Source organism: Lactuca virosa, chromosome 3 (assembly GCF_052849685.1).
Source record: "Lactuca virosa cultivar CGN04683 chromosome 3, Lactuca_virosa_CGN04683_v6, whole genome shotgun sequence".
Lineage (NCBI taxonomy): Eukaryota > Viridiplantae > Streptophyta > Magnoliopsida > Asterales > Asteraceae > Lactuca > Lactuca virosa.
In genome coordinates this window covers 60,178,492-60,322,670 of record NC_136428.1, presented here as the reverse complement: position 1 = coordinate 60,322,670, position 144,179 = coordinate 60,178,492, and the positions used below count along the sequence as shown (strand labels likewise).

The 144,179-nt window shown below is 35.5% G+C and overlaps 3 protein-coding genes, 2 long non-coding RNA genes and 1 pseudogene across 5 annotated transcripts; 2 read left to right on the top strand and 4 right to left on the bottom strand.

Moving 5' to 3' along the window:
- The first annotated feature begins 46,554 nt into the window (after positions 1–46,554).
- LOC145165803 (electron carrier/ protein disulfide oxidoreductase) lies at positions 46,555–50,550 on the top strand. Its single transcript, XM_079084702.1, has 6 exons — positions 46,555–48,180; positions 48,331–48,386; positions 48,493–48,723; positions 48,807–49,098; positions 49,174–49,370; positions 49,467–50,550. The coding sequence occupies exons 1-6, from the start codon at positions 47,053–47,055 to the stop codon at positions 49,618–49,620; spliced, it is 2,058 nt and encodes a 685-aa protein (XP_078940828.1). The 5' UTR covers positions 46,555–47,052; the 3' UTR covers positions 49,621–50,550.
- Positions 50,551–55,544: 4,994 nt separating this feature from the next.
- Positions 55,545–58,464, bottom strand: LOC145163571 (protein DETOXIFICATION 29-like; annotated as a pseudogene).
- A 19,653-nt stretch (positions 58,465–78,117) lies between these two features.
- On the top strand, positions 78,118–127,040 carry LOC145165802 (protein JASON-like). Its single transcript, XM_079084701.1, has 7 exons — positions 78,118–78,419; positions 78,508–78,559; positions 78,751–78,845; positions 80,142–80,386; positions 80,481–81,117; positions 81,221–81,303; positions 126,900–127,040. Exons 1-7 carry the CDS (start codon positions 78,330–78,332, stop codon positions 126,922–126,924), a joined length of 1,227 nt encoding a protein of 408 aa, XP_078940827.1. The 5' UTR covers positions 78,118–78,329; the 3' UTR covers positions 126,925–127,040.
- Positions 99,998–100,728, bottom strand: LOC145163250 (uncharacterized). The gene is made up of 2 exons (XR_013739677.1): positions 100,668–100,728; positions 99,998–100,096 (listed from the first exon to the last, which is right to left on the bottom strand). It is a non-coding gene; the product is annotated as an uncharacterized LOC145163250 (long non-coding RNA).
- LOC145163251 (uncharacterized) lies at positions 122,241–123,029 on the bottom strand. The gene is made up of 2 exons (XR_013739678.1): positions 122,969–123,029; positions 122,241–122,339 (listed from the first exon to the last, which is right to left on the bottom strand). It is a non-coding gene; the product is annotated as an uncharacterized LOC145163251 (long non-coding RNA).
- Positions 126,637–131,454, bottom strand: LOC145165801 (cysteine-rich receptor-like protein kinase 2). Its single transcript, XM_079084700.1, has 9 exons — positions 131,297–131,454; positions 129,621–130,483; positions 128,839–129,522; positions 128,598–128,711; positions 128,356–128,492; positions 127,972–128,182; positions 127,645–127,879; positions 127,390–127,540; positions 126,637–127,128 (listed from the first exon to the last, which is right to left on the bottom strand). The coding sequence occupies exons 2-9, from the start codon at positions 130,453–130,455 to the stop codon at positions 126,787–126,789; spliced, it is 2,709 nt and encodes a 902-aa protein (XP_078940826.1). The 5' UTR covers positions 130,456–130,483; positions 131,297–131,454; the 3' UTR covers positions 126,637–126,786.
- Positions 131,455–144,179: the final 12,725 nt, after the last annotated feature.

The window sequence follows — 144,179 nt, the reverse complement described above, 5'->3', positions numbered from 1 at the left end:
AGGTTTGTGTTCAACTTGTGCCTCATCATTGCATAGTAGTTCATAAATTGAGAAACACTAGAATTCTAGATCATAGTAACTAGTATTAATTAACTAGAAGCCAATATAAATTGTCTAGTAGAAATCAACCATAAGGGAAAGGGAATTTGGAACTAACCGGAGTACTCTTTAGTAATTGAAGTAAAAACCGTTTTCTTTGTTTGCTTAGTCGTTATTGTTTGATTTAAGTTAGCTGAACTTGTAACATCAGTAAAAACCACCCAATTTACTTGTTTTATTTAGATAATTATTAGTAGTTATTTTATTAATTAGAATTTCGGTCCCTGTGATCGACACCCGACTTACCCAACTATATTATAATCCGACTAGGTACACTGTTTATAGGAGCATTAGTTAGTTAAGTTAGTTAGGTTTATAAATTTAAAAGTTGATAAGTATAATTTTTGCTTCATCGTTAGTTCAAGTTCAAGATATTAATGGTAAATCAAAATTTCTACCCACAACACTTACGACGTGACTTTCGTCCATTTTACTGCTTCGCCCACTCGGCCTTAGTAAAGTCTTTATCGTGCCACAATGCTTGCAGTTCAGCAGCTCCTTAGCTAATTCCATTTAAGTTTTGGGACAATTTTTCTTCTAACTTCATACACTCATAAATTCTTTATTCTATACCCGTTTTCAAATATCTTCATATCCAAGAAAAAGTGGGGATGAGTTCTACAACTCAATCAAGTTACTTCTTACTAACTAATTATGGGTCTTAATTGATTAAGTCACAAACTTGGCCTAAAAAGTATAAAATTTCCATTTTACCCTTTATGGCCTAAATACACCATCTCTTTCATTTCTTCTCTTGAACTCATTTATCTCATCTTATAAATGTAATTTAGACTTATATTGAATCATTTCATGAGGTTACATTTAAATGATCAAATTGACCTTTTAGTTAATTATTCACCCAAAGTCAAATCTTTCTAATTTTTGGATTCTTACAATCTCCCCTCCTTAAATAGATTTTGTCCTTAAAATCTTTCCTCAACTTCCATAGTCCTTCTTTCACTCTATCATTCTTTTTGATGGTTGTTTTCTTCTTTAATTTCCATGGCACAAAATAGCAATCTAATTGCCATTTCTTTGCATTTTTAATGAAATTATTAAACTTTCTTCATTAATCCACTAACAATGGTTGTTATTGGACATCTACTAACATATCTACTTTTATGTAAAATGCATTGCTTACATAACACTATATTTCATCTTTTGTCCAATTTTACAAACCATAAGCATAAACCTATCTTTTTCATTTTTTTCTCACAAGTGTGGTTACAAACCAACACGATCATGACCATCCGTTCTTAGGTAGATTACAAACCTACCGCAGTTCCACTGTACTACTCTGACTCCAGAGGTGGCTACACCACCACTTTACTGACACACTTTTAAGTTCTTTGTGAAGTATCATATTCGGCCACCCCACATTCATTCTAGACTGTCGCATCTAACTACGACCCTTTACTTGGTAATCTCTTAATGTTCATAAACTGAACTTTCATAACTATTATTGTACTATTTATGAGACCCAGAGTCTCAATCCAAACATGGAAAATTATTATAAACTACCATGCTACATTTCTCATCTCAACCCACTTGATCCATAAGCAACTTTATGATTCAATTGAACCACCATATGTACCATGTGTTTGTAGTGAGATGCGCCCATAACACTACATGCACACTATACTTATATAGTTTCAATCTCACAACCCAATTTCTCTACATGAAAAAATTTGGGAATTCATTTTCTTTAACTCTCAAGTACTCACCATCCAACTTCTATCACTTTCACACTTCTATGCAACACCCCGTTTTCATTTTACAATATAATTCAATATAAACCGTTTATTTATAAAATTCGAAGTAGAAATATATTACTTTTTAGCGAAAATAATCATCGTAAACATGTAGTAGATGTCTATAAGATTTCCGTAGATGTAAAGAATGTTAAATATGACTTTGTATGAAGAAGTTATGATTCTTCGAAGTTTCGCATTCAGCCCTATACGACAAAGCATGTCGTAAAAAGTGAATCGGAGATAGGTTGTTTATTAGCCAAAGTAATATAAATAAAAGTCATGGTAATTGTAAAAGAGAAAACATGCATATAAAGAACTTCCAAATGTGACTACGTTTGAGGAAGTTATGACTTTTCGAAGTTCCGATGCGATATAGTACAACAACGAGCGACACCGATCTTGAAATTTTGATCGGTTGATTGTTAGCCCAAAACAATGTAAATGACATTTGAAGATCTTGTAAATACGAATCCGTTGATATAGAGATAGTCAAACATAGAGTTTGTATGAAGGAGTTATGATTTTCGCATGGATTTTGACAGTGTAAGCTCTATAAAATATGAATTTAAAATTGAGTGAGAATTAGTTGTTGAGGTCTAAAGGAAAGTTGCAGTACTCGGAATTACCTATGCGTGGATATAAACAAAGTCAAAAATGGAGTTCGTATGTGCAATTTATGGTTGTTGGAAGATTCATGAAAATACTTGATGGAGGTGATGTGGTGGCACCGGAGTACGCCACGTGGCCAAGAGAGGGCCGAACTCTCTACTTGACACGATGGCATGGCCTCACCATGATATGACATGTGGCAAGGTTGGAGTAGCAAAAGACAAGGCGATGTGGCACCACAACATTGCGACACGTGGCATCCCTAAACCCAAGTGTTTGTCGACGACGTGGCTTTACACAACCGATACCAGCAAGGACGCGACACGCCTATGGGTTGACACGATGCGCCTCCCTGTATCCCTATATAGATCCAAAATTCTTCATTTTCACTTACATTTCCAACCAGTTTTCTCTCAATATTTTTGTTAGTTCATGACAAGTGATCCTTAGATAATCCAAGATAATCAAGTTTCCGAGAAGATTGTATGTCCGAAGTTACTAGCTTCCGAAGTAGTAGAGGTTCCAAGATTATGTGAAAAATGAATGATATGAAGTCAAGTACTATTTTTTGTTAGTATTTTGTCTCATTACTGTAGCATCCGTAGGAGACAAGGTCAACCACAACAATATGTCAGGTGTTTGATCTACAGTCCACTTTTAGTATTATTGTCTCCTTTTGTGATTGGTTCTCAGTTAGTATAAATAGGACCATCACCCCATGTAATTCCTTAACCTTTACACGCCCTTTTCTTTTCCAACCAAGAATCTCTCCATTCTTACTTTCCAATGATCATATTCTTCCATAACCAGTAATGTGGCTCTAGAAGGAAAACCCATGTTGTTTGCAATTTGCATTGAATGCATTTGTTGAGATTGGTTAGGAGCAGCCATTTTCATGTGTATTTTGAGAAAAAGTGGTATATAGAAGAACTATTATCCTGAAACAAAAATGATTGAGACACCAAGTTAATCCCAACCGACTATAATATGATCGTGTGGATTCAAAGGAAAACCACTTTGGCTCTGATACCAAGTGGTTCTGATACCACTTGTTGGTTCCCATTTATCGATTGGATTGATGCATAATAATAATATCAAGAAGATAATTGTGTATGAATATGATGAACAAGAACATGTGAGTAAATTGTTATGTTTTGATAGAGAGATACAACATGTAACATGAAGAACACTCATGGCTAGGGAGAGTTCCCCAACTAACTCTCTCACTCTAACAAATGTCTACATGGTGCACTCTTAAACAAATGACCACACACCTCCACTTTATATGCTCATGGAGTGAATATGCTCTCATATAAGAAATATTCTAACCTAATAAATCACTCATCATTGTAGAACATTTCTTGCACCAACACTTTTCCCTCCCTTTTGGTATGAATTTTCCATAGTTTTTGTTAGAATGTTTTAGCAGGGCTCTGAGCCATCGGAGAGTCCAACAAATAGAAGCTTCGGGTTAGAGTTTTGTCTGCGCAGTTTCTAGATTTCGCTAGAAATTTTTGTAAGTTAAGCTACACTTACTACGCTTTAAGTGTAACTTATATTTATTTCATAGTCATTATTATAAATGTATAAATAAGATTTATCAGTGATTCTAGTCATAATACTGATTGATCTACTTATAGGAATGATATCTAGGCTATATTTATTGAGGTATTTAAAGTGATATTTCCAAACAATACACATTTTATACCAAATGGACTCTGACTCATATATGATCTTGCCTGGTTATTCCTTATTTGATAGATCTCGATGTATTCATTGGGATTGTTGAGGAATCCAGGAAATAGTATAAATACAAACGAATACTAAAGCACAGTAATATTCGTAATTAGGTTATTTAAAAGGGATAACCTGAAGCATTATCCCATGAGCTAGCTTCCAGAGGATCACCCATATTAATCAGGGGATTTACCTTACTATACTATGTATTGAAATATATGTCCATGTATGTTAGGATATAAGGCTATTAGCATAGTCTCTAGGTGCTTAATGTTAGTGTAATTGAAGCTAGTAGAGTAGAAAGTATATTACATATGTGTTTGCACCATGGTTGCAGAAATCGCTAATCGGCCGTTAATCGGTGGACTAGCGATTAGGGATTAATCGGCTAGGCGGGGATTAATCGGGAGATTAATCGGTGACCATTAATTGTTAAGAAAATTATTCAAAAATTTATAAATATAATTTTAATCCTACAAAAAAGCGATTAATCGGTGATTAGGTCCGATTAGGTTCGATTAGGGCCGATTAGGTCCGATTAGGGCCGATTAGGTCCGACTTTGACCTGCGTTGACCAAACCCGATTAGGTCCGATTAGGTCCGATTAGGCCCGATTAGGTCCGATTAACTCCGAATTTGACCTGTATTGACCAAACCCGATTATAGTGACCGATTAGCAATAAATCTCATCGGTGGAGGTCCGATTAGCGATTAATCGCCGATTAGGCCGATTTCTGCAACACTGGTTTGCACTAGTAGAGCCAAAAGTATAGCCTCTATGTGCTTAAATGCTATTGTAATTGAATTATTAGTTATTGTTAGAATAGGGGTTGACGGAAGAACGACGACAGGTTGGGAGCCTATAGACGTGAGTGTTGACGAAGAAATGGCAAGTAGGCTGCATGTCTAGATACATGTATTATTAGTGGTACGGTGAAAGGTCGTGAGTCAATCGGTGGATTGGCGAAAAGTCGTGAGCCATTGTTTGTATGCATGTATATGTATTGTGGTATATGGGATTTTGGGGAACTCACTAAATTTCATGCTTACCCAGTTGATTATAAATGTTTTCAAGTACTTCTTTGGATCGTGAGAAGGGCAAGGCTTGACTGAACATAGGCGTATTGACATCATGTTTTCCGCATAATTTAACTATACTGTAACAACCCAAAAACTAGGAGAAAGTTGCAAAACTAGGAGATGATGGGTTTTGAGCATTCTAACACTCCTAAGTGTACATGCAACCCTAAATACCTTGGATCTATGTTTTCTCTATTATACATGAAAATATGATTATCCAAGGTATTATCCTAACTAGCATACCAAAACATTGATACTAGGATACTAAAATGGATAGAATACATACCTTGTTGTTGTTGCTTGACTCCATGAAGCTTGAGAGCCTATTGCCCCAAGTGTGACACCTCAAATGGTTCACACAACATCATGAACTCTTGGAATAACCATGAGAAGAAGACATACATGTTCAAATTGGCTAGCCCTCAAAATATGTATCACTAGTGCCAATTTCTTGAACTAAAGGGGTTCTTATATAGTGTGGCTATTAGGGTTACACCATGTAACTCATGACTTTACCCATTCCTTATGCTCCATGGGTTTTAACCTCCATGGAGTATCCATGGATCACCACATGGGTTAAACCCAACATAAAGGAATCTTGGATCATAAGCCCACATATATAAGAATGAATGATTTACACAATCAATCCCCATATATTTAATTAGTCTCTTTTTGATCACTAAATTAAGTCCAAATTAATTCTTGATCAATACTAATTAAATAACATGATTTCATATTAATATATTAGAACTTATAATATATTAATATGTCACAAAATGTCTTTTCCTCATAAACAGTCTATCCAAATGTTCCGATGCCATGCAACCCAAATGGACCATGCCGAGTCGGGTCAAGTACATACCAATTATAGTTATGGACTTAGACACTAATCCAACAGTCTCCCACTTGGATAAGTCTAAAACTATTATTGCGTATGACTTCAGAAACCAACTGGCAATCGTAGCTCTCAAAAGCCGCTGTCGAACTCTGACCTTGTAGATGAACTCTGACCTTTGTTAATGACTTGTCCATTAGATAAGGGATCATATATTCCTCCATTCTAGATATCATATGGACTGAGACATGGATTATAATCATTCTCTCTGTCCATTTGTTGTTTCCCGATTTCCGATTTATGACGATTGACTAATTGAACAAATCAAATCAGTCCAGGCCCGGCCGAGTACTTACATTTGTCATCACCAAATCATCGAGGGGCCCACAGATATCGCTTTTATCCCGAAGGTAAAAGGAATGGATAAACTTCGACTCATATGGCTTGTTCTACTACTTGTTGAATCATACACAAAGGCACGTTTTATAACACCGAGTTACCGAATGCGTTTTCGTGCAATCAATGTACAACCAACTCATAGTAACAACTCATATCTCTAGGTTTGAAGAATATAAGATATTATCGTCTCATGATCACTCGTGATAAAATCCATGAAGTGATTCCAATGAGCGCGGGTTGAATCCAATACTCAGAACTTATGAGCAGTCATGAGTGTTGTAGCCCCTTGTCCAACATCTTAGACCTCTACAAGCCAACCCATGACAGTCTTGATTCATATCTACTTCCAACATATGACCGACTGTGGATAGTTTGAATAACTTAGTCAATCAGGAAGAACGACCTAGTTATTCTGGAAGTCAAAACATGCAAAATGAAACACAATAATAATAGAATCTAATATGGTATCAAAACCTATGAACATAAATAAAACACCTTTTATTTATCACCATATGATTACACATTATTCATTGTATACTGTTTCAGCTATCAACTTTATTCTTGAATTTAAAACAATAGTTGTCCCATTCTCCAAGCATGTACACTATGTTTTCTAAACACTAGTCATGCCATACACCAAGTATGCATACTATGTTTGTCTATGATCTTCACTTTGTGAATTAGATCAATTGAACATAACTCCAATGATCCTCTTTCACAGTCCCAAATCCTTACTGCAAATGCAAGAATTCCAAATTCATGCCATTTACTGAAATCTGTTAGATTCTAAACTTATATGCATTGATCCTCCTGTAATGATTATGCACAGAGTCAGAAAGACTTGACAACAACCATTACAGAGCATTCAAAGGAGATCAGCTCCTTGGAAACATCCTTCTTGCATTAAGCTTCCTAATCTTACACAGATTGAATAATTTCTAACTTTAAAACATTTCCAGATTCCATTTTGACTATCACTTATGAACAAGAGTTGCCTCCTTACAGATTATGTCAATATGGTCCTTCCAGAATTATCACTATACTTCCAGCTGTCCTTGAGCAACCAATCTTTGGTAAACCTTAGATTGTCCTTGACAATTGCTTAATCCTTTTAGTCATATCCAGTTCTAGACCTTTTCCCTTCTTAATGCCCCAGGCATTTGGAAAATTTTAGAAAGGATAAATATAGCACATGTAATCGATCCTATATCCGAAGCATATGGGACACGAGTCATGATGTCTCACATAAAGACTAAACCAGTCTTTTGCTATAACATTTCCATTTCTATTTGCCAAGTTCTCATAATTCAGATTATGAAAAGGGATGCCGTAATCATAATCGAATTTTAGAACGCAAATAATGGACCCATATATAGAATTTCCTTATGTTGAGCCATTCCAACATGAAATTCATATATATATCCTTGACTAAATACGATTAAAATCTCAATCTAAGCTTTTAGATTTGAGATAAAGTATAATTTCCTCTCCCTTAATTATAGCAAAACAACTTTTTCCCAATTGAAACCTTTTGTTTTCTATAATTAACATTGCTAACTTGCAACCTTTATCATAATTATCATGCTCCCACTAACATGATGATTATTAGCATAACACTTATGCTCCCACTAGCTTTGACATGTAATCAGAAATCAGCTGGACTTCTAGAAATCAATACTTTATTGACTTTCTTACCAAAGTTCAGATTTCTGATACTAGATTGCTTTGATAAAACTTTTTCAATATCATACACCTTATCTTAGATAGCTCACAGGTGTGTCTAAACAATTTTAAGAACTATGAAAAGGGATGCCGTAATCATAGTCTCGATTGTTTAGACCTTTACCACTTCTCACAAGTCCATGTTAGTGTGCTGGTTAACCACACACGCTCCACTAACGACTTTGAGAATGCAAATATCACAATTGCTATCTAGCTAAAATCTACTTAGTGAAAGTGTTTCCTCACCATCATTTTCATGAATCGGAGAGAAACCTTATGACACTTAGATTTAATGGTGTATGTATTCTTATCCATGTGAATTTGTCAAACCACAATCACAAGACTAGGATAATGACAAATCCAAACTCATATGGATTGAACTCAATCTTAATTTCTTGCCATGTGGCAGCTCAAGGGCCTGCCATTGCTTCCAAGTAGCTGTGCAACCAATTGAGAACTCTCAGAACTCCTATGCAAAGCCAACTTGAATAGGCACAGACATGTCGACACGATAGGTTATAAACCTCAAGTCGTGTGCTAGTGAAGAACTTCAGGTTTTATTCTTGATTAGTTCTTGAGACTTTCAAGATCTTTAAGACTCCCACTGTCTTCTTGACATATAAGACTCTCTTGTCAAATATTCAAGAGATAGTGTGGATTCTAATCAAGATAAACACTTCACACAATTGGCCTTAGTTGGTCTTTGTTTTATCCAAAACATCACAACTTACCAATTTCAAATGTACAAAAGTAGAAAACTTTTACTCTTACATTTGACAAGTGTTCTAAACCCTTTTAAGACACGTCACTCAAGTTACAATTTTAGAGTATAACTCCAAGAATTGTTTTTGGAACGAAGTATGAATCATCTTCTTGATTTAACCATTTCAACAATTCATAATTCCTCTTCTTAGCCATCAGAATGCACTTAGAGGATGAATTGTGATAAGGTCTCTTAATCATTAAGATGATTACATAACATGATACTAGAGTACTCTCTCATCTTTTCAGATTTAAGAAACTTTTATCTTTCTGCCCAAGTTGATTCTTCTCATCCGTTCTGCCATACATTGAGACTTTTCCAATGCTTCAGAATTATACTTAAACTTATAAGTATAACCATATTTGCTAAACTTTAGCAAGTCATGACGAATAGTCTTATCGATCTTTGTGGTGGACTTAATCAGTGCACAAGAATGTGTACTCGATCCCTTAGTCCTTTACTTGACTCACACATCCATGCGAACAAGTAATTAGTCTAAATTTTCCAATGCTTGAAAGTTCTCATTCATCATACTATACACCTTGCATGATTCCAAGTTTCTATCCAACTGAAACTTGGGTGATGAGAATCTTTCCTTATTTGGTAAATTTAGACACTACCACAAATGAAAGAATCAAATTCATATTTCCACTCTTGCTCTTAATGGAATCTTATAAGCAACAAAAAAAAATTCACAAATGCCATTGTAAGGATATTTTTTTTTTAAATAAATAAAATTAAAAAAAAAATTCTTTTATTTTAAAACTTTGCGGAAAAACTATCCTTACAATGCAAAAGCACATGAAAACTTTGTTGTTATCTAATCCTATGCAATATATCATAACTCCTAAGATGTAGCTTAAGAATCCGATCTTCAAACTATGCGATAGAAATCCATCTACGCGATCAGATTCAGCATAATCTTTCTTTAAGTTTCTTCACTTTTTTCTTTGATTCTTAAAACATCAACATGTGACCCAGTCACATCATGTATCAAGAATCTCAGAATAGAAACTTAGTAGAGTTAGATAGTGGACTTTACCCGAAGTAGAGTCAAACTTATTGACTTTAATATCCTTAGGTAAATTTGGCAGCTTCGCAACCAATGCCCATTTCTTTGGTAATAGACCCTTGATAATGGGACTATCTCAGACTTAGCCGTTCTCTTTACCATTTGGTCAACCGAGTTGACTATGGCCGATCCCTTTCCATTGGGAAGAGAGAGCTTTACTGGATATCCAATGTCATCATTGTTAATGTCCATAAAGTTTTAGGAAGTTGATCTTAGCAAATAGATAAGATCATTAAGGGTCTTGTCATAGTCTGTTTCATAGGAGTCCCAAAGGAACTCACTATGTGACTTAGAAAGTGATTGATCATCAGCTTCCTCTAGACTTTGACACCCAACTCTCCCGGCTTGTCAATATGTGACTACATCTCCAAGATGTGATCACACATAGACCTTTGCTTGCCAATAGGGCTTGAGTGACCTTAAACTTTTCAGGAACTTGTGGGTTAGGGAGAATAATTGGAGGAGGTGAAAGAAGTATGATTTCCATGGGACATCATCTTCATTTAGGAAAGCTTGTTTCAAGAGATTTGGGAAGATCATAGATGTCTGAACTTAGACATCTTTTGGGAGATATTCAAGTTAGTTGATTTAGAGTCCTTAATATAACACCCAATATGAAATATTAAGTCTAGGACCCAATAACCTATTTATAACTGGAAGAGGGATACCGTAATCCAAGTTATAAAATAGTTAAAGGTAGGTAAATGACGATTTACCAATTTCCACCATAGAAAAACGAAATATAATTAAGTTTTAATTGGATTTGAAACTCCTAGATCTTTTGAGATACATTGAACTTTCAATGGCATGTTTGAATCTCGATTGTGCCCTCTCAAGTTTGTGACTGGGATGCCGAAGATCACAAACAAGGTGTGAATAACCATACAAATTGACTTGGTACCCTCAACAATATTACCTAATCGATGTGCCGGTTAACCACACACGCTCCACCGATCTATAATAAAGTCAAGTTACCCTGTGCCACTCTTACTAGTCCATGTTAGTGTGCCGGTTAACCACACACGCTCCACTAACGACTTGGTAAGGTACAAAGTGTAATTTTATGGGCTAGCACCAATTTCACATTTTCCTAAGTAACTAATATTGGGATTTTATAAGCGTTTAGTTACTTAGTATTTATCATTAATATTTTTAATGAAGGGAGAATTATAGTCCTTGTCCTACCCGTTCGGCTAACGACCCTCCACCAGTCAAGGAAGCGGTGGGTGAGAGTGGACACCCATTAAACTGCCATTTTATAGGCAGTAACCTTATACCCCCCTTATAGACCGGCTTCGTGAATGAGGCCTACTAACGGTAAGATTGACTTTATCTTATACATATCTATATAATTAAATTTATAATAATAGTATAAGGGTTTGAATTTTAACTTTTAAAATTCTAAGGGCTAACTTGGAATTAAAGTATTCATAAGTGAAACTTTTCAAATTCCAAAACTTGAGGGCAAGTTTTGAAACTATTCAAAACTAATTAATTCCATAACTTATGTGTTTAAATTAGTTTTAATTAAAAAAACTCTTCAAGTTCCATAACTTGAGGACAAGTTATGGAAGACTTTAAACTAATAAAAGAATGTAACTTTTCTTTATTTTATAACTTATGGAATTAATTAAGGTTACACATTTTATTACTTAATCAAGTGACTCTTGAACCTCCATAACTTGAGGACAAGACTCTTCATTTTTGTAACCATTGCCAACTTTTATGAGTTTTATGAAACTTAAATGTGACTTTTCATATAACTTGAGGACAAGTTACAAAAACACATTTTAGAATCAACTCTTAGATTAAAATGGATTGAAAACACATAATCAATTAACTTTTCTATTAATCTAAGCAACTCATAAGAACAAGATAATTTAAATCAAACTTTTTCATGTAATTAGCCTAATCACTAAACTAATACAAAACATGAATCTATTGACAATTATCTTTGAAATTGGATTAGTATGAACATTACCACATCAAAAACAAGTTTATAAGTTCAAAAACATCTTAGGGTAATGTTTCTAGTCCATTTCTAGCCAAAAAACGCGAAAATATGCTGTCTGGGGCTCCTACTCGTCGAGTGTATCAACCTACTCGCCGAGTAGGATGATTTTCTTCATGTACTCGGCGAGTTCATCAGTGGACTCGGCGAGTACAGTGCCCAGAATGCCCGAAATTCGACTTTTTCAGCATTTTTCAGCAATTTGCATCAAGTATAATTGAAAACAAGCCTAGGCTCTGATACCACTGATGGGTTTTGAGCATTCTAACACTCCTAAGTGTACATGCAACCCTAAATACCTTGGATCTATGTTTTCTCTATTATACATGCAAATATGATTATCCAAGGTATTATCCTAACTAGCATACCAAAACATTGATACTAGGATACTAAAATGGATAGAATACATACCTTGTTGTTGTTGCTTGACTCCATGAAGCTTGAGAGCCTAGTGCCCCAAGTGTGACACCTCAAATGGTTCACACAACATCATGAACTCTTGGAATAACCATGAGAAGAAGACATACATGTTCAAATTGGCTAGCCCTCAAAATATGTATCACTAGTGCCAATTTCTTGAACTAAAGGGGTTCTTATATAGTGTGGCTATTAGGGTTACACCATGTAACTCATGACTTTACCCATTCCTTATGCTCCATGGGTTTTAACCTCCATGGAGTATCCATGGAGTATCCATGGAGTATCCATGGATCACCACATGGGTTAAACCCAACATAAAGGAATCTTGGATCATAAGCCCACATATATAAGAATGAATGATTTACACAATCAATCCCCATATATTTAATTAGTCTCTTTTTGATCACTAAATTAAGTCCAAATTAATTCTTGATCAATACTAATTAAATAACATGATTTCATATTAATATATTAGAACTTATAATATATTAATATGTCACAAAATGTCTTTTCCTCATACACGGTCTATCCAAATGTTCCGATGCCATGCAACCCAAATGGACCATGCCGAGTCGGGTCAAGTACATACCAATTATAGTTATGGACTTAGACACTAATCCAACAGTCTCCCACTTGGATAAGTCTAAAACTATTATTGCGTATGACTTCAGGAACCAACTGGCAATCGTAGCTCTCAAAAGCCGCTGTCGAACTCTGACCTTGTAGATGAACTCTGACCTTTGTCAATGACTTGTCCATTAGATAAGGGATCATATATTCCTCCATTCTAGATATCATATGGACTGAGACATGGATTATAATCATTCTCTCTGTCCATTTGTTGTTTCCCGATTTCCGATTTATGACGATTGACTAATTGAACAAATCAAATCAGTCCAGGCCCGGCCGAGTACTTACATTTGTCATCACCAAATCATCGAGGGGCCCACAGATATCGCTTTTATCCCGAAGGTAAACGGAATGGATAAACTTCGACTCATATGGCTTATTCTACTACTTGTTGAATCATACACAAAGGCACGTTTTATAACACCGAGTTACCGAATGCGTTTTCGTGCAATCAATGTACAACCAACTCATAGTTACAACTCATATCTCTAGGTTTGAAGAATATAAGATATTATCGTCTCATGATCACTCGTGATAAAATCCATGAAGTGATTCCAATGAGCGCGGGTTGAATCCAATACTCAGAACTTATGAGCAGTCATGAGTGTTGTAGCCCCTTGTCCAACATCTTAGACCTCTACAAGCCAACCCATGACAGTCTTGATTCATATCTACTTCCAATATATGACCGACTGTGGATAGTTTGAATAACTTAGTCAATCAGGAAGAACGACCTAGTTATTCTGGAAGTCAAAACATGCAAAATGAAACACAATAATAATAGAATCTAATATGGTATCAAAACCTATGAACATAAATAAAACACCTTTTATTTATCACCATATGATTACACATTATTCATTGTATACTGTTTCAGCTATCAACTTTATTCTTGAATTTAAAACAATAGTTGTCCCATTCTCCAAGCATGTACACTATGTTTTCTAAACACTAGTCATGCCATACACCAAGTATGCATACTATGTTTGTCTATGATCTTCACTTTGTGAATTATATCAATTGAACATAACTCCAATGATCCTCTTTCACAGTCCCAAATCCTTACTGCAAATGCAAGAATTCCAAATTCATGCCATTTACTGAAATCTGTTAGATTCTAAACTTATATGCATTGATCCTCCTGTAATGATTATGCACAGAGTCAGAAAGACTTGACAACAACCATTACAGAGCATTCCAAGGAGATCAGCTCCTTGGAAACATCCTTCTTGCATTAAGCTTCCTAATCTTACACAGATTGAATAATTTCTAACTTTAAAACATTTCCAGATTCCATTTTGACTATCACTTATGAACAAGAGTTGCCTCCTTACAGATTATGTCAATATGGTCCTTCCAGAATTATCATTATACTTCCAACTGTCCTTGAGCAACCAATCTTTGGTAAACCTTAGATTGTCCTCGACAATTGCTTAATCTTTTTAGTCATATCCAGTTCTAGACCTTTTCCCTTCTTAATGCCCCAGGCATTTGGAAAATTTTAGAAAGGATAAATATAGCACATGTAATCGATCCTATATCCGAAGCATATGGGACACGAGTCATGATGTCTCACATAAAGACTAAACCAGTCTTTTGCTATAACATTTCCATTTCTATTTGCCAAGTTCTCATAATTCAGATTATGAAAAGGGATGTCGTAATCATAATCGAATTTTAGAACGCAAATAATGGACCCATATATAGAATTTCCTTATGTTGAGCCATTCCAACATGAAATTCATATATATATCCTTGACTAAATACGATTAAAATCTCAATCTAAGCTTTTAGATTTGAGATGAAGTATAATTTCCTCTCCCTTAATTATAGCAAAACAACTTTTTCCCAATTGAAACCTTTTGTTTTCTATAATTAACATTGCTAACTTGCAACCTTTATCATAATTATCATGCTCACACTAACATGATGATTATTAGCATAACACTTATGCTCCCACTAGCTTTGACATGTAATCAGAAATCAGCTGGACTTCTAGAAATCAATACTTTATTGACTTTCTTACCAAAGTTCAGATTTCTGATACTAGATTGCTTTGATAAAACTTTTTCAATATCATACACCTTATCTTAGATAGCTCACAGGTGTGTCTAAACAATTTTAAGAACTATGAAAAGGGATGCCGTAATCATAGTCTCGATTGTTTAGACCTTTACCACTTCTCACAAGTCCATGTTAGTGTGCTGGTTAACCACACACGCTCCACTAACGACTTTGAGAATGCAAATATCACAATTGCTATCTAGCTAAAATCTACTTAGTGAAAGTGTTTCCTCACCATCATTTTCATGAATCGGAGAGAAACCTTATGACACTTAGATTTAATGGTGTATGTATTCTTATCCATGTGAATTTGTCAAACCACAATCACAAGACTAGGATAATGACAAATCCAAACTCATATGGATTGAACTCAATCTTAATTTCTTGCCATGTGGCAGCTCAAGGGCCTGCCATTGCTTCCAAGTAGCTGTGCAACCAATTGAGAACTCTCAGAACTCCTATGCAAAGCCAACTTGAATAGGCACAGACATGTCGACACGATAGGTTATAAACCTCAAGTCGTGTGCTAGTGAAGAACTTCAGGTTTTATTCTTGATTAGTTCTTGAGACTTTCAAGATCTTTAAGACTCCCACTGTCTTCTTGACATATAAGACTCTCTTGTCAAATATTCAAGAGATAGTGTGGATTCTAATCAAGATAAACACTTCACACAATTGGCCTTAGTTGGTCTTTGTTTTATCCAAAACATCACAACTTACCAATTTCAAATGTACAAAAGTAGAAAACTTTTACTCTTACATTTGACAAGTGTTCTAAACCCTTTTAAGACACGTCACTCAAGTTACAATTTTAGAGTATAACTCCAAGAATTGTTTTTGGAACGAAGTATGAATCATCTTCTTGATTTAACCATTTCAACAATTCATAATTCCTCTTCTTAGCCATCAGAATGCACTTAGAGGATGAATTGTGATAAGGTCTCTTAATCATTAAGATGATTACATAACATGATACTAGAGTACTCTCTCATCTTTTCAGATTTAAGAAACTTTTATCTTTCTGCCCAAGTTGATTCTTCTCATCCGTTCTGCCATACATTGAGACTTTTCCAATGCTTCAGAATTATACTTAAACTTATAAGTATAACCATATTTGCTAAACTTTAGCAAGTCATGACGAATAGTCTTATCGATCTTTGTGGTGGACTTAATCAGTGCACAAGAATGTGTACTCGATCCCTTAGTCCTTTACTTGACTCACACATCCATGCGAACAAGTAATTAGTCTAAATTTTCCAATGCTTGAAAGTTCTCATTCATCATACTATACACCTTGCATGATTCCAAGTTTCTATCCAACTGAAACTTGGGTGATGAGAATCTTTCCTTATTTGGTAAATTTAGACACTACCACAAATGAAAGAATCAAATTCATATTTCCACTCTTGCTCTTAATGGAATCTTATAAGCAACAAAAAAAAATTCACAAATGCCATTGTAAGGATATTTTTTTTTAAATAAATAAAATTAAAAAAAAAATTCTTTTATTTTAAAACTTTGCGGAAAAACTATCCTTACAATGCAAAAGCACATGAAAACTTTGTTGTTATCTAATCCTATGCAATATATCATAACTCCTAAGATGTAGCTTAAGAATCCGATCTTCAAACTATGCGATAGAAATCCATCTACGCGATCAGATTCAGCATAATCTTTCTTTAAGTTTCTTCACTTTTTTCTTTGATTCTTAAAACATCAACATGTGACCCAGTCACATCATGTATCAAGAATCTCAGAATAGAAACTTAGTAGAGTTAGATAGTGGACTTTACCCGAAGTAGAGTCAAACTTATTGACTTTAATATCCTTAGGTAAATTTGGCAGCTTCGCAACCAATGCCCATTTCTTTGGTAATAGACCCTTGATAATGGGACTATCTCAGACTTAGCCGTTCTCTTTACCATTTGGTCAACCGAGTTGACTATGGCCGATCCCTTTCCATTGGGAAGAGAGAGCTTTACTGGATATCCAATGTCATCATTGTCAATGTCCATAAAGTTTTAGGAAGTTGATCTTAGCAAATAGATAAGATCATTAAGGGTCTTGTCATAGTCTGTTTCATAGGAGTCCCAAAGGAACTCACTATGTGACTTAGAAAGTGATTGATCATCAGCTTCCTCTAGACTTTGACACCCAACTCTCCCGGCTTGTCAATATGTGACTACATCTCCAAGATGTGATCACACATAGACCTTTGCTTGCCAATAGGGCTTGAGTGACCTTAAACTTTTCAGGAACTTGTGGGTTAGGGAGAATAATTGGAGGAGGTGAAAGAAGTATGATTTCCATGGGACATCATCTTCATTTAGGAAAGCTTGTTTCAAGAGATTTGGGAAGATCATAGATGTCTGAACTTAGACATCTTTTGGGAGATATTCAAGTTAGTTGATTTAGAGTCCTTAATATAACACCCAATATGAAATATTAAGTCTAGGACCCAATAACCTATTTATAACTGGAAGAGGGATACCGTAATCCAAGTTATAAAATAGTTAAAGGTAGGTAAATGACGATTTACCAATTTCCACCATAGAAAAACGAAATATAATTAAGTTTTAATTGGATTTGAAACTCCTAGATCTTTTGAGATACATTAAACTTTCAATGGCATGTTTGAATCTCGATTGTGCCCTCTCAAGTTTGTGACTGGGATGCCGAGGATCACAAACAAGGTGTGAATAACCATACAAATTGACTTGGTACCCTCAACAATATTACCTAATCGATGTGCCGGTTAACCACACACGCTCCACCGATCTATAATAAAGTCAAGTTACCCTGTGCCACTCTTACTAGTCCATGTTAGTGTGCCGGTTAACCACACACGCTCCACTAACGACTTGGTAAGGTACAAAGTGTAATTTTATGGGCTAGCACCAATTTCACATTTTCCTAAGTAACTAATATTGGGATTTTATAAGCGTTTAGTTACTTAGTATTTATCATTAATATTTTTAATGAAGGGAGAATTATAGTCCTTGTCCTACCCGTTCGGCTAACGACCCTCCACCAGTCAAGGAAGCGGTGGGTGAGAGTGGACACCCATTAAACTGCCATTTTATAGGCAGTAACCTTATACCCCCCTTATAGACCGGCTTCGTGAATGAGGCCTACTAACGGTAAGATTGACTTTATCTTATACATATCTATATAATTAAAATTATAATAATAGTATAAGGGTTTGAATTTTAACTTTTAAAATTCTAAGGGCTAACTTGGAATTAAAGTATTCATAAGTGAAACTTTTCAAATTCCAAAACTTGAGGGCAAGTTTTGAAACTATTCAAAACTAATTAATTCCATAACTTATGTGTTTAAATTAGTTTTAATTAAAAAAAACTCTTCAAGTTCCATAACTTGAGGACAAGTTATGGAAGACTTTAAACTAATAAAAGAATGTAACTTTTCTTTATTTTATAACTTATGGAATTAATTAAGGTTACACATTTTATTACTTAATCAAGTGACTCTTGAACCTCCATAACTTGAGGACAAGACTCTTCATTTTTGTAACCATTGCCAACTTTTATGAGTTTTATGAAACTTAAATGTGACTTTTCATATAACTTGAGGACAAGTTACAAAAACACATTTTAGAATCAACTCTTAGATTAAAATGGATTGAAAACACATAATCAATTAACTTTTCTATTAATCTAAGCAACTCATAAGAACAAGATAATTTAAATCAAACTTTTTCATGTAATTAGCCTAATCACTAAACTAATACAAAACATGAATCTATTGACAATTATCTTTGAAATTGGATTAGTATGAACATTACCACATCAAAAACAAGTTTATAAGTTCAAAAACATCTTAGGGTAATGTTTCTAGTCCATTTCTAGCCAAAAAACGCGAAAATATGCTGTCTGGGGCTCCTACTTGTCGAGTGTATCAACCTACTCGCCGAGTAGGATGATTTTCTTCATGTACTCGGCGAGTTCATCAGTGGACTCGGCGAGTACAGTGCCCAGAATGCCCGAAATTCGACTTTTTCAGCATTTTTCAGCAATTTGCATCAAGTATAATTGAAAACAAGCCTAGGCTCTGATACCACTGATGGGTTTTGAGCATTCTAACACTCCTAAGTGTACATGCAACCCTAAATACCTTGGATCTATGTTTTCTCTATTATACATGCAAATATGATTATCCAAGGTATTATCCTAACTAGCATACCAAAACATTGATACTAGGATACTAAAATGGATAGAATACATACCTTGTTGTTGTTGCTTGACTCCATGAAGCTTGAGAGCCTAGTGCCCCAAGTGTGACACCTCAAATGGTTCACACAACATCATGAACTCTTGGAATAACCATGAGAAGAAGACATACATGTTCAAATTGGCTAGCCCTCAAAATATGTATCACTAGTGCCAATTTCTTGAACTAAAGGGGTTCTTATATAGTGTGGCTATTAGGGTTACACCATGTAACTCATGACTTTACCCATTCCTTATGCTCCATGGGTTTTAACCTCCATGGAGTATCCATGGATCACCACATGGGTTAAACCCAACATAAAGGAATCTTGGATCATAAGCCCACATATATAAGAATGAATGATTTACACAATCAATCCCCATATATTTAATTAGTCTCTTTTTGATCACTAAATTAAGTCCAAATTAATTCTTGATCAATACTAATTAAATAACATGATTTCATATTAATATATTAGAACTTATAATATATTAATATGTCACAAAATGTCTTTTCCTCATAAACGGTCTATCCAAATGTTCCGATGCCATGCAACCCAAATGGACCATGCCGAGTCGGGTCAAGTACATACCAATTATAGTTATGGACTTAGACACTAATCCAACAGTCTCCCACTTGGATAAGTCTAAAACTATTATTGCGTATGACTTCAGGAACCAACTGGCAATCGTAGCTCTCAAAAGCCGCTGTCGAACTCTGACCTTGTAGATGAACTCTGACCTTTGTCAATGACTTGTCCATTAGATAAGGGATCATATATTCCTCCATTCTAGATATCATATGGACTGAGACATGGATTATAATCATTCTCTCTGTCCATTTGTTGTTTCCCGATTTCCGATTTATGACGATTGACTAATTGAACAAATCAAATCAGTCCAGGCCCGGCCGAGTACTTACATTTGTCATCACCAAATCATCGAGGGGCCCACAGATATCGCTTTTATCCCGAAGGTAAACGGAATGGATAAACTTCGACTCATATGGCTTATTCTACTACTTGTTGAATCATACACAAAGGCACGTTTTATAACACCGAGTTACCGAATGCGTTTTCGTGCAATCAATGTACAACCAACTCATAGTTACAACTCATATCTCTAGGTTTGAAGAATATAAGATATTATCGTCTCATGATCACTCGTGATAAAATCCATGAAGTGATTCCAATGAGCGCGGGTTGAATCCAATACTCAGAACTTATGAGCAGTCATGAGTGTTGTAGCCCCTTGTCCAACATCTTAGACCTCTACAAGCCAACCCATGACAATCTTGATTCATATCTACTTCCAATATATGACCGACTGTGGATAGTTTGAATAACTTAGTCAATCAGGAAGAACGACCTAGTTATTCTGGAAGTCAAAACATGCAAAATGAAACACAATAATAATAGAATCTAATATGGTATCAAAACCTATGAACATAAATAAAACACCTTTTATTTATCACCATATGATTACACATTATTCATTGTATACTGTTTCAGCTATCAACTTTATTCTTGAATTTAAAACAATAGTTGTCCCATTCTCCAAGCATGTACACTATGTTTTCTAAACACTAGTCATGCCATACACCAAGTATGCATACTATGTTTGTCTATGATCTTCACTTTGTGAATTATATCAATTGAACATAACTCCAATGATCCTCTTTCACAGTCCCAAATCCTTACTGCAAATGCAAGAATTCCAAATTCATGCCATTTACTGAAATCTGTTAGATTCTAAACTTATATGCATTGATCCTCCTGTAATGATTATGCACAGAGTCAGAAAGACTTGACAACAACCATTACAGAGCATTCCAAGGAGATCAGCTCCTTGGAAACATCCTTCTTGCATTAAGCTTCCTAATCTTACACAGATTGAATAATTTCTAACTTTAAAACATTTCCAGATTCCATTTTGACTATCACTTATGAACAAGAGTTGCCTCCTTACAGATTATGTCAATATGGTCCTTCCAGAATTATCATTATACTTCCAACTGTCCTTGAGCAACCAATCTTTGGTAAACCTTAGATTGTCCTCGACAATTGCTTAATCCTTTTAGTCATATCCAGTTCTAGACCTTTTCCCTTCTTAATGCCCCAGGCATTTGGAAAATTTTAGAAAGGATAAATATAGCACATGTAATCGATCCTATATCCGAAGCATATGGGACACAAGTCATGATGTCTCACATAAAGACTAAACCAGTCTTTTGCTATAACATTTCCATTTCTATTTGCCAAGTTCTCATAATTCAGATTATGAAAAGGGATGCCGTAATCATAATCGAATTTTAGAACGCAAATAATGGACCCATATATAGAATTTCCTTATGTTGAGCCATTCCAACATGAAATTCATATATATATATATATATATATATATATATATATATATATATATATATATATCCTTGACTAAATACGATTAAAATCTCAATCTAAGCTTTTAGATTTGAGATGAAGTATAATTTCCTCTCCCTTAATTATAGCAAAACAACTTTTTCCCAATTGAAACCTTTTGTTTTCTATAATTAACATTGCTAACTTGCAACCTTTATCATAATTATCATGCTCACACTAACATGATGATTATTAGCATAACACTTATGCTCCCACTAGCTTTGACATGTAATCAGAAATCAGCTGGACTTCTAGAAATCAATACTTTATTGACTTTCTTACCAAAGTTCAGATTTCTGATACTAGATTGCTTTGATAAAACTTTTTCAATATCATACACCTTATCTTAGATAGCTCACAGGTGTGTCTAAACAATTTTAAGAACTATGAAAAGGGATGTCGTAATCATAGTCTCGATTGTTTAGACCTTTACCACTTCTCACAAGTCCATGTTAGTGTGCTGGTTAACCACACACGCTCCACTAACGACTTTGAGAATGCAAATATCACAATTGCTATCTAGCTAAAATCTACTTAGTGAAAGTGTTTCCTCACCATCATTTTCATGAATCGGAGAGAAACCTTATGACACTTAGATTTAATGGTGTATGTATTCTTATCCATGTGAATTTGTCAAACCACAATCACAAGACTAGGATAATGACAAATCCAAACTCATATGGATTGAACTCAATCTTAATTTCTTGCCATGTGGCAGCTCAAGGGCCTGCCATTGCTTCCAAGTAGCTGTGCAACCAATTGAGAACTCTCAGAACTCCTATGCAAAGCCAACTTGAATAGGCATAGACATGTCGACACGATAGGTTATAAACCTCAAGTCGTGTGCTAGTGAAGAACTTCAGGTTTTATTCTTGATTAGTTCTTGAGACTTTCAAGATCTTTAAGACTCCCACTGTCTTCTTGACATATAAGACTCTCTTGTCAAATATTCAAGAGATAGTGTGGATTCTAATCAAGATAAACACTTGACACAATTGGCCTTAGTTGGTCTTTGTTTTATCTAAAACATCACAACTTACCAATTTCAAATGTACAAAAGTAGAAAACTTTTACTCTTACATTTGACAAGTGTTCTAAACCCTTTTAAGACACGTCACTCAAGTTACAATTTTAGAGTATAACTCCAAGAATTGTTTTTGGAACGAAGTATGAATCATCTTCTTGATTTAACCATTTCAACAATTCATAATTCCTCTTCTTAGCCATCAGAATGCACTTAGAGGATGAATTGTGATAAGGTCTCTTAATCATTAAGATGATTACATAACATGATACTAAAGTACTCTCTCATCTTTTCAGATTTAAGAAACTTTTATCTTTCTGCCCAAGTTGATTCTTCTCATCCGTTCTGCCATACATTGAGACTTTTCCAATGCTTCAGAATTATACTTAAACTTATAAGTATAACCATATTTGCTAAACTTTAGCAAGTCATGACGAATAGTCTTATCGATCTTTGTGGTGGACTTAATCAGTGCACAAGAATGTGTACTCGATCCCTTAGTCCTTTACTTGGCTCACACATCCATGCGAACAAGTAATTAGTCTAAATTTTCCAATGCTTGAAAGTTCTCATTCATCATACTATACACCTTGCATGATTCCAAGTTTCTATCCAACTGAAACTTGGGTGATGAGAATCTTTCCTTATTTGGTAAATTTAGACACTACCACAAATGAAAGAATCAAATTCATATTTCCACTCTTGCTCTTAATGGAATCTTATAAGCAACAAAAAAAAATTCACAAATGCCATTGTAAGGATATTTTTTTTTTAAATAAATAAAATTAAAAAAAAAATTTCTTTTATTTTAAAACTTTGCGGAAAAACTATCCTTACAATGCAAAAGCACATGAAAACTTTGTTGTTATCTAATCCTATGCAATATATCATAACTCCTAAGATGTAGCTTAAGAATCCGATCTTCAAACTATGCGATAGAAATCCATCTACGCGATCAGATTCAGCATAATCTTTCTTTAAGTTTCTTCACTTTTTTCTTTGATTCTTAAAACATCAACATGTGACCCAGTCACATCATGTATCAAGAATCTCAGAATAGAAACTTAGTAGAGTTAGATAGTGGACTTTACCCGAAGTAGAGTCAAACTTATTGACTTTAATATCCTTAGGTAAATTTGGCAGCTTCGCAACCAATGCCCCTTTCTTTGGTAATAGACCCTTGATAATGGGACTATCTCAGACTTAGCCGTTCTCTTTACCATTTGGTCAACCGAGTTGACTATGGCCGATCCCTTTCCATTGGGAAGAGAGAGCTTTACTGGATATCCAATGTCATCATTGTCAATGTCCATAAAGTTTTAGGAAGTTGATCTTAGCAAATAGATAAGATCATTAAGGGTCTTGTCATAGTCTGTTTCATAGGAGTCCCAAAGGAACTCACTATGTGACTTAGAAAGTGATTGATCATCAGCTTTCTCTAGACTTTGACACCCAACTCTCCCGGCTTGTCAATATGTGACTACATCTCCAAGATGTGATCACACATAGACCTTTGCTTGCCAATAGGGCTTGAGTGACCTTAAACTTTTCAGGAACTTGTGGGTTAGGGAGAATAATTGGAGGAGGTGAAAGAAGTATGATTTCCATGGGACATCATCTTCATTTAGGAAAGCTTGTTTCAAGAGATTTGGGAAGATCATAGATGTCTGAACTTAGACATCTTTTGGGAGATATTCAAGTTAGTTGATTTAGAGTCCTTAATATAACACCCAATATGAAATATTAAGTCTAGGACCCAATAACCTATTTATAACTGGAAGAGGGATACCGTAATCCAAGTTATAAAATAGTTAAAGGTAGGTAAATGACGATTTACCAATTTCCACCATAGAAAAACGAAATATAATTAAGTTTTAATTGGATTTGAAACTCCTAGATCTTTTGAGATACATTGAACTTTCAATGGCATGTTTGAATCTCGATTGTGCCCTCTCAAGTTTGTGACTGGGATGCCGAGGATCACAAACAAGGTGTGAATAACCATACAAATTGACTTGGTACCCTCAACAATATTACCTAATCGATGTGCCGGTTAACCACACACGCTCCACCGATCTATAATAAAGTCAAGTTACCCTTTGCCACTCTTACTAGTCCATGTTAGTGTGCCGGTTAACCACACACGCTCCACTAACGACTTGGTAAGGTACAAAGTGTAATTTTATGGGCTAGCACCAATTTCACATTTTCCTAAGTAACTAATATTGGGAATTTATAAGCGTTTAGTTACTTAGTATTTATCATTAATACTTTTAATGAAGGGAGAATTATAGTCCTTGTCCTACCCGTTCGGCTAACGACCCTCCACCAGTCAAGGAAGCGGTGGGTGAGAGTGGACACCCATTAAACTGCCATTTTATAGGCAGTAACCTTATACCCCCCTTATAGACCGGCTTCGTGAATGAGGCCTACTAACGGTAAGATTGACTTTATCTTATACATATCTATATAATTAAAATTATAATAATAGTATAAGGGTTTGAATTTTAACTTTTAAAATTCTAAGGGCTAACTTGGAATTAAAGTATTCATAAGTGAAACTTTTCAAATTCCAAAACTTGAGGGCAAGTTTTGAAACTATTCAAAACTAATTAATTCCATAACTTATGTGTTTAAATTAGTTTTAATTAAAAAAACTCTTCAAGTTCCATAACTTGAGGACAAGTTATGGAAGACTTTAAACTAATAAAAGAATGTAACTTTTCTTTATTTTATAACTTATGGAATTAATTAAGGTTACACATTTTATTACTTAATCAAGTGACTCTTGAACCTCCATAACTTGAGGACAAGACTTTTCATTTTTGTAACCATTGCCAACTTTTATGAGTTTTATGAAACTTAAATGTGACTTTTCATATAACTTGAGGACAAGTTACAAAAACACATTTTAGAATCAACTCTTAGATTAAAATGGATTGAAAACACATAATCAATTAACTTTTCTATTAATCTAAGCAACTCATAAGAACAAGATAATTCAAATCAAACTTTTTCATGTAATTAGCCTAATCACTAAACTAATACAAAACATGAATCTATTGACAATTATCTTTGAAATTGGATTAGTATGAACATTACCACATCAAAAACAAGTTTATAAGTTCAAAAACATCTTAGGGTAATGTTTCTAGTCCATTTCTAGCCAAAAAACGCGAAAATATGCTGTCTGGGGCTCCTACTCGTCGAGTGTATCAACCTACTCGCCGAGTAGGATGATTTTCTTCATGTACTCGGCGAGTTCATCAGTGGACTCGGCGAGTACAGTGCCCAGAATGCCCGAAATTCGACTTTTTCAACATTTTTCAGCAATTTGCATCAAGTATAATTGAAAACAAGCCTAGGCTCTGATACCACTGATGGGTTTTGAGCATTCTAACACTCCTAAGTGTACATGCAACCCTAAATACCTTGGATCTATGTTTTCTCTATTATACATGCAAATATGATTATCCAAGGTATTATCCTAACTAGCATACCAAAACATTGATACTAGGATACTAAAATGGATAGAATACATACCTTGTTGTTGTTGCTTGACTCCATGAAGCTTGAGAGCCTAGTGCCCCAAGTGTGACACCTCAAATGGTTCACACAACATCATGAACTCTTGGAATAACCATGAGAAGAAGACATACATGTTCAAATTGGCTAGCCCTCAAAATATGTATCACTAGTGCCAATTTCTTGAACTAAAGGGGTTCTTATATAGTGTGGCTATTAGGGTTACACCATGTAACTCATGACTTTACCCATTCCTTATGCTCCATGGGTTTTAACCTCCATGGAGTATCCATGGATCACCACATGGGTTAAACCCAACATAAAGGAATCTTGGATCATAAGCCCACATATATAAGAATGAATGATTTACACAATCAATCCCCATATATTTAATTAGTCTCTTTTTGATCACTAAACTAAGTCCAAATTAATTCTTGATCAATACTAAATAAATAACATGATTTCATATTAATATATTAGAACTTATAAGATATTAATATGTCACAAAATGTCTTTTCCTCATAAACGGTCTATCCAAATGTTCCGATGCCATGCAACCCAAATGGACCATGACGAGTCGGGTCAAGTACATACCAATTATAGTTATGGACTTAGACACTAATCCAACAGGAGAATGTTGCAAAACCCATTACATAATAACAGTGTCAAATCATTAGAGTAATAATATCAATAAGTGTGGAAAATGGTGAGAGGAGAATGTTGTGCCAGTATGTCGGACCCTTCCCCTTAGTACCGAAAGTACTTGAAAACATGAATACAAACTTTAAGCAAAAGCTTAGTGAGTTTCCCCAAAATACCACATACCAATCATAAATAAGATAGTGTTATGGGCCAAACCATAGTCTTACAAGCAATTTCCTGCCGAGGGCCAAATCCCGGTCTTACAGACAGTTGCCAGGGGACAGATCCTGGTCTTTCATACAGTTGCCAGGGGACAGATCCTGGTCTTTCATACAGTTGCCAGGGGCCAGATCCTGGTCTTTCATACAGTTGCCAGGGCCAAATCTTGGTTTTTCATACAATTTTCATGGGCCAAATCTTGGTATTTCATACACATATCTCAGATATAACTAACAACCTATATCACAAATAATGGGTCCACCTTGGTGCCTTTGACCCATTGATACAGTGAGAAAACTCACCTCACAAGCAGACGGAAAGCTGAACTGACACGTTGCTCCAAAACTCACAATACCGATCACCTTTACAATTAAAAACCACCAAACTCAGACTACCATTCGAAATACCTAAAATGCCCCTAGGTCAAACCCTACTTAAAACCAGGTCAAAGTCAACCGGGTTGAATCAGTCAGTACGCGGAGCGTACTCCTCGTGTACACGGGGTGTACCTCGCAGTTTACCGAAGGATGGGGCGCTGACCTCGTACGCTCAACGTACCCTTCGGTACGCCCTGCGTACGAGGCTGCTTGCCGACTTCTTAACCAAGTTCTTAATCTCTTAAGTACTCACATCCAAACTTTAGATCTAGTACACATACGATGTCCTAAGCCATAAAGTTCCCAACTTTATGGCCTAACATGGCTATTAAGTCCTTAAAACCAAAAAATCGAGCCTCTTAATCCATTAAGACCATCTAGCACTTGAATGAGGGAAAACTAGTGACCAAGAACCCAACTTTATGACTTACCAACCCTAAAAATCTCTGAAAGGACAACTCAAATACATTGGAGTACCTCTTACTCACAAAGGCTAAGTTTGGGACCAAAAAGGAAACAACTTGAGCTAAACTAGATCCAAGTGATTCAAACATCAAGTTTGAAACTTTTTACCTTCACAAGATAGACAAGGGGGACTAAATGTTGGATCCAAAGCCTTGAGTGCAACACCACCACTTCAATGTTCTTCCTTCTACCCCAAGAGCTCCAAAAATGCACCAAAATGGCCCCAAAAAGCTTCACAAGCACAAACATACATAGGGTTTTCAAGATAAGGAGAGAGGTTGAAGGTAAAAAGGTGATTGAGGCCATAAATGAGCTTAAATAGGGTCCAAACCCTAAAACTTATGGTTTTCACTTTGACTGCGTATGCTCAACGTTCTAATGCGCTCCGGAGTACGCCTTGCGTACGAGGGTGTACGCCCCCGCGTACTCCAAAGGTCTTGAAAATTACAGAATTGCCAACAGGGACTAAACTTGCAAAATAAACATAACGCAAGGGTTAAAACGGATACCTGAAATCTAGGTGTTATATATACTTTGATTTAATCAAACAAATAAAAATGAAAATTTTACAATGAATTTTAGGACGTTACATTCTACCTACATAATATATGACTGATACATCAAAGGATGTATTTTAACATACATACTTATCTTTCATATCGTGAAATGATACACTCCCAATATTTTTAACTTCTCATTTATATGTGACACTCGGTCGCCATATTCTCTATTGGGGCTCTACACCTTGCCTTAGACACTTATCATGAGTCCACTAACTTCTCACTTCCATGCAATTTCTCAATCTTTATTTACCTACCCTTATTGCACATAAGGATCAATTCTCTTCTTTTTTCTAATAGTTCATCACATATGGACCATTTCATAACATACACATACTTATATAATCTTACGGGCCCTACTTTTCTTACTATAGGAGTTACATCTCAATCTCTTTTTCTTTACACATATTTAAATCTTTCTTTTATGGACACATTATAAAAATGTGTCCTCTTACACTGTGTGCACTATATCTAACTTCCATATAAGTCTTGACCTGTTTTGTCTTTATCTTTTTATCTATTTTCTTTCTCTCTTTGCTTTTATGCTCATGTTCTTTATCTATCTCCCTTTCTATTTCTTCCCCTCTTTTAATTTCTCTTTCTTTCTTTATACTCCTATGTGCATACCAAATCCCTTGACCCCTTTACTCATTCTGTCCCTTTCTTTCTACTTTTTCTCCACTCTTTCTCTACTCTTTCTACTCATTCTTTCTACCCTTCTCTATCTCTATCTTTTTTTGTATCTCTATCTCTTTATTTATCTATATCTATTTTCAGTCTCTCTAGATTTCTAACTCTGTCCCCATATCTCTATCTCTATCTCTATATCTCTATTTCTTTATCTCTTTTTCTACATCCACTCTCATTCTCCATTATCTCTTTCTCTTAGGTACACACGCCTTAATTACGATCAACTTACTAGGACACATCATCTTTAATACATATATTTATCATGATAACCATGATATCATTCTCTTTACATACATAACATCTCTTTACATAGAGAGTCATTTTGTTATGTCATTTTTCAAAATGACCATTCATTCTTTCTTCTTGACATACTTGACCCAAACTCTCTTGGTTAGTCCATTTACTAAACTTAAAATCTTTGGTTCTTTGTCTAAACATAACTATAGTCGTGTACCAAAATCTCATAACATGGTTTATTAAGACACCAACACATACTCTAGTTCTTAGTCGTGTACAATAACACCGAATATAAACATACAAGACCTAAGTGCTCATCACTAATAGTGGTCCTTAACACTATGATTCTTTTCATTTCCCACAGTTTAAGTCTAGTTATGGACATACCAAACCTAATTATCTTAAACAATGGATCTGATACCAATTGTAACGACCCGACTTTTCTCAATAAAATATTTTGGGGATTTATCCGAGTTTTCTACAAAAATGTGGAATTCTAAATCTCAAAAACGTTTTACATCCCATTTTATTATCGGGTTTAATATTATAACCACAATTTAAAGCAAAAAGGAAATACCAAAAATAAAATCTACTTCTATTCCAAGTCCTTGGTGCTTCTATCTATTCTCGTACAACTGCTGTTACCTGAACCTGCAATGCGTGAAAGTCTGCAACATCAGACCATATGTCTGATGAGTTACACTTTAATTTGTTCTCATGTATTCATACTCTACAACTCTGTTCTATTCTTCTCATACCCTACCATTCTTTTTTTTCGTCTCATACTCGTTAACTCTAATCTCATCTTCTCATACTCTACTCTTCTATTCTCCTCTTTCCGTAATCTTTTACTCTATTATCATCCCTTCTCATCTTATCTTATTTCGTCTACTCTTCTCAACTCATCTCTTTACTCTTCTCATACTCTTCTCATCCTTTATTCTCATCTCATCTCATCTCATACTTTATTTTCACCTCCTCTCATACTCTTACTCTATCTTCAGCTCATCTTACACTCCAATCTAACTCCATCTGTATCTCTTTCCATACTCTTACTATATCTTCATCTCCTATCATACTCTTCTCTTACTCTATCTGCACCTATTCTCATACTCTTACTCTATCTTCATCTCATCTCATCACTTCTTCTCATACTTTATTCTCATCTCTTTTCACATCCTGCCTCTCTATTATCATTTTATCACACTTTTACATTTTATTTCCATTTAGACCCAAACAGTCTAATAATATATGATAGCTTCACCAATTAAATAGGGATGCAACATAGTTGTGACTTACCGGTGTATAGAGCTGGCAATAGGTTGACCTGGGTTGAGTTCGGGTTCAATCCATTTATTAATTGGGTTGAAAATTTCAACCCAACCTAACCTATTTATTTAAATTGGTTGATATTTCCAACCAAAACTAACTTTTTAGATGAATGGGTTGTCAGTGGGTTGACCTGTTTATGTAATTCCTAATATAATCTATTAAATAAAAAGGTTAAACCTTGGTTAACCCATTTAAATATAGAAAAGTAAATAAATCAACTAAATATTACACCACTTAAATTAGTTACAAACTTAAATAAAGTTTCAAAGTATGACAAAAGCACAATCCTAATTGACAAATACAAATAAATTGTTCAAATAACATTAAAAATGTTTAATTCCGAAATGATTTTAGAGAGTGTCTAGTGTTGTCGACGTCAAGAAAGAAGACAATAATTCTGATTGCATTTTTTAAAACATAAATAATAATACACCATTATAACTTATAAATTAATACTTAGATTAATACATGATAATAGTTAAATAATTATTAAGTTATATATATATATATATATATATATATATATATATATATATATATATATATATATATTAAAGTTAAATGGGTTGGCGGGTTGAAAATAGATTGATAATTTTTACCCAACCCAAGCTATTTAATTAAATAGGTTGACCCATTTAACTTAAATGGGTTGAAAATCTCAACCTAACCCGCCAATTTTGGGTTGATTTGATGGGTTGGATCTATTTTTTCTGCCTCTATCGGTGTACAATAATACATAATTAGTTCTCTCACTTTGATCCCTCACAGATCCTTTGGCAACTTTTCATTTCTTGAATATGACATGGATCACGATGATCCCTTATGGATCCTCTACACATAATCCATTCCAGATTTATGGTCAAGATTCTCTAAATAAATCTCTTACCTTATTCCACTCAAGTAAACCTATCGCAATCTCATCTAACAACACACATTCTCATTCCCGAAGAAATCATAATCTCATTCCCATGAGAATCATCAACTCATTCCCGAAGGAATCATAATCGCATTCCAGAAGGAGTCATCATCTCATTCCCGAAATAACCATAATCTCATTCCCTAAGGAATCATCATCTTATTCCCGAAGGAATCATAATCTCATTACCGAAGGAATTATCTTTCTACATTCTCATAATTTTTCATGTGAATGATATAATCTTCCCATTGTCTTACATATCACATGTCACATAAAATTCTATCTCATCATTTCATCAAGAAATCTTCTACTACCAATTTAGTAGTGCCTTTCTCTTATAGCACCCTACTTTCTCCCTCTTACGAGTCGTGGTACCTTTCTCTTATAACATCCTACTTTCTCCATCACACCGCGGTAACACATATTACCATGCTGCGGTGAAAGTACATTGTCCTCTACTTAGAAAGATACATTGATCCATTTTACTGTGTCCCCCACTGTGTCGTGGTAAATCCTTTACTGCGTCGCGGTGCCTATATTTCAACAGCTTCTTAGTTGATTTCATTCCAGTTTTGGGACAGTTTTTCTTTAAACTCCAAACACTCATTACTTTTTCATTCTAAACCTATTTTCAATGATCTTCATATCCACGTGAAGGCGAGGATGAGTTCTACAACTCCACCAAGTCACTTCAGACTAACTTCTTACGGGTCTTAATCTATTCAGTCACAAACTTGGCCCAAAAAGCATAAAATTCCCATTTTACCCTTTATGAACTAAATACAACATCTATTTCATTTATTATCTTAAACTCACTTATCTCATCTTATAAAAGTGACTTAGAATTATCGTGGCTCATTTCATGAAGTTACATATTCTCTAATCATGAAACTCCTCTAAATGATCAAATTGCCCTTTTAGTTAATTATTCACCTAAAGTCAAATCTTTCTAATTTTTGGGTTTTTACATAATAATTCATGTATAGGTTTTTAGACACTTAAGGTTCCACCAGATTTAAAAATATACATTAGTTTAATGGAGTGAAGTGTTTGGCACTCTTCTTTCCCACTTGCTCAACTTTTTGTTAACCAAATCCATCCAAGTGGGATGGTATGTTGCTTGTTTGACTTGTTCTTACATGCACCATGTCTCTAAGTCTCATCCATTTGCATCTAATGAAAGCATGAGTCTTAGATCTCAAGTGTGAGTATATAAGAGAGTGTAAGGATTGAATTTTGGCTCGTCTTTCTACCCTTTCTCACTCTATCCGAATTCTTTCCCTCCATCTCTCCCCTCTTTCTCTCTTAAGAAGTTAGTAAAAGTGTTGGATACTTTGAAAGTTCTTCTCCTTTAGTACTTATTCGTGATAAGTACATAAAAATTTTAAGAAGTTCAAGATACAATAAGAAAAGTAGCATTCTTAGGGACATATACTTATTGGTGGATACTTGTAGAGAAGATCAAACTTCTCGTCTTTTCTATTATCATCAACTCCTAACAGCCAAGTGGGATTAAAGGCTACAAAGTTTGTCATTATAAAACACCCTATGGTTGTTTTAATATCTTTTTAACATATGTAACTATATCCTTAATGGTTTTGTTTTAAAATGGTCTTAAAATAATTATTATTTTAATAATGCTTCCATTGCCGTTCTTAAGAAAAAATATTGTTTAGCTATCAAAACCAATCATACACCGTCTTTTTCCTTAATTTTAAAATACATGTATACATTAAATCCAACAAACACTCATAATATAAAAAGGAGAGTCATTTGATTACTAGCTAACACTCCCTCACCCCTCAAGGATAAGTCGCAATTTCAGCTCTTGCCTTCATCTTTTCCTTTTTTATATTAAGCTATTACGTTTTAAAATACCTATTTGTGACTAGCCAAGGCTAAAATGATTTTTTATTTCAAAAATGTTATGGAAAATAAGGAATAAAAAATGTTGGGGCTAAATGCAAAATCATACATAAATATTGGGGCTAAATGCAAACTGAGAAAATTATTTCATGTAAGCCAAATCAACATGTCATCATCTGTTGGTGACCAGTCAAGGACCCAAAAATGAAAGGTTTTCCAAAATATAGTAACAAATAAGAAAAAAAAAAGAGAAAAGTATGGCTAAAACAAAACAAGAGTATATATATATATATATATATATATATATATATATATATATATATATATATATATATATATAAAATGGTTTTTGGTGACATTAACCCAAAAAAACTCATGTCGTTTAAAGTGGTTTTGTAAATGTCTTTGACTTGAGTAGTTGTGATTATACCACGATGACATTCTCCGAGGAAATGGTTTCGATGCCAAGTGGATGGTATGTGTGAGTGTTTTTCTGTCTTCTTCCATGGCTTCATCCGACATCTTTATCTAAGTAGGAGGCTTCACCGTCCGACTTTTCATAAATGAGGTTAGGATGGGCTTACCATCCTTAGAATCTTGAAAGGTGGTGGTTAATGGAAACCAAACCAAAGAATTCCATTTGAACCGAGGAGTTTAAAAATTAAACATGATGTCTCGTTATATCTTCATAATTTTCATGAAAGGTCTCAATGTTTCCCTTAGAGAGTATCTATCAAATGGAGTTGATCATGGAGTCATGGTTGAGAAAATGGGTTAGTTCTCTCCCTTTTTTTTGCTGATTATGCTATGTTTATTCGTGAGTGGCCACACCATCGCCAATATCAAGCTCCACAACAACATCATTGTAACCAAGTGTAAGACTATTGAACCATGTTTTCCGGCTACTCTTTTTGTCAAGGCTAATGGCCAACAGTGTAGCTGCTGATGTAAGTTTTTCAATATTCTGATTCCATTCCAGCTTCACCCCAAGCTTCGCTGGCTTGTCATTGGAGAATTTTCATGAGGCTTTCATGTTTAGATAAAGTTATTGAACTTACTTGTTTTATAGGGTTCAATGTAAATTATGAAGAAAAACACACTTTTCCTCAACAACATTCTTGTCATCGGTTTTGAATATCGACTTCCAAATCCTACCAGTGAAGGATGATGAATCATATTAATCGCTTGTAAAGTATGTATATGTCACTCCATGCTCCTCCAGTTGTATAAAACAAACTTTGAGTGTCTCTCTTTCATTTTTCGTATCAGAGTTTGTCCTCCTTTTCCTAGTTCTTCTTCAGAAAAGAAAAATAACTTTGTTGGGAAATCATGAGCCTGTTAGAGAAGTACATGGCATCCAGTTACATATCAATGTAAATTGTAAAAACTACTATTGTGCTAAAAATTTAAATGAAAGCACAAGTTGTTAAAAATGTATTTTACGTGAAAAGGCTTTGAGTGATAAAACGCATACAGGAGAAAACTACACTGATATGAGTGTTAACATAAAAAATGAAATTAAGAATACAATCGGAATTAGATAGACATGAAACAGAATAAAGAACGAATAGGGGAGATTTACGAGGGATGTCTATAAATTTGGAGGGATCTCGCACGAAATGAGAAATTTGAACGAAATTTTTAGAGGGAAGATTAAATGGTGTTGTTTCTATTACTTTAATGTTGTGGTTTTGAACTTACGCACAAATAAATACATTTATAATGTTTTTTACTGCGATTATAAGGAAACCACACAAACAAATGCTTTAAATGGTGCCGTTCATTGGTTTATTGATGCACAATTATGTTAATGGTGCGATTTTGGACCACTACCACACAAAAAAAAAACCAATCACATCAAAAAAACTAATCGCACCAAAAAATAGGTTTTGTACTGGTGTAACAAAACACAAGAAATATTATTATTATTTTAAGGGGCTTCTATATAGTGTTTGGATTGCAAATTAATTTGCAAAAACAACCCTATACGGGTTGGGGTCGATTATGACATAGTGAACCATGTCGCTTTTTTATCTTGGTGTTTCCCGACTAAACTTCATTTACTTAGGGATTGTTTGATTTGAGTCTGATCGAGTATGGTTAGAAATTTTTGTCTGATTCGGTCCGATCAGCTTGTTTGCTACACCACTTAATGTTGTTGACTCAGTCCATATACATATGAATGGGTATATTAAAAAATCATCATTGGCCAAAACCAAAAGCCCATTCTCCCGTATTTTCCCTTTCTCTTCTCTTTGCACCGACAACTTCTCATGCCCTTCTCCATACTTTTTCATTTGACACCACCCCCTGAAGCACCGCCTTCCCTCCATTTTCTTTTACGTCAAGGTCTAGGGTTTTACTGGAGTATTGTGATACTCCAGAAGTTCCACAAGGAGGCAAAGTTGAAAAATGGCATGGTTGATTCGAGCTTCCCGTCAAGGTTGCAGAGTTTTGATGGCAGCTGCAAATACCTCCTTTCATCTTAAAAAGTGATCGGTTTATCAATTCAATATGGATTATATTGTATGCTCTTAATCGTATCAACATAACCATTTGTGCCCTTTGACGCCTTCTTGTAGTTTGACATATTCTTATGCACTCCAGATATTTATGAAATTGCCTGATTTTTTTTTAACTTTACAGGCTATTAGATTCTTAAAGTTGGGTTACTGGAAACCAAGCTTGGAAATACCTCAAGAATTTCTTATGAAATATGAAGATATGAAGAAAGATTCTAGAGCAACATGAAGAGATTGGCTGAGTTTATTGGGTATCTATTTACAATCAAAGAGCAGAAAGCATGTGTGATTAAATATATTGTAAATTTGTGTAGTTGTGGGAATTTAAGCAATTTAGAGGTGAATAAAGTGGAGTTCATAGTCCAATGGGGTGACCCCAATCGGGTAGAAAATAAAATTTAATTGTTATGAATAGATTTACGTTGTGTTATAAACAAAATATAAGGGTAAAATGGTCATTTTCATCATTTAACACATTCAAACGCATAATCAAACAACATGGTTTCAATCAGATGTAGATTCACTTAGACTTCAGACTTAGTCAGACTTCAGAATCAGCCAGATCTGACTCAATCAACAACTATCAAACAACCCCTTATATTCACTTATCTGTTGGAAGTAGTATGTCTCCGGTGGAAAACTGGAAGATCATTGTGGATTATGTTGGAAATATATGGGATCAAACATTTTTAAGCAATCTAAACACAACTAAAATAGATACAAAACAATTATGTAAATTGTAAGTACATGGCTTCTAATACAAATAGTGAAACAGAAATCGACAACTAATTGTTAAGGGTGGATTTAAGCAGGAATAATAATAACAACAACAAGAACAACAACAGTAACAGAAACATAAACAACAGCAGTCGACAACAACGACGGCGATGACGACGACAACGACGAATAACAACAACAACAACAACAAAATTCTTTGCTTACATCTTAGCTCTTGCCGATAATCTATATACCAAACTATATCCTATAATTAATAATATCATACATATACTAAAACGAGAATCTAATCTTTTCAAATAAGAAAAGAAAAAAAACATGGAACATTTGTTTTGGTTAGTTAGATGTATGGTATTATTTCAACAACATAACTCGTTGTAAGTTACATCCACATGCTCATGGCAAGACATCCCAACCTAAGCATCTTATCACTTTTTAGGTGTCGTAGGATCCCAACATAACATGTCATGTTTCTTTTAATTATGTAACAAAGTCTCCTACTCAACATAAAAAGGTCGTTGTTAGGTTCACTTTTATATCCATCAGACTAAAACATGTGGTTTTAATTAGGGGTGTTCTTTTGGATGTATAGTTTCGCTCCGATGCAATGTAGTGAATTTAAATTGATTTCGATTTTTAAAAACATTGACTCAGAAAGTACAAACTAAATTCAAATCCGATCATATCCAACAAAATTACAATTCAGTTAGATCGGTTTTTTACATTCGATTTTCAGGAGCCGATATATTTTAAAAATTATATAACTTAAGCGTTAACCAACTTTATAAAAGAAAAAAAAACAAATTGTTTAGTTTACAACTACTAAGAAAAATGCAATATAACTAAATAGCTTATAGTCTAGCGGTATTATAAGTTGATAGAAAGGTGTCCATCAGCTAAAGTTTGAAAGTTCAAGTCTCACTGAAGAAAAAATACACATATTTAAGAATATGATAGTGCATGTGTGTGTTAGTCCTTCTAAAAAAGTGCATTATAATTTAATATTTTACTCATAAAAAACTTTTGATAAGAATGACATTAGTGTTTTTATTAGGTGAAACTTACTAATCTGAAATAACTATTTAATAAATTAATAAATGATTAAAGGTATATATTAAAAATAGAAAAAATATAAATGAATATATATAAATAATCGTTATTCGTTTTTTGGACACTCGCTTCTTATTTTGTAAACCAAATCAATTCAAAGTCCAAAATAATAATTTGGTTTATTGAAAACCAATACAAAAATTCAAATATATGAACCAAAAAGTTTAATCCAGTTTATCTAATTGAACAATTCAGTTTTATCCAAATAACGAACAACCTTAATTTCAATTTGTAACACCGAAAACTTAAGTTATAAATTAGTCCATGATATTTTGATAAAAATGTAGCTATAATAAAATTTAGAGAAAATTACAAAAATAGTCCATGTGGTATGGCATAATAAGCGCTTATAGTCAAACTTCAATATAATAGACAAATTTGGTCCCTATGGTATTTTGATATTACAAACTTGGTCCCTCCGTCAGACGGCGTCAGTCACTTGTCGTCTAATGCCCATCACGTGCGTGGAGTGTGAGGGTAATTTCGTCCTTTTACCTAGTTCTTTCAATTGCCCTTATATCAGTGTTTTGCACTGTCGATCTCTTTCTTTCACCTCTATATTTCATCTCCATCTCTCCCTCTTTCTTCTCCGATCCATTACACACAAAGATGAAAATGACATTTTTCTTATGTAGTCGAGGAGTTGTGATCATGACATCATGGAACGAAAACAACCTAGGTCGAAGGTTTTGGGCATGCTTAAACTCTGGATCGAAGTGCATATTCATTGGATGGTTTGATCTACCAATATGCCCTAGATCCATGCAAATCATTCCCGACTTGTTGAGGTGATGAAACAGGCTCAAAGAATCTCTTCGACATGCTAGAATGATCAAGTTTTTATGCATATTTACTTGGGTTTTAATTTTCCTTTTTATTTGGGTGAAGATGTGAAATGTGTAGCAGGTGGTGTTATGATCCTAGTTTTGGGGTTGTAATCATTTTTGTTTATCTTTTGTTGTAATGGATGTGTCTTTGGTGTAATGGAAATGGGTTTGTATAACAGACAAGTTTATGGTTTACTTAATGGAAATGTGTTTGTTTTTTGTGCAATGGTGCAATTGTATTTTCTTTTCAACAACATAATGGTTCACTTACTAGTAATTTAGTAAGCAAAAATGATCATTACATATACAACTAGAATTATTGGCAAACTTTGTTACCATAATAGGCACATAAATTACCGTGGTATGAAACCACATACAAAAGTTACACATAGTTTGTTGGAACCTGAAAGTGAACCTCTAGCAATCCTAAGTCTAAATTCCGAAGTCAGCGTGTTCCGAAGTAAATGGTTCTGAGTCAATGGTGAAGAGTGGTCTGGAATCTGTCTGGACCAAAAGAGAAGAAGATGCGAAGCTGAAGTCATTCCGGAATGGTTCTCATGTCCGGAATGGATGCTGATCCGGAGCAACTTTATTTTGTCTTTGTGCATTTATTGAGTTTGTCTTTGTATTGATGTGACATTTCATAGGACTTAGTCTTTTGTTGTATTAGACAATCAGAATGTCATAAACATTTCTATTGTCCAGTCCTATGTAAGTATTCTAGTGAATTCGTTGTAACCTTAACTCCTATTTATAGGAGCATTCAATACAAGTCAACGACAAATCTTTTCACTCAACTTTTGGCATCTTACTAAGTTACTTCAAACTTCTTTCAAACATTCTTGTTGTTCTTCATTTATTAGCTTTACCTTGATCATTTATTCTCATCTTTCATTTAATGACTTGATCATTTGTTGAATATATTATCTAAGACTTGACTGGTCTTTCCAGGCTTGACTTGAACATTTATTGGCAAGCAGACATTGATCTTAAGCATTAACTCAAGGTTTGAGTTTTCAAACCTTGTCCATGCGCATTAGATCGATCTTGTTCTCTCATAGTTGTCTTAAACACATCCATGGTGTTGATTGTTTAAAAAGCACTACATATTACGTATAAGTGCATTCATAACATAAATCAAACGAACAAAAACAAACATTTTCTAACATATTCAAACACAAATAAGAGTTCATTTGATAACACTTAGGCCACTGGTCCCTCCCCCTTGACTTTCTCATTGCCCTTCTTCTTGGCATTTCCCCCATTTCCTTTTACTCTCACTTGGTCCACGTTGACCCTTGCAACTCCTAGAGTTATTCCCCTTGTTTTTTACACTTGTTACAAGTCACTGTCACAAACTTTTTTGACAACTTTTGAGTTTGGCTACTCCCTTCATCCACTACTCTTGTCATTTTCTTCTTAGGCCTACCAACCTAAACCATTACACTTATAAGCAAGACTGAAATGTATATAAGTAATTTGTAATAAACTGGAAAAAGGATTATACATGTGTATGATGGTTTGGTGCAATTAAAGTGGTCGGGCAGTTAGATGTGGGCCACATGCTTCTCCTATTTATTGGTTCAATCTTGTAACTATACATCTCTTTCCATGTTATTAACTAATAATAAGGATGTACCCAGGTTTCAGGAACTCCAACTTACACTCCATTATATAACATGTCAAATATTACAGCTACTCCATGCTTGCATCATATACCAATTACCTCACATACCCTACATGTATAACTTTTTGATGGTTTTTATAGGTTACGAAAATTATGTACATGCGAAAAAATAACACTTAACAATTAAGGATATATTAAACCTATAAGGATCTATGTCTTCACATTAAAGGAAACATACAATGAACTATAAACCCTACAAGGACGCTAGTAAAATCAAAATCACTATATTTGGGGTTATATATCTTTTGAATTTTATAGCAAACAATTCCTTGAAACCTTCCTTGTAGATCTTTAGAAAGCAAACACACCAAAAGTATGATGCCTCTAATGGCTCATACCCAAATTTAGAAATTAGAAAACAAGAGATAAAAGAGGAGAAGGGGGATTTTTTTGGCTAGGGTTTCTCTTAGAATGATGGGTGAAAATTCCGAGGTTGTGACCCTTTATATAGCTGCTAGGAAACCCTAGAAACCCTAGATTTGAACATAAAATAATATTATTTCAAATCCTAGTGATTATCTACTTTCCTTATATCAAATGAAGCATTCTAGATTACCTTAAAAGGCATCTCGAAACCGTCCATGCTAGGAGGTTTCTAGAATTTCTCATTTGCTCAACTATTAAGCAATTACAAAGCAACCCTTGCACTTCTAATTAATTCCAACTGATCCCAAATTAATTCTGATCAATTCTTAATTAATTTAATCTGTTTCTAATTAAATTATTAATCATATAATAAACTAATAAATTATTTCATCTCTTTATAAATGGCATTCTAATCAATTTCTTGTTATGAGGGCAACCCAAAAAGGACTTTGCTTCTAATTACAAGTTTATACCAATTTAGTTATGAGCTTAGACACCTTAATCCAACACTTTTGTCCCTCGTATTTACCATAAAATGATCCATGGGAGTACCACTAACCTGATACTTGTCATTGCCAACAAATATGCACCTGTATTGAGCCACATTCGTTTTTGCTTGTTCTACAATTGTGGTGCATATGGTGTCAATGCACCATCACATTTTTCAATTGCTTTTTGTATAATTTTCAACCTCTTCATCAAGTAATACCTTATAAATTGCACACATGTGATAATAAGCTTGTCTCTTCCCTCTTCCAACTTTGAATTAAAAGCCTCACAAATGTTATTCAGTAATGCATATGCATGTGCCTTTCCTGTACATTTATTACAATGAAAAAATAAAAAAAAATGATCATTCATCCATAATAATATAACATGCACCAACTAAATATCAGAGTACACATACCATAAAAATGGATTAAAGACCAATGTTTTGGTGAAATCTTACTCAACCATGAAAGAACTTCATTGTTAATTTTCTGCAAATCTGCCATGGCCTTATTGAAATGTACTTCTATCGTTGCCATGCCACAAATTCACACTTGATCCTCGATGTCATCACTCTTCCACTGAAGTATCATGTTCTCATGGATATGCCTCAAACAATATCGGTGCTCAGAATTTGGAAACAAATGGGCAATTGCAGGTATCACCCCCTTTCAAACACATAATTAGGCTCAATAATTACAAAAGAAAACCAAAAAAAAAGTGAATGTGAATTGCTTATCTTTTGTCTGTCACTGATGAAGGTGAAGTTAGAGTTGCTTCCCATCTCCAAATCCTCTCCCAAGTGTGTCAAAAACCATGTCTATGAATCCTTGTTTTCAGCTTCAACCAAAGCATATGTAAATAGGTAAATCTCATTATTCCTGTCAAACCCCACTGCTGATAACACTTGACCTCGATATTGCCCCTTCATAAAACAACGATCCAACCCTAAAAAAAATCCCTTTGCCCTGTAATGAATCCTTGGTTTGAATCCCCCTTCACTTGACCATATTTTGTTAATAATCATATATATTATAATATAATATAATATTACATTATAAAGGAAATATATATTTTTTCTTTTACTATATTCATTTGAAACTCTCATATATTTTCAATTTCTTTCTAATAATATTATAAATTAGTTAAATAATATTAAATAAATACAAAAAACATCTACCTAAACATACAATTTTAATTGTTTGGAAAATCCATTTGATTCATAAGCACAAAATATATACTCGATTATATTTTATAAATGAATTCATTTTATAATGAATTTATGACTCATGAAAATACATATAAATGAACCTTCTATATTACGTAATTTTAATGGATTTATGATTTTTGGATGTAACAAAAACTTATTGTTGGATTTTATTCAAAAAATCGGTTTCTAAAAACACTAAAAATGACAATGGAAACTTTAAAACTATGAATAAACCTAAAACTATTTTATTAACCAATGATATTTTGTAATCAACTATATGAAGAAAAAATTACAACTTTTGAAAACTTTAGCTTCTCTTGAGATGTTGAAAGTTGATTATATAAAATAAAACCTATTTTGTTAAAAACACCAATAATTACCCAACTTATAATCAAGGGGAAAATACAAATCTAACCATAATTGCTAATTACTTATCAAATAACAGCAAAAAAAACCTTTTAGCCAAAAATGCCCATAAAAGAGTAGTCAACTAAAAAAAACCTTTTAGCCAAAAATGCCCATAAAAGAGTAGTCAACCCATAGTTGACTACAGTCAACAGCAGTTGACTACGGTCAACGGGCGTTGACTACTCTTTTGTGGTAATTCATCTACCGTTTCGCCAATTCGTCTACTGTTTCGTGTTTTGTATAATTTTTTTTTCATTTCTAAGATACAAAACCGTAGGTTTTTAAAAACCTACGGTTTCCTCTCGTTTTAGCTATGGTTTCCCAAACCGTAGCCTACGGTTTTGGGAAAAAAATACGGTTTTTTTTTTAAGTCTACTGTTTTGAATTCTCAAAAAATTTTAATAAAATAATTGTTAAAATAATTCTACATCTTATAAACACTCTTTTTAATACTCTATATCACAAAAAAAATTAAAAAAATTAAAACCGTAGCTTTTTTGACAAAACAGTAGATTAAACCCCAAAACAGTAGACTTAAAAAAACGGATTTTTTACCCAAAACCGTAGGCTACGGTTTGGGAAACCGTAGCTAAAACGAGAGGAAACCGTAGGTTTTAAAAAACCTACGCTTTTATATCTTAGAAATGAAAAAAAAATTTATACAAAACACGAAACAGTAGACGAATTGGCGAAACAGTCGACGAATATAGAACCCTATAGTAGACGAATTGGCGAAACAGTCGACGAATATAGAAACCTACAATTTTGTGGGCTATATTTGGACATTTACTAAATTTTTGGCTAAAAATTATTAAACAATTCCTTAATTTGGCTAGATTAGTAATTGACTCTATAATAATAACTGGTAAATCAAAATTTATTATCTTTCAACAAGACACATAGCATACTCACAACAGGACATGTGTAAACTGCCTTGGGTAGGTGTGGTTTTCTTTTGCTGGGAGATCTACATAACACGTGTCTCGTTTCCAAGGTGCTATCAGCGTGGCTCACATTATAATTTCTTGACAAAATTGCAAAAATGGTCCCTATGGTATGCAAATTTTTGGGGTTTTAGTCCAAACCCCATGTTTTTTGGATCCTTGGTCCTTTTGGAGTGGTTTGTATGTGGAATTGATCCCTGGACTTAACTCCCGTTAAATAGGATCTGTTAACCCCCCTCATGTGCCTCACACGTGAGGGTAAATTCATCATTTCATATATAAGGGACCATTTTTGCATAACCTGTTTTTTGGCTTATTTGACATTCACCTCTCTCTCTCTCTCTCTCTCTCTCTCTCTCTCTCTCTAAACACAAACCCAATTAAACAATAACCAATATTCCCCTTTCTTTCATAAGAATCTGGTGATCAGAAGCACACAAAAAAAGAAATTCATGATTTCTACATCCGGTTCAAATAAGAAATCATCCGGTGCTCAATCGAACTATCCTCATTTTCCAAGTATTGATTTTTGTATTGATTTCAAAGCAAGGAAAGGCGTGCGTACTACCGTTTGTTTCCTCCTCTCGCACCATCATTGTCTGCTCCTTCCCTTCTTTGCCCTAACCCATTTTCCCTCTCATCGCCGCCAATACGCCTGCTCCTTCCCTTATTTGCCCTAAATCCTCACATGAACTCACTATTTTCTCTCGTGTTCTTGACTCTTGTAAACAAACCCCAAATCCACTACGACCCAGTTCGTGTTCATTGGAGAAGTTTTTGGTTACGTTTTTTAGAACTTGAACAGAGAAGGGGAAACGATGCTCAGTCCATGACATTTTGTAGGAGCAGGTAATGATGCCATTACTGGTGCATGTGCTGGAGCATTGTGCTTCTATAATTGGAGACTGACTAATGTGGGTGGGGAAATCACCGACTCTGCAATAGGTTTTATTATAGGTTTGATTTTGATTTTAGGTCATATCGATGATGTTTCCCCTTTTTGTATCTGTATCTGAAAAAATTGATTGCAAAAGTGGTTTATACAGGGGTGGGGAACTGTTGGGAGATGAAGGTGAAAGAATGGGGTGATGTGTATGATCGTAGGTGCAACAGGTCGGTATGGTGTTTGATATTTGAGTTCATCAACGTGTGCGTGTGTGTGTTTAATCAAGTTCATCAGTGTGTGAAAACTCATAACAAGTTGAATCAGTGTGTGCAGTTTGTTGAATCGATGTGTTGTACGTTGAATGTGTTTTTCGGGTGTATGTGTGTGTCTTTTAAAATTGGACCTTGAATTTTTGTTTCTAAAAGATGAATAGATGAATGAAGAACGTATCTTCAACTGGTTAATCAAAGAAACCTGAGTTCATGAACAAACAAGAGAGAGAGAGAGAGAGAGAGAGAGAGGGGTAAATGTCAAATAAGACAAAAAAACAGGTTATGCAAAAATGGTCCCTTACATATGAAATGACGAATTTACCCTCACGTGTGAGGCACATGAGGGGGGTTAACAGATCCTATTTAACGGGAGTTAAGTCCAGGGACCAATTCCACATACAAACCACTCCAAAAGGACCAAGGATCCAAAAAACACGGGGTTTGGACTAAAACCCCAAAAATTTGCATACCACAGGAACCATTTTTGCAATTTTGTCTAATTTCTTTGAAATTTCTGATTTCCATGTTCTTTTGGTATTGATTTGATTTCTTATCATATCTATTATCTACAAATACATTTATATGCTCACTTGATTGAATTATAAGTTAAGAGAGAGAGAGTAATAATATTAAATAGTATCTGCTTATATCGTTTGGGTTTTAATATTTTTTAACTTATTGTAAATTTTTGTTTACAAAATCACTAAATTGGTATGTACAAAAAAAATCAATTAGTTAATACTGAAACTACAATATAATATAATATAATTATAAATATTTTATCAGGCATATTCTTTTTCTTACCCATGAAGTGATGAATGTGTTGCAAAACGCAATACGTCTTTATTGAATAAGAAAACGCGTTTTAGAAGAGAAATATTTCTTTGTTGCTTCAAAATTTCAAATATCGTAGGAAAAATGATTGGAAATATATATAAACTGTCCAGAAAATTCAAATTATAAATATAATTTAAAAAGAAAAAAACAGTTGAAATTCAAAACTACATATTTTAACTCCTATATGTTCGCAAGTCTCAACTCACAATGAGTTTTCCGGTTCTAACAAATCTTTAGGTAAAACATCAAATAATAATAGGGATTTTCTAATATGTGTCCTAAGGACATATATAAGAAGTATTAATTATGAAAAATATTACCATAGTTAAATTCGAAATAGATATTTATTATGGGAGATTATTAATGCATTTCACATTTCATTATGGTAATATTTCTTATAATTAATGTATTTTATAATTAATTATGGTAATATATATCATCAATTAATGTTTGTTATATGTGCCCTTAGGCACATATTAGAAAATCCCATAATAATATTGTATTGGTAAAGTTCTATAAATCATTTTAATTTTCTTACACTATCAACACTAAAACACAACACCATTTACAAATTTTATGTTATCACAATTAGGGCCTGTCCGTTATACGAACCTTCTTCATGCTGTCATGTTGATTAATGTTCAAAGTGATCCCTCAAACGCTCTTTAACACCAACTTTCTTCATGTCGCCATGCTTTCCTAGATTGGATTGATTGCTGTCATTCTCAGTTTCTCACGTCTTCTGCCTTCCTTCATTCTTACTATCGCACACACCAAATCAACAATTGTGTCCAATAAATCCGAAATTGAGAAGCGTCGCTGAAATTCCCGCCAAATTAGGAGTCGGCGTCCAGGTCGACGTTTGCAATTGAGGCTGAACATGGAAAAATCCGATCCAATAGGCGATTCCCTTATCGATCGGACCTATTACGTTCTCGATTTGGCGCGCCTTGACTGTCGATCCGATTCGCATACCGACTACGTTTTGGTACGACTCCGTACCGCTTTTGGGTACAGCGCGTTCAGAACGTAGATCGTGGGCATTGAGCGATTTAGGTTACTATGGAAGACAAGGAGAAGGATAATTCGATAAATGATACAACACTAAATTCCATTACCAAAGAGGGGGAGGGGGAGATATTGGATTGCATTAAAGACACCGAAGAGGAGGAGGATCGGGAATACTCTTCTGAAACGGTCAAAGTCGACCATCAACCTACTGAAAAGTTGGAAACGGAGGCCCATCATATTCAGGAAGAATCTTCTAAGGATGTTAGGCATGTCACTTGTGCAGAGGATGGTGAAAAGATAGGTGACGACTTGAATAATCATGAGGGTATCAGTAAAAGTTCATTATCTGAAAAAACAGAGGAGAATCAAACCGACCCTAAAGATAACACTTGTAGTAAGGAGGAAGAAGGGCTTGTAGTTGATGGAACTTGGGAACCTATAATGGAAGCCAATCCCGGAAAGGTTTCAGTTCTCACAAAGTTTGTAAAGTTGAAGAGCTTATATGCAGTCTCTAATGTATTCCACCGTCTTTCCAGAAAAACTGATGTGCAGAATGATTCTGATGAAAATAACAAAAACATAAAGGAGGTAAAGACAGATGAAAGAGAAAGCCAAGAGATAACACCAGAGAAGGATCAGGATGAGGGAAAGAAAAAGGAGGCGAGTCTGAGTCTTGAGTCACCTAAATCAATAGCAATGAAAGGAAGGGTTGTACTATATACAAGGTTATGGTGCGCAGATTGCAAAGAGGCAAGGCTATTTCTACGTAAGAGAAGGCTCAGGTATTTGGAAATAAATGTAGATGTGTACCCAGGTAGAAAATTGGAGCTAGAAAAGATGACTGGCTCCTCAGATGTGCCTAGAGTGTTTTTCAATCAGTTCCCAATTGGAGGGTTGAATGAGTTAAAAGGTTTGGATGAGTCTGGTAAGCTACAGGAGAAAATAGAGTACGTAACTTCCCAAGGGCCATCGCCAAAAGGTCCTCTACCACCATTTTCAGGGGAAGATGACGTGTCTAGTAGGGGTATTGTAGATGAATTAGCAGTTATAGTCCGGAAGATGAAGGAATCAATTGTTGTTAAGGATCGTTTTTATAAATTTCGGAGGGTGACCAATTGCTTTCTGGGTTCAGAAGCTGTAGATTTCTTGTCAGAAGATCAACTCTTGGAACGAGAAGAGGTACCAATACCATACTTTCTTCTTTCAGTATCTTCATGGATTGCTACAAATTTTAGTTGATTCTGAGAGTGGTTATATTCAACTCAACTTAGTCTATTGTAGTTGTTTGATTGTGATTAAGGGCTCTAATGTCATTTTACATACAAATAGGCTATTGAATTTGCCCGGAAGCTTGCTAAGGAGCTTTTCTTCCGGCATGTTCTTGAGTGAGTACTGAGTAGTCTTTAACTTTTTGAGCTAAAATTTGTGTTGCCCTTCCTTTTACTCTGTTTCTGATTTGATATTTGCTTGTGTGTGCATATATAAACCTAGAGAAAATACTTTTGAAGATGGCAATCACCTTTACCGATTTTTGGATCAAGATCCTGTAATAAGTCAGTGTCAAAACATCCCAAGGGGTATTATTCAGTCTAAGAGACAACCTCTTGTAGAAGTTTCACATAGGTTGAGATTTTTACTATATGCCATCCTTGAAGCCTATATATCAGAAGATGGAAGGCATGTTGCTTATAGAACTATCCATGGGAGTGAGGAGTTTGCAAGGTTAGTTCATATACTCTCTTAACTCTCAATCGATTTTGAGTAAAAGCGATTCATTTTTTTTTCTTTTTAAAAAAAAACAAAAGGTTCTTAAGGATTGCAGAAGAACTTCAAAGAATTGACCTAAATAGAACAGCCAAGGAGGAAAGGCTTGCTTTCTTTATCAATCTATACAATTTGATGGCAATTCATGCAATACTTGTGTGGGGTCATCCTGAAGGAGCATTGGATAGAAGGAAATTGTTTAATGAGTTCAAATATGTTATTGGTGGGTGTGCATATTCCCTTTCAGACATCTATAATGGCATTTTAAGAGGCAACCAGAGACCACCATATACTCTCATAAAGCCCTTTGGTATCTATGATAGACGCTTTAAGGTCTGTGTATTTAATTATGGGTTTTTGTAATTTCTCAACTTTTCCTTAGAAAATGTATATATATATATATTTCAGGTGTCTCTTCCCTATGCTGAGCCTCTTATACACTTTGCACTAGTTTCTGGAAATCGATCTGCCCCTGCTCTTCGATGCTATTCTCCTAAAAACATTGATGTGGAATTGGTGGAGGCTGCTCACGACTTCTTACAAAGTGGGGCATTTGTACTTCATGTGGACTCCATGACAATATCAGTTACTAAAATACTCAAATGGTAAGTTACAATATCACCAATGTAGGAAAACATTTTTATATAATCTGGTTTTCTCTCCTGACAAAGAAGATGAGATGAGATTGTAAAATATGATAGGTACAGTGTGGATTTTGGGAAGAATGCAGTGGAGGTACTGAAACATGCTGCAAATTACTTGGAAGTTGAAAAGACACGAACCCTTTTGGAATTGCTTAATAACAGTCAATTAAAAGTGGTATATCAGCCTTATGATTGGAGATTAAACAGCTAACATTACCTACTCAATCTCAAATCTCAATGTAAAACACTTCAGGTTAAATACTACATCTACCCATCCTTTTTACTAAAAAAAAAAAAAAATTCACTGCATAAACAACTCTCGTGACACCCCTCCTTTTCTTGATGAGTGGGCCACGTCATGAGGCTCTGTTGTAAATTGTTGTTAAATTGTTTTGGGGTACGTTTGTTACACACGGTATATAACAGAACAGAACAGGTTGTGGTTGTACTGTGTTTGACATGCATTGGACTCAGACGGATGTGAATAGGACAAAAGTTGCAATTTTTTGTCCCATCTCTTGTCTCTTTTAATAATTTTTCATATTACTGCATTATATTTTGAAAAAAATCTACCCTATCCTAGCATTGCCATCTAAATACCAAGCAATTTTCATTGCTATAATTGTGTAGATTTGTAAAAAAAATTAAAAAAAAATGTAGTTGGGTAGATTTTTCAAAGTACAATGCCTTAATTAGAAAGTTAAATGAAAATACAATGCTGTAATAGAAAATGAAAGTAGGGTGTTATAATAAACAGATAAATGAAGATGCATTGCTATTTCTTACATTTAGCCCTTCATCATGTATTCTTATATCAATATGGTTTTTGGGTACAATCCTTTTGTTCATTGTAGAATCAGAATCGTGAAATCCAGAGAAATATATATTTATAATAATTTGTATCTCAAAGTTAACTTTGGAAGCTCACGTATAATAGATTCTTTCTCTTTGTTACTAGCAATGTGTGCGTGTTATTCCAAAAGGTTGCAATCATTGTCTTGACAATTGTACAAGGATAGCTTTATTTACTTTCTTCATATTGTTAAACACTTGTATCAAGTAAATGTTTTAAGATTTAGTAATTGCACATGCTCTCCTCGAGAATGGTTAATTGTTTAGTTTAAAGTATTGATTTCCTGGTTATATTTGTTGCCATTTTAAATGATTGTATTTTGAGGTTTATAAAGTTGTAGTGATATGACATACATGTTGTAACATTATGCTCTTTTACACTCTAAGCTTAGCTTAACGTTAGTTGGAAGTTTGCTCATGTTTGTGAATGACTTGGTGATAAATTAATGTTAAGAAAAAAACCATAAACTTAAAGGATGTAAGGTTGCATTATCAATTATATCCTTTTGGTAAAGGAGTTGGAATGTTTAATTTTGATGTTAACCATAGTCCTTATGTAAGTTGGAAAAAAGAAATGGTATAATGTCGTGGTTTATCTGTCGTTTCATGAGTACGTCTACAAATTATTATTAGTTTTATATTAAATGGATTGAATGTAGTAGTATTAAAAACAGTTGAAACCTGTACAAAGATTGCTTGTATTTCACTTTACTAGGTCTTTTAGACTGCTTTTATTGGTGATTTTTGGTGACTACAACACATACATAAGACAAATGAAAGAAGAAGAAAAGCGATAGGGCAACCGTTCATAACGTTGTCCAACTATGTAAGGACACACATAATGTCATATATTCAACAAATTTATCTTTACAGATTTTGTTGATCAACCATTATTAAATAACAATGATGAAATTGAGTATACTTCATATGTCTTTATATTTGTCTTCAATGCTATTAAATTTTCCTTTCGAGGTATAAGAGTTTACATTGAGCTGTACAAAGCTGAGCTGCTACTTCTTCTTAGGATTCAAAACTAATTCTTATAAAAACATCTATAGATCTTGAGGTCATAACATTACTATGCATGACAGGTTGGACTATATTGAGGAGTTATATATCTCAGGCGCAAGGAAACCAAAAATATCAAATGTGATGCTATAAACACATGTTGATTATACATGCACATTTTTTCGTGTTTCGTTACTGTGCATTAGGCAACTTTAAAAGTTGTTTGCATCACCGTGAAACCCTTCCCCTAGGCCCACAAGAGGAGAAATCTCAGTTAGATCTAACAAGTGTGTTTCCTTCTCACCTATCCAAAACCAAAACGTCGACCGATCTATGTGTTGATCTTCCTTCCAATAGATCAGCCAAAAAGTTCACGAATGCTTCTTTCTTGACTGAAACTTTGGCATGCCTAAAAACATCAAAGAGAATGTTCTTCACCATATCATGTTGATACTTGAAACATTGGAGCTCTCTACAATGTACTGCATGCTCCCCAAAAGACTTTAAGCATGTCTTCCGATAGACTAGGCATATCTCATCAATCGAAAATATGGGAATCATGTGGCGATACTTAAGGATAGTACGATACTCAACGGATGGCACATGTTGGCCAAGACCCTCTATATGGATGGCCAAAAGAAAATCGTGAACATGTGATACTCATAGACTTTCAAAAACCAATTCCTGTTTAACAGTCATGTCGAAGTGTATGCCCATGTCCTGGACAATTTTACTAAAATGGGCAATCGCCAATCAATATACCACATGCTCATTGGTTTTTGGGTGCTTTGGATTTGAAGACATTCAAAATGACTATATACGATAGTCATCGGAAGGGCAGCTACTATTTGGAAAATGAGGATTGGTTTATAGGTATGAGAGCCCACATCCATAAATTGCTTTTGGGAGTCAACTACTAGGGTACCGAATGATTCAATCCCACTTGAGAGCTTCAAGATGACCCTCGAAAAGGCCCCATACATACTACAACAGATTGACAGCAGAGGGGATTGTGGGGTGTTTTTGTGTTGGTTCCTGGAGGCGTTGATCACCGGAAAATCGATTTCTATAGAGGGTAAAACCGGTCCATAGGCTATGGGTTATCGAAAATGATTAGCAAAATTTTTTATAGTACAATGACAAAGATAATTTGAACATCTTATTTGTATTATAACCTATAAACACATCATTTATTTAGTTTATGTATTTATTAGTTGTTTGTCGATTTTAATTGCATTTATATTTTATAAAATCAAAAGTTATACATTTTATAAAAGCAAAACTTATATATTATATAAAACCAAAATTTATACTAAAAGAAAGACCACATGTTACACGAAAAAAGGTAAAACGTGTTCCGGAACCATGGTCTGGATCGTACTCCAGAATTCCGAACAATGAGTTCCGGAGAATGTGGTTACTTTACAAAAAAATGTCATTTTTGTCAACAAGATTATTTATAAGGGTTAGATTACTCAATTTCCCAAAAACAAATCCCAAAACAACCATAGTCTTCTGGTCATGTGACCTTCTCCCCTATTTTCCTTAAAGGCCTTCTTCTTCGTCTCTAATTGTGCCTTTGCTGTTGACCATATTTTCCTTGTCGTTTGTCACTGTTGCCTCACATAGTTGTTGCAGTATTGCGTCGCCTTTTATCATTATTGTCTCGTTATTCGTTGTCTTTCCAAGAAACCCATATATGGGTAATGGGGTTAGTTTTACCCCAAAACTTTCATCATTTCATGAAAGTATAAGAAGAAAATCCATAGAATCACGGAATTTTTTAAGGATTCATTTCCGAAATAAGAATTTATTATGTTTTTCTTTTGTCCCTTTTCCCATAAATTTGCCATTAAAATCCTAATTCTCCATATCCGAAAACTTGAAAAAAGATCCAGAGTAAAACCGGATGATAATGTCTTGCACGTAGATATTTCTCACGGGGTCATGGGTTTGAACGTTTGTAGTTCAAGCGATTTTTTTGCAGGTAGAACATTTATAGCCATCAGAATGTTGTTGGGTTACAATTGACCTAGTAACTGGAACACAAAAAACTTGTGTTTCTGCTGGTGTAGGTCTCGGTGCAGAAGGTATACTTTAGCATGGAAGAAGAGGTCTCTGGTTGAAGCAATGTGAGGTGGTTGGTGGTGATGGCCGGGTAGAATGGGATGGGAAGAACCGAAGAAGAAGGTTCATTTGAAATTTATTTTTGATTAAATTACACGAATGGTCCCTATGGTTTAGGGTAATTTGCGTGTTTGGTCTCTAACTTATTTTTTAACTCGGAAGATCCCTACTATTTGTTTTTGTTACGCGCTTGGTCCCTGTCTTATCTAAAAAACTATTTTTCCCTTAATTTTTTAATTTATTTAAATAAACAAACCTCCAACCTCATCCCCTCATCTTACCTTACCCACCCCACCATTTTCCCCTATTTAAATAATAGTCATTTGACATGGACCAAACACGTAACAAAAAAAACAAACAGTTGGGACCAAGTGCGTAACAAAAACAAACAGTGGGGACTTTCCTAGTTAAAAAAATAAGTTATGGACCAAACGCGCAAATTACCGCAAACTATAGGGACCATTTGTGTTATTTACTCTTTATTTTTCTTTCTTTTATTAAAAAATGGGGTCAAAATTGTATTAGTGTCTTTTCGTAATTAATTTTCAAATCACTATGATTTGGTAAATAAGTTTTATGACCACCCAAATAAGAGATTTGTCATTTTCTCTCAAGATAAAGGGACCACTCGGAACAACTCTCATGCTAAAATCTATATCTATCTATATATACTTATAAAGGAAGTATTTTTCCTTTCACCACATTCATTTGAAACTCCCATGTATTTTTCCTTTCACCACATTCATTTGAAACTTCAATGACTTTTCAATTTCTTTCTAAAAATAATTATAAGTTGGTTAATAAGGTTAAATAAATATCAAACCTAAAGTGTAATCATATATAAACTAAATTTCAATATTAAAATAATATACTTACTTCTACTTATAAAGTTATGTTTTTTTTAACTTTTAACATATTATACTTAATTTATTAGTTTTAATATATTGTTGGATGTAAACTATTATCATTTTAAAGATATAGTTTTGGAACAATTTGTATAAAATACTTAAATTATTAATTTAAATATAACATTATAGGGTCAACTTAAATATAAATTTAATTTAACTTAAACAACCCAAAAAATGTTTTGTAAATAGTTAAAAGTGATAAATTATAGTGTCTTTCTAATAATGATTATAAGCTGGTTAATAAGGTTAAATAAATATCAAACCTAAAGTGTAATCGTAAATAAACTAAATTTCAGTTTTAAAATAATATATTTACTTCTACTTATAAAGTTATGTCTTTAACTTTTAACATATTATACTTAATTTATTATATTTTAAATGTTGTTGTATGTAAACCATTATTAGTTTAAAGCTACAACTTTTGAACAATTTGGACAAAATACTTAAATTGTTAATTTAAATATAACATTACAATATCAACTTAAATATAAATTTCAGTTCCACTTAAAAACCAAAGAATATTTTGTAAATAGTTAAAAGTGATAAATTGTAGTGATAAATGCAAAAACTAAATTGTAATCTCAATTTAACTTAAATATTTCCTAAATATATTTTTATAATCTTTAAAAGTTTTCAAATAAATAGCTTAAAATAACTTCTAATAACAATAGTTAAAAATAACTCTATATAAATGATTATATTGTTACCTTTAAAATCAAAAAACAATGTTTGATGTTTAAATAATTATAATGATAGAAATTAAAACATTAAGCAAATAAATTTTAATAAATTAATTAACAATAACAACAACTATAAAAAAAACATTAAACCATATATTATATTTAAGTTTATTCATGAGTAACTCGCGGGTAGAAGTCATTCAAACGATTGAGATTATGCAATTATAATAAATGTATATATTATCATATAATTCAAAATAATCAATATATTATATCAATTTAGTATGTGAATTCTTATATCAAATTTAACAACGTTATTATTATATTTAAAAAAAACATATATTTGTAAAGACTTCAACTATATAGGTGTTTCTGCGCAACGGGCGGCATTCGCCTAGTATTAATAATAAAAACTAAAGTACTAGGACCCATCTGACCTCAAAATCTTATAAGGTAAGTCAGCTATACTAGCACCACTAAAGCACTTGTATTACTCCTATACATTAGTGTCATTTGGATTTTGATCAACTCTAAGTATACGATACCAGAATAATCATTTGTCATGATGGCCTTTTGAATTGCTCTTTCGATCTTTCTTCGTCATGGTCTTTGTTAAGAATGTCACCACCCCAATGTATGATTCTATCTCCTGCAATGTTTGCCTGTGTTTTCATAAGACCAAATGTTGTTCATTTAGATTTTATTTCCATATTATACAAGTGTGAAAATCTGAATATGTGAATGCATATCCCAAAAAGACATGGATCTTATATTATCAAATGGGACAGAAAAACACTAGACATCAATGACCAAGCTTTCTATTTTATATTCGATTATGATGAGGATGAGAAACACGTTGAAATCTTTTGCTTTCCACTCTTTAAAGAGGGATAAAAGTTTCAAACTTTCAATTTTTTTCCTATTGATACACTTTTAGTATATACCAGTGGCAGATGTTTAGTCATGCATAAAAAACATAGCCTTATGTATTGAAAATGATTATTTGGTGTTTTTATTTGGGTAGTATTTTTGTTGCCACGGCCACTTGCATATCTGTATCCTACATTTATGACATATTATTTTATTCGTACCTCATCATTCCAATTAGTTCGAGAAACCATCATAAGCAAGAGGAAACATTGCATGCTTGCTCCCAAAACCATTCCAGACCATATTCCCTGAGTTTCAAAGATCAAAGTATCATGGTTAGCAAGATCAAACCATTTCACTTGTAATAATTTCAAGGTACCATAAATGAGATATGACCTTGACACCCATATCGAGTATGAACCCTAGAAAAAGACCCAACGGTATGCCAAAAAAGAAATACGACCCAAAATTCATATAGGCTACCGTGGTCTGCCACCCTGCTCCAATGGCAACCCCTGCAATATGTAACACCAATTCAACATCCACTAAGGTATGACATGTGTCGCTATTGTGAAAATGTGTCCCTATTGTGATTTGGCATACCCGAAAGAGCGAACCGAATGTTGGTGATGATTATACTGACTCCAAGTAAGGATGTGAGTTCTTCTACAAGTTGCATTACTTCTGGACTGCTAGTGAAAAACACAGGGTATCTTTTTTTGTACACCATAAGAATTGTAGTGCAAAGAAGTCCAACTAGAAGTGAAGTTAGGGTTACGACTACCACCGCGAATTGGGAGGTTCTTGGCCTTTTGAACCCAAGTTCGTTTCACACCCTTACACTATGAAAAAATTTTTTTAATTAAATTCGTTAAAAATTGTTAGTGCTAATTGCCAAATGGAAATTTTTGATCCGGGTTAGGTACAAACCTTACGGCTATATTGAGACCTAAAGAAATTGTGCACACCCATCCTAATATGTTGAGGCTGCAATGTAAGACACAAGGTTAGATTTACAGTTTCATCAGTGGTGGAGCCATACATTTTGTTTTTCTTTTGTGGGTTATGTATTAGAATACCAAATTTTTTATTTTATATGCTACAAAAACATTATAAATAAGGTTTCAAGGTTGGTTGCAAGGGTGGGTCCATGAACTCTCACCACACAGATAGTGCATCAACAGAGGTTTCTGGATTTTCAAAGTACCCCGCAAAAAGAACCAGCGACATCATGTACCAAGTCTCCAAGCTGCAAAGACGTCACTTACAAATTTTACAATGTTTATATTCATTCAATATATAGCCTGGGAACTGGAAGTGTGTGTTTGGACTTTGGACTAAAGTTACACACTTGGGCCTGAGTTTTGGGCTTTACTGACTCAGACTAGGTTGAAACTTGGACCGGGCCGTAAAGTAGATTGGACCGGCTTTTTTATCCGTTCTGGGCTTTGACCAGACCAAAGTTTTGGACTGATTCATGACGAGTTTTACTCAATTAAGGTGTAAGTGCAAGTTCTAGTATGCGTTTTCAAAAAAAGTATGACCTTTTTTAAGGTCTTTAAATCGTTAAAACTGGAAAATCTAAAATTTTAAATTGTTTAATTATTCTGATTTTAAATTTTCCTTGGAATCTTACCAAAACATTACGGCCGTGGTAAACGAAACGTGAAGAAACCCCTTCAGATTACGAAAAGCTTTCCAGGAAAAACCAGACCACGCTTCACCACAACAACCCCACATAACGTATGCGATCTGAGCCAAGGTTATGAACCACCAGGACCCATCAAGAACCACCGCCGCTCCGGCTAGACCCCACCCGAGCTTCACCATGAACAACCAGGTCAAACACACATGGCTGAGAGTTGCCACCACAGAAATCACTGCCATAGGCATAATGTTGCTTTGTGCTTGTAAGAATTTAGCTATTGGGATCACCGTGGCGTAAGCGAATAGCTGTGGAATCATCCAAACGGCAAAGCTTCCGGCCGCCATTGATATAGTTGTTGTCTGGCCGAGCAGGCGGAGGACTGAGACGCCGAATATGAAAGTAAACATGAGGACCATGGCGGCGGTGTTAAGGACTATCCATGATCTTTGCAGGTAGACTCCGAGCATCTCGATTTTTCCGGCGCCGTAGGCTTGGCCACATAGTGTCTCTAAAGCACTTCCCATCCCACACTACACCCCATAAATAAAATAGTTTATAATAAACGTTTAAGATGATGAATTTCAAAAGCTACGAAATTTGCATGCGTTGGTATTAATTACTGGATTTAAGCATACCAAGATGGATAAAGAGAAGCCGCCAATGACGGAGTTCTCGACGGAGACGGCGGCGAGTTGAATGGTGCCAAGTTGTCCAGCGAAGAGTTGGGTGGTGGCGCCGAGGGTGTACTGGCAAAGTGAGGTGAAGATGGCCGGTCCGGCCAAATACCATAGTCTTTTAGATTCTACATAAAACTCCTTACAAAAATCTCCAACTCCATTGATTTGCACGCCATCTTCATCTGCTTGACAAGTCAAGGGCGCCGCCAGTAACTTGCTTAGGGTTGTGTAGTTATTGGGACAGTTGTCGCCGGAGAGAAGTGGCTGCTGCTGCCCATTCTCCATGGAGGTGTTCACAGAACGATAAAAATGTTACTGAAATTTCTTGCTATCCATTTAAATGAAAAGATTTATAGATTATATTTTGTATTATTCTAATATACTTTGTTGATGACAATACACTAGTAATCTCGCCACGTACTGTTTTTTGTTGGTAGAAGTATTAACTTCAATTAAATTATGAAAATGTGACCAGAAGGTAAATTTTATAAAGAAAATATATGCAGAGTTAGAACTTAGATGATAAAAAGGGGGGATATGCATATCGGTAGATAATTGAGGGGTATTCTTTGTAATTTCAAGGAAAGCGTTGGAAAGTGGAAGTTTGGAACCCGGGGATCATGGGAGGGATCCACGTGTACGGGGGTTTAGAAATGTCATCACATATACATTCTATTTCTTTGTTTTATTGAAACAATCTTAAATTATAACTTTTCAGACTAGGGATGTTATTCGGATCGGAATCGGAATCGGACCGTACCGATCCAAACCCAAATAACCTGAGAATAAGGGTAATTGTATGAACCGAAAACCGAACCGATTAACCAATACGGGTTCAGATCGATTCAGGTATTAATCGGTTTGGTTCGGTTATTACCCGAATAACCTGAATAACATGTATAAGATGATTAAGGACCTAATAAAACCGAAAAAACCAAATAAACCGTATTAGGATTCTATAACCCGAATAACCTGAATAATAGAATAACAATGTACTTTTATACATCAACGTAAAACATACAAAGACTAACATTACACAACACATTGAAAGAATAGCATTTACATAGTAGATTAACATAATGAGAATTAATTTCTTACTTGAATTTATTGAGTTGGCGCCTAATATTTCATGACTAGACAAAGTAGGAATTCGTGAATCCTTAGAGACAATAAGAATGGTCGATTTTTGAAAGTCTGAAACAAAAGAAATGATCGACAAAAGTGATTTCGAGTTTGGAAATAGTTGCGAAGATTGGTCGATTTTCAAACGACGAGAACGGGCGTAGGATTTTTTTTCTGTTATGAACGACGAGGATAGAAGTTTGAATCGTGATTTTGATTTCTGTCGATAAGAGAAAGGAGACGAGGAATGGTTATTCGGGTTGGGTATTTAGAACCGGATAAGCTCTTATTGGGACCTGAACCGAATAAGCATAATATAGATACCCGAATCAAATTGCTTATTCAGGCCTAATTCGGTTCGGTTCGGTTCGGGTGTCGGTTCAGTTCGGTTCAAGTTTCCAGACCAAATTCTCATCCCTATTTTAGACTTTAGTATATTAAAGAGTTGGATATGGTAAATTAACGACCTGGAGGATCAGACCTCCATCAATGGCATTAAGGGCATCTTCAATAGGCCACCAAATTGGTGTTATTGTGCAAATTCTAAATCCAATGGGCCGGTAAAGAGGTCGGTATTTTTGTGTGAATCAATTTTACCCACTATATAAATGCAGGGTCACTGTTCACACACCAAAATTGCTTTATGCTTTAAATATCATTTAGTTTAGTTTTTATTTTCACTTTATCAATATTATATTAGTTAAATATTTATTTATTATATAACTATTATAATTTATATTAAAATATGTTTATAATGTAAATTTTTAGTGTGTGGTTGGAATGAGAACTCTATTTTAATGTTAAAAATTTATCAATTTTATATTTTTAGTGGTTTATGATTGAAGTTGGTCTAAGAGCTCACAAACACCTTCCATGTGTCTTATTTGTGTTTCTTCTCATTACCGTGGTAACATTTTGAAATGGAAAGACAACCTCTCTCTCTCTCTCTTATAACATGCGAACATCATTATCTCCACATTTTTTAAAGATTATTAAAATTTTGATATTTTCTAAATTTCTTACATTGTACCTCTTTAACATCTTTTTGAAAACCTTTTATCTATCTTTATGTTTTGTAAGAGGGCCGACTTCAAGCATGCGTGGAGAGTACGATCGCACACGTCCATGTCATTTAGGTGGCCCAATTTTTTCTTTTTTATTTATATCAGTATTGACGACGACAAATTTTTGTTTTGATTATTTTTGTAAAAATTATCGACGACTTATCGTGATATTAATGATTTTTGTTTATATAAGAATAATTATATTTAGACTACCCACTTTTACTTTTCACACAACTTTTAAAATAATGGGCTGACCTAGTTTTGTAATAAACTATTAAATGATTTCACACGAATAATCTAAACTTTTTACAAATATAAAGTTTTCGAAGACCCTAATAAATTCAATGAAATATGAAAAACATATTTAAAGAAAAAATAAAATACTAGATTTTTTTCTTTTTTTATTGTGAATATTGTAAGAATAATTAAATTTATTTAATTTACATTAAATTAAAGTACATAACATTACGGTCAATAGATGTAGGTGGATTAAAGTAATACAACAATGTTAAAAATTCAAATCGTGTAACATAAAGTGTAACACTCTAAATTTTCAAATAAATTTTTCATTTTTAAATCACATAAAACATAATATCACATTTCTCAAAAACCGCATATGTATCAATTGTAAAAACACACGGCAACAAAATGTTTGATAATATCCCAGAATCCTCAAAAAACATAATCTCTAACATGTGTGTACAATCAAGTCGGCGCCTTCCCGCGATCCTGAGAGGTACTTGAAACACATATCATACACCACGGTAAGGATGAAGCTTAGTGAGTTCCCCAAAATACCACATACACAAATAATAAGCCTCTCATGGCTATAGCTCGGCATGGACCCTCCGGTCATGCTTCTCGGTGAGGACCCTTCGGTCTCACGGCTCGGTATGGACCCTCCGGTCATATGTCTAAGTGAAGACCCTCCGGTCTCACAGCTCGGGTTGGACCCTTCAGTCCTGTATCTCAGTGAAGACCCTTAGGTCTCACAGCTCGGTTTGGACCCTCCGGTCCTAACTCAGTAAGGCACAGAATAATATATAACATAAATCACAAAGACAAAATGCATAATATCACATAACTCAGTATAAGCACATAAGACCCTCCAGTCAATAAATCAAATAAGACCCTCCGGTCACACAGTATTACCACTCGGGTAAGTATAGTGAGAATATTCACCTCGTAAGTAAGCAAGTAGGTCTCGTACTCAACGATCGGTCTAGACTCCGCCTACATATCATAATCATCTCTAATTAAGACTTTATAACAATAACTCTAAAATGTTAGGTTACCCCTTTTCTAACTCTCGGAAAGGGTGAATGTAACATCCTGAGATTTTGCAGGTATTTCCAAACCCTCTTCTATCATTACTTTGTCATTTGTAGTCCTTGGGGTTGGAAGTGTAGAGCCAAGATAAGTATAAGGGCCAAGGTTGCAACCTTGTGTCAAGAAGGAGTACGTTGAGCGTACATAAGAGTACGCTAAGCGTACTAAGGTCCGCCTTAGTACGCTGGGCGTACACTTGTGTACGTTGGGCGTACTTATATCAGGATGAAACCCTAATATTTAGGGTTTGGGGGCTATATAAGCAACATTATGAGCACCTAACCCTTCCTTACCTCAGCCTCCACTGCTTAGAGCCGATTTCCCCAAACCCTAGCCATTTCCTTGTGTGTGTGAGCTTTGAGTGTTTCTTGAGTGTTTTAAGAAGAAGGTGTTGCATCAAGGAGTTGGAGAAGAAGATGAAGCTTGTAGATCTGAAGTTAGTTTGTTCTCTAGAAGCTCCAGAAGGTAAAAAGCTTCAAACTTTATGCATATATGTATAGATCTTGCCATTTTTGCTTTAAGAACCATTTCTTGTCCCAAAAAGTCCCAAGATGATGCATGATGTGATTTGGACGAAATGAACTGTCCTTCTAGACTCTTGAAGGGGTTTTGAGTGATAAAAATGAGGTCTCAATGGCTTAAGATGTCCCATGCATGGAGTAGGAAGGTCTTAATGGATTAAGACCAAGTATTAAGATCTTTCTGGACGTCCAAAGCGATAAAGTTCGTGACTTTATGGGTCCTAGGCACATTTAGTCACTGGATCTGAAGTTTGGGCTTAAGTGCTTAAGCCATTAAGCACTTATTAAGATTGTGGCAAAACGCTACGTACGCCCAGCGTAACTCCAATACGCCCAGCGTACCGGGTCAACCACCCCGATGGTGGTCAACATCAGAACGAGTACGCCCAGCGTACCAGAGGAGTACGCCCCGCGTACGTCCTCTGTTGGGCTTTTGACATTTGGGCTTCGGGTTTTGGGATGTTTATGGACTAGCTGGATTTGGGCCTTTGCTGGACTTTATGAATATGATGTTTTGGGCCAAGCTTTGATAATGGATCTTGGAATTAGGCCCAATTAGGAAGTTGGGCCCAATTTGGTAAATTGGGCCAATAATGGGCCTTGCTTAAGGACTTTCAAGGTTATGGACTTGGCATTGGGCCTTTGCCCAATAAAGAGAATGGACATGATGGATTGTGTGGACCATTAGTCAAGACTGTTATATGGTGTATTGACTTGGTATTTATTATGTGATAGTTCGGGATTCCCGGTGAGACAGCAGTTAGAGATTTGCAGTATTTCAGCACTACTTGCGAGGTGAGTTATCCTCACTATACTCAAGGGTCTAAGGCACCAAGGCCGGCCCTTTGAATTGTTATTTGGTAATGTTATGCTAGTATGATCTGCTAGATCGGTATCCTAGAGGGTAGGATGATATTATGTGATATGTGGTATGACCTGTTAGTTCGGTATCCTAGAGGGTAGGATAATATTATGTGATATGTGGTATGACCCGTTAGATCAGTTGTTGTCTATAGATTGTTATGTGATTATCTGTTATATATGTATACATGTTGTTTGGCAGTTGAGGCTTATCGGCTTTGTGCGAAAGCCAATAGACCTGGGCATTCCAACCTGTTGGTTGTGGGACGTGAGTATTACATCCCGAGGATGACTGGACTCATAGTATGTGGGCATTCCAACCTGTTGGTTGTGGGCCTGGGGTATTCCATCCCGAGGATGATTGGACCCATAGTATGTTGGCATTCCAACCGGAAGGTTGAGGGCCTGGGGTATTCCAACCCGATGGTTGACTGGACCCATAGTATGTTGTTTATGGTTATACGTATATTGTTGTGGGTATGGGTATTTTGGGGGAACTCACTAAGCTTTCGGGCTTACAGTTTCAGTTTATTGTTTCAGGTACATCAAGGGATCGCGGCAAGGCGAAGGCGTGATCGTACAGCTCCTCATGCTTTATTAATGTTTCTGGGGTGAACTCTGATATTAGACCATTTTGAAAACAAATTTGTAATAACTGCTGGTTTTTAAATGTTTTGAAAAGTTTTAAATTGGCTTGAATTTTTGGGGTGTTACAGTGAAAGACCATTTTACCCCTCCATGGTCTCCATAATCCATGTCTTGACCAAACCCTAAAAGCCAACACTCGAATCAACAGTCCATGTTGACCCAACTCGTCGAGTGCATCTATGCGACTCGTCGAGTTCCTTCGTTTTCTCTGAAGTATCGAGGAAATCCAAATCAACTCGTCGAGTTGTCTCACCAACTCGCCGAGTTGTAACGCGTCCAGACTATCGGAGAAAACCCAAGCCAACTCGTCGAGTTGGCTCATCAACTCGTCGAGTCCCTTCAGTCTATTCTCTCATTCAGACGTTTTTAAGTAGAACTAAGGCCTCATACTCTATATATAGCCTTCTAAGGCTGAAGTATCACGTAAAGCTGCAAGCTTTATGTCCATGCATGGCATCTAGGGCTCAAAATGCCAAAACAAGCTCTATAGAGGGTTTAATGCATGAAAGCTGGCCAATAGCTTGATAAAGCTTGAATCTTTAGGCCCAAGGGACCTCATACTGTCCAGATCTGAAGTCTTAACTCCATGGAAAGCTCAAACAACTTAAGGGCCCAAAGAAAAGATGGAAATGACCATAAACTTCCTAGTGAAGAAATCTAACCAAACAATGATCAAGGTGATAGCTTTTTACCTCCAAATAGCAGCTAGCACTGAAAGAACACTGGATCCAAGGGCTTCTTCTCGTTCCAAGCCTTTTGTACTTCAATCTCCTTCCAAAAATGCACTAGAACATATAATCTTAGCCTTTCTCTCTCTCACAGATGAATACAGCTCGATTAGGGTTTCTCTCAGTGGGTCAATATGATAAGGGAGGCGAAAATGAAGGCTTAAGGTCAATTAAATAGGGTACAAACCCTGAAAATTAGGGTTTTCACACTCAGCTCCTACTCTTCGAGTTGGGGTCCTCCAACTCGTCGAGTAGACTCTAAAAATCACGCGGCCATTCTAACTCTCTACTCGAAAACATGAATATAAATTAATTAAATATTATACCTGGGAGTCGGGATGTTACATAAAGTTAGTTATCAAACATATATGTTAAATATACTATAAAATTGTAATATGTGACATCCGCCTAAAATGGATTCGGGTCAACCCAACCCAATTGGAAATTTAATAAACCCTACTCAAGATTACTTGACGCTAATAGGATCAAAACTCATACACTACGATATAAATTGACGTTAACAGCAACATAGTATAGTACAACGTTATAACTATAATCAAATTAAATTATGATACCATATTAAAATCAAATCAAAGTATAATGCTCTAATTAAATTAAAAGAATCAAACTTGAATGCTATAATTAAACTTCAAATCAAAGTAGATTGTTATAATCAAATAATAACCTATCTTTTATAAAACTCCCTTTTTATAAACTTTACATTAAATTTTATAAAACTCTATTTTTATAAACTTTACATTAAATTTTATAAAACTCTTATATTAATTATGTAAAAGATGCTTGTGTTAGTGGGAAATTATGAAGACCACCAAAAGCAAAAAGATTATTCCCATGGTCTCCCACTCACACCTCCCATCCACTTTCTTTTCCTTTTTCTCCCAACACATTATTCTCTTCACCACTTAAACCTTCTCTATTCTTTCTCTCACTCTCAATCTCGAAATTCATACAAGAAATACTCATATTCCAGCCAAGAACAATCTATTATACTCAAATCTTCATCCCTCTTGAAGCATTCATCAAGGTATATTGTTAAAAGTTTCAAATTCATACAAGAAACAAATTAAATCCACCAAACTATCTAAAACTCATTTTATGCATAAAACTGATTTTTCTCAGAGTCCCATGAATAAAATAAGAAGTTCTGGAAATTTTCAGAAAATAACTTATTTTTATTGAATTACTATAGTTATTGCAATAAAGTAGGTCAATAATTCACATAAAATACTTTTTGCATACAATAAATTCTGAGAAAATTATGGGATGACCTATATATTGATTAAACATAATTTATGAAGTTTCATGCATTTATATTATATTACTGTTTACTATTATTTATGATTTTATTGATTAATTAATAATGAAATATATAAAAAATACTTCCCATAGTCACAAATATCCGAAACTTATAGAATGGGCTCTTTATTATGTTATAAAACTATGGTTAATTTTACAGAATTTTTGGGAATCATTTATTATTTTTTCCGGATTTTGTTGTTGTTTAATCATTAAAGTATTAAATAAATACTAAAACAGTTCAGAAAAATATAAAATTTTTACAGTAATTAATATTATATGAAATAATGATTTCCTAATAATTTCATAATTTTTCAATACTGTTTACTATTTAAAACCATTTTCCTAAGTATTTAAACATGTAAAAAATGCATTTTAATGATTATTTCATATAAATAATTGTTAAAATCTGTAAATAATTATAATTGAGCAAGTTATTATTTTAATAAGAAATTATTAAAATCCGGCCTAAATTGAAAATATAATTTAATTATGCAAAGTAATTAATTCAATTTAAAATTCATTTAACAAATGAATACCTTAATATTCTAATCAAAATGAGTTATTGTTAATTCATCTAATATAAGAATATGTGTCTAATTATTTGTATTAATACTGCATTCTCGTTTAGCAATTTCTAAACCAAAACTATTAATTATATTAGGTTCTACGCCATTTTGACCCGAACCGTCTATCGTACGACACACACATTTCGTTTTGGGACTAATGTGAGTAATCTACCCCATATTTTATAATTTTCAATACTTTTGGGGTGTATCATGTGGTTCTAATATGTTCCAACTTCATTTTATTGTTTTATCACAATTGAGACATTGTTGCGACATTTATACGTGAGTCATTAATTGTATAACTATTGTTTGTTTACGCTACATGTACTTGTAGTGCATTACCATTTTTAGTCTAATCTCGATGACTATGCCCGTATTCTTGAGGTACGTTATGGACAATAATAGCGCTATTGGGTTGACCACCCCGCCTTGGGACGCTAAGGTGATTGATCGCACGTGGTTGAGTGTGTTTGATAATTAGATGCTCCATCCTATATATATATATATATATATATATATATATATATATATATATATATATATATATATATATATATGTGAGGACTTATTGTTGTTGTTATCATTTGTTAATCAATTTTTGATTTATAAACCTTTATCTCAAATACAATTGTTTGCCGACTTCAAAAGAAAACAAATTTCAAATTATAAATGTTTCAACTTCACAATTTTCTCTACTAAAATTAGATTACTCACCAACTCTCGTAGTTGACCTGTTTTTACCCATGATGCAGATTTGAAGAATGAAGTTGATGAAAAATAGGTTGTGCCTTAGAAATCCACAAGACTATTTAAATTTGATGTAATAAATGTTGTTCGTATTTGGATTTGTATTTGTATGTTGTGGATCTTGTTTGCATACTTAGTACTTAATTGAATCTAATCATATTATAACATAGTTGTCATGAGACTTTGAACAATATATCACGCCTTGATCGATTCCGACAAGGATCGGGGTGTGACAGATTGGTATCAGAGACCTTGACTATAGGGAATTAGGTTAATTGCCTTGACCTAGTCTATAGCCTCTAGGGTCCTCTCGTATGCTAGTTTATAAAATGCACACACAACTGCATGCAATTCACACTTAGAAAATCCTAGGAATACCTTTGTGTGTTAATTGCTCCCTTAAGTGCATACGTATTACTCCTGACACTTATATGTGTGCATACACTGGTGAATATTCTCCTATTTCTCTGAAAATCACACACATATTCAAGTGGTTTTAAAAAAAATGTATATACATATATATTCCTTAGCGCTCATAGGAAATTCAAAGTCATCCACTCTAGTTGGGTAGGATCATAGTAATGGACGCGTAGTAACTGGAAGGGGGAGGTGTCGGTAGCCTGAAAGTCCTGACTAGGCAAGCATTCGTATACATCCCAATCAACTGAGGGACCAGTTTGCTTATCTCGGGACCAAAGGCGAGAGTTCCCAAACCTATAGGCCAAAGCGCGTCATTCACATTACTTTTGAGCCATCAAAATACCCGACCTTATCAAACGTATCCGAAAGGATACACTCCAAAATGGCCAACTCATTGGACTATTAAGTTCCCTAATGGGCCTAGTAATGGGAAAGACATGTGAAAACTTAGTTTTGTGGGGGCCCACGCAAGTGCTACATGTTTCACATTTAGTAACCATGGAAAGCCCAAAAGGTGCCCAACAATCCTAACCATGGCCCAACAAGTGTTTTACAATTATTTTACCCAACAATGTCTAAAAACTTTATTTCCATAATCAATTTACAAATAACTCACAAGTCCATATGCGTGTTTCTCGTAGATGGCATTACGACCCCCATACGCTGCTCGCAACAACCGAAGGCTAGCTGCCCTTATCGCCAAGGAGGTAGCAAACGTCATCCCAACAATTGCAACCCAACTTCATTCTCTTCAGCCACAAGCTCCAGCAACCACTCCTTGTTGCTCGTTCAAGCACTTTCGTAACTGCAATCCGCCTTACTTCAAAGGCATCGATGGTGCCACCGCACTCCTCACATGGATTGAAGAAATGGAGAGTACTTTCATCCATAACGAGTGTCCTGAGGGCCTGATGGTCCGTCATGCTACAGGGTGCCTCCAAGGTCATGCTCTCACATGGTGGAACCTAGAAAAACGGGCAAAGGGAGAGGTTGTTGCCTTGGGAATGACCTGGTCAAAACTAAAGGAACGCATGATGGAGAAGTTCTGCCCTGACAGCGAATTGCAAACTCTCGAGGATGAATTCTGGAATCGTAAAATAGGTGGGAGGCGACAACGCGACCTACACCAATAGATTCCATGATCTCTCGAGACTCTTACCTCACATGGTTCAACCTATGAAAACTGCAATACGTCGCTACATCAAAGGGTTACCACGCCAGATCCGTGATTCGGTGACCAGCAGCAGGCCATCTACCCTAGAATCCGCCATTGAAATAGCAGGTCAACTCAATGAGGACAATATGAACGATGGTGTCCTCCCACGCAAGGGTTCAAAGATGTCAACTGAAAAGCCGACCCCTGAGACCCCCCTAATTGTCAAGTCCGAGTCCTCCCACCGACATGACAAAAAGAAGCGGAAAAGTCATCACCACAACCATGCTGTTATTACCCCTGGTACTCCTATCACCCAAGTCACCCCACAAGCCCAACCGAATAAAAAGCCGTATACCGGACCTCACCCCCTCTGTAACCACTGTAACTATCACCATATGACCACCAGCCCGTGTCGCCTCTGTACGAATTGTGGTCGCTATGGCCACTTGGCGGACACATGTCGTGCACCAAAAACTCAGCGACCACTCTATCTACCCTCAAATCAGCAAACACAAACCCGATATCCAACTGGAACATGCTTCAACTGTGGTGACCCCGCCCATTTCAGAAACGCGTGTCCTAGGCTAGTCAATATCATCAACACCCAAGCCCAGGCAAATCCAACAATGCAGGTTCCAGCTCCCAAAGGCCGAGCCTTTGTCATTACCGCAACCCAAGCAAAGACCGATAACAAGGTCGTAAATGGTACGTTTCTCATAAATGACTGCTACGCGTCAGTACTTTTTGATTCAGGTGCCGATAAAAGTTTTGTGTCTTTGGAATTTGAGCCCATACTTCACACATCTCGCACGATTCTTGATGAGTACTTTATCGTAGAAGTCACCGATGGAAAATACGTTTCACTCAATGCAGTAATCCAAGATTGCACTTTCGATTTTTGCGGTCATAAATTTTCAGTCAATTTAGTTCCTATGGAACTTAGTAGCTTCAACATCATAGTAGGAATGGACTGGCTATCCCAAAACCATGCTGAAATAGTATGTTACGATAAGTTCATTCATATTCCTCTCGCCGACGGTCAAAGTCTTCGTATTTATGGCGAGACTCATTCGAAAAAGCTTAGTCTTATGTCATGTACTCAAGCTCGATCATATCTACGAAAAGAATATATGGCTTTCTTAGCCCATGTGGTGGAAACAAAGGTCAAAGAAAAGAAGATCGAAGATATTCCGATAGTACGAGACTTTCCCGACATCTTTCCTGATCATGTATCTGGACTCCCTCAAGTACGTGAGCTAGAGTTCCGCATCGATCTTGTTCCTGAGGCTACTCCCATAGCCAAGTCTCCATATCGTTTGGCTCCATCCGAGATGCAAGAATTGGCAAGTCAGCTCCGAGAATTAACCGATAAGGGATTTATCCGCCCTAGTACTTCACCCTGGGGAGCCCCGGTTCTCTTCATCAAAAAGAAAGATGGTTCGTTTCGTATGTGTATCGATTATCGGGAGTTAAATAAATTAACCATCAAGAACCGATATCCGTTACCTCGGATTGACGACCTTTTTGATCAGCTTCAAGGAGCTTCATGCTTCTCCAAAATTGACCTTCGCTCGGGTTATCACTAACTTCGAGTACGGGAAGAAGACATCCCCAAAACCGCTTTCCGAACCCGCTATGGTCATTACGAGTTCACTGTTATGCCTTTCGGCCTAATAAATGCCCCTATCGTATTCATGGACTTGATGAATCGGGTATTTAAACCTTATCTCGACCGTTTTGGTATCGTCTTTATTGATGACATCCTCATTTACTCCAAGACAAAGGCAGAGCATGAAAGACACCTTCGCCTAACTCTCCAAACGTTGCAAGGAAATCGGCTCTACGCCAAATTTTCGAAATGCGAGTTTTGGTTAAATGAGGTACAATTCCTTGGTCATATTGTAAGTGACAAGGGTATTTTAGTCGATCCCGCAAAAGTTGAAGCAGTCCAGAATTGGAAAGCCCCACGTACCCCCAAGGAAATTCGGTCCTTCCTCGGTTTAGCCGGTTATTACCGGCGTTTCATTTCAAATTTCTCAAAGATTGCTTTACCGCTTACTTCTCTCACTTGCAAGGGTACACCATTTGATTGGGGACCCAAGCAGGAATACGATTTCCAAACCCTTAAACAAAGTTTGTGTAACGCTCCGATTCTTACACTCCCTTAAGGATCCGAAGATTTCTTGGTATTCTGCGATGCCTCCAATCTCGGTCTAGGTTGTGTTTTGATGCAAAAGGGAAAGGTTATAGCTTACGCATCACGACAACTCAAAATCCACGAAAGAAATTATACGACTCATGATTTGGAGCTCGGTGCCGTGGTTTTCGCTCTTAAAATTTGGAGGCATTACCTTTACGGCACTAAATGCGTAATTTTCACCGACCACAAGAGCTTGCAACATATTCTTAATCAAAAGGAACTCAATATGAGGCAAAGACGATGGGTCGAGCTCCTAAATGATTACGAGTGTGAAATACGCTATCATCCGGGCAAGGCAAACGTCGTAGCCGACGCGTTAAGCTGAAAAGAACATGCCCATGCATTTCATCTAATATGTTCTCCTATCTTGTCCAATCTCAGCGACCGAATTCGAGGAGCCCAACACTCGGCAATTACCGAAAATGACATGCCCACGGGAATTGATGGGGAGTTGGAAACTAAATCTGATGGTATTTTCTATTATCAAGATCGCATCTGGATCCCAGATCGTGACAATCTTCGTATATTCCTGATGGAAGAAATCCATAAAACCCGCTATTCCATTCATCCGGGCACTGACAAGATGTATCATGGCCTGAGAACCAATTATTGGTGGTCGGGAATGAAAAAGGATATTGCCTTATTCGTGGCCAAATGTCTTACATGTTCCAGGGTCAAAGTAGAACATCAACGACCCTCTGGACTATTGGTCCAACCAGAAATCCCCAGGTGGAAATGGGAAGCGATCGCCATGGATTTCGTAACCAAACTTCCTCGTACCACAAAAGGACACGACAGCATTTGGATAATCATTGACCGTTTGACCAAATCCGCTCATTTCCTTCCCATCCGTGAAAATTTCAAAGTCGAAAAACTTGCTCGGATTTACATCAACGAGATAGTTAGTCGGCATGACATTCCTCTCAGCATCATTTCAGATCGTGATGGGAGATTTCTCTCTCGGTTTCGGCAATCACTTCAAACAGCCATGGGAACCCGCCTCGATCTCAGTACCGCCTATCATCCTCAGACCGATGGTCAATCTGAGAGGACAATTCAAACACTCGAAGATATGTTGAGGGCGTGTGTCTTGGATTTCGGAGGAAACTGGGACTCTCATTTACCGTTGGTGGAATTCTCCTATAATAACAGTTATCATTCTAGCATCAAGATGCCACCATTTGAGGCATTGTATGGCTGTAAATGCCGATCTCCTATTTGCTGGCATGAAATTGGTGAGTCCCACGTGATTCGCGCAACAGTGGATTCTCCAATCGTTGGTCCTGAGCTTATCCAGGAAACAACCGACAAAATCACTCAGATTCGCGATAACCTTCTCGCAGCTCGTAGCCGACAAAAGAATTATGCCGACAAGCGACGCAAACCGCTTGAATTTACCCTGGGTGACATGGTCATGTTAAAAGTGTCCCCATGGAAAGGTATGGTTCGATTTGGACGCAAGGGTAAATTGGCACCACGCTACGTAGGCCCGTTTAAGATCATAAAAAGGATCGGACCAGTAGCCTACGAGTTGGATCTACCAACAGAGCTTAAGAAAGTTCACCCAGTATTTCATATAGCCAACCTCAAGAAGTGTTTAGCAGACGAGAACCTTCATGTTCCTCTCGAGGATATCCAAACCGACGAGACAATGCAATTTATCGAGAAACCCTTGGAAATTGTCGACCGAAAGGAAAAGCAACTCAAAAGAGTCGCATTCCCCTGGTTAAGGTCAGGTGGCAGTCGGCACGTGGACCTGAGTATACATGGGAGCGTGAGGATCATATGCGTACCAAATACCCACAACTTTTCTCTTAAGGTACTCTCTTCTTAAATTTCGGGACGAAATTTCCTAAAGTAGGGGAGACTGTGACATCCGCCTAAAATGGATTCGGGTCAACCCAACCCAATTGGAAATTTAATAAACCCTACTCAAGATTACTTGACGCTAATAGGATCAAAACTCATACACTACGATATAAATTGACGTTAACAGCAACATAGTATAATACAACGTTATAACTATAATCAAATTAAATTATGATACCATATTAAAATCAAATCAAAGTATAATGCTCCAATTAAATTAAAAGAATCAAACTTGAATGCTATAATTAAACTTCAAATCAAAGTAGATTGTTATAATCAAATAATAACCTATCTTTTATAAAACTCCCTTTTTATAAACTTTACATTAAATTTTATAAAACTCTATTTTTATAAACTTTACATTAAATTTTATAAAACTCTTATATTAATTATGTAAAAGATGCTTGTGTTAGTGGGAAATTATGAAGACCACCAAAAGCAAAAAGATTATTCCCATGGTCTCCCACTCACACCTCCCATCCACTTTCCTTTCCTTTTTCTCCCAAAACATTATTCTCTTCACCACTTAAACCTTCTCTATTCTTTCTCTCACTCTCAATCTCGAAATTCATACAAGAAATACTCATATTCCAGCCAAGAACAATCTATTATACTCAAATCTTCATCCCTCTTGAAGCATTCATCAAGGTATGTTGTTAAAAGTTTCAAATTCATACAAGAAACAAATTAAATCCACCAAACGATCTAAAACTCATTTTATGCATAAAACTGATTTTTCTCAGAGTCCCATCAATAAAATAAGAAGTTCTGGAAATTTTCAGAAAATAACTTATTTTTATTGAATTACTATAGTTATTGCAATAAAGTAGGGCAATAATTCACATAAAATACTTTTTGCATACAATAAATTCTGAGAAAATTCTGGGATGACCTATATATTGATTAAACATAATTTATGAAGTTTCGTGCATTTATATTACTGTTTATTATTATTTATGATTTTATTGATTAATTAATAATGAAATATATAAAAAAAATACTTCCCATAGTCACAAATATCCGAAACTTATACAATGGGCTCTATATCATGTTATAAAACTATGGTTAATTTTACAGAATTTTTGGGAATCATTTATTATTTTTTCCGGATTTTGTTGTTGTTTAATCATTAAAGTATTAAATAAATACTAAAACAGTTCAGAAAAATATAAAATTTTTACAGTAATTAATATTATATGAAATAATGATTTCCTAATAATTTCATAATTTTTCAATACTGTTTACTATTTAAAACCATTTGCCTAAGTATTTAAGCATGTAAAAAATGCATTTTAATGATTATTTCATATAAATAATTGTTAAAATCTGTAAATAATTATAATTGGGCAAGTTATTATTTTAATAAGAAATTATTAAAATCTGGCCTAAATTGAAAATATAAATTAATTATGCAAAGTAATTAATTTAATTTAAAATTCATTTAACAAATGAATACCTTAATATTCTAATCAAAATGAGTTATTGTTAATTCATTTAATATAAGAGATCTTCTGATGGAAGAAGCCCACAAGACCATGTACTTGATTCTTCCTGGCAACACTAAGCTGCCCAGAACAAAGGACGGTCACGACCTGATTTGGGTAAATGGGAAGACATCACCATGGATTTTGTGACTAAGCTGCCCAGAACAAAGGACGGTCACGACCTGATTTGGGTGGTCGTTGATCGATTCACTAAGAGTGCACACTTCATAGTAGCCAATGAAAGATGGTCTATGGATAAGCTTGCAAATGCTTACATGAAGGAGGTAGTAAGACTTCACGGTGTTCCTTTAATGATTGTATCAGACCGTGATAGTCGTTTCACGTCAAGGTTTTGGAGGAGTCTACAAGAGGAATTGGGTACGAAATTGTTTTTAAGTACAACTTATCATCTGCAGACCGATGGTCAGAGAGAAATAACGATTCAAACGTTGGAGGATATGCTAAGAGCGTGTACCCTAGAGTTCCAAGGTAACTGGGATGAGCACTTACCTCTGGTAGAATTTTCCTACGACAATAGTTACCATTCGAGCATCAAGATGGCACCTTATCAAGCCTTATATGGACAAAAGTGTCGTACGCCGTCTTGTTGGCTTGAAGTCGGAGAAAAGCAGTTTATGGGCCCCGAGATAGTCCATCAGACTGCTGAAAAGCTAAAGGTGATTAGGGAAAGGATGTTAGCAGCTCAAAATCGTCAAAAGAGCTATGATGACAAGAAGAGGTGACCGGTGATATTCGAAGTCGGGGATTCAGTTTTGCTTAAAGTCTCACCGTGGAAGGGACTTATAAGATTTGGGAAACGAGGAAAGCTGAGTCCAAGGTCTATTGGACCGTTCAAAGTTCTTCAGAAGATTCGGAACCAAGCTTACAAGCTCGAATTGCCCGAAGAACTAGACGGTATTCATAACACCTTCCATGTGTGTTATTTGAGGAAATTCACGGGAGAAGTTCCCCACATAATTCCAATCTCAGAGTTAAGGATGGAATAGAATAAGAGGCTAATCAAAGAGCCCGAGGCTATCGTTGACCGTAAGACTAAGAAGTTACGACGCAAGATGGTCGACTTAGTGCTAGTCCGCTGGAAACATACGAATGGGCCGAATCTCACTTGGGAAACAGAAAGTGACATGATGAGTCGCTATCCGCATCTGTTTGCTGACGCATGATTCCGGGACGGAATCATCCTAAAGGGGAGAGAATTGTAACGCCCGTGTTTCGGGGCTAAGCATTAGTAGATGATGTAATAGTCTAGGTCAACTATTGTAACTCTTTTTGAATTAATAAAGATGAATTATTTGAGTATTATGTGAATTATGTGCATTTATGTGATTATAACTTATTTATAAATGTATAATAAATAAAGGATAAAAATAAGCGTCAAAAATTAAAGTGTGAGATTAGCCCGATATCTTTATATAAAGTTGTAGTAGTCGAAACAAGGATTCCGAGGATATAATGAACACCGAAATCCGAGTTATAACGAAGAAGTTATGACCCGTCGAAGTTTCGCGACGGAACCGGCACGACACCGGGAAGCGTAAATAGTGAATTTACGATAGAAGACTTTTTGGCCTTAGTAGTCTAAACGAAAGTCGTAGAATATGTTAAACCGAGAACATCCATAAAAAGAACGCCCAAATTTGACTTCGTATGAGGAAGTTATGAATTTTCTAAGATTCGACATAGCAATGCACGACCCGAAACTCGAATTTTAGTTCGAGCGGTTTTTGGCCTACGTGACCTAAATGAGAGTTGAATATCTCATTAATAGGAACTCAACGGTAAAAAGACAGATGAAAACGGAGTCCGTATGTAGAAGTTATGAATTTTACGTAGTCATTTAACAGTATAATCTTCTCATACTATTAAATTTAAAATCGGTCGAGAATTAGCTGACGGAGTCAAAAGGAAAGTTGTAGACCTTATTTTTACCTACGCGTGGATATAAAGAACGTCGAAAACAGAGCTCGTATGCGAAAGTTACAAATTTTTGAAAATCGGCTGATTTCCACCCTGTGTGCAATGCCACGTGTCAGCACCAGGCTGTGCCTGGCTGTAGCCAGCTGGCTCACAACGTGAGCACCCTTTCTCACGACGTGAATCGGCCCAGACAACCTATAAATAGAGGCGTAAATCTCCCCCAAGACACACACCTTTCATACCCTTTCTCTCCCATTACCCCCAAAACCTCTCTTCCATTCCCTAGTACTTCCTAAGTGCTAGAAGCGAGTCCCGGAGAGACCGAAGGCTCCAAGAAAAAGAGTTTTTCGGTTTGAAACTCTGCCCACGCGGAGCCTGGTTGTCAAGCAAACTTCCCGGTTTCGTCAAAGAAGATTATTTTTAGAAGCGAAGTGCTGTCTGAATCACTCCTTATCAGGTGAGTGTATAGTCACTTTCATCTTACACATAGATATGAAGTATTTTATGTGCTATGTGTATAGGTATATGTTAGCTATTTACTTGAGATGTTGCTGAATGAAAGATATATGCTTCTTTCTTTCAGATCTGAAACTTTTACCTTCAGATCTACACTTTATCTTTCAGATCTAAGACTTTTCTTTCAGATATGAGACCTTTTCTTTCAGATCTACACTTTCTCACCTCAGATTTAAGCTTTTTCTTTAGATCTAAACTGTGTACTTTGAGATCTACGAAAGATCTGAACTTCTTTCCTTCAGAACTGAACTTTTTCTTCAGATCTAGACCGTATATATATTTTATGCTTTGAAAGTTATGTTGGATGAAAGATGTAAACATTATTTGTCAGATCTAGACTGTATAAATATTTTATGCTTTGAAAGTTATGTTGGATGAAGGATGTAAACATTGTTTTTCAGATCTGGACTATATATGTATTTTATGCTTTAAAAGTTATGCTGGATAAAAGATGTAAGCTTTATTTTACAGATCTGGACCATGTACGTATTTTATATCTACAAATATGTTGGGTAAAACATGGGTAGATGAAATAGTTGGTGTGTGATGAAAGATGAGTTAGAGGATGAGATAAGAGGTAATATAGATTATGAGATGAGGGTGAGAGGTGAAAAATGAGAGAAACCTTTACCCAAACGATGGCCCCGTCATCTAGCAGAGTACGGATGACAACCATGGACTATTCTAGACAGTCTGTGGAACACTAGCAGGCTCGCTACCTGTAGGTGTTGTGAACGATATGTTCACCCGGTGTACTCTAAAAACCCATTGACATGTATTGCAGGTGGACTCCCGCAAATAATATTGTCGATAAATGAGAGCTATGGACTTAGCACCCGTTGGATGAACCCTGACAGCTATGGATTTAGTGTCTGTTGTATAAACCTTGGCGACGATGGACTTCGTGCCTATTCCTTAGGAAAACCCTTAGGAATGAGTGATAGATGATCCTTAGTGTGACATCCCCATTTTCACAGTCAGAAAATACCGATTTGTTTATAAAAACAAACATTAAGTAATTAAAAGGAAAACAAAAACAAAAATACAGTAGTTTTTATGATTTTTGGTTTTATCATGTGATAAACCTAATGATTATTAATGATTATGTTATTGCTATTTGATATTTTGAAATGCATAACTTTCATATGAACACATGGAGAAACATTTAATTTGCCTATTATGAATTTATATATATATATATATATATTTTTTAAAATTAGTCGGCACTTTTGATTTGTAAATAAGTCATGTGGTATTTGAGAATGCCAAATGCCACTTATGAAGAAACTCTTTTAAAATAACAAACAATAAATTGTCACGACATGGTTTTACATAGTAATATAAATCACCTAAATCCAAATAATAATAGGTTAATTATGATTGTTTACAAATATCCAAATTCGACATAAATCTTTTAAAAAGTCAAAACATCTGCTAATAATTCATCATTACAATTAGTGGAATTTTGAATTCCGGGATCTTCCCTCGTTTTCTTGTCTCTTCTGTCTTTCAAATTTCAAAAACGTTTTACCTCGCCTTGCTCCTACCTGAACATAAAAACTAGGGTTCTTATTCAGTACGATAACCTATATTCCAAATTTGATTTTGATGCTATGTTGCTTGACTCAAATTGAATTTCGTAGAGTTTAATCGCAAGGACGATGGGTTGTTTCTTCGCATGTTTTCGTGTTAGAGATGACCGTCGGCCTCCAATCCATCTCCTCTCTCAACCAATCGCTTCAAACCCCAAGGTAAGATCTAGAGGTTAAAGATATAGAAGAAGGGGGAATCTCCGAGATCTGTTGTTTCTGACTTTTGTTTATATTTTACCTCGGTCAGGATCGTGAGTCTGGAGCTAGAAATCATTTATCGACTTTGCTACTTTTCGAAGGTGAGTTGATCGGTGTTATTTTCTCATAGCTTCGTGAACATTGATATAACTGTTTTTATTGGAGCCGCTCTCATTTTCAAGCAGGTTTATACATATAATTTTTCTATTTCACAAAAATGTTTGAGAATTTTCTTTAGGTTTGTGGATTTATTTGCTGATGTATTGTTCATAAAATCCTTGTTCTCTTTCAGCTGAAGATAGAGATCAATCGCCATGTAAGGACAGGAAATGCAGTGTTCCAGGTTCTGCTTCCCGTGATTTCAATTCGAAGGAGCTGAAAGCTGAGGTAATAATATTTTTGTTGTCTTCTACAATGAAAAACGATCAGCAAGTGGTGTTAGTACACAACTCAGAAGGTATAGGTCAAAAATAGATTAAACCGTTATATATAAGAATTAAAAGGCATGTATTGCGAGTTTTGACTTATTTATTTGAGTTAGACAAGCTTTAATATCATGCTATTATCTGTCCTTTTCTCTCAATGTAAAGTAATCTATCATATTTTTGCCTCTAGACTTTGCATAGGCAATCCACTTTTCTTGCTTGTGATAATTCTCATTTAAGTGGAATGGAACATGATAACTCTTGCTTCAAGTGAATGACTAGCCTTTTATCTTACTCATGTAAGATGTTTTTTTGCTAATGAGTCAGAGCTACTTTACTTAACCAGTTAACCTCTCTATTGCCATTTCTAAGAACAAAGAAAAAGAAGAGGACAACAAACTGAGGCTGCATCTTGTATTTTTGAAAACAATGTTTTCTGTTATTGATGCTTTTTCTGACACAAGGTTCTTCAAAATTTTGGTTTATTCATATTTGAAATCACTTTTTAGTTTCCCAAGGAACCCGACAATTTTGCAAATATTTTTATTAGGTAGGTTTATGCTAATTGGACATCAACTTCTTGTTTCTGTCATATTTTACTGCTATTTACAACACCATTTTGATCGTTTTTGTTTACTTTTCTGAATGCTGATCATTGTTCAGTAGTTATTTGACAGTTAATAGTTAATCAAAATACTCTGCATATATTTTTTTTTTACTTTTCCAAGAGTGATGGACCATATAATCTTTTGGTGTAGGAACTATTAGATAACCTCATACATTAGGTCTCGAGTTCCTTTTTAGATGTGTTACCTTCCATCCCAAGTGAAGACAAAATCGTAAGTTAGATGTTTTGGTCAGTGTTAGGTCTCATAAGAGACACGAAACCTGTTTGTTAAGAAAAAGAAAGACTTAGTTAATACCATGAGTTTGGGTGCCAAATCTAAAAGGTGTCAAACTTTTAACATATACCAACTATCTGACCAAAGTATAAATGCATTTCCATTTTCTGACCCAATCAATCATTTTTAACCCAAATATAATATAATATTGCTTATAGTTTGAGTGTTACATACTTCATCAAATTTTGTGCTTTGTATACTAACATCTCTTGACCACATATGTAAGAATTTCACATATAGTGAAAGAGCCAAAAGGAAAGTAGGCAGTTAATACACAAATCTTTAACAAACACCCAGCTTCTAGCTATACTTTTACGGTTTTACCAATCATTTAACTAGAAGTTGTAATTCTACAGGCTAAGTTTCTCAAAGCTTGTGGTACTTTACCACAAACTCCAGTTGAAATTCAGAACAATGAGAAACTGAAAAATCTAGATCCTCAAAACAAAGATACAAAATCATCAACATTTCATTCATGGCTTCAAAGTGATGGTCTTGAAAAGCTCAAACTGGAGAAGCAATCCGATTTGCAACCTTCTGCAATCAAACTCTTTGAAGAATGGGACAATAAATCAGATTCTTCATCACATTCACTAGACAGGTAAAATCTCTAAAATTTAGTCAGTTTTTTATTTCTAAAATTACAAAACTAATGCTTGTAACAAACAGAAAAGGTAACTGCTTTTGTTGTGTAGTTGTGTGACAGGACATGCCAATCAAGCACAGAGTCCTACTGCTTCCTCTACTCCTCTAGTTGCAAACACACAGTTTAGAAACAAATCTGTTCGATTTAATTCTGAGATTGATGCATCTTCATTTTCATCTAGTAGTTCTTCATCTGAAGTTACTTCCCAAGAACCAAATTCAAAACATTCACCTTACCCTACCCCTCTCAGCTTAACCAATGATATGCAAACACCTGGCACTGTCTTCCATGCATCTTTTCATAATGAAGAAACTGGGAAGAAACCAAGGATCAGATCTCAGTATGTGATCCCAGTGCTAAGCCCTGTGGAAAATGCTACTCAGTTGAAGAAACTCGTGGAAGAAAGTTTTAGTTCTGATGACTCCTCAACTCAATTTGAAGAACATTATAAGTCAGAAGTGGAAAGAGAAGAAAAAGAGTTAAATGTGGATACAAGTTTGTCTTCATGGCTACCACCAAAGCAGAATCATCAAGGCTCTATTCTTCCTAAAATTGGCAAAACTCCAGGGGATAGACCAATACTAGGGATGGTTGCAGCTCATTGGAATGCTGATGAAGCTGCTTCTTTCCCACCCAAGTGGTGGGATGGGAATGGAATCCCCAATTCCACTCATAAATACAATGAGGTAAATTTTGTTCATTTTTTATCCATCTTTTGTACCTGTTATGTGTAACATAAACAAAACGAGACTTTGTATATCATATATGCATTCTGTTGTGGGTGTGCAGGATCAGAAAGTTAGCTGGCATGCTACACCTTTTGAAGAAAGATTAGAAAAGGCTTTATCTGAGGATAAACTTACTGTTGAAAGGTATGTCATACTCTAAAGTTTTCTAAAAGATTCATCACTATGGCTGAATGGACTGAATAAAGGCATATTTGGGTATGTTTATTTTTGACTTAATGGGCTAAGCATTTATTCTATACATGACTGTTTCTTTTTTACTAATCTGGACCAAATGACTTAATGGGTTAAGCTTAAAAAACCTTGCTTAATGTATTAAGACACCAACCCTTTACTTAAAAAACCTAATCTGGACCAAGTAATTAATTCAATTTAAAATTCATTTAACAAAAGTAATGTGAATGACGCGCTTTGGCCTATAGGTTTGGGAACTCTCGCCTTTGGTCCCCAGATAAGCAAACTGGTCCCTCGGTTGATTGGGATGTATACGAATGCTTGCCTAGTCAGGACTTTCAGGCTACCGACACCTCCCCCTTCCAGTTACTACGCGTCCATTACTATGATCCTACCCAACTAGAGTGGATGACTTTGAATTTCCTATGAGCTCTAAGGAATATATATGTATATACATTTTTTTTAAAACCACTTGAATATGTGTGTGATTTTCAGAGAAATAGGAGAATATTCACCAGTGTATGCACACATATAAGTGTCAGGAGTAATACGTATGCACTTAAGGGAGCAATTAACACACAAAGGTATTCCTAGGATTTTCTAAGTGTGAATTGCATGCAGTTGTGTGTGCATTTTATAAACTAGCATACGAGAGGACCCTAGAGGCTATAGACTAGGTCAAGGCAATTAACCTAATTCCCTATAGTCAAGGTCTCTGATACCAATCTGTCACACCCCGATCCTTGTCGGAATCGATCAAGGCGTGATATATTGTTCAAAGTCTCATGACAACTATGTTATAATATGATTAGATTCAATTAAGTACTAAGTATGCAAACAAGATCCACAACATACAAATACAAATCCAAATACGAACAACATTTATTACATCAAATTTAAATAGTCTTGTGGATTTCTAAGGCACAACCTATTTTTCATCAACTTCATTCTTCAAATCTGCATCATGGGTAAAAACAGGTCAACTACGAGAGTTGGTGAGTAATCTAATTTTAGTAGAGAAAATTGTGAAGTTGAAACATTTATAATTTGAAATTTGTTTTCTTTTGAAGTCGGCAAACAATTGTATTTGAGATAAAGGTTTATAAATCAAAAATTGATTAACAAATGATAACAACAACAATAAGTCCTCACACACACACACACACACATATATATATATATATATATATATATATATATATATATATATATATATATATATATATATATATATATATATATATATATATATATATAGGATGGAGCATCTAATTATCAAACACACTCAACCACGTGCGATCAATCACCTTAGCGTCCCAAGGCGGGGTGGTCAACCCAATAGCGCTATTATTGTCCATAACGTACCTCAAGAATACGGGCATAGTCATCGAGATTAGACTAAAAATGGTAATGCACTACAAGTACATGTAGCGTAAACAAACAATAGTTATACAATTAATGACTCACGTATAAATGTCCCAACAATGTCTCAATTGTGATAAAACAATAAAATGAAGTTGGAACATATTAGAACCACATGATACACCCCAAAAGTATTGAAAATTATAAAAACATTGGGTAGATTACTCATATTAGTCCCAAAACGAAATGCGTGTGTCGTACGATAGACGGTTCGGGTCAAAATGGCGTAGAACCAAATATAATTAATAGTTTTGGTTTAGGAACTGCTAAACGAGAATGGAGTATTAATACAAATAATTAGACACATATTCTTATATTAGATGAATTAACAATAACTCATTTTGATTAAAATATTAAGGTATTCATTTGTTAAATGAATTTTAAATTGAATTATTTACTTTCCATAATTAATTTATATTTTCAATTTAGGCCAGATTTTAATAATTTCTTATTAAAATAATAACTTGCCCAATTATAATTATTTACAGATTTTAACAATTATTTATATGAAATAATCATTAAAATGCATTTTTTACATGTTTAAATACTTAGGCAAATGGTTTTAAATAGTAAACAGTATTGAAAAATTATGATATTATTAGGAAATCATTATTTCATATAATATTAATTACTGTAAAAATTTTATATTTTTCTGAACTGTTTTAGTATTTATTTAATACTTTAATGATTAAACAACAACAAAATCCGGGAAAAATAATAAATGATTCCCAAAAATTCTGTAAAATTAACCATAGTTTTATAACATGATATAGAGCCCATTGTATAAGTTTCTGATATTTGTGACTATGGGAATTATTTTTTTATATATTTCATTATTAATTAATCAATAAAATCATAAATAATAGTAAACAGTAATATAAATGCACGAAACTTCATAAATTATGTTTAATCAATATATAGGTCATCCCAGAATTTTCTCAGAATTTATTGTATGCAAAAAGTATTTTATGTGAATTATTGCCCTACTTTATTGCAATAACTATAGTAATTCAATAAAAATAAGTTATTTTCTGAAAATTTCCAGAACTTCTTATTTTATTGATGGGACTCTGAGAAAAATCAGTTTTATGCATAAAATGAGTTTTAGATAGTTTGGTGGATTTAATTTGTTTCTTGTATGAATTTGAAACTTTTAACAACATACATTGATGAATGCTTCAAGAGGGATGAAGATTTGAGTATAATAGATTGGTCTTGGCTGGAATATGAGTATTTCTTGTATGAATTTCGAGATTGAGAGTGAGAGAAAGAATAGAGAAGGTTTAAGTGGTGAAGAGAATAATGTGTTGGGAGAAAAATGAAAGGAAAGTGGATGGGAGGTGTGAGTGGGAGACCATGGGAATAATCTTTTTGCTTTTGGTGGTCTTCATAATTTCCCACTAACACAAGCATCTTTTACATAATTAATATAAGAGTTTTATAAAATTTAATGTAAAGTTTATAAAAATAGAGTTTTATAAAATTTAATGTAAAGTTTATAAAAAGGGAGTTTTATAAAAGATAGGTTATTATTTGATTATAACAATCTACTTTGATTTGAAGTTTAATTATAGCATTCAAGTTTGATTCTTTTAATTTAATTAGAGCATTATACTTTGATTTGATTTTAATATGGTATCATAATTTAATTTGATTATAGTTATAACGTTGTACTATACTATGTTGCTGTTAACGTCAATTTATATCGTAGTGTATGAGTTTTGATCCTATTAGCGTCAAGTAATCTTGAGTAGGGTTTATTAAATTTCCAATTGGGTTGGGTTGACCCGAATCCATTTTAGGCGGATGTCACAATCTCCCCTACTTTAGGAAATTTCGTGCTTGAGTGTGTTTGATGATTAGATGCTCCATCCTATATATATATATATATATATATATATATATATATATATATATAGGGTGAGGACTTATTGTTGTTGTTATCATTTGTTAATCAATTTTTGATTTATAAACCGTTATCTCAAATACAATTGTTTGCCGACTTCAAAAGAAAACAAATTTCAAATTATAAATGTTTCAACTTCACAATTTTCTCTACTAAAATTAGATTACTCACCAACTCTCGTAGTTGACCTGTTTTTACCCATGATGCAGATTTGAAGAATGAAGTTGATGAAAAATAGGTTGTGCCTTAGAAATCTATAAGACTATTTAAATTTGATGTAATAAATGTTGTTCGTATTTGGATTTGTATGTTGTGGATATTGTTTGCATACTTAGTACTTAATTGAATCTAATCATATTATAACATAGTTGTCATGAGACTTTGAACAATATATCACGCCTTGATCGATTCCGACAAGGATCGGGGTGTGACAGATTGGTATCAGAGACCTTGACTATAGGGAATTAGGTTAATTGCCTTGACCTAGTCTATAGCCTCTAAGGTCCTCTCGTATGCTAGTTTATAAAATGCACACACAACTGCATGCAATTCACACTTAGAAAATCCTAGGAATACCTTTGTGTGTTAATTGCTCCCTTAAGTGCATACGTATTACTCCTGACACTTATATGTGTGCATACACTGGTGAATATTCTCCTATTTCTCTGAAAATCACACACATATTCAAGTGGTTTTAAAAAAATGTATATACATATATATTCCTTAGCGCTCATAGGAAATTCTAAGTCATCCACTCTAGTTGGGTAGGATCATAGTAATGGACGCGTAGTAACCGGAAGGGGGAGGTGCCGGTAGCCTGAAAGTCCTGACTAGGCAAGCATTCGTATACATCCCAATCAACCGAGGGACCAGTTTGCTTATCTGGGGACCAAAGGCGAGAGTTCCCAAACCTATAGGCCAAAGCGCGTCATTCACATTACTTTTGAGCCATCAAAATACCCGACCTTATCAAACGTATCCGAAAGGATACACTCCAAAATGGCCAACTCATTGGACTATTAAGTTCCGTAATGGGCCTAGTAGTGGGAAAGACATGTGAAAACTTAGTTTTGTGGGGGGCCACGCAAGTGCTACATGTTTCACATTTAGTAACCATGGAAAGCCCAAAAGGTGCCCAACACTCCTAACCATGGCCCAACAAGTGTTTTACAATTATTTTACCCAACAATGTCTAAAAACTTTATTTCCATAATCAATTTACAAATAACTCACAAGTCCATATGCGTGTTTCTCGTAGATGGCATTACGACCCCCATACGCTGCTCGCAACAACCGAAGGCTAGCTGCCCTTATCGCCAAGGAGGTAGCAAACGTCATCCCAACAATTGCAACCCAACTTCATTCTCTTCAGCCACAAGCTCCAGCAACCACTCCTCGTTGCTCGTTCAAGCACTTTCGTAACTGCAATCCGCCTTACTTCAAAGGCATCGATGGTGCCACCGCACTCCTCACATGGATTGAAGAAATGGAGAGTACTTTCATCCATAGCGAGTGTCCTGAGGACCTGATGGTCCGTCATGCTACAGGGTGCCTCCAAGGTCATGCTCTCACATGGTGGAACCTAGAAAAACGGGCAAAGGGAGAGGTTGTTGCCTTGGGAATGACCTGGTCAAAACTAAAGGAACGCATGATGGAGAAGTTCTGCCCTGACAGCGAATTGCAAACTCTCGAGGATGAATTTTGGAATCTGAAACAGGTGGGAGGCGACAACGCGACCTACACCAATAGATTCCATGATCTCTCGAGACTCCTACCTCACATGGTTCAACCTATGAAAACTGCAATACGTCGCTACATCAAAGGGTTACCACGCCAGATCCGTGATTCGGTGACCAGCAGCAGGCCATCTACCCTAGAATCCGCCATTGAAATAGCAGGTCAACTCAACGAGGACAATATGAACGATGGTGTCCTCCCACGCAAGGGTTCAAAGATGTCAACTGAAAAGCCGACCCCTGAGACCCCCCTAATTGTCAAGTCCGAGTCCTCCCACCGACATGACAAAAAGAAGCGGAAAAGTCATCACCACAACCATGCTGTTATTACCCCTGGTACTCCTATCACCCAAGTCACCCCACAAGCCCAACCGAATAAAAAGCCGTATACCGGACCTCACCCCCTCTGTAACCACTGTAACTATCACCATATGACCACCAGCCCGTGTCGCCTCTGTACGAATTGTGGTCGCTATGGCCACTTGGCGGACACATGTCGTGCACCAAAAACTCAGCGACCACTCTATCTACCCTCAAATCAGCAAACACAAACCCGATATCCAACTGGAACATGCTTCAACTGTGGTGACCCCACCCATTTCAGAAACACGTGTCCTAGGCTAGTCAATATCATCAACACCCAAGCCCAGGCAAATCCAACAATGCAGGTTCCAGCTCCCAAAGGCCGAGCCTTTGTCATTACCGCAACCCAAGCAAAGACCGATAACAAGGTCGTAAATGGTACGTTTCTCATAAATGACTGCTACGCGTCAGTACTTTTTGATTCAGGTGCCGATAAAAGTTTTGTGTCTTTGGAATTTGAGCCCATACTTCACACATCTCGCACGATTCTTGATGAGTACTTTACCGTAGAAGTCGCCGATGGAAAATACGTTTCACTCAATGCAGTCATCCAAGATTGCACTTTCGATTTTTGCGGTCATTAATTTTCTGTCAATTTAGTTCCTATGGAACTTGGTAGCTTCGACATCATAGTAGGAATGGACTGGCTATCCCAAAACCATGCTGAAATAGTATGTTACGATAAGTTTATTCGTATTACTCTCGCCGACGGTCAAAGTCTTCGTATTTATGGCGAGACTCATTCGAAAAAGCTTAGTCTTATGTCATGTACTCAAGCTCGATCATATCTACGAAAAGAATATATGGCTTTCTTAGCCCATGTGGTGGAAACAAAGGTCAAAGAAAAGAAGATCGAAGATATTCCGATAGTACGAGACTTTCCCGACATCTTTCCTGATGATGTATCTGGACTCCCTCCAGTACGTGAGCTAGAGTTCCGCATCGATCTTGTTCCTGAGGCTACTCCCATAACCAAGTCTCCATATCGGTTGGCTTCAGCCGAGATGCAAGAATTGGCAAGTCAGCTCCAAGAATTAACCGATAAGGGATTTATCCGCCCTAGTGCTTCACCCTGGGGAGCCCCGGTTCTCTTCATCAAAAAGAAAGATGGTTCGTTTCGGTCCTTCCTCGGTTTAGCAGGTTATTACCGGCGTTTCATTTCAAATTTATCAAAGATTGCTTTACCGCTTACTTCTCTCATTTGCAAGGGTACACCATTTGATTGGGGACCCAAGCAGGAATACGCTTTCCAAACCCTTAAACAAAGTTTGTGTAACGCTCCGATTCTTACACTCCCTGAAGGATCCGAAGATTTCGTGGTATTCTGCGATGCCTCCAATCTCGGTCTAGGTTGTGTTTTGATGCAAAAGGGAAAGGTTATAGCTTACGCATCACGACAACTCAAAATCCACAAAAGAAATTATACGACTCATGATTTGGAGCTCGGTGCCGTGGTTTTCGCTCTTAAAATTTGGAGGCATTACCTTTACGGCACTAAATGCGTAATTTTCACCGACCACAAGAGCTTGCAACATATTCTTAATCAAAAGGAACTCAATATGAGGCAAAGACGATGGGTCGAGCTCCTAAATGATTACGAGTGTGAAATACGCTATCATCCGGGCAAGGCAAACGTCGTAGCCGACGCGTTAAGCCGAAAAGAACATGCCCATGCATTTCATCTAATATGTTCTCCTATCTTGTCCAATCTCAGCGACCGAATTCGAGGAGCCCAACACTCAGCAATTACCGAAAATGACATGCCCACGGGAATTGATGGGGAGTTGGAAACTAAATCTGATGGTATTTTCTATTATCAAGATCGCATCTGGATCCCAGATCGTGACAATCTTCGTATATTCCTGATGGAAGAAATCCATAAAACCCGCTATTCCATTCATCCGGGCACTGACAAGATGTATCATGGCCTGAGAACCAATTATTGGTGGTCGGGAATGAAAAAGGATATTGCCTTATTCGTGGCCAAATGTCTTACATGTTCCAGGGTCAAAGTAGAACATCAACGACCCTCTTGACTATTGGTCCAACCAGAAATCCCCAGGTGGAAATGGGAAGCGATCGCCATGGATTTCGTAACCAAACTTCCTCGTACCACAAAAGGACACGACAGCATTTGGATAATCATTGACCGTTTGACCAAATCCGCTCATTTCCTTCCCATCCGTGAAAATTTCAAAGTCGAAAAACTTGCTCGGATTTACATCAACGAGATAGTTAGTCGGCATGGCATTCCTCTCAGCATCATTTCAGATCGTGATGGGAGATTTCTCTCTCGGTTTTGGCAATCACTTCAAACAGCCATGGGAACCCGCCTCGATCTCAGTACCGCCTATCATCCTCAGACCGATGGTCAATCTGAGAGGACAATTCAAACACTCGAAGATATGTTGAGGGGCGTGTGTCTTGGATTTCGGAGGAAACTGGGACTCTCATTTACCGTTGGTGGAATTCTCCTATAATAACAGATATCATTCTAGCATCAAGATGCCACCATTTGAGGCATTGTATGGCCGTAAATGCCGATCTCCTATTTGCTGGCATGAAATTGGTGAGTCCCACGTGATTCGCGCAACAGTGGATTCTCCAATCGTTGGTCCTGAGCTTATCCAGGAAACAACCGACAAAATCACTCAGATTCGCGATAACCTTCTCGCAGCTCGTAGCCGACAAAAGAGTTATGCCGACAAGCGACGCAAACCGCTTGAATTTACCCTGGTGACATGGTCATGTTAAAAGTGTCCACATGGAAAGGTGTGGTTCGATTTGGACGCAAGGGTAAATTGGCACCACGCTACGTAGGCCCGTTTAAGATCATAAAAAGGATCGGACCAGTAGCCTACGAGTTGGATCTACCAACAGAGCTTAAGAAAGTTCACCCAGTATTTCATATAGCCAACCTCAAGAAGTGTTTAGCAGACGAGAACCTTCATGTTCCTCTCGAGGATATCCAAACCGACGAGACAATGCAATTTATCGAGAAACCCTTGGAAATTGTCGACCGAAAGGAAAAGCAACTCAAAAAAGTCGCATTCCCCTGGTTAAGGTCAGGTGGCAGTCGGCACGTGGACCTGAGTATACATGGGAGCGTGAGGATCATATGCGTACCAAATACCCACAACTTTTCTCTTAAGGTACTCTCTTCTTAAATTTCGGGACGAAATTTCCTAAAGTAGGGGAGACTGTGACATCCGCCTAAAATGGATTCGGGTCAACCCAACCCAATTGGAAATTTAATAAACCCTACTCAAGATTACTTGACGCTAATAGGATCAAAACCCATACACTACGATATAAATTGACGTTAACAGCAACATAGTATAGTACAACGTTATAACTATAATCAAATTAAATTATGATACCATATTAAAATCAAATCAAAGTATAATGCTCTAATTAAATTAAAAGAATCAAACTTGAATGCTATAATTAAACTTCAAATCAAAGTAGATTGTTATAATCAAATAATAACCTATCTTTTATAAAACTCCCTTTTTATAAACTTTACATTAAATTTTATAAAACTCTATTTTTATAAACTTTACATTAAATTTTATAAAACTCTTATATTAATTATGTAAAAGATGCTTGTGTTAGTGGGAAATTATGAAGACCACCAAAAGCAAAAAGATTATTCTCATGGTCTCCCACTCACACCTCCCATCCACTTTCCTTTCCTTTTTCTCCCAAAACATTATTCTATTCACCACTTAAACCTTCTCTATTCTTTCTCTCACTCTCAATCTCGAAATTCATACAAGAAATACTCATATTCCAGCCAAAAACAATCTATTATACTCAAATCTTCATCCCTCTTGAAGCATTCATTAAGGTATGTTGTTAAAAGTTTCAAATTCATACAAGAAACAAATTAAATCCACCAAACTATCTAAAACTCATTTTATGCATAAAACTGATTTTTCTTAGAGTCCCATCAATAAAATAAGAAGTTCTGGAAATTTTCAGAAAATAACTTATTTTTATTGAATTACTATAGTTATTGCAATAAAGTAGGGCAATAATTCACATAAAATACTTTTTGCATACAATAAATTCTGAGAAAATTCTGGGATGACCTATATATTGATTAAACATAATTTATGAAGTTTCGTGCATTTATATTACTGTTTACTATTATTTATGATTTTATTGATTAATTAATAATGAAATATATAAAAAAATAATTCCCATAGTCACAAATATCAGAAACTTATACAATGGGCTCTATATCATGTTATAAAACTATGGTTAATTTTACAGAATTTTTGGGAATCATTTATTATTTTTCCCGGATTTTGTTGTTGTTTAATCATTAAAATATTAAATAAATACTAAAACAGTTCAGAAAAATATAAAATTTTTACAGTAATTAATATTATATGAAATAATGATTTCCTAATAATTTCATAATTGTTCAATACTGTTTACTATTTAAAACCATTTGCCTAAGTATTTAAGCATGTAAAAAATGCATTTTAATGATTATTTTTATATAAATAATTGTTAAAATCTGTAAATAATTATAATTGGGCAAGTTATTATTTTAATAAGAAATTATTAAAATCTGGCCTAAATTGAAAATATAAATTAATTATGCAAAATAATTAATTCAATTTAAAATTCATTTAACAAATGAATACCTTAATATTCTAATCAAAATGAGTTATTGTTAATTCATCTAATATAAGAATATGTGTCTAATTATTTGTATTAATACTCCATTCTCGTTTAGCAGTTTCTAAACCAAAACTATTAATTATATTAGGTTCTACGCCATTTTGACCCGAACCGTCTATCGTACGACACACGCATTTCGTTTTGGGACTAATATGAGTAATCTACCCCATGTTTTTATAATTTTCAATACTTTTGGGGTGAATCATGTGGTTCTAATATGTTCCAACTTCATTTTATTGTTTTATCACAATTAAGACATTGTTGGGACATTTATACGTGAATCATTAATTGTATAACTATTGTTTGTTTACGCTACATGTACTTGTAGTGCATTACCATTTTTAGTTTAATCTCCATGACTATGCCCGTATTCTTGAGGTACGTTATGGACAATAATAGTGCTATTGGGTTGACCACCCCGCCTTGGGACGCTAAGGTGATTGATCGCACGTGGTTGAGTGTGTTTGATGATTAGATGGTCCATCCTATATATATATATATATATATATATATATATATATATATATATATATATATATATATATATGTGAGAACTTATTGTTGTTGTTATCATTTGTTAATCAATTTTTGATTTATAAACCATTATCTCAAATACAATTGTTTGCCGACTTCAAAAGAAAACAAATTTCAAATTATAAATGTTTCAACTTCACAATTTTCTCTACTAAAATTAGATTACTCACCAACTCTCGTAGTTGACCTGTTTTTACCCTCATTCTTCAAATCTAATTTTATTGTGAAGTTGTTTTCTTTTGAAGTCGGCAAACAATTGTGAAGTTGAAACATTTATAATTTGAAATTTGTTTTTTCTTTTGAAGTCGACAAACAATTGTATTTGAGATAACGGTTTATAAATCAAAAATTGATTAACAAATGATAACAACAACAATAAGTCCTCACCCTATATATATATATATATATATATATATATATATATATATATATATATATATATATATATATATATATATATATATATATATATAGGATGGAGCATCTAATCATCAAACACACTCAAGCACGTGCGATCAATCACCTTAGCGTCCCAAGGCGGGGTGGTCAACCCAATAGCACTATTATTGTCCATAACGTACCTCAAGAATACGGGCATAGTCACGGAGATTAGACTAAAAATGGTAATGCACTACAAGTACATGTAGCGTAAACAAACAATAGTTATACAATTAATGATTCACGTATAAATGTCCCAACAATGTCTCAATTGTGATAAAACAATAAAATGAAGTTGGAACATATTAGAACCACATGATACACCCCAAAAGTATTGAAAATTATAAAAACATGGGGTAGATTACTCACATTAGTCCCAACACGAAATGCGTGTGTCGTACGATAGACGGTTCGGGTCAAAATGACGTAGAACCTAATATAATTAATAGTTTTCGTTTAGAACTGCTAAACGAGAATGGAGTATTAATACAAATAATTAGACACATATTCTTATATTAGATGAATTAACAATAACTCATTTTGATTAGAATATTAAGGTATTCATTTGTTAAATGAATTTTAAATTAAATTAATTACTTTGCATAATTAATTTATATTTTCAATTTAGGCCAGATTTTAATAATTTCTTATTAAAATAATAACTTGCCCAATTATAATTATTTACAGATTTTAACAATTATTTATATGAAATAATCATTAAAATGCATTTTTTACATGCTTAAATACTTAGGCAAATGGTTTTAAATAGTAAACAGTATTGAAAAATTATGAAATTATTAGGAAATCATTATTTCATATAATATTAATTACTGTAAAAATTTTATATTTTTCTGAACTGTTTTAGTATTTATTTAATACTTTAATGATTAAACAACAACAAAATCCGGAAAAAATAATAAATGATTCCCAAAAATTCTGTAAAATTAACCATAGTTTTATAACATGATATAGAGCCCATTGTATAAGTTTCGGATATTTGTGACTATGGGAAGTATTTTTTTATATATTTCATTATTAATTAATCAAAAAAATCATAAATAATAATAAACAGTAATATAAATGCACGAAACTTCATAAATTATGTTTAATCAATATATAGGTCATCCCAGAATTTTCTCAGAATTTATTGTATGCAAAAAGTATTTTATGTGAATTATTGCCCTACTTTATTGCAATAACTATAGTAATTCAATAAAAATAAGTTATTTTCTGAAAATTTCCAGAACTTCTTATTTTATTGATGGGACTCTGAGAAAAATCAGTTTTATGCATAAAATGAGTTTTAGATCGTTTGGTGGATTTAATTTGTTTCTTGTATGAATTTGAAACTTTTAACAACATACCTTGATGAATGCTTCAAGAGGGATGAAGATTTGAGTATAATAGATTGTTCTTGGCTGAAATATGAGTATTTCTTGTATGAATTTCGAGATTGAGAGTGAAAGAAAGAATAGAGAAGGTTTAAGTGGTGAAGAGAATAATGTTTTGGGAGAAAAAGGAAAGGAAAGTGGATGGGAGGTGTGAGTGGGAGACCATGGGAATAATCTTTTTGCTTTTGGTGGTCTTCATAATTTCCCACTAACACAAGCATCTTTTACATAATTAATATAAGAGTTTTATAAAATTTAATGTAAAGTTTATAAAAATAGAGTTTTATAAAATTTAATGTAAAGTTTATAAAAAGGGAGTTTTATAAAAGATAGGTTATTATTTGATTATAACAATCTACTTTGATTTGAAGTTTAATTATAGCATTCAAGTTTGATTCTTTTAATTTAATTGGAGCATTATACTTTGATTTGATTTTAATATGGTATCATAATTTAATTTGATTATAGTTATAACGTTGTACTATACTATGTTGCTGTTAACGTCAATTTATATCGTATTGTATGAGTTTTGATCCTATTAGCGTCAAGTAATCTTGAGTAGGGTTTATTAAATTTCCAATTGGGTTGGGTTGACCCGAATCCATTTTAGGCGGATGTCACAGTCTCCCCTACTTTAGGAAATTTCGTCCCGAAATTTAAGAAGAGAGTACCTTAAGAGAAAAGTTGTGGGTATTTGGTACGCATATGATCCTCACGCTCCCATGTATACTCAGGTCCACGTGCCGACTGCCACCTGACCTTAACCAGGGGAATGCGACTTTTTTGAGTTGCTTTTCCTTTCGGTCGACAATTTCCAAGGGTTTCTCGATAAATTGCATTGTCTCGTCGGTTTGGATATCCTCGAGAGGAACATGAAGGTTCTCGTCTGCTAAACACTTCTTGAGGTTGGCTATATGAAATACTGGGTGAACTTTCTTAAGCTCTGTTGGTAGATCCAACTCGTAGGCTACTGGTCCGATCCTTTTTATGATCTTAAACGGGCCTACGTAGCGTGGTGCCAATTTACCCTTGCGTCCAAATCGAACCACACCTTTCCATGTGGACACTTTTAACATGACCATGTCACCCAGGGTAAATTCAAGCGGTTTGCGTCGCTTGTCGGCATAACTCTTTTGTCGGCTACGAGCTGCGAGAAGGTTATCGCGAATCTGAGTGATTTTGTCGGTTGTTTCCTGGATAAGCTCAGGACCAACGATTGGAGAATCCACTGTTGCGCGAATCACGTGGGACTCACCAATTTCATGCCAGCAAATAGGAGATCGGCATTTACGGCCATACAATGCCTCAAATGGTGGCATCTTGATGCTAGAATGATATCTGTTATTATAGGAGAATTCCACCAACGGTAAATGAGAGTCCCAGTTTCCTCCGAAATCCAAGACACACGCCCCTCAACATATCTTCGAGTGTTTGAATTGTCCTCTCAGATTGACCATCGGTCTGAGGATGATAGGCGGTACTGAGATCGAGGCGGGTTCCCATGGCTGTTTGAAGTGATTGCCAAAACCGAGAGAGAAATCTCCCATCACGATCTGAAATGATGCTGAGAGGAATGCCATGCCGACTAACTATCTCGTTGATGTAAATCCGAGCAAGTTTTTCGACTTTGAAATTTTCACGGATGGGAAGGAAATGAGCGGATTTGGTCAAACGGTCAATGATTATCCAAATGCTGTCGTGTCCTTTTGTGGTACGAGGAAGTTTGGTTACGAAATCCATGGCGATCGCTTCCCATTTCCACCTGGGGATTTCTGGTTGGACCAATAGTCAAGAGGGTCGTTGATGTTCTACTTTGACCCTGGAACATGTAAGACATTTGGCCACGAATAAGGCAATATCCTTTTTCATTCCCGACCACCAATAATTGGTTCTCAGGCCATGATACATCTTGTCAGTGCCCGGATGAATGGAATAGCGGGTTTTATGGATTTCTTCCATCAGGAATATACGAAGATTGTCACGATCTGGGATCCAGATGCGATCTTGATAATAGAAAATACCATCAGATTTATTTTCCAACTCCCCATCAATTCCCGTGGGCATGTCATTTTCGGTAATTGCTGAGTGTTGGGCTCCTCGAATTCGGTCGCTGAGATTGGACAAGATAGGAGAACATATTAGATGAAATGCATGGGCATGTTCTTTTCGGCTTAACGCGTCGGCTACGACGTTTGCCTTGCCCGGATGATAGCGTATTTCACACTCGTAATCATTTAGGAGCTCGACCCATCGTCTTTGCCTCATATTGAGTTCCTTTTGATTAAGAATATGTTGCAAGCTCTTGTGGTCGGTGAAAATTACGCATTTAGTGCCGTAAAGGTAATGCCTCCAAATTTTAAGAGCGAAAACCACGGCACCGAGCTCCAAATCATGAGTCGTATAATTTCTTTCGTGGATTTTGAGTTGTCGTGATGCGTAAGCTATAACCTTTCCCTTTTGCATCAAAACACAACCTAGACCGAGATTGGAGGCATCGCAGAATACCACGAAATCTTCGAATCCTTCAGGGAGTGTAAGAATCGGAGCGTTACACAAACTTTGTTTAAGGGTTTGGAAAGCGTATTCCTGCTTGGGTCCCCAATCAAATGGTGTACCCTTGCAAATGAGAGAAGTAAGCGGTAAAGCAATCTTTGATAAATTTGAAATGAAACGCCGGTAATAACCTGCTAAACCGAGGAAGGACCGAATTTCCTTGGGGGTATGTGGGGCTTTCCAATTCTGGACTGCTTCAACTTTTGCGGGATCGACTAAAATACCCTTGTCACTTACAATATGACCAAGGAATTGTACCTCATTTAACCAAAACTCGCATTTCGAAAATTTGGCGTAGAGCCAATTTCCTTGCAACGTTTGGAGAGTTAGGTGAATGTGTCTTTCATGCTCTGCCTTTGTCTTGGAGTAAATGAGGATGTCATCAATAAAGACGATAACAAAACGGTCGAGATAAGGTTTAAATACCCGATTCATCAAGTCCATGAATACGGCAGGGGCATTTGTTAGGCCGAAAGGCATAACAGTGAACTCGTAATGACCATAGCGGGTTCGGAAAGCGGTTTTGGGGATGTCTTTTTCCCGTACTCGAAGTTGGTGATAACCCGAGCGAAGGTCAATTTTGGAGAAGCATGAAGCTCCTTGAAGCTGATCAAAAAGGTCGTCGATCCGAAGTAACGGATATCGGTTCTTGATGGTTAATTTATTTAACTCCCGGTAATCGATACACATACGAAACGAACCATCTTTCTTTTTGATGAAGAGAACCGGGGCTCCCCAGGGTGAAGTACTAGGGCGGATAAATCCCTTATCGGTTAATTCTTGGAGCTGACTTGCCAATTCTTGCATCTCGGCTGGAGCCAACCGATATGGAGACTTGGCTATGGGAGTAGCCTCGGGAACAAGATCGATGCGGAATTTTGACCCACGTACTGGAGGGAGTCCAGATATATCATCAGGAAAGATGTCGGGAAAGTCTCGTACTATCGGAATATCTCCGATCTTCTTTTCTTTGACCTTTGTTTCCACCACATGGGCTAAGAAAGCCATATATTCTTTTCGTAGATATGATCGAGCTTGAGTACATGACATAAGACTAAGCTTTTTCGAATGAGTCTCGCCATAAATACGAAGACTTTGACCGTCGGCGAGAGGAATACGAATAAACTTATCGTAACATACTATTTCAGCATGGTTTTGGGATAGCCAGTCCATTCCTACTATGATGTCGAAGCTACCAAGTTCCATAGGAACTAAATTGACAGAAAATTAATGACCGCAAAAATCGAAAGTGCAATCTTGGATGACTGCATTGAGTGAAACGTATTTTCCATCGGCGACTTCTACGGTAAAGTACTCATCAAGAATCGTGCGAGATGTGTGAAGTATGGGCTCAAATTCCAAAGACACAAAACTTTTATCGGCACCTGAATCAAAAAGTACTGACGCGTAGCAGTCATTTATGAGAAACGTACCATTTACGACCTTGTTATCGGTCTTTGCTTGGGTTGCGGTAATGACAAAGGCTCGGCCTTTGGGAGCTGGAACCTGCATTGTTGGATTTGCCTGGGCTTGGGTGTTGATGATATTGACTAGCCTAGGACACGTGTTTCTGAAATGGGTGGGGTCACCACAGTTGAAGCATGTTCCAGTTGGATATCGGGTTTGTGTTTGCTGATTTGAGGGTAGATAGAGTGGTCGCTGAGTTTTTGGTGCACGACATGTGTCCGCCAAGTGGCCATAGCGACCACAATTCGTACAGAGGCGACACGGGCTGGTGGTCATATGGTGATAGTTACAGTGGTTACAGAGGGGGTGAGGTCCGGTATACGGCTTTTTATTCGGTTGGGCTTGTGGGGTGACTTGGGTGATAGGAGTACCAGGGGTAATAACAGCATGGTTGTGGTGATGACTTTTCCGCTTCTTTTTGTCATGTCGGTGGGAGGACTCGGACTTGACAATTAGGGGGGTCTCAGGGGTCGGCTTTTCAGTTGACATCTTTGAACCCTTGCGTGGGAGGACACCATCGTTCATATTGTCCTCGTTGAGTTGACCTGCTATTTCAATGGCGGATTCTAGGGTAGATGGCCTGCTGCTGGTCACCGAATCACGGATCTGGCGTGGTAACCCTTTGATGTAGCGACGTATTGCAGTTTTCATAGGTTGAACCATGTGAGGTAGGAGTCTCGAGAGATCATGGAATCTATTGGTGTAGGTCGCGTTGTCGCCTCCCACCTGTTTCAGATTCCAAAATTCATCCTCGAGAGTTTGCAATTCGCTGTCAGGGCAGAACTTCTCCATCATGCGTTCCTTTAGTTTTGACCAGGTCATTCCCAAGGCAACAACCTTTCCCTTTGCCCGTTTTTCTAGGTTCCACCATGTGAGAGCATGACCTTGGAGGCACCCTGTAGCATGACGGACCATCAGGTCCTCAGGACACTCGCTATGGATGAAAGTACTCTCCATTTCTTCAATCCATGTGAGGAGTGCGGTGGCACCATCGATGCCTTTGAAGTAAGGCGGATTGCAGTTACGAAAGTGCTTGAACGAGCAACGAGGAGTGGTTGCTGGAGCTTGTGGCTGAAGAGAATGAAGTTGGGTTGCAATTGTTGGGATGACGTTTGCTACCTCCTTGGCGATAAGGGCAGCTAGCCTTCGGTTGTTGCGAGCAGCGTATGGGGGTCGTAATGCCATCTACGAGAAACACGCATATGGACTTGTGAGTTATTTGTAAATTGATTATGGAAATAAAGTTTTTAGACATTGTTGGGTAAAATAATTGTAAAACACTTGTTGGGCCATGGTTAGGAGTGTTGGGCACCTTTTGGGCTTTCCATGGTTACTAAATGTGAAACATGTAGCACTTGCGTGGCCCCCCACAAAACTAAGTTTTCACATGTCTTTCCCACTACTAGGCCCATTAGGGAACTTAATAGTCCAATGAGTTGGCCATTTTGGAGTGTATCCTTTCGGATACGTTTGATAAGGTCGGGTATTTTGATGGCTCAAAAGTAATGTGAATGACGCGGTTTGGCCTATAGGTTTGGGAACTCTCGCCTTTGGTCCCCAGATAAGCAAACTGGTCCCTCGGTTGATTGGGATGTATACGAATGCTTGCCTAGTCAGGACTTTCAGGCTACCGGCACCTCCCCCTTCCAGTTACTACGCGTCCATTACTATGATCCTACCCAACTAGAGTGGATGACTTAGAATTTCCTATGAGCTCTAAGGAATATATATGTATATACATTTTTTTAAAACCACTTGAATATGTGTGTGATTTTCAGAGAAAGAGGAGAATATTCACCAGTGTATGCACACATATAAGTGTCAGGAGTAATACATATGCACTTAAGGGAGCAATTAACACACAAAGGTATTCCTAGGATTTTCTAAGTGTGAATTGCATGCAGTTGTGTGTGCATTTTATAAACTAGCATACGAGAGGACCCTAGAGGCTATAGACTAGGTCAAGGCAATTAACCTAATTCCCTATAGTCAAGGTCTCTGATACCAATCTGTCACACCCCGATCCTTGTCGGAATCGATCAAGGCGTGATATATTGTTCAAAGTCTCATGACAACTATGTTATAATATGATTAGATTCAATTAAGTACTAAGTATGCAAACAAGATCCACAACATACAAATACAAATCCAAATACGAACAACATTTATTACATCAAATTTAAATAGTCTTGTGGATTTCTAAGGCACAACCTATTTTTCATCAACTTCATTCTTCAAATCTGCATCATGGGTAAAAACAGGTCAACTACGAGAGTTGGTGAGTAATCTAATTTTAGTAGAGAAAATTGTGAAGTTGAAACATTTATAATTTGAAATTTGTTTTCTTTTGAAGTCGGCAAACAATTGTATTTGAGATAACGGTTTATAAATCAAAAATTGATTAACAAATGATAACAACAACAATAAGTCCTCACCCTATATATATATATATATATATATATATATATATATATATAGGATGGAGCATCTAATCATCAAACACACTCAAGCACGTGCGATCAATCACTTTAGCGTCCCAAGGCGGGGTGGTCAACCCAATAGCGCTATTATTGTCCATAACGTACCTCAAGAATACGGGCATAGTCATGGAGATTAAACTAAAAATGGTAATGCACTACAAGTACATGTAGCGTAAACAAACAATAGTTATACAATTAATGACTCACGTATAAATGTCTCAACAATGTCTCAATTGTGATAAAACAATAAAATGAAGTTGGAACATATTAGAACCACATGATTCACCCCAAAAGTATTGAAAATTATAAAAACATGGGGTAGATTACTCACATTAGTCCCAAAACGAAATGCGTGTGTCGTACGATAGACGGTTCGGGTCAAAATGGCGTAGAACCTAATATAATTAATAGTTTTGGTTTAGGAACTGCTAAACGAGAATGGAGTATTAATACAAATAATTAGACACATATTCTTATATTAGATGAATTAACAATAACTCATTTTGATTAGAATATTAAGGTATTCATTTGTTAAATGAATTTTAAATCGAATTATTTACTTTCCATAATTAATTTATATTTTCAATTTAGGCCAGATTTTAATAATTTCTTATTAAAATAATAACTTGCCTAATTATAATTATTTACAGATTTTAACAATTATTTATATGAAATAATCATTAAAATGCATTTTTTACATGCTTAAATACTTAGGCAAATCGTTTTAAATAGTAAACAGTATTGAAAAATTATGAAATTATTAGGAAATCATTATTTCATATAATATTAATTACTGTAAAAATTTTATATTTTTCTGAACTGTTTTAGTATTTATTTAATACTTTAATGATTAAACAACAACAAAATCCGGGGAAAATAATAAATGATTCCCAAAAATTCTGTAAAATTAACCATAGTTTTATAAATGATATAGAGCCCATTGTATAAGTTTCGGATATTTGTGACTATGGGAAGTATTTTTTATATATTTCATTATTAATTAATCAATAAAATCATAAATAATAGTAAACAGTAATATAAATGCACGAAACTTCATAAATTATGTTTAATCAATATATAGGTCATCCCAGAATTTTCTCAGAATTTATTGTATGCAAAAAGTATTTTATGTGAATTATTGCCCTACTTTATTGCAATAACTATAGTAATTCAATAAAAATAAGTTATTTTCTGAAAATTTCCAGAACTTCTTATTTTATTGATGGGACTCTGAGAAAAATCAGTTTTATGCATAAAATGAGTTTTAGATAGTTTGGTGGATTTAATTTGTTTCTTGTATGAATTTGAAACTTTTAACAATATACCTTGATGAATGCTTCAAGAGGGATGAAGATTTGAGTATAATAGATTGTTCTTGGCTGGAATATGAGTATTTCTTGTATGAATTTCGAGATTGAGAGTGAGAGAAAGAATAGAGAAGGTTTAAGTGGTGAAGAGAATAATGTGTTGGGAGAAAAAGGAAAGGAAAGTGGATGGGAGGTGTGAGTGGGAGACCATGGGAATAATCTTTTTGCTTTTGGTGGTCTTCATAATTTCCCACTAACACAAGCATCTTTTACATAATTAATATAAGAGTTTTATAAAATTTAATGTAAAGTTTATAAAAATAGAGTTTTATAAAATTTAATGTAAAGTTTATAAAAAGGGAGTTTTATAAAAGATAGGTTATTATTTGATTATAACAATCTACTTTGATTTGAAGTTTAATTATAGCATTCAAGTTTGATTCTTTTAATTTAATTAGAGCATTATACTTTGATTTGATTTTAATATGGTATCATAATTTAATTTGATTATAGTTATAACGTTGTACTATACTATGTTGCTGTTAACGTCAATTTATATCGTAGTGTATGAGTTTTGATCCTATTAGCGTCAAGTAATCTTGAGTAGGGTTTATTAAATTTCCAATTGGGTTGGGTTGACCCGAATCCATTTTAGGCGGATGTCACAATATCAGTATCAAATCTAATAAATAAAACAAAAAACCACTAATTTTTGGTCAATTTTTTCGTCGGACTTCCGTTCTGTCGGTCTAAGCAAATTGTAGGCTCAGGACAAAAACAATATAGAGACCATTTAAAAAATATATTTGAACAATTTTTGGTTGATATTACCAAATTTTATTCTATTGTTCAACTCAATTTGTCACGTTACAATTACAACCAACTTATTTTTTAAACTTTTTTAAATAGTCTTTTTGGTAAGCTAAAAAATAGTTTATAAGTTAGTTTTTTAAAAAAATTATTTTTTTAAACTTTTTTAAGTTGTTTATTTAGTAAGCTAAAAGGTAGCTTATAAGTTAACTTTTTAAAAAGCTACTCAAAGTAGTTGCCAGCTAACTTATAGAGGTTTTTTAAAATTCTCTCATATCAATCATTTACAAAACGTCATTTTTTATCAGCCAACTAATCAGCTACCAATTAACTTTTTAGCTAACTATCAGCTAGTTTAGTCTGTCAAACATAATAGTATGCCATTGTTTAAGAAAAGACTTTAGTTGTTAGAATTTTGTTGTATTACCTATCTAAGGATTAATTTTGAAAGCCTTGACTAGTTTCTTGCTAGTATTTTTTTAAATGTTTTCGTTTGTTAAAAAAAGATGTTAACTACTAACATTTGTTCAAAACTTGTAATAAGATATTACATCAGAATAAATGTTAGCATGTAGGAACATCATGCTCTAGTAAACCTTGTGTCATAGCAACCAATATGGAAGCCATGTTTAATGTTAAACTAGTACAACATCTAATATGTCTAACATCATGAATTAATAAAAATTAAATGGTAGTTTGCAGTTTGATTATAAAAAGGCATACGATTTTAATGGATGGATTTGTTGAGTATGTTGATTATGGGTTTTGGTAATTAGTGGTTGGGTTGGATATATGGTTGTTTATCTTTGGCTTTTTTAGTTTTAGTTTTGGTAAGTGAAAATTGTTATTTTTATGTTACGGTTGGAGAGGGGGAGAGGGTGATAGGTTGCATATATACTTGTAGATATGCAAATTTATAGTTTACATCGTTTTTTTTTTGACCTACAACTAGCCTAGATGAGCCCCTAGGGATGGTGTTGTGGTATTGACTTTTGAAAAAATTTGGCCGGAAAAAAATTATCAAGTTCTCGCATACCTTTGAGTTTTCAAAATAGAGTTTTCAAAATACCTTAATCATCTGTATATATTAGTACATTTGCATGGATGTATCTATGCACAAGTATATAAAAAGTAAAAAAAAAAAATTCAGCTTGCACAAAAATATATATTTTTTTTTAAATAGTAAGAATTATACATAGAAGTGAAGGTAAGTTTTGTAAAAAAAATGTCCATATCAATCTTATTAAACTAAAGTATGTTTGATAAAATTGAACAATCTCTATTCTAATAAAAGAATAGTTTTATTCTCCTTTTGACATGTGTCACCATATTAGGCCTTTATAATTAATGCATATTTTATTTTTCTTTTGTCATGTGTCACTTTATTATATCTCCTAATTAATGCATGTCACCTGTCAACCTATTGATTATTCATTTCAAATTTCAAGTTTTAAATTTGCCACTCTAATTACATTAAATTAATAACATTAAAATAAAAATTAATACAAATTATAAAGTGATATAATTTTACATATTTATTTAAATCAATGATTATAATTTTATATAACTAAAAAAATCTCTTAATTAATAATTTATTTAAAATATGTGATTAATAATTTATTTAAAATATGTGATTAATAACTTTGAGTTTTTTTACTATTAAAGTTTAATTAATTTTGTAACCGTAGTTTCCATTGGTTATAAACTAGTTTAGTAATAAAAGAAGTCGCATTCCCCTGGTTAAGGTCAGGTGGCAGTCGGCACGTGGACGTGAGTATACATGAGAGCGTGAGGATCATATGCGTACCAAATACCCACAACTTTTCTCTTAAGGTACTCTCTTCTTAAATTTCGGGACGAAATTTCCTAAAGTAGGGGAGACTGTGACATCCGCCTAAAATGGATTCGGGTCAACCCAACCCAATTGGAAATTTAATAAACCCTACTCAAGATTACTTGAAGCTAATAGGATCAAAACCCATACACTACGATATAAATTGACGTTAACAGCAACATAGTATAGTACAACGTTATAACTATAATCAAATTAAATTATGATACCATATTAAAATCAAATCAAAGTATAATGCTCTAATTAAATTAAAAGAATCAAACTTGAATGCTATAATTAAACTTCAAATCAAAGTAGATTGTTATAATCAAATAATAACCTATCTTTTATAAAACTCCCTTTTTATAAACTTTACATTAAATTTTATAAAACTCTATTTTTATAAACTTTACATTAAATTTTATAAAACTCTTATATTAATTATGTAAAAGATGCTTGTGTTAGTGGGAAATTATGAAGACCACCAAAAGCAAAAAGATTATTCTCATGGTCTCCCACTCACACCTCCCATCCACTTTCCTTTCATTTTTCTCCCAACACATTATTCTCTTCACCACTTAAACCTTCTCTATTCTTTCTCTCACTCTCAATCTCGAAATTCATACAAGAAATACTCATATTTCAGCCAAGAACAATCTATTATACTCAAATCTTCATCCCTCTTGAAGCATTCATCAAGGTATGTTGTTAAAAGTTTCAAATTCATACAAGAAACAAATTAAATCCACCAAACGATCTAAAACTCATTTTATGCATAAAACTGATTTTTCTCAGAGTCCCATGAATAAAATAAGAAGTTCTGGAAATTTTCAGAAAATAACTTATTTTTATTGAATTACTATAGTTATTGCAATAAAGTAGGTCAATAATTCACATAAAATACTTTTTGCATACAATAAATTCTGAGAAAATTCTGGGATGACCTATATATTGATTAAACATAATTTATGAAGTTTCGTGCATTTATATTACTGTTTACTATTATTTATGATTTTATTGATTAATTAATAATGAAATATATGAAAAAAATACTTCCCATAGTCACAAATATCCGAAACTTATACAATGGGCTCTATATCATGTTATAAAACTATGGTTAATTTTACAGAATTTTTGGGAATCATTTATTATTTTTTCCGGATTTTATTGTTGTTTAATCATTAAAGTATTAAATAAATACTAAAACAGTTCAGAAAAATATAAAATTTTTACAGTAATTAATATTATATGAAATAATGATTTCCTAATAATTTCATAATTTTTCAATACTGTTTACTATTTAAAACCATTTGCCTAAGTATTTAAGCATGTAAAAAATGCATTTTAATGATTATTTCATATAAATAATTGTTAAAATCTGTAAATAATTATAATTGGGCAAGTTATTATTTTAATAAGAAATTATTAAAATCTGGCCTAAATTGAAAATATAAATTAATTATGCAAAGTAAATAATTCAATTTAAAATTCATTTAACAAATGAATACCTTAATATTCTAATCAAAATGAGTTATTGTTAATTCATCTAATATAAGAATATGTGTCTAATTATTTGTATTAATACTCCATTCTCGTTTAGCAGTTTCTAAACCAAAACTATTAATTATATTAGGTTCTACGCCATTTTGACCCGAACCGTCTATCGTACGACACACGCATTTCGTTTTGGGACTAATATGAGTAATCTACCCCATGTTTTTATAATTTTCAATACTTTTGGGGTGAATAATGTGGTTCTAATATGTTCCAACTTCATTTTATTGTTTTATCACAATTGAGACATTGTTGGGACATTTATACGTGAGTCATTAATTGTATAACTATTGTTTGTTTACGCTACATGTACTTGTAGTGCATTACCATTTTTAGTCTAATCTCGATGACTATGCCCGTATTCTTGAGGTACGTTATGGACAATAATAGCGCTATTGGGTTGACCACCCCGCCTTGGGACGCTAAAGTGATTGATCGCACGTGCTTGAGTGTGTTTGATGATTAGATGCTCCATCCTATATATATATATATATATATATATATATATATATATATATATATATATATATATATATATATATATATATATATATATATATATATATATATATATATATATATATATATATAGGGTGAGGACTTATTGTTGTTGTTATCATTTGTTAATCAATTTTTGATTTATAAACCGTTATCTCAAATACAATTGTTTGCCGACTTCAAAAGAAAACAAATTTCAAATTATAAATGTTTCAACTTCACAATTTTCTCTACTAAAATTAGATTACTCACCAACTCTCGTAGTTGACCTGTTTTTACCCATGATGCAGATTTGAAGAATGAAGTTGATGAAAAATAGGTTGTGCCTTAGAAATCCACAAGACTATTTAAATTTGATGTAATAAATGTTGTTCGTATTTGGATTTGTATTTGTATGTTGTGGATCTTGTTTGCATACTTAGTACTTAATTGAATCTAATCATATTATAACATAGTTGTCATGAGACTTTGAACAATATATCACGCCTTGATCGATTCCGACAAGGATCGGGGTGTGACAGATTGGTATCAGAGACCTTGACTATAGGGAATTAGGTTAATTGCCTTGACCTAGTCTATAGCCTCTAGGGTCCTCTCGTATGCTAGTTTATAAAATGCACACACAACTGCATGCAATTCACACTTAGAAAATCCTAGGAATACCTTTGTGTGTTAATTGCTCCCTTAAGTGCATACGTATTACTCCTGACACTTATATGTGTGCATACACTGGTGAATATTCTCCTATTTCTCTGAAAATCACACACATATTCAAGTGGTTTTAAAAAAAATGTATATACATATATATTCCTTAGCGCTCATAGGAAATTCAAAGTCATCCACTCTAGTTGGGTAGGATCATAGTAATGGACGCGTAGTAACTGGAAGGGGGAGGTGTCGGTAGCCTGAAAGTCCTGACTAGGCAAGCATTCGTATACATCCCAATCAACCGAGGGACCAGTTTGCTTATCTGGGGACCAAAGGCGAGAGTTCCCAAACCTATAGGCCAAAGCGCGTCATTCACATTACTTTTGAGCCATCAAAATACCCGACCTTATCAAACGTATCCGAAAGGATACACTCCAAAATGGCCAACTCATTGGACTATTAAGTTCCCTAATGGGCCTAGTAGTGGGAAAGACATGTGAAAACTTAGTTTTGTGGGGGCCCACGCAAGTGCTACATGTTTCACATTTAGTAACCATGGAAATCCCAAAAGGTGCCCAACACTCCTAACCATGGCCCAACAAGTGTTTTACAATTATTTTACCCAACAATGTCTAAAAACTTTATTTCCATAATCAATTTACAAATAACTCACAAGTCCATATGCGTGTTTCTCGTAGATGGCATTACGACCCCCATACGCTGCTCGCAACAACCGAAGGCTAGCTGCCCTTATCGCCAAGGAGGTAGCAAACGTCATCCCAACAATTGCAACCCAACTTCATTCTCTTCAGCCACAAGCTCCAGCAACCACTCCTCGTTGCTCGTTCAAGCACTTTCGTAACTGCAATCCGCCTTACTTCAAAGGCATCGATGGTGCCACCGCACTCCTCACATGGATTGAAGAAATGGAGAGTACTTTCATCCATAGCGAGTGTCCTGAGGACCTGATGGTCCGTCATGCTACAGGGTGCCTCCAAGGTCATGCTCTCACATGGTGGAACCTAGAAAAACGGGCAAAGGGAGAGGTTGTTGCCTTGGGAATGACCTGGTCAAAACTAAAGGAACGCATGATGGAGAAGTTCTGCCCTGACAGCGAATTGCAAACTCTCGAGGATGAATTTTGGAATCTGAAACAGGTGGGAGGCGACAACGCGACCTACACCAATAGATTCCATGATCTCTCGAGACTCCTACCTCACATGGTTCAACCTATGAAAACTGCAATACGTCGCTACATCAAAGGGTTACCACGCCAGATCCGTGATTCGGTGACCAGCAGCAGGCCATCTACCCTAGAATCCGCCATTGAAATAGCAGGTCAACTCAACGAGGACAATATGAACGATGGTGTCCTCCCACGCAAGGGTTCAAAGATGTCAACTGAAAAGCCGACCCCTGAGACCCCCCTAATTGTCAAGTCCGAGTCCTCCCACCGACATGACAAAAAGAAGCGGAAAAGTCATCACCACAACCATGCTGTTATTACCCCTGGTACTCCTATCACCCAAGTCACCCCACAAGCCCAACCGAATAAAAAGCCGTATACCGGACCTCACCCCCTCTGTAACCACTGTAACTATCACCATATGACCACCAGCCCGTGTCGCCTCTGTACGAATTGTGGTCGCTATGGCCACTTGGCGGACACATGTCGTGCACCAAAAACTCAGCGACCACTCTATCTACCCTCAAATCAGCAAACACAAACCCGATATCCAACTGGAACATGCTTCAACTGTGGTGACCCCACCCATTTCAGAAACACGTGTCCTAGGCTAGTCAATATCATCAACACCCAAGCCCAGGCAAATCCAACAATGCAGGTTCCAGCTCCTAAAGGCCGAGCCTTTGTCATTACCGCAACCCAAGCAAAGACCGATAACAAGGTCGTAAATGGTACGTTTCTCATAAATGACTGCTACGCGTCAGTACTTTTTGATTCAGGTGCCGATAAAAGTTTTGTGTCTTTGGAATTTGAGCCCATACTTCACACATCTCGCACGATTCTTGATGAGTACTTTACCGTAGAAGTCGCCGATGGAAAATACGTTTCACTCAATGCAGTCATCCAAGATTGCACTTTCGATTTTTGCGGTCATTAATTTTCTGTCAATTTAGTTCCTATGGAACTTGGTAGCTTCGACATCATAGTAGGAATGGACTGGCTATCCCAAAACCATGCTGAAATAGTATGTTACGATAAGTTTATTCGTATTACTCTCGCCGACGGTCAAAGTCTTCGTATTTATGGCGAGACTCATTCGAAAAAGCTTAGTCTTATGTCATGTACTCAAGCTCGATCATATCTAGGAAAAGAATATATGGCTTTCTTAGCCCATGTGGTGGAAACAAAGGTCAAAGAAAAGAAGATCGAAGATATTCCGATAGTACGAGACTTTCCCGACATCTTTCCTGATGATGTATCTGGACTCCCTCCAGTACGTGAGCTAGAGTTCCGCATCGATCTTGTTCCTGAGGCTACTCCCATAGCCAAGTCTCCATATCGGTTGGCTTCAGCCGAGATGCAAGAATTGGCAAGTCAGCTCCAAGAATTAACCGATAAGGGATTTATCCGCCCTAGTGCTTCACCCTGGGGAGCCCCGGTTCTCTTCATCAAAAAGAAAGATGGTTCGTTTCGTATGTGTATCGATTATTGGGAGTTAAATAAATTAACCATCAAGAACCGATATCTGTTACCTCGGATCGACGACCTTTTTGATCAGCTTCAAGGAGCTTCATGCTTCTCCAAAATTGACCTTCGCTCGGGTTATCACCAACTTCGAGTACGGGAAAAAGACATCCCCAAAACCGCTTTCCGAACCCGCTATGGTCATTACGAGTTCACTGTTATGCCTTTCGGCCTAACAAATGCCCCTGCCGTATTCATGGACTTGATGAATCGGGTATTTAAACCTTATCTCGACCGTTTTGTTATCGTCTTTATTGATGACATCCTCATTTACTCCAAGACAAAGGCAGAGCATGAAAGACACATTCACCTAACTCTCCAAACGTTGCAAGGAAATTGGCTCTACGCCAAATTTTCGAAATGCGAGTTTTGGTTAAATGAGGTACAATTCCTTGGTCATATTGTAAGTGACAAGGGTATTTTAGTCGATCCCGCAAAAGTTGAAGCAGTCCAGAATTGGAAAGCCCCACATACCCCCAAGGAAATTCGGTCCTTCCTCGGTTTAGCAGGTTATTACCGGCGTTTCATTTCAAATTTATCAAAGATTGCTTTACCGCTTACTTCTCTCATTTGCAAGGGTACACCATTTGATTGGGGACCCAAGCAGGAATACGCTTTCCAAACCCTTAAACAAAGTTTGTGTAACGCTCCGATTCTTACACTCCCTGAAGGATCCGAAGATTTCGTGGTATTCTGCGATGCCTCCAATCTCGGTCTAGGTTGTGTTTTGATGCAAAAGGGAAAGGTTATAGCTTACGCATCACGACAACTCAAAATCCACAAAAGAAATTATACGACTCATGATTTGGAGCTCGGTGCCGTGGTTTTCGCTCTTAAAATTTGGAGGCATTACCTTTACGGCACTAAATGCGTAATTTTCACCGACCACAAGAGCTTGCAACATATTCTTAATCAAAAGGAACTCAATATGAGGCAAAGACGATGGGTCGAGCTCCTAAATGATTACGAGTGTGAAATACGCTATCATCCGGGCAAGGCAAACGTCGTAGCCGACGCGTTAAGCCGAAAAGAACATGCCCATGCATTTCATCTAATATGTTCTCCTATCTTGTCCAATCTCAGCGACCGAATTCGAGGAGCCCAACACTCAGCAATTACCGAAAATGACATGCCCACGGGAATTGATGGGGAGTTGGAAACTAAATCTGATGGTATTTTCTATTATCAAGATCGCATCTGGATCCCAGATCGTGACAATCTTCGTATATTCCTGATGGAAGAAATCCATAAAACCCGTTATTCCATTCATCCGGGCACTGACAAGATGTATCATGGCCTGAGAACCAATTATTGGTGGTCGGGAATGAAAAAGGATATTGCCTTATTCGTGGCCAAATGTCTTACATGTTCCAGGGTCAAAGTAGAACATCAACGACCCTCTTGACTATTGGTCCAACCAGAAATCCCCAGGTGGAAATGGGAAGCGATCGCCATGGATTTCGTAACCAAACTTCCTCGTACCACAAAAGGACACGACAGCATTTGGATAATCATTGACCGTTTGACCAAATCCGCTCATTTCCTTCCCATCCGTGAAAATTTCAAAGTCGAAAAACTTGCTCGGATTTACATCAACGAGATAGTTAGTCGGCATGGCATTCCTCTCAGCATCATTTCAGATCGTGATGGGAGATTTCTCTCTCGGTTTTGGCAATCACTTCAAACAGCCATGGGAACCCGCCTCGATCTCAGTACCGCCTATCATCCTCAGACCGATGGTCAATCTGAGAGGACAATTCAAACACTCGAAGATATGTTGAGGGGCGTGTGTCTTGGATTTCGGAGGAAACTGGGACTCTCATTTACCGTTGGTGGAATTCTCCTATAATAACAGATATCATTCTAGCATCAAGATGCCACCATTTGAGGCATTGTATGGCCGTAAATGCCGATCTCCTATTTGCTGGCATGAAATTGGTGAGTCCCACGTGATTCGCGCAACAGTGGATTCTCCAATCGTTGGTCCTGAGCTTATCCAGGAAACAACCGACAAAATCACTCAGATTCGCGATAACCTTCTCGCAGCTCGTAGCCGACAAAAGAGTTATGCCGACAAGCGACGCAAACCGCTTGAATTTACCCTGGGTGACATGGTCATGTTAAAAGTGTCCACATGGAAACGTATGGTTCGATTTGGACGCAAGGGTAAATTGGCACCACGCTACGTAGGCCCGTTTAAGATCATAAAAAGGATCGGACCAGTAGCCTACGAGTTGGATCTACCAACAGAGCTTAAGAAAGTTCACCCAGTATTTCATATAGCCAACCTCAAGAAGTGTTTAGCAGACGAGAACCTTCATGTTCCTCTCGAGGATATCCAAACCGACGAGACAATGCAATTTATCGAGAAACCCTTGGAAATTGTCGACCGAAAGGAAAAGCAACTCAAAAGAGTCGCATTCCCCTGGTTAAGGTCAGGTGGCAGTCGGCACGTGGACCTGAGTATACATGGGAGCGTGAGGATCATATGCGTACCAAATACCCACAACTTTTCTCTTAAGGTACTCTCTTCTTAAATTTCGGGACGAAATTTCCTAAAGTAGGGGAGACTGTGACATCCGCCTAAAATGGATTCGGGTCAACCCAACCCAATTGGAAATTTAATAAACCCTACTCAAGATTACTTGACGCTAATAGGATCAAAACTCATACACTACGATATAAATTGACGTTAACAGCAACATAGTATAGTACAACGTTATAACTATAATCAAATTAAATTATGATACCATATTAAAATCAAATCAAAGTATAATGCTCTAATTAAATTAAAAGAATCAAACTTGAATGCTATAATTAAACTTCAAATCAAAGTAGATTGTTATAATCAAATAATAACCTATCTTTTATAAAACTCCCTTTTTATAAACTTTACATTAAATTTTATAAAACTCTATTTTTATAAACTTTACATTAAATTTTATAAAACTCTTATATTAATTATGTAAAAGATGCTTGTGTTAGTGGGAAATTATGAAGACCACCAAAAGCAAAAAGATTATTCTCATGGTCTCCCACTCACACCTCCCATCCACTTTCTTTTCCTTTTTCTCCCAACACATTATTCTCTTCACCACTTAAACCTTCTCTATTCTTTCTCTCACTCTCAATCTCGAAATTCATACAAGAAATACTCATATTCCAGCCAAGAACAATCTATTATACTCAAATCTTCATCCCTCTTGAAGCATTCATCAAGGTATGTTGTTAAAAGTTTCAAATTCATACAAGAAACAAATTAAATCCACCAAACTATCTAAAACTCATTTTATGCATAAAACTGATTTTTCTCAGAGTCCCATGAATAAAATAAGAAGTTCTGGAAATTTTCAGAAAATAACTTATTTTTATTGAATTACTATAGTTATTGCAATAAAGTAGGGCAATAATTCACATAAAATACTTTTTGCATACAATAAATTTTGAGAAAATTCTGGGATGACCTATATATTGATTAAACATAATTTATGAAGTTTCGTGCATTTATATTACTGTTTACTATTATTTATGATTTTATTGATTAATTAATAATGAAATATATAAAAAATACTTCCCATAGTCACAAATATCCGAAACTTATACAATGGGCTCTATATCATGTTATAAAACTCTGGTTAATTTTACAGAATTTTTGGGAATCATTTATTATTTTTTCCGGATTTTGTTGTTGTTTAATCATTAAAGTATTAAATAAATACTAAAACAGTTCAGAAAAATATAAAATTTTTACAGTAATTAATATTATATGAAATAATGATTTCCTAATAATTTCATAATTGTTCAATACTGTTTACTATTTAAAACCATTTGCCTAAGTATTTAAGCATGTAAAAAATGCATTTTAATGATTATTTTTATATAAATAATTGTTAAAATCTGTAAATAATTATAATTGGGCAAGTTATTATTTTAATAAGAAATTATTAAAATCTGGCCTAAATTGAAAATATAAATTAATTATGCAAAATAATTAATTCAATTTAAAATTCATTTAACAAATGAATACCTTAATATTCTAATCAAAATGAGTTATTGTTAATTCATCTAATATAAGAATATGTGTCTAATTATTTGTATTAATACTCCATTCTCGTTTAGCAGTTTCTAAACCAAAACTATTAATTATATTAGGTTCTACGCCATTTTGACCCGAACCGTCTATCGTACGACACACGCATTTCGTTTTGGGACTAATATGAGTAATCTACCCCATGTTTTTATAATTTTCAATACTTTTGGGGTGAATCATGTGGTTCTAATATGTTCCAACTTCATTTTATTGTTTTATCACAATTAAGACATTGTTGGGACATTTATACGTGAATCATTAATTGTATAACTATTGTTTGTTTACGCTACATGTACTTGTAGTGCATTACCATTTTTAGTTTAATCTCCATGACTATGCCCGTATTCTTGAGGTACGTTATGGACAATAATAGTGCTATTGGGTTGACCACCCCGCCTTGGGACGCTAAGGTGATTGATCGCACGTGGTTGAGTGTGTTTGATGATTAGATGGTCCATCCTATATATATATATATATATATATATATATATATATATATATATATGTGAGAACTTATTGTTGTTGTTATCATTTGTTAATCAATTTTTGATTTATAAACCATTATCTCAAATACAATTGTTTGCCGACTTCAAAAGAAAACAAATTTCAAATTATAAATGTTTCAACTTCACAATTTTCTCTACTAAAATTAGATTACTCACCAACTCTCGTAGTTGACCTGTTTTTACCCTCATTCTTCAAATCTAATTTTATTGTGAAGTTGTTTTCTTTTGAAGTCGGCAAACAATTGTGAAGTTGAAACATTTATAATTTGAAATTTGTTTTTTCTTTTGAAGTCGACAAACAATTGTATTTGAGATAACGGTTTATAAATCAAAAATTGATTAACAAATGATAACAACAACAATAAGTCCTCACCCTATATATATATATATATATATATATATATATATATATATATATATATATATATATATAGGATGGAGCATCTAATCATCAAACACACTCAAGCACGTGCGATCAATCACCTTAGCGTCCCAAGGCGGGGTGGTCAACCCAATAGCACTATTATTGTCCATAACGTACCTCAAGAATACGGGCATAGTCACGGAGATTAGACTAAAAATGGTAATGCACTACAAGTACATGTAGCGTAAACAAACAATAGTTATACAATTAATGATTCACGTATAAATGTCCCATCAATGTCTCAATTGTGATAAAACAATAAAATGAAGTTGGAACATATTAGAACCACATGATACACCCCAAAAGTATTGAAAATTATAAAAACATGGGGTAGATTACTCACATTAGTCCCAACACGAAATGCGTGTGTCGTACGATAGACGGTTCGGGTCAAAATGACGTAGAACCTAATATAATTAATAGTTTTCGTTTAGAACTGCTAAACGAGAATGGAGTATTAATACAAATAATTAGACACATATTCTTATATTAGATGAATTAACAATAACTCATTTTGATTAGAATATTAAGGTATTCATTTGTTAAATGAATTTTAAATTAAATTAATTACTTTGCATAATTAATTTATATTTTCAATTTAGGCCAGATTTTAATAATTTCTTATTAAAATAATAACTTGCCCAATTATAATTATTTACAGATTTTAACAATTATTTATATGAAATAATCATTAAAATGCATTTTTTACATGCTTAAATACTTAGGCAAATGGTTTTAAATAGTAAACAGTATTGAAAAATTATGAAATTATTAGGAAATCATTATTTCATATAATATTAATTACTGTAAAAATTTTATATTTTTCTGAACTGTTTTAGTATTTATTTAATACTTTAATGATTAAACAACAACAAAATCCGGAAAAAATAATAAATGATTCCCAAAAATTCTGTAAAATTAACCATAGTTTTATAACATGATATAGAGCCCATTGTATAAGTTTCGGATATTTGTGACTATGGGAAGTATTTTTTTATATATTTCATTATTAATTAATCAATAAAATCATAAATAATAATAAACAGTAATATAAATGCACGAAACTTCATAAATTATGTTTAATCAATATATAGGTCATCCCAGAATTTTCTCAGAATTTATTGTATGCAAAAAGTATTTTATGTGAATTATTGCCCTACTTTATTGCAATAACTATAGTAATTCAATAAAAATAAGTTATTTTCTGAAAATTTCCAGAACTTCTTATTTTATTGATGGGACTCTGAGAAAAATCAGTTTTATGCATAAAATGAGTTTTAGATAGTTTGGTGGATTTAATTTGTTTCTTGTATGAATTTGAAACTTTTAACAACATACCTTGATGAATGCTTCAAGAGGGATGAAGATTTGAGTATAATAGATTGTTCTTGGCTGGAAATGAGTATTTCTTGTATGAATTTCGAGATTGAGAGTGAGAGAAAGAATAGAGAAGGTTTAAGTGGTGAAGAGAATAATGTGTTGGGAGAAAAAGGAAAAGAAAGTGGATGGGAGGTGTGAGTGGGAGACCATGAGAATAATCTTTTTGCTTTTGGTGGTCTTCATAATTTCCCACTAACACAAGCATCTTTTACATAATTAATATAAGAGTTTTATAAAATTTAATGTAAAGTTTATAAAAATAGAGTTTTATAAAATTTAATGTAAAGTTTATAAAAAGGGAGTTTTATAAAAGATAGGTTATTATTTGATTATAACAATCTACTTTGATTTGAAGTTTAATTATAGCATTCAAGTTTGATTCTTTTAATTTAATTGGAGCATTATACTTTGATTTGATTTTAATATGGTATCATAATTTAATTTGATTATAGTTATAACGTTGTATTATACTATGTTGCTGTTAACGTCAATTTATATCGTAGTGTATGAGTTTTGATCCTATTAGCGTCAAGTAATCTTGAGTAGGGTTTATTAAATTTCCAATTGGGTTGGGTTGACCCGAATCCATTTTAGGCGGATGTCACAGTCTCCCCTACTTTAGGAAATTTCGTCCCGAAATTTAAGAAGAGAGTACCTTAAGAGAAAAGTTGTGGGTATTTGGTACGCATATGATCCTCACGCTCCCATGTATACTCAGGTCCACGTGCCGACTGCCACCTGACCTTAACCAGGGGAATGCGACTTTTTTGAGTTGCTTTTCCTTTCGGTCGACAATTTCCAAGGGTTTCTCGATAAATTGCATTGTCTCGTCGGTTTGGATATCCTCGAGAGGAACATGAAGGTTCTCGTCTGCTAAACACTTCTTGAGGTTGGCTATATGAAATACTGGGTGAACTTTCTTAAGCTCTGTTGGTAGATCCAACTCGTAGGCTACTGGTCCGATCCTTTTTATGATCTTAAACGGGCCTACGTAGCGTGGTGCCAATTTACCCTTGCGTCCAAATCGAACCACACCTTTCCATGTGGACACTTTTAACATGACCATGTCACCCAGGGTAAATTCAAGCGGTTTGCGTCGCTTGTCGGCATAACTCTTTTGTCGGCTACGAGCTGCGAGAAGGTTATCGCGAATCTGAGTGATTTTGTCGGTTGTTTCCTGGATAAGCTCAGGACCAACGATTGGAGAATCCACTGTTGCGCGAATCACGTGGGACTCACCAATTTCATGCCAGCAAATAGGAGATCGGCATTTACGGCCATACAATGCCTCAAATGGTGGCATCTTGATGCTAGAATGATATCTGTTATTATAGGAGAATTCCACCAACGGTAAATGAGAGTCCCAGTTTCCTCCGAAATCCAAGACACACGCCCCTCAACATATCTTCGAGTGTTTGAATTGTCCTCTCAGATTGACCATCGGTCTGAGGATGATAGGCGGTACTGAGATCGAGGCGGGTTCCCATGGCTGTTTGAAGTGATTGCCAAAACCGAGAGAGAAATCTCCCATCACGATCTGAAATGATGCTGAGAGGAATGCCATGCCGACTAACTATCTCGTTGATGTAAATCCGAGCAAGTTTTTCGACTTTGAAATTTTCACGGATGGGAAGGAAATGAGCGGATTTGGTCAAACGGTCAATGATTATCCAAATGCTGTCGTGTCCTTTTGTGGTACGAGGAAGTTTGGTTACGAAATCCATGGCGATCGCTTCCCATTTCCACCTGGGGATTTCTGGTTGGACCAATAGTCAAGAGGGTCGTTGATGTTCTACTTTGACCCTGGAACATGTAAGACATTTGGCCACGAATAAGGCAATATCCTTTTTCATTCCCGACCACCAATAATTGGTTCTCAGGCCATGATACATCTTGTCAGTGCCCGGATGAATGGAATAACGGGTTTTATGGATTTCTTCCATCAGGAATATACGAAGATTGTCACGATCTGGGATCCAGATGCGATCTTGATAATAGAAAATACCATCAGATTTAGTTTCCAACTCCCCATCAATTCCCGTGGGCATGTCATTTTCGGTAATTGCTGAGTGTTGGGCTCCTCGAATTCGGTCGCTGAGATTGGACAAGATAGGAGAACATATTAGATGAAATGCATGGGCATGTTCTTTTCGGCTTAACGCGTCGGCTACGACGTTTGCCTTGCCCGGATGATAGCGTATTTCACACTCGTAATCATTTAGGAGCTCGACCCATCGTCTTTGCCTCATATTGAGTTCCTTTTGATTAAGAATATGTTGCAAGCTCTTGTGGTCGGTGAAAATTACGCATTTAGTGCCGTAAAGGTAATGCCTCCAAATTTTAAGAGCGAAAACCACGGCACCGAGCTCCAAATCATGAGTCGTATAATTTCTTTCGTGGATTTTGAGTTGTCGTGATGCGTAAGCTATAACCTTTCCCTTTTGCATCAAAACACAACCTAGACCGAGATTGGAGGCATCGCAGAATACCACGAAATCTTCGGATCCTTCAGGGAGTGTAAGAATCGGAGCGTTACACAAACTTTGTTTAAGGGTTTGGAAAGCGTATTCCTGCTTGGGTCCCCAATCAAATGGTGTACCCTTGCAAATGAGAGAAGTAAGCGGTAAAGCAATCTTTGATAAATTTGAAATGAAACGCCGGTAATAACCTGCTAAACCGAGGAAGGACCGAATTTCCTTGGGGGTATGTGGGGCTTTCCAATTCTGGACTGCTTCAACTTTTGCGGGATCGACTAAAATACCCTTGTCACTTACAATATGACCAAGGAATTGTACCTCATTTAACCAAAACTCGCATTTCGAAAATTTGGCGTAGAGCCAATTTCCTTGCAACGTTTGGAGAGTTAGGTGAATGTGTCTTTCATGCTCTGCCTTTGTCTTGGAGTAAATGAGGATGTCATCAATAAAGACGATAACAAAACGGTCGAGATAAGGTTTAAATACCCGATTCATCAAGTCCATGAATACGGCAGGGGCATTTGTTAGGCCGAAAGGCATAACAGTGAACTCGTAATGACCATAGCGGGTTCGGAAAGCGGTTTTGGGGATGTCTTTTTCCCGTACTCGAAGTTGGTGATAACCCGAGCGAAGGTCAATTTTGGAGAAGCATGAAGCTCCTTGAAGCTGATCAAAAAGGTCGTCGATCCGAGGTAACAGATATCGGTTCTTGATGGTTAATTTATTTAACTCCCAATAATCGATACACATACGAAACGAACCATCTTTCTTTTTGATGAAGAGAACCGGGGCTCCCCAGGGTGAAGCACTAGGGCGGATAAATCCCTTATCGGTTAATTCTTGGAGCTGACTTGCCAATTCTTGCATCTCGGCTGAAGCCAACCGATATGGAGACTTGGCTATGGGAGTAGCCTCAGGAACAAGATCGATGCGGAACTCTAGCTCACGTACTGGAGGGAGTCCAGATACATCATCAGGAAAGATGTCGGGAAAGTCTCGTACTATCGGAATATCTTCGATCTTCTTTTCTTTGACCTTTGTTTCCACCACATGGGCTAAGAAAGCCATATATTCTTTTCGTAGATATGATCGAGCTTGAGTACATGACATAAGACTAAGCTTTTTCGAATGAGTCTCGCCATAAATACGAAGACTTTGACCGTCGGCGAGAGTAATACGAATAAACTTATCGTAACATACTATTTCAGCATGGTTTTGGGATAGCCAGTCCATTCCTACTATGATGTCGAAGCTACCAAGTTCCATAGGAACTAAATTGACAGAAAATTAATGACCGCAAAAATCGAAAGTGCAATCTTGGATGACTGCATTGAGTGAAACGTATTTTCCATCGGCGACTTCTACGGTAAAGTACTCATCAAGAATCGTGCGAGATGTGTGAAGTATGGGCTCAAATTCCAAAGACACAAAACTTTTATCGGCACCTGAATCAAAAAGTACTGACGCGTAGCAGTCATTTATGAGAAACGTACCATTTACGACCTTGTTATCGGTCTTTGCTTGGGTTGCGGTAATGACAAAGGCTCGGCCTTTGGGAGCTGGAACCTGCATTGTTGGATTTGCCTGGGCTTGGGTGTTGATGATATTGACTAGCCTAGGACACGTGTTTCTGAAATGGGTGGGGTCACCACAGTTGAAGCATGTTCCAGTTGGATATCGGGTTTGTGTTTGCTGATTTGAGGGTAGATAGAGTGGTCGCTGAGTTTTTGGTGCACGACATGTGTCCGCCAAGTGGCCATAGCGACCACAATTCGTACAGAGGCGACACGGGCTGGTGGTCATATGGTGATAGTTACAGTGGTTACAGAGGGGGTGAGGTCCGGTATACGGCTTTTTATTCGGTTGGGCTTGTGGGGTGACTTGGGTGATAGGAGTACCAGGGGTAATAACAGCATGGTTGTGGTGATGACTTTTCCGTTTCTTTTTGTCATGTCGGTGGGAGGACTCGGACTTGACAATTAGGGGGGTCTCAGGGGTCGGCTTTTCAGTTGACATCTTTGAACCCTTGCGTGGGAGGACACCATCGTTCATATAGTCCTCGTTGAGTTGACCTGCTATTTCAATGGCGGATTCTAGGGTAGATGGCCTGCTGCTGGTCACCGAATCACGGATCTGGCGTGGTAACCCTTTGATGTAGCGACGTATTGCAGTTTTCATAGGTTGAACCATGTGAGGTAGGAGTCTCGAGAGATCATGGAATCTATTGGTGTAGGTCGCGTTGTCGCCTCCCACCTCTTTTACGATTCCAGAATTCATCCTCGAGAGTTTGCAATTCGCTGTCAGGGCAGAACTTCTCCATCATGCGTTCCTTTAGTTTTGACCAGGTCATTCCCAAGGCAACAACCTCTCCCTTTGCCCGTTTTTCTAGGTTCCACCATGTGAGAGCATGACCTTGGAGGCACCCTGTAGCATGACGGACCATCAGGTCCTCAGGACACTCGCTATGGATGAAAGTACTCTCCATTTCTTCAATCCATGTGAGGAGTGCGGTGGCACCATCGATGCCTTTGAAGTAAGGCGGATTGCAGTTACGAAAGTGCTTGAACGAGCAACGAGGAGTGGTTGCTGGAGCTTGTGGCTGAAGAGAATGAAGTTGGGTTGCAATTGTTGGGATGACGTTTGCTACCTCCTTGGCGATAAGGGCAGCTAGCCTTCGGTTGTTGCGAGCAGCGTATGGGGGTCGTAATGCCATCTACGAGAAACACGCATATGGACTTGTGAGTTATTTGTAAATTGATTATGGAAATAAAGTTTTTAGACATTGTTGGGTAAAATAATTGTAAAACACTTGTTGGGCCATGGTTAGGAGTGTTGGGCACCTTTTGGGATTTCCATGGTTACTAAATGTGAAACATGTAGCACTTGCGTGGCCCCCCACAAAACTAAGTTTTCACATGTCTTTCCCACTACTAGGCCCATTAGGGAACTTAATAGTCCAATGAGTTGGCCATTTTGGAGTGTATCCTTTCGGATACGTTTGATAAGGTCGGGTATTTTGATGGCTCAAAAGTAATGTGAATGACGCGGTTTGGCCTATAGGTTTGGGAACTCTCGCCTTTGGTCCCCAGATAAGCAAACTGGTCCCTCGGTTGATTGGGATGTATACGAATGCTTGCCTAGTCAGGACTTTCAGGCTACCGGCACCTCCCCCTTCCAGTTACTACGCGTCCATTACTATGATCCTACCCAACTAGAGTGGATGACTTAGAATTTCCTATGAGCTCTAAGGAATATATATGTATATACATTTTTTTAAAACCACTTGAATATGTGTGTGATTTTCAGAGAAAGAGGAGAATATTCACCAGTGTATGCACACATATAAGTGTCAGGAGTAATACATATGCACTTAAGGGAGCAATTAACACACAAAGGTATTCCTAGGATTTTCTAAGTGTGAATTGCATGCAGTTGTGTGTGCATTTTATAAACTAGCATACGAGAGGACCCTAGAGGCTATAGACTAGGTCAAGGCAATTAACCTAATTCCCTATAGTCAAGGTCTCTGATACCAATCTGTCACACCCCGATCCTTGTCGGAATCGATCAAGGCGTGATATATTGTTCAAAGTCTCATGACAACTATGTTATAATATGATTAGATTCAATTAAGTACTAAGTATGCAAACAAGATCCACAACATACAAATACAAATCCAAATACGAACAACATTTATTACATCAAATTTAAATAGTCTTGTGGATTTCTAAGGCACAACCTATTTTTCATCAACTTCATTCTTCAAATCTGCATCATTGGTAAAAACAGGTCAACTACGAGAGTTGGTGAGTAATCTAATTTTAGTAGAGAAAATTGTGAAGTTGAAACATTTATAATTTGAAATTTGTTTTCTTTTGAAGTCGGCAAACAATTGTATTTGAGATAACGGTTTATAAATCAAAAATTGATTAACAAATGATAACAACAACAATAAGTCCTCACCCTATATATATATATATATATATATATATATATATATATATATATATATATATATACATATATATATATATATATATATATATATATATATATATATATAGGATGGAGCATCTAATCATCAAACACACTCAAGCACGTGCGATCAATCACTTTAGCGTCCCAAGGCGGGGTGGTCAACCCAATAGCGCTATTATTGTCCATAACGTACCTCAAGAATACGGGCATAGTCATGGAGATTAAACTAAAAATGGTAATGCACTACAAGTACATGTAGCGTAAACAAACAATAGTTATACAATTAATGACTCACGTATAAATGTCCCAACAATGTCTCAATTGTGATAAAACAATAAAATGAAGTTGGAACATATTAGAACCACATGATTCACCCCAAAAGTATTGAAAATTATAAAAACATGGGGTAGATTACTCACATTAGTCCCAAAACGAAATGCGTGTGTCGTACGATAGACGGTTCGGGTCAAAATGGCGTAGAACCTAATATAATTAATAGTTTTGGTTTAGGAACTGCTAAACGAGAATGGAGTATTAATACAAATAATTAGACACATATTCTTATATTAGATGAATTAACAATAACTCATTTTGATTAGAATATTAAGGTATTCATTTGTTAAATGAATTTTAAATTGAATTAATTATTTTGCATAATTAATTTATATTTTCAATTTAGGCCAGATTTTAATAATTTCTTATTAAAATAATAACTTGCCCAATTATAATTATTTACAGATTTTAACAATTATTTATATGAAATAATCATTAAAATGCATTTTTTACATGCTTAAATACTTAGGCAAATAGTTTTAAATAGTAAACAGTATTGAAAAATTATGAAATTATTAGGAAATCATTATTTCATATAATATTAATTACTGTAAAAATTTTATATTTTTCTGAACTGTTTTAGTATTTATTTAATACTTTAATGATTAAACAACAACAAAATCCGGGAAAAATAATAAATGATTCCCAAAAATTCTGTAAAATTAACCATAGTTTTATAACATGATATAGAGCCCATTGTATAAGTTTCTGATATTTGTGACTATGGGAATTATTTTTTTATATATTTTATTATTAATTAATCAATAAAATCATAAATAATAGTAAACAGTAATATAAATGCACGAAACTTCATAAATTATGTTTAATCAATATATAGGTCATCCCAGAATTTTCTCAGAATTTATTGTATGCAAAAAGTATTTTATGTGAATTATTGCCCTACTTTATTGCAATAACTATAGTAATTCAATAAAAATAAGTTATTTTCTGAAAATTTCCAGAACTTCTTATTTTATTGATGGGACTCTGAGAAAAATCAGTTTTATGCATAAAATGAGTTTTAGATAGTTTGGTGGATTTAATTTGTTTCTTGTATGAATTTGAAACTTTTAACAACATACCTTGATGAATGCTTCAAGAGGGATGAAGATTTGAGTATAATAGATTGTTCTTGGCTGGAATATGAGTATTTCTTGTATGAATTTCGAGATTGAGAGTGAGAGAAAGAATAGAGAAGGTTTAAGTGGTGAAGAGAATAATGTGTTGGGAGAAAAAGGAAAAGAAAGTGGATGGGAGGTGTGAGTGGGAGACCATGAGAATAATCTTTTTGCTTTTGGTGGTCTTCATAATTTCCCACTAACACAAGCATCTTTTACATAATTAATATAAGAGTTTTATAAAATTTAATGTAAAGTTTATAAAAATAGAGTTTTATAAAATTTAATGTAAAGTTTATAAAAAGGGAGTTTTATAAAAGATAGGTTATTATTTGATTATAACAATCTACTTTGATTTGAAGTTTAATTATAGCATTCAAGTTTGATTCTTTTAATTTAATTAGAGCATTATACTTTGATTTGATTTTAATATGGTATCATAATTTAATTTGATTATAGTTATAACGTTGTACTATACTATGTTGCTGTTAACGTCAATTTATATCGTAGTGTATGAGTTTTGATCCTATTAGCGTCAAGTAATCTTGAGTAGGGTTTATTAAATTTCCAATTGGGTTGGGTTGACCCGAATCCATTTTAGGCGGATGTCACAATATCAGTATCAAATCTAATAAATAAAACAAAAAACCACTAATTTTTGGTCAATTTTTTAGTCGGACTTCCGTTCTGTCGGTCTAAGCATATTGTAGGCTCAGGACAAAAACAATATAGAGACCATTCAAAAAATATATTTGAACAATTTTTGGTTGATATTACCAAATTTTATTCTATTGTTCAACTTAATTTGTCACGTTACAATTACAACCAACTTATTTTTTAAACTTTTTTAAGTAGTCTTTTTGGTAAGCTAAAAAATAGTTTATAAGTTAGTTTTTTAAAAAAATTATTTTTTTAAACTTTTTTAAGTTGTCTATTTAGTAAGCTAAAAGGTAGCTTATAAGTTAACTTTTTAAAAAGCTACTCAAAGTAGTTGCCAGCTAACTTATAGAGGTTTTTTAAAATTCTCTCATATCAATCATTTACAAAACGTCATTTTTTATCAGCCAACTAATCAGCTACCAATTAACTTTTTAGCTAACTATCAGCTAGTTTAGTCTGTCAAACATAATAGTATGCCATTGTTTAAGAAAAGACTTTAGTTGTTAGAATTTTGTTGTATTACCTATCTAAGGATTAATTTTGAAAGCCTTGACTAGTTTCTTGCTAGTATTTTTTAAATGTTTTCGTTTGTTAAAAAAAGATGTTAACTACTAACATTTGTTCAAAACTTGTAATAAGATATTACATCAGAATAAATGTTAACATGTAGGAACATCATGCTCTAGTAAACCTTGTGTCATAGCAACCAATATGGAAGCCATGTTTAATGTTAAACTAGTACAACATCTAATATGTCTAACATCATGAATTAATAAAAATTAAATGGTAGTTTGCAGTTTGATTATAAAAAGGCATACGATTCTAATGGATGGATTTGTTGAGTATGTTGATTATGGGTTTTGGTAATTAGTGGTTGGGTTGGATATATGGTTGTTTATCTTTGGCTTTTTTAGTTTTAGTTTTGGTAAGTGAAAATTGTTATTTTTATGTTACGGTTGGAGAGGAGGAGAGGGTGATAGGTTGCATATATACTTGTAGATATGCAAATTTATAGTTTACATCGTTTTTTTTTTGACCTACAACTAGCCTAGATGAGCCCTAGGGATGGTGTTGTGGTATTGACTTTTGAAAAAATTTGGCCGGAAAAAAATTATCAAGTTCTCGCATACCTTTGAGTTTTCAAAATAGAGTTTTCAAAATACCTTAATCATCTGTATATATTAGTACATTTGCATGGATGTATCTATGCACAAGTATATAAAAAGTAAAAAAAAAAAATTCAGCTTGCACAAAAATATATATATTTTTTTAAATAGTAAGAATTATACATAGAAGTGAAGGTAAGTTTTGTAAAAAAAATGTCCATATCAATCTTATTAAACTAAAGTATGTTTGATAAAATTGAACAATCTCTATTCTAATAAAAGAATAGTTTTATTCTCCTTTTGACATGTGTCACCATATTAGGCCTTTATAATTAATGCATATTTTATTTTTCTTTTGTCATGTGTCACTTTATTATATCTCCTAATTAATGCATGTCACCTGTCAACCTATTGATTATTCATTTCAAATTTCAAATTTTAAATTTGCCACTCTAATTACATTAAATTAATAACATTAAAATAAAAATTAATACAAATTATAAAGTGATATAATTTTACATATTTATTTAAATCAATGATTATAATTTTATATAACTAAAAAAATCTCTTAATTAATAATTTATTTAAAATATGTGATTAATAATTTTGAGTTTTTTTACTATTAAAGTTTAATTAATTTTGTAACCATAGTTTCCATGGGTTATAAACTAGTTTAGTAATAAATGATTCAACTTCTTAAAGGATCCAACCTCTTAATGGTTCATTCCTTAACCGTTCACATGATCTTAATGGTTCATTCCTTAACCGTTCACATGATGTATCAAACGTGCCAAATGCCGACCTATTCCTGAATGGTTCCATTTATAGATTATAAACAGCCCGCAACTTGTTACCAAAAAAAATGTGATTGAGCTACAACATGTCTACTTCCAACATATTCGCTCTTTTCCAGAAAGGGCAAAATGATGAAGTTAGCACTAATATTTATACAATCTACACAAAGTTGCTCATCATTACAAAAGTGATGATTCTTTCTCTAAAATTTGTACAAACATATATCTACCTTGGACTAAAAGAAGTATGTGTAACAGTAGGAAGTGAAGCAGGATTATTTAATCTATGCCTAAAAGCAGGGATTTGACCAAACTCATTTGTTTCTGTGTTGGTTTCAGGTATACAAGGGGGGTTAGAAGGTGAAGGTAAAGGTTCAATATTTTTAGATAACATTTGTAGAGCCATAGACATCGATGGTCTAAGTGATGGGACTTCTTGTATGCAAAGAAGCCCTATGTGTATCACACTTTTTATTTCCTTCTTCATGTTGCTACTGGTGTCATTGTTCAACATTAAGTTTGGATCAAAAAGCTCCTCCAATGTTCCTTGCTGAAAATGCCTCCATGCCTGAATGTTTAGATTTCATCAACAGCTACTCAAAATGCTATATGAAATAATTGTACTACATACATAAAAAGGTATTATTATAGACATGTGGAAAGCATGAATTCTACTTTAATTCAAAATTTCATTTGAAACCTAGCATGCCATGGGCTAAGCATATTCATTTTCTAACATTACTTAAATGAGAATGTTATGGATTACATCAACAGCATTAAGGATTAATTATTCAAAGTGTGATATGTTTGCTGGGAAATTTGTACTTACAATCCAAAGCAAGCTGTGAGTGTCCTCTGATGTTTGTATTCTTCTGTTTGAGATTCCAGTAACCACCTCAAGCAAAAGCACACCAAAGCTGTACACATCCACCTTTTCTGTTAATTTACCATTCAGTATGTACTCTGGAGCCATATATCCACTGCAAACAGTAAACAATTTCAATGAAAGTTGAAAATCAAAGTTCATCAGATTGGGAAGAAGAAGAAGAAAAACAAAAATAAAACGTCTGAAGGAAGTGCTTACAGTGTTCCTGCAATCCCAGTGCTGATATGATTTTTATCTTCTTGAAAGGACCTGGCTAATCCAAAATCAGCAATCTTAGCATGAAGCCTTGAATCCAACAAGATATTAGCAGCTTTTATATCCCTGTGAATGATTCTGGTTTTACTGTTTTCATGAAGGTAGGCCAAACCCTCTGCTATCCCCACTATAATATCAAATCTTTTCGCCCAGTTTAATTCCTTACCTCTATCTGCATCTGTAAAACAAGTTCATCAACAGACCACAAATTATTCATCAACTCATGATCAAGTGGCAGAATGCTGACAATTTGTGTATTTGGAGAATTACCAAAGATGAAATGATTGAGACTTCTGTTGGGTAGATATTCATAAATGAGAACACTTTCAGGCCCCAAACAGCTGAATCCTACCAGTTTGACCAGATTTTTGTGGTCAACACTACTAATGATGTTGACTTCGTGATAAAAGTCCCCTGCTCTATGTCGGTGGTTGATGAAAAGTCTCTTGGCAGCAATCTCTCTTCCATCTGGAAGGATTCCCTGTCACAAATTGCATTGATTCAAATCATTTCGTATCTCTAAAACAACATAAACCAAGAATCTAAATCATATACAAAAAGACATGAATAAGTATGTTTTATGATCAAATATATATATATATATATATATATATATATATATATATATATATATATATATATATATATATATACCTTGTATACTGTTCCAAATCCCCCTTGTCCAAGCTTGTTCGTCTCATTGAAACAACCTGTGGCTTTCTCAATGGTGGAGTATTTGAAGTTCAAGCTACTATTGTTCACCATCATTAACAATTGAGTGTCATCAGAACCTAAAATCAATGTTAAAGAAATCAAAACATTTCACAACTTGTATCATTGTTTTTTGCTTTCATATAGAACCTAATAATAGTCAACGAATGAGAGACAACTCATACCTTGTCGTCTTCTTTTTGATTTATTTCTGCGCCTCCATGCATAAAAAGCAATAATACTCGCAATTAAGAATACTAGAGCAGAAGTAACAGCCATTACAATAGCTATTATTTTCCCTGCAATACCATAAACAGTAGAAATGATCAATCAACCAAAACCTCCAATATATCTTTAACAGAGCATTTATACAAATACAACCCCTGCCAAGAATAGAAACTAGAAAGGATCAATTAATTGACTTACCTTTAGAGAGTTTGTTGTGATCATCAGGATATAAAAACTTGGAGTCAGAATACTTGATGAAGCAACCAGCATACAATGCATACCCCTCCGACTCAGGCAAGCAGCCTAACATGGATGTAGCTGCTTTTTGCAAACAATACGCACAAGAATCTGTATCCAATGTACGCCAGCAATCAGCCATTGCATACACTGATTTATTTTCTGTCCCAGAAATAAGAGCCTGTTTTCCAGCATGGTACTCTTTACTTTTAGGTGCAGCTTCCACTGTTTGAAACACAGCCTTGGAGGCTGATTGTTCAAAGTCATTGTTTCTCCTTGTTTTATTCACACATATAACTCTGTCTTGTTCCCCTGTATGCTCCTCAAAGAAGCTATAATTCTCATACCTCATGAAGCAACCAGTGAGATAAACCCGACCACCTGTACTAGGCAAACAACCAGGAAGAGTAGTAAGTGCTTCAGCAGAGCATAAGTTGCATTCACGGGTAGAAAGACCACCATAACACTGAGCAAGTCCATACACCTTATCAGCTTTTGTCCCTGTAACTGCTGTCCCAAAATGTGAAGTTTCCATTTTGGTGCTGATGTCAGCCATTGCCTGGCCAAAGTTCAGACTGAAATCGGTTCTGGTGTTCAATTGCTGATTTTCACAATTCCTTTGAATGAGCTGGCTTTTGGCATTTCCTGTTGATCCATTTTTATGATTAGGATGAGATGAATGAAAGGATTTGCATAAATGGCTATACAAAATGAACTCCTAAAGAAACATGTATTGAACTTACCTCCATTATTAGTATTACCCCTGGTTGGGTCAGCATTGAGAAAATTGGTATTAGAATACCTCATAAAACATCCAGTATGGAGTGCACGTCCCTCAGACCAAGGCAAGCATCGAAAGATAGAAGAAGATGCTCTCTCCAAACATTCTTTACAAGAACTCTCATTCAAAGTCCCCCAACAATCTGCCAGCACATAAGTAGACTCATTTACTGTCCCCACCGATGCTAATGCCACCTTTCTTGCAAAGTAGTCCCTGTTTGTTGGTGCATCCCTCGCAGCATCTGAGATAGCCTGCCTTGCTGAATCCAAAGATACACCATACCTTGTTGTATTCCCACAGATTACTGTGTCATTTGATCCTGCATTCTCCTCAAAGAAGTTGTAGTTTTGTGTTCGTATGAAGCAACCATCAAGAAACACTTGGCTGCCAACACCAGGCAAGCAAACAGGAATAGCTGTACGTGCTGCAGCATAACATATCATACAGTCATCTGCTGAAAGATCACCATAGCATTCAGCAAGTGCATAGATAAGGTCAGGTCCTGTGCCCATAACTGCTGTTGCTCTGTGTGATGTTTGGATTCGGGTACTGATTTCCTCCATCACGCGCACAAAGTTTGGAATGAAGTTTGCAGAGGTTGCACGCTGTTGAGAACATGTTAAGTTAAGGACTTGAGATCTGGGATCCCCCTCTGATCTATCTACTACTAGAAGTAAAATTATCATGATAGCAGATGATGTTATCTGTACTGTTCCTTTCATCTTTATAAGGCTAGTTTGTCTTGATCGAATGATTGAGGTGTTTTTGTTCTGGTAGTTAACAGAGCTGTTCAACATGAATTATCACTTCGCCACATATCCTGGTCTACAGACACAAAGATAAAAAAAAATGGTAATACTAATCATTATATGATGTTAACACTTACTACCTAAAGGTAAGCAAACATAAGTAATTATCATCCACAGTTAGATTACAATAAGAAACAAGGAGTAACAACAAAAAAAAGCCTACATGATTGAATTCATCCAGAGAGAGAGCCTCTATTTTGCTTAACTAAAACATAATCATGACTTGTAAGAAAACAAAGTCGTAAAACATGATGCTTGAACACATAGATACTGCAAAGAGTTTACATATTGTCAATGGTGATACTAGTGACTAAGATTTTTCAAGATAATGAAACAAAAGATATTTTAATATGAACAACTGATTACAAGCATTCGCAACTAATACACATTTCATAGGAAAGGGACTACTTTACAGTTATCATTGGCCAGCCAAAGGTCAAATTTCAAACACTGAAAATGTTGTCACTAAATTCTTAATATGACCACACATTTACAATCTACATATATAGATGTAATCATATATGTATACAGGACACTATTGACTCTTATTTATCCTTTGATATTCCAAAACAAGTTATCGATTTTATAACAGATATTCACTGCTCTCAGCCGCCACTGCAATGGCAACTTTATGTTGTTATTCTATTATAATCAAATAACTTCTATCAATTTTGAAGTTCACAATTAGCAATCTTACGCGAAATGACTATCGATCAAAAGAATCGAACAGCTAATAGTCAATGTTGTAAAAATCAATTCGATTCAAATAGAACAACAAAATCATCATACTCATTATTGAAATAGGTAGCAGAGATGTGTGCATTCTTACCTAGTATGTACAGGTAGTTTATCTCGATTGTTGTGGTTGCCTTTTCGAAGAAGAGCTGCTCTTTGTGGAAATTGACGTTGAAATCTGAAAGGTGTACGCTTGGCATGGCATGTGGACGACTTTAAAGTATGACTGTATGAAAGTTTTCAGACCTAACGGCTAACACTAACACCGAACAACACGTTTTTTCTAGAAACAGCGGAACACGGAACAACGCGTAAAAAGCGCAGAAAATATATTTTAGACAAAATTATTTGGTAAAATTTATTAGATTTGGTACGTATCATGGGCTAATCTACTATGTTCCACATGTAACACCAGATATCTTCATATTTTTCCGGCAAATGTAAATTTAGTAAAAGTTTGTCAAAAATTCATTGGAAATTCATCACAAATCCATTGACAATCCATTACAAAGTAGGATAATTGTGAATTTAGTGTAAATTTGTTGGTTTAGTAATGATTTTGTGACAAAACTCCAAAAATAAGCATTTTTCTAGATCCGCCACCGATACTTATGAAAGGATTTTTTGATGGTCCATAAATTTGAAATTCTTTGTATAAGACTAATTTGTGAAAAAGTGATATTAAGTTTTTGTGAAATCGTTGATTACAAAGGGTGCGTTTAGTTGCGGAAAAATGAGCCATTTTCCGAAAAAAATTTCCAAGAAAAATGAAAATTTGAAAACGCGTTTAGTTCGTCTACTTTTCTAAATTTTTCACGGAAAATGAAATTTTTCCGTTTTCTAAAGTTACAAAGAAGTTGGAAAATTTTGGAAAACCAATAATTATTGTTTTGCACATTTTTCTAATTCCGATTTTTTTTTAAAATATAAACACGCACTCACTCCCACCTCTACGTACCCCCACCTTAACACCCCCAACCCACTACATCCCTACCTACCCACACCCATCCACTCTCAAGCCCACCCCAACAAACACACACACACACACACACATACACACACATACACCCACCCACAAACACACACCCACCCACCCACAAACACACACCCACATTCACCCCTACAAACACACACACATGCACACACACACCCATAAACAGACACCCACCCCCACCCACACCCCTACAAACACACACACACACACACACAAATACACATCCAACCCCAACCCTCACTCACACCTACACCCCCCCCCCCCCCCCAATACACATACACACACACACAAACACACACCCACACCCATACACATCCCCATAAACACACACACATCCCCCCCCACACACACCCACAAACACACACACCCAACACCACTACCACAATCACCGACCTACCATCACCACCACCACTACCCCATCACCAGCATCACCACCACCACCACCGTCACTATCATCGACACCATCATTGCCCCCCGCCGCTGCCCTCACCCCCACAAACACACACACACACACACACACTCGCACACCCGCCTACCCAACATCACTACCACAATCACCGATCTACTATCACCACAACCACCACCACCACCGCCGCTGCCATCACCACCATTGCCACAATTGTCGCCGCCACACCACCGTCGCCAACCCGCTACCGCCGCCGCCCCCACTCACACCCTACCACCGCTACCATTTTCTAAAAATGAAAACCGATAAAAAAAAATAACACATCTATACACGTTTTCTAATTTTCTAAAACTGAAAATGAAAAATGAATAAGTTTTAACTAAACGCGTTTTTTAAATTTTCCAATGAAAAATGAAAATGGAAAACGAAAACTGAAAAGGGAAAACAAAAAACAAAAAATGAAAACTGTTTTTCCATAACTAAACGCAACCTAAACTTTTATATTTTCTTTCTAAAGTGGAGAGAGTCATTCCCTCTCAATTCACTCAACCCACTATCACAATGTCAGATCAACTCCAGATCAATTTTTTTGTTTTCTTTCTCTTCCATGTGTTCCAACCGACAACACATGAAAGCTTTATCTTTCCCTACCCACTCAATTTTTAAACACAAACTAATAAAAAATTATATAAAATGAATTTACAAAATGTTAAAAATATAAAAACTAATTAAAAAGATACAAAATTGTTTTGGTACAAGTTTTGATGCACAATGTACAAATGATTATTGCTTAAGTTGGAAATGGTAGAATCGGTTTAGTGAAGCCACTTATTAAGCCCATTCAACCCATCACTATTAAACCAATGAATAAGGAACGGTTCCTAGGAGGTACCACCGATACCTCACATAAATTCTTCCAAACACGTGCATGATACCCTCCTACTAATGGGTATTTAAAGCTTGGTGGGGTTTGAGTTCATGTTTGAGGTTTTGACCTCCTTTTTCCTTCATGGGTGACTTAATTTGAGCTCAGCTTTGGGTATGCAAGAGCTTAAAGCATCAATATTTATGGCTTATGAGGTGTAAGGAAGCCTTCTGGAGGAGTTGAGTGTGTGGCTTAATGTATTAAAGGCTTAACCCATTAAGCTACCCAAGTGCCAGTTCTTACGACATGATGAGGTGTCTGTCACATCGTGATGATTGAAGTATTTGATGGATCAGCCCAACCTGAATATGCGCCAGAGGAGATGGTTGGACGTGGTAAAGGATTACGATTATGAGATCCTGTACCACCCGGGCAAAGCTAACGTTGTAGCTGATGCCCTGAGCCGTAGGGCGGAGAGTGCCCCGATACGAGATGTTTGCTTGAGATTGACAGTGATGACTCCGGTGCTGGACACCATTCGGGAGGCCCAGGCAGAGGCCGTGAGACCGGAGAACTGCAAGAGGGAGCGGGTGATTGGGCAGGCACCTGAGTTCGTTACCGATAGCCGTGGGCTTATGACCTTTCAGGGTCGGGTTTGGGTGCCCTATACGGGCGGGACGCGCATCACTTTGATGGAGGAGGCGCACAGATCGAGGTTCTCGATCCATCCCGGGGCCACTAAGACGTATTTGGACCTGAAGAAAGATTATTGGTGGCCCTGTATGAAGAGGGATGTCGCGTGGTTTGTGGAGAGGTGCTTGACCTGTCGCAAGGTTAAGGCCGATCACCAGCGTCCGCATGGCAAGTTGCAGCCGCTTGATATTCCCCAGTGGAAGTGGGTGTTGGGTTATGAGCATTCTAACACTCCTAAGTGTACATGCAACCCTAAATACCTTGGATCTATGTTTTCTCTATTATACATACAATTATGAACATCCAAGGTATTATCCTAATCTAGCATACAAAATAATAAATATAACAAGATAGAATACATACCTCTTTGATGTAGAATGTCTTCATGAAGCTTGAGTGCCTAGTGTCCCAAGTGTGACACCTCAAATGGTTCACACAACACCAAATACACTTGGAATAACTTGAGAAAAACTTGAACACTCCTTGAAATCGTCTAGCCCTCACACTCACACATTAGTGCACGATTTCTTGAGCCATGAGATTCTTTTATATGGTGGCTATTAGGGTTACACCATGTAACTCATAACTTTACCCATTCCTTATGCTCCATGGATTTTAACCTCCATGGAGTATCCATGGGTCACCCCATGGACTTAGTCCAACATAAGGAATCTTGGATCACAAGCCCACATATATAATAATGAATGATTTACACAATCAACCCATATATTTAATTAGTCTCCTTTTGATCACTTAATTAATTCCAAATTAATTCTTGATCAATACTAATTAAATAACCTTATTAATATATTAGAACTTATAATATATTAACCAACCTTAAGTGTTATTTCTCTCATTATAGTCTATCCAAATGCATGATGTCATGCAACCCAAATGGACCATGCCGGGTCGGGTCAAGTCTTACCAATTATAGTTATGGACTTAAACATTAATCCAACAGTCTCCCACTTGGATAAGTCTAAAACTACTATTGCGTGTGACTTCAGGAACCGATCAGCAATCGTAGCTCTCAAAAGCTTCTGTCGAACTCTGACCTTGTCGATGAACTCTGACCTTTGTCAATGACTTGTCCATTAGATAAGGGATCATATATTCCTCCATTCTAGATATCATATGGACTGAGACATGGATTATCAATCATTCTTTCTGTCCATTTGTTGTTTCCCGATTTCCGATTCATGATGACTGACTGATTGAACAAATCAAATCAGTCCTGGCTTGGCCAAGCACTCACATGTATCATCTTTAAATCATCGAGGGGCCCACAGATATCGCTTTTATCCCGAAGGTAAAAGGAATGGATAAACTTCGACTCATATGGCTTGTTCTACTACTTGTTGAATCATACACAAAGGCACGTTTTATAACATCGAGTTACCAATGCGTTTTCGTGCAATCAATGTATAACCAACTCATAGTAACAACTCATATCTCTAGGTTTGAAGAATATAAGATATTATCGTCTCATGATCACTCGTGATAAAATCCATGAAGTGATTCAAATGAGCGCGGGTTGAATCCAATACTCAGAACTTATGAGCACTCATGAGTGTTGTAGCACCACTTTGTCCACCAACTTGGACCTCTACAAACCAACCCATGACAGTCTTGATTCATATCTACTTCCAACATATGACCGACTGTGGATGGTTTGAATAACTTAATCATTCAGGAAGAGCGACTTAGTTATTCTGGAAGTCAAAACATGCAAAGTGAAACACAAGAATAAATGAATCAAATATGGTATCAAACCCTATGAATATAAATAAACACTTTTATTTATCACCATACTGATTACTCATTATTCATTGTTTCGGTTTTATCAACTTTATACTTGAATTTAAAACAATAGTTGTCCCATGCTCCAAGCATGTACACTATGTTTTCTAAACACTAGTCATGCCATACACCAAGTATACATACTATGTTTGTCTATGATCTTTACTTTGTAAAATAGATCAATTGAACATCACTCCAATGATCCTCTTTTCACAGTCCCAAATCCTTACTGCAAATGCAAGAATTCCAAATTCATGCCATTTACTGAAATATGTTAGATTCTAAACTTATATGCATTGATCCTCTTAATGATTATGCACGAAGTCAGAAAGACTTGACAACAATCATTACAGAGCATTCCAAAGGAGATCAGCTCCTTGGAAACATCCTTCTTTCATTAAGTTTCCTAATCTTACACAGATTGAATAATTTCTAACTTTGAAACATTTCCATATTCCATTTTGACTATCACTTCTGAACAAGAGTTGCCTCCTTACAGATTATGTCAATATGGTCCTTCCAGAATTAACATTATACTTCCAACTGTCCTTGAGCAACCAATCTTTGGTAAACCTTAGATTGTCCTCGACAATTGCTTAATCATTTTAGTCATATCCAATTCTAGACCTTTTCCCTTCATAATGCCCCAGGCATTTGGAAAATTTAGAAAGGATGAATATAGCACATGTAATCGATCCTATATCTGAAGCATATGGGACACGATTCATGATGTCTCACATAAAGACTAAACCAGTCTTTTGCTATAATATTTCCATTTCAATTTGCCAAGTTCTCAAAATTCAGATTATGAAAAGGGATGCCGTAATCATAATCGAATTTTAGAACGCAAATAATGGACCCATATATAGAATTTCCTTATGTTGAGCCATTCCAACATGAAATTCATATATATATCCTTGATTAAATACGATTAAAATCTCAATCTAAGCTATTAGAATTGAAATGAAGTATAATTTTCTCTCCCTTAATTATAGCAAAACAACTTTTTCAACCCCTGCAACCTCACGAATTGAAACTTTTGTTTTCTATAATTAACATTGCTAACTTGCAACCTTTGTCATAATTATCATGCTCCCACTAACATGATGATTATTAGCATAACACTTATGCTCCCACTAGCTTTGACATGTACTCAGAAATCAGCTGACTTTCTTACCAAAGTTCAGATTTCTGATACTAGATTGTTTTGATAAAACTTTATCAAAATCATACACCTCTCTTAGATAGCTCACATGTGTGTCTAAACAATTTTAGAACTATGAAAAGGGATGCCGTAATCATAGTCTCAATTGTTTAGACCTTTGCCACTTCTCACAAGTCCATGTTAGTGTGCCGGTAAACCACACACGCTCTACTAACGACTTTGAGAATGCAAATATCACAATTGCTATCTAGCTAAAATCTACTTAGTGAAAGTGTTTCCTCACCATCATTTTCATGAATCGGAGAGAAACCTTATGACACTTAGATTTAATAGTGTATGTGTTCTTATCCATGTGAATTTGTCAAAACCATAATCACAAGACAAGGTTAGTGACAAATCCAAACTCATATTGATTAAACTTGCGCAATCTTAAATTCTTGCCATTTGGCAGCTCAGGTGCCTGCCATTGCTTCCAAGTAGTTGTGCAACCAAATGAGAACTCTCAGAACTCCTATGCAAAGCCAACTTGAATAGGCACAAAAATTTCAACACGATAGGTTATAAACCTCAAGTCGTGTGCTAGTGAAGGGCTTTAGGTTTTATTCTTGATTAAGTCTTGAAACTTTCAAGAGCTTTAAGACTCCCACTGTCCTCTTGACATATAAGACTCCCTTGTCAAATATTCAAGAGATAGTGCGGATTCTTTATCAAGACTAACACTTTACACAATTGGCCTAAGTTGGTCTCTGTTTTATCCAAAACATCACAACTTACCAATTTCAAATGTACAAGAGTAGATAACCTTTTACTCTTACATTTGACTAGTGTTAACAAACCCTCTTTAAGATATGTCACTCAAGTTACAATCTTGGAGTATGACTCTAAGAATTGTTTTGGAACGAAGTATGACTCATCTTTTTGATTTAACCATTTCAACAATTCATGACTCCTCTTCTTAGTCATAAGAATGCACTAAGATGACTTTAGAGGACCAATTGTGATATGGTATCTTAATCATTAAGATGATCATAAACATGATACTAAAGTACTCTCCCATCTTTTCAGATTTGAGAAACTTTTATCTTTCTGCCATACTTTGATTCTTCTTATTCGTTCTGTCTCACATTGAAACTTCTCCAATGCTACAGACTTATACTTAAACTTATAAGTATAACCATATTTACTGAACTTAAGTAAATCATGACGAATAGTCTTCTTGATCTTTTGTGGTGGACTTGACCAGTGCACGAGAATGTGTACTCGATCCCTTAGTCCTTTCCTTATTCACATAAGGAATTAGTCTTAATTTTCCAAGCTGAAAGTTCTCATTCATCATACTATACAACTTGCATGATTCCAAGTTTCGGTCCAATTGAACCTTGGGTGATGAGAATCTTTCCTTATTTGGTAATATTAGACACTACCACAACCGAAAGAATCAAATCCATTTTTCCAATATTGCTATCAATGGAATCTTATAAGCAACAACTTTTCACAAATGCCATTGTAAGGATACTTAAAATAAATAAAATCAAAACCTTTTTCTTTTATTTTAAAACTTTGCGGAAAAACTTATCCTTACAATCCATATGAAAACCTTGTTGTTATCTATTCCTAAGCAATATAAATATCATAACTCTTAAGTAATAGCCCAAAATTCTGATCACCGAACCATGCGATTGAAATCCGTCTTCGCGATCAGAATCAGCATGTACTTAATAGAGTTAGACAATGGACTTTACCTGAAGTAGAGCCAAACTTATTGACTTTAACATCCTTAGGTAAATTTGGCAGCTTCGTAACCAATGCCCCTTCCTTTGGCAATAGTTACCTATGGACCCTTGATAATGGGACTATCTCAGACTTCGCCTCTCTCTTTACCATTGGGTCAACCGAGTTGACTATGGCCGATCCCTTTCTATTGGGAAGAGAGAGCTTTACTGGATATCCAATGTCATCATTGTCAATGTCCATAGCGTTTTAGGAAGTTGATCTTAGCAAATAGATAAGATCATTAAGGGTCTTGTCTTAGTCTGTTTCATAGGATTCCCAAAAGAACTCACTATGTGACTTAGAAAGTAGTTGAGCCACCAACTTTCTCAAGACTTTGACACCCAACTCTCCCGGCTTGTCAATATGTGACTACATCTCCAAGATGTGATCACACCTAGACCTTGCCTTGCCAACAGGGCTTGAGTGACCTTAAACTTTTTAGGAACTTGTGGGTTAGGGAGAATAATTGGAGGAGGTGAAAGAAGTATGATATCCATGGGACATCATCTTCATTTAGGAAAGCTTGTTTCAAGAGATTTGGGAAGATCATAAATGTCTAGACCAAACATCTTTTTGGGAGATATTCAAGATAGTTGATTTAAAGTCCTTAATATGACACCCAATATGAAATATTAAGGCTAGGACCCAACAAACTATTTTATAACTTAGAAGAGGGATGCCGTAATCCAAGCTATAAAATATTTGAAGGTAGGTGAATGACGATTCACCAATTTCCACCATGAAAAACGAAATAATTTATTAGGTTTTAAGTGGATTTGAAAGTCCTAGATCTTTGAGATTCATTGAACTGTTCAAAGGCATGTTTCAATCTCGAGTGTGCCCTTCAGGTTTTGTGACTGGGATGCCGAGGATCACAAAACAAGGTGTGAATAACCATGCAAATATACTTGGTACCCTTAATATTTACCCCTTAATCAGTGTGCCGGTTAACCACACACGCTCCACCGATACTATGATAAATATTAAGTTACCCTTTGCCTACCTTGTTAAGTCCAGGTTAGTGTGCCGGTTAACCACACACGCTCCACTAACGACTTAAGCAAAGTGCAATGTGTAATTTCATGGGTTAGCACCAAATTCACATTTTCCTAAGTAACTAAGATTAGGTATTAATAAGAGTTTAGTTACTTAGTATTTATCATTAATACTTTTAATGAAAGGAGAATTATAGTCCTTGTCTTACCCGTTCGGCTAACGACCCTCCACCAGTCAAGGAAGCGGTGGGTGAGAGTGGACACCCATTAAACTGCCATTTTATAGGCAGTAACCTTATAGCCCCCTTATAGACCGGCTTCGTGAATGAGGCCTACTAACGGTAAGACTGACTTTACTCTTATACATATATATAAATATTATTAACTTATAATATTATAAAGTATAAGGGTTGAATTTTAACTTTTAAAATTCTAAGGGCTAACTTGGAATTAAAGTATTCATAAGTGAAAACTTTTCAAATTCCAAAACTTGAGGGCAAGTTTTGAAACTATTCAAAACTAATTAATTCCATAACTTATGAGTTTAAAGTAGTTTTAATTAAAAAAAAAAAAAAAAAAAAAAACTCTTCAAGTTCCATAACTTGAGGACAAGTTATGGAAGACTTTAAACTAATTAATAAAAAAAATAACTTTTTTTTATTGTAACTTATGGAACTAATTAAGGTTACACTTTTTTTTTTAATTTAATGAAGAGACTCTTGAACCTCCATAACTTGAGGACAAGTTATGGAGTCATAAAACCATTTAATTAGAACTAGACTCTTCATTTTGTAACCTTTGCCAACTTTTATGAGTTTTATGATTCTTAAATGTGACTTTTCATATAACTTGAGGACAAGTTACAAAAACACACTTTGGAATCAACTCTTAGATTAAAATGGATTGAAAACAACTATTTCACACAACTTTTCTATTAATCTAAGAACCTCATAAGAACAAGATAATTCAAATCATCAATCTTCAAGAAATTAGCAAGAACATACAAACTAATACAAATCTTGAAATTATGACAATTATCTTAGAAATTAGATTAGCATGAACATTACCACATCAAAAACAAGTTTATAAGTCCAAAAACATCTTAGGGTAATGTTCCTAGTCCAATTCCAGCCAAAACAATCGAATATATGCATCCAACTCGATTTTTCAGCTACTTTTGCAAGTATAACAAGAAAACAAGCCTAGGCTCTGATACCACTGTTAGGTTATGAGCATTCTAACACTCCTAAGTGTACATGCAACCCTAAATACCTTGGATCTATGTTTTCTCTATTATACATACAATTATGAACATCCAAGGTATTATCCTAATCTAGCATACAAAATAATAAATATAACAAGATAGAATACATACCTCTTTGATGTAGAATGTCTTCATGAAGCTTGAGTGCCTAGTGCCCCAAGTGTGACACCTCAAATGGTTCACACAACACCAAATACACTTGGAATAACTTGAGAAAAACTTGAACACTCCTTGAAATCGTCTAGCCCTCACACTCACACATTAGTGCATGATTTCTTGAGCCATGGGATTCTTTTATATGGTGGCTATTAGGGTTACACCATGTAACTCATAACTTTACCCATTCCTTATGCTCCATGGATTTTAACTTCCATGGAGTATCCATGGGTCACCCCATGGACTTAGTCCAACATAAGGAATCTTGGATCACAAGCCCACATATATAATAATGAATGATTTACACAATCAACCCATATATTTAATTAGTCTCCTTTTGATCACTTAATTAATTCCAAATTAATTCTTGATCAATACTAATTAAATAACCTTATTAATATATTAGAACTTATAATATATTAACCAACCTTAAGTGTTATTTCTCTCATTATAGTCTATCCAAATCCATGATGCCATGCAACCCAAATGGACCATGTCGGGTCGGGTCAAGTCTTACCAATTATAGTTATGGACTTAGACATTAATCCAACAGTGGGAACATATTTCCATGGATTTCATCACCAAATTGTCGAGGACCGCGAGGGGTGTCGATGCAATTTGGGTGATCGTCGATCGGCTGACGAAGAGCGCGCATTTTCTTGCCATCAGTGAGAGCTCTTCTGCTGAGAGGTTGGCAGAGTCGTATGTGCGGGAGGTGGTATCGCGTCATGGAGTACCGATCTCGATTGTGTCAGATCGAGATGTACGTTTCACTTCCAGGTTCTGGAAGAAGTTCCACGAGGAGTTGGGTACGAGATTGCATTTCAGTACCGCCTACCACCCCCAGACGGATGGACAGAGTGAGCGGACGATTCAAACGCTCGAGGACATGCTCCGAGCATGTGTGTTATACTTTGGAGGAAGTTGGGACACGTATCTGCCGTTGGCTGAGTTTTCCTACAACAACAGCCACCATTCGAGTATTGGTATGCCTCCCTTCGAGTTGTTGTATGGGAGGAGGTGTCGGACTCCCATTTGCTGGGGAGAGGTAGGGCAGCGTGTGATGGGTAGCACTAAGATAGTGCTTCGGACGACAGAGCAGATACAGCAGGTTAGACAGAGGTTACTGGCGGCCCAGAGTCGTCAGAAGAGTTACGCGGATAGGCGACGATCCGATCTTGAGTTCCAGGTGGGAGACTTCGTACTCCTGAAGGTATCTCCTTGGAAAGGAGTGATCCGATTCAGGAAGAGGGGCAAGCTGGGGCCCCGGTGCATCGGTCCGTTCAGGGTGACCGCGAGGGTGGGCAGGGTAGCATATCGGTTGGAGCTACCTGCGGAGTTGAGCCAGATTCATGATACCTTCCACGTGTCTCAGTTGAGGAAGTGTATAGCCGATGAGTCGGCAGTGGTGCCACTGGAGGATATTCAGGTGGATGTGAGCCTGAATTATTGTTGGATTAATGTCTAAGTCCATAACTATAATTGGTAAGACTTGACCCGACCCGGCATGGTCCATTTGGGTTGCATGGCATCATGCATTTGGATAGACTATAATGAGAGAAATAACACTTAAGGTTGGTTAATATATTATAAGTTCTAATATATTAATAAGGTTATTTAATTAGTATTGATCAAGAATTAATTTGGAATTAATTAAGTGATCAAAAGGAGACTAAATAAATACATGGGTTGATTGTGTAAATCATTCATTCTTATATATGTGGGCTTGTGATCCAAGATTCCTTATGTTGGACTAAGTCCATGGGGTGACCCATGGATACTCCATGGAGGTTAAAATCCATGGAGCATAAGGAATGGGTAAAGTTATGAGTTACATGGTGTAACCCTAATAGCCACCATATAAAAGAATCCCATGGCTCAAGAAATCGTGCACTAATGTGTGAATATGAGGGCTAGACGATTTCAAGGAGTGTTCCATTTCTCTCAAGTCATTCCATGTGCATTTGGTGTTGTGTGAACCATTTGAGGTGTCACACTTGGGGCACTAGGCACTTAAGCTTCATGGAGACAAGCTACATCAAACAAAGGTATGTATTATATCCATTTGATTACCCAAGTATCAAGTATTGTATGCTAGATAGGGTAATACCTTGGAAAGTTCATAATTGCATGTATAATAGAGAAAACATAGATCCAAGGTATTTAGGGTTGCATGTACACTTAGGAGTGTTAGAATGCGCAAAACCTATCAGTGGTATCAGAGCCAAGGCTTGTTTTCTTGTTATACTTGCAAAATTAGCTGAAAAATCGAATTGTATTAGTTTAAAAGTTATGCTAATTATTTGAAAAAAATTTGATGTGAATTATCTTTGTTCATATGAGTTTATTAGATTAATAGAAAAGTTAATTGATTATGTGTTTTCAATCCATTTTAATCTAAGAGTTGATTCTAAAATGTGTTTTTGTAACTTGTCCTCAAGTTATATGAAAAGTCACATTTAAGTTTCATAAAACTCATAAAAAGATGGCAATGGTTACAAAAATGAAGAGTCTTGTCCTCATTAAATGGTTTTATGACTCCATAACTTGTCCTCAAGTTATGGAGGTTCAAGAGTCACTTCATTAAATGATAAAATGTGTAACCTTAATTAGTTCCATAAGTTACAAAAATAAAGAAAAGTTACATTCTTTTATTAGTTTAAAGTCTTCCATAACTTGTCCTCAAGTTATGGAACTTGAAGAGTTTTTTTTAATTAAAACTACTTTAAACACATAAGTTATGGAATTAATTAGTTTTGAATATTTTCAAAACTTGCCCTCAAGTTTGGAATTTGTAAAGTTTTCCCCATGAATACTTTAATTCCAAGTTAGCCCTTAGAATTTTAAAAGTTAAAATTCAACCCTT

Coding starts and splice junctions, on each gene's coding strand:
- LOC145165803 (XM_079084702.1), top strand. CDS start 47,053: ATGGAAGACAAGGAGAAGGATAATTCGATAAATGATACAACACTAAAT. Junction 48,181..48,330: donor AACTCTTGGAACGAGAAGAG/GTACCAATACCA, acceptor ACATACAAATAG/GCTATTGAATTTGCCCGGAA. Junction 49,099..49,173: donor TCTATGATAGACGCTTTAAG/GTCTGTGTATTT, acceptor TATATATTTCAG/GTGTCTCTTCCCTATGCTGA.
- LOC145165802 (XM_079084701.1), top strand. CDS start 78,330: ATGGGTTGTTTCTTCGCATGTTTTCGTGTTAGAGATGACCGTCGGCCT. Junction 78,420..78,507: donor CAATCGCTTCAAACCCCAAG/GTAAGATCTAGA, acceptor TACCTCGGTCAG/GATCGTGAGTCTGGAGCTAG. Junction 78,846..80,141: donor CGAAGGAGCTGAAAGCTGAG/GTAATAATATTT, acceptor GTAATTCTACAG/GCTAAGTTTCTCAAAGCTTG.
- LOC145165801 (XM_079084700.1), bottom strand. CDS start 130,455: ATGTTGAACAGCTCTGTTAACTACCAGAACAAAAACACCTCAATCATT. Junction 128,712..128,838: donor TCACAACAAACTCTCTAAAG/GTAAGTCAATTA, acceptor ATGGTATTGCAG/GGAAAATAATAGCTATTGTA. Junction 127,880..127,971: donor TCTCAATCATTTCATCTTTG/GTAATTCTCCAA, acceptor CTTGTTTTACAG/ATGCAGATAGAGGTAAGGAA.